At 36.0% G+C, this 144,179-nt stretch overlaps 1 protein-coding gene across 1 annotated transcript; it reads left to right on the top strand.

Moving 5' to 3' along the window:
- The first annotated feature begins 57,686 nt into the window (after window positions 1-57,686).
- Window positions 57,687-141,972, top strand: LOC101887776 (myb-like protein D). Its single transcript, XM_005177797.4, has 3 exons — window positions 57,687-58,060; window positions 60,986-66,316; window positions 138,329-141,972. Exons 2-3 carry the CDS (start codon window positions 65,102-65,104, stop codon window positions 140,114-140,116), a joined length of 3,003 nt encoding a protein of 1,000 aa, XP_005177854.1. The 5' UTR covers window positions 57,687-58,060; window positions 60,986-65,101; the 3' UTR covers window positions 140,117-141,972.
- The last annotated feature ends 2,207 nt before the right edge of the window (window positions 141,973-144,179 follow it).

Raw genomic sequence — 144,179 nt, 5'->3', positions numbered from 1 at the left:
TACTGGACTTAGTCACTTTTCAAATGTCTACCGAGAGGAGTGAGTTGGTATATGTTCATCGCCTCTCCTTAATCTTCCACGGTCTCGCTATAAAATAGTGTGGTGGTTGTAATCAATTTTAATGCAGTCTGTATTTGGCTGAGTATGTGGTGGTATGTATATGCATGTATGAATGCAATCCTGTTGTGTAAAAAAAAGCCAACTATCTACCTTCCTATCGCCACTCTCTCTCAACAAAACCCAGTTCTAAGCAAAGGAGATAGACATGTTGAACCTGATTTTAACATGTTGCTGCATGTTGAGGAGTACCTATTGTTGTTTTTGCTATAGTTACTTTTTTATATTTTACCAACAACAACTACTATAACAGCAGTTGTTGTTGTTGTTGCCGCGATCTGCAAACCAGAAATACAACAACTCGAACACATGACGATAAAAGTTGTTTATGTTTACATTCAAATGGGGAACAGTATCTCCCCAAACCAAAGGCAACTCATATCAAATGAGTCCAACAACAACAGCAACAATGATTTTGGGGAGAGGGTAGCAACAACCACAACACAGTGAGTAAAATTAAAACAACATTGGAACCAGAGAAAGAGAGAGAGAAATCAATTGGATTTTTTGTTGGTAAATTGCAGTTATTATTTTGTATGAGTTGTGGGTGTTGTGAAGAAAACGAGAGAGAGGGAGAGAGAGCGTTATGGAGGAACACACGAAGAGAGGTCAACAAAACCCATTTCTATTTTCCTCTTCCTCATGTTCATGTTTTCTTGTTTTTTTTTTTTTTAATTATTGTAAACAATTGGAACCCGATTGTATGTTTGTTGTTATTGTTGCTGCTTGCATTTCAGTTTCATTTGTCGGATTCTGTTTTGTTTTTTTTTTGCCATTGTTGTTGTTTGTATCTATGTAGCTGCCTGAGTGCAAATAAAAGTGAGAATCCACGACACTAGCACCACCACCATTTACACGACTGCCAGTGCATGTGCAGTGCCAATGCATTTGAAAAGCAAAAAAAAAAACTGCACCAACAACAACAACAACAAAAGCGAAACAAAAAATAGAACTGACGGAAATATATGGTCTTGATCATCGCATAAAAATATAAATTTTGAAGGCTTTTATTCAACAAATTTCAGCTGAGTTCAGCTAATTGTTTACACGAGAGTGCCAGGCATTCTTCGCTGGCAATAATTCAGGGAGACGTTTTTCGATGTGGATTTTTATGGGTCCTAATGTTTTGAAAGTCCTTTTTAAATGATAAAGAAAACAAGTAAAAAAGCTGTAAGTTCGGCAGGATTGATCTTTGAATGCCCTCCACCATTTGGAACGATTTTGGCAATTTTCAGAAAAAAATAAAATCCGTTAAAAATGCTGTTAAAATCTTAAATATACCGAATATAGCCGTTATATTAGGGCCTCTACGACGACGTGGACCAGCAGTATTCACTACGAACTTCAAATACCAAATTTGAAACAATTCCGGTAAATAATGTCGCTAAAATCGTCAAAATATCGTATTTGGGGAGCTACCGTTATATGGGGGCTATACGAAGATGTGGACCAGCACAGACAATCTTCTTCCATAGGCTGTAGTACCCATTACGAAATTCAAATACAAATTTTGAAACAATTCCGGTGAATTATGTCGCTGAAATCATCCAAATACCGAATATCGAGGGGTACCGTTATGTGGGGGCTATACGAAGATGTGGACCAGCACAGACAATCTTCTTCCATAGGCTGTAGTACCCATTACGAAATTCAAATACAAATTTTGAAACAATTCCGGTGAATTATGTCGCTGAAATCATCCAAATACCGAATATCGAGGGGTACCGTTATGTGGGGGCTATACGAAGCCGTTGACCTGCACAGACAATTTTTTTCCATAGGCTGTAGTACCCATTACGAACTTCAAATACCAAATATGCAACAATTCTAATGAATTATATCGCTAAAATTATCAAAATACCGAATATCGGGAGGTACCGTTATATGGGGCCTATATGAAGATGTGGACCTGCACAGACAATTTTCTGTCATAGGCTGCAGTATCCGTTACGAACTTCAAATACTAAATTTGAAACGATTCCGGTTAAAAATGTCGCTTAAATCACAAAAATACCGAAAAAAGGTATTTTTCGTATTATAAGTCCTGCAGACTTAATACACATTTGAGTGAAATTTTATCAACTACTTCATTTCGTTCGGAAGGTAGAGTGATTTCCATGCTGATCAAGAATATAGGTTCTTTGTGGGATCTAAAATGTATATTTCGAGGTGTTATGTATTTTCTCATTGGTTTCTCTTGATCTCTTCCACAGCCACTTGGAAATGCTTCGTCATTCAATATTCTCACCAATCCTTGTTTTTCTTTTAAAAACAGCAACAACAAATAATATAGGTAAACTCATAGAGAATACGAGAGTACACAAAAACACAAATATTGCAAGAACACGGTAAACCCAAGAAAAAAAAACAAATCAGCAGGAAAGAAGTGAAACAGTGATGCCAACCTTAGTGTTTGAAAAGCACGTGTTCTCCTAAGAGATTTCTGATTTTAAATTAAAAAAAAAAAAATACGCCAAATTATAAAATGATGTGATTTCTTTATATTTGGCTGGAAACCCACAAAGTGGCTATCGTTAGAGCACTCCAGCATTTAAATGTGAATAAATCTTTTGTGTCTCGTACCATCGCCTATCGCTCGTTACCGTGATACTGGTAGCGTAGCCCGGCGCCCGAAGGAAGTGGACGGAAGAGAACAGCAACATCAGCAGAAATGGTTCGAAAATTAAAGAAGCGACTTGATCGAAACCCTCGTTGCAGTGGCCGAAAAATGGCTCGTGAGTTGAACATATCCCAATATTCTATTCTGCAAATATTAAAAAATGAGCTCGGGATAAAGCCATGGAAATTCCAGAAAATGCAAGAACTTACACCGCAACAGAAAGAAAATAGACTCAAAAGAGCTAAAGAGTTGCTTCGCTTGGCCGAAAGTGGTGAGCTGGCGAATTTGGGTTTCTCCAATGAGAAAACATTCGTTGTCCAGCAGTGTTTACTTGCCAAAGAGGTCAGCTGAAAATGTGCACCTTCGGTTGGCCACCTGAACTCAAGCGCCAGCCTTGGTGATGGTATGGACCGTCATAACAGCCGATGGTCGCTCTCCGCTCCGTGGCATCAGAATAAATGCCGAATATTATCGCGAAAATATTCTGGAGGGTGTATTAAAGCCTTGGACACGCAAACATTTTGCACGCAGACCGTGGACATTTCAACAAGACTTAGCATCATTGCACTCAGCACGCCCCACCCAAGAATGGTTACAAAATGAGGTTCCTCGCTTCATTTCTAGCGCACAATTGTCACCAAAATCTCCGGATACCAATCCGTTGGACTATTGTGTCTGAAGTATTTTGAAAAGCAAGGTTGGTACTAAAAAATACCAAAGTGTCGATCGATCACCTCAAGTAAGCGTTTCGCCGTGAACTGGCCTAAATCTCGCAGAGCAACATTCGGGCAGCATGTGACGTTTTCCTTGGCCGTTTGAAGGCCATAATTCGTGCCAAAGGTGACCAATTCGAACAAATCTAAAGTTATTCTAAAATTTGATGCTATTTCCGACATTTTTTGCTTTCATTCAATCAAATTAAAAAAATGTACAAATTATGGCGTTTGACTTTGTTTCAGTTTTTTATCTCATCCTGTATATATACTTGATTAACCCCGGTTTAGCCCTGTCCATCCCTCCGTCTGTAGTATTCTCGTCAGAGTCAAAACGAATGGAGATATGAAACTAAAATGTTGCCCAGATCAGTATTTTGTCTGCATGCAGGTCACGTTCGTAGATGGGCAATATCAGTCCACGATATCGTATATCCGCAATACAATGATACCTTCCGATGTTCGGTATTTTGATGATTGTAGTCAAATTTTCAATGCACTTGCCTGAAATGGAGCTGCTTTCGAGGACTTTACCCCATGAAAGAGAAAGATTGTCTATATAGGTCAACGTTATCGTATAGCCCCCAAACAACAGTACCCCCAACGATATCCGATATATTGATGATTTAGCCACATTATTGACCGTAACTGTATCAAATTTCGTATTTAAACGTCTTAATGAATACTACGGCCTATGACAAATAATTACATATACTGGCCCTTCACTTCGAATAGCCCCCATATAAAGGTACCTCCAAAGATTCGGTATTTTGCTGATTTTAGCCACATTATTTACCGGAACTGTTTTCAAATTCGTATTTAAAGGTCTTTATGTATACTACAATCTATAACAAAAAAAATCGCGTATGCGGGTAAACGTCTCTGTGTAGCCCCCATATAACGATACTTCCCGATATTCGGTATTTTGATGATTTTAGGAACGTTTTCCGCCGAAATCGTTTCAAATTTCGAATTTGAAGCTTGTACTTAGTACTACAGTCTATGACAAAAAATTGCATATGCAGGTCCACGTCTTCGTATATTCTACTTCCCGATATTCGGTATTTTTATAATTTTAGAGATGAATTGATTCAAAATTTTCTGTTTATAGTTCGTAATAGGTACTTCAATATATGACAGAGAATTATCTATGTAGGTCCATGTCTTCGTATAGCTCCCATATAACTCTATCTTTCCATGTTCGGTGATGATTTTATGAACGATATTTGGCGAAATGTTATAAAATTTCGTATTTGAAGATCGTAATGGCTACTACAGCCTGTGGCAGAAAATTGTGTAAGTAGATCCTGGTCTTTGTTTAACCCCCATATAACAGAATTTCCCTTAATATGGTAGTTTGATGATTTTAGCTACATTTTTCACTGGAATTCTTGCAAATTTCGTACTTGACCTTTGGAATCGGTACTACAGTAATTCAAAAAAGTAAAAAAAAAACATTAAGTTTGGCCGGGCTAAACTTTTAATACCCTCCACCTCAGGGTAAAGTAAACATTAGGGCCCATTATGACCCACAAACAGCTATTTTTAGACATATTCATGGGGAAATGTGCCAAAAATCATCAATATACCGAATATCGAGATATACGGCTATGTGGGGCTTTACAAAAACGTGGTCCTATACAAAGGGGCTAGAACACCAAAGGAGCTAGAACCCATTAGGACCCACAAATACGAATTTTTAGACAAATCCGCGAAGAAATGTGGCAAATACCACCAAAATGGCGAATATTGGGAGGTACCGTTATATGGGGACTATATCAACGCGTGGACCTATACATGCAATGTTTTGCCACTAGAGCCAGAACCCATTATGACTAACAAATACCAATTTTAAGACTAATCCGTGAAAAAATATAGCAAAAATCATCAAAATACCGAATATCGGGAGGTACCGTTATATGGAGATTATACGAAAATGTAGACCTATACATACAATGCTCCCGCACCACAACTAGAACCTATTATGTTTTACATATGCCAATTTTAAGAAAGTGCCGTGAAAAAATGCGGCAAAATTCATCAAAATACCGAATATCGGAGGTACCCTTATATGGGGCTATACGAAAACGTGGACATATACATACAATGTTCTGCCACCGGAGCTAGGACCCATTATGACCAACAGATACGAAATTTCAGACAAGTCCGTTGAAAAATGTGCAAAAAATCATCAAAATACCGAATATCGGGAGGTACCTTTATATGGGGGCTATACGAAAACGTAGACCTATACATACATTGTTTCGCCACACGAGTTAGAACCCATTATGTTTTACAAATTTAACAATTTTAAAAAAGATTCGTAAAAAAATATGCCTAAAATTATCAAAATACCGAATGTCGGAGGGCAGCGTTATATGGGGGCTATACGAAAACATGGACCGATATATCTCATTTTCAATACCAACCATCCTAGACACATTACAAACGGTTATGCCAAATTTTGAAGCTCTACGTGGGCTGTATCGTGATTTAAACAGATATATAGACAGACGGACATCATTAAATCGACTTAGAATTTTATGCTGATCATTAATATATATACTTTATGTGGTCTATGACGAATATTTAGGGATGTTACAAACGGAATGACAAAGTAAATATACCCTCCTTTTCAAGGTGGAAGGTATAAAAATATATCGCACATAAATTTTTCAATTCTCTTAATTATCTGTACTTTTTCCAAAAAGCATGCGCTTTTTCACAGACATTTAACGTTGACGACACTGCGCCGAGAAACAAAACGCACTAACAAAACAAATGCATAAAACAAACAAATAGAAATACCTACTATAGCTGTTCTGCCTTACACTCTCTCTCTCTCTCTATCTCTCTGTATCTCACAGATACTTCATTATGTTTTTGTTTGACTTGCAGTTTTGGTTTCAAAGTATGTGTGAATGCGACTTCATCTCTGAGAATGTCTCTCACGCTCTCTCACTCTCTCTGTGCACATATTCATTGCATTTGTGTACGTTATGTACGCTCATAGATTTGTTGTTATTTATTTGGTTTTTTCCCTCTCCCACTCTTTTGAAAGAAACATATGATTTGATTTGGTTGGAAACAGCTGATAGAAGAACAACAACCGAACAGCCGATTTGAATGATGAAAACAAACACAAATGAGTGTGGCCTCTTCGCTGTGTTTGGTTGTTGCTACAACACTGTTCTTGTTGTTGTTGTTGTTGAAATATACTCTAACAAACGTATACACTTGCAATTAAACATCTGTTGGACTTTTTCAACTGGTTATCAGGTTATCATTTGGGTTGAATGATACTCATTAGGGGGGACTGGTGGAGAGCCACTCTCTTCGCTCTGCTCACTCTCCTTTAGATGACGAATTAATAGAATACAAAGCGCAACGAAGTTTAACGTCTTCCATAAAATAAATGAGCTACCCAATTGGAAATTTTAACGAAATTCTATGGCAATGAAATAATGGTGGAATTGAGTTACAAAGTTAAGAGAAGAATTTATTTGTACGAATTGAATACCTATAGAGGTTTGAAAGGCAGGACCTCATGAAGTGATATTTTATACAGACTTCGGACGTTAGAGGCTTCTGCTGTCAGCTACCCGAAGAAGTGGCACTACGGTCAACTACTCGATATCAGCGGCCTCTCAAGCCAGAAACTCGAGGTTAGTGACCCTTGAGGCTAGTCTACTACTACTCAAAAATAGCGGTTTCTAAGTCCTGCTACACACAAGTGATGGCATGTAAGGCCAGCTACTCGACAGCGGTGTCCTCTATGGCCAAGCTACTCGAAAGTGTGGCTCTCTCAAAGAGCTACATAAATTAGAGGTCTTAGGACGGGCTACTCGAAATTTTTGGTCTCTTTGGCCAGCTACTCTAAAGTATTTCACTTTGCTGCCACCTATGCCAAAGTAGTGGCCGTACGGTCAACTTCTCGAAATTAGCGACCCTTGAATGTTAGTGACCTACGAGGTCAGCTATTCGAATGTAGTGGTCAAAAAGGCCAGCTATTTAATAGTAGGGTCTGGGAGAACCTGCTACTCGAAATTAGCGGTCTCTAAGGCCAGCTACACACAAGTGGTGGCATCTAAGGCCAGCTACTCGACAGCGGTGTCCTCTCTGGCCAGCTACTGGAAAGTGTGACTCTCTGAAAGTGCTACATAAATTAGAGGTCTTAGGGCCGGCTACTTGAAAATGTTGGTCTGATGTCAGCTACCCCAAAGTAGTGGCCCTACGGTCAACTTCTCAAAGTTAGCGACCCTTGCAGATTAATGGCCTACGAAGTCAGCTACTCGAAGGTTGTGGTCAAAGAGGCCAGCCATTCAAAAGTAGGGGCTTGGAAAACCTTATACTCGAAATTAGCGGTCTCTAAGGCAACCTACACATAAATTGTGACATCTAAGGCCAGCTACTCGACAGCGGTGTCCTCTATGGCCAAGCTATTTGAAATAAATTAGAGGTCTTAGGGCAGGCTACTCGAAATTTTTGGTCTCTTTGGCCAGCTACTCTAAGGTATTGGACTTTGACCACAAAGTAGTGGCCCTACGGTCAACTTCTCGAAGTTAGCTGCCTTTGAAGGCATCTACTCGAAGGTTAGTGGCCCCTGTTGTCAGCTACCCGAAGAAGTGGTACTACGTTCAACTACTCGAAATCAGCGGTCTCTCAAGCCAGAAACTCGAGGTTAGTGACCTCTGAGGCTAGTCTAGTACTGCTCTAAATAAGTGGTTTCTAAGGCCAGCTACTCGAAATTGTTGGTCTCTTTGGCTAGCTACTCTATGGTATTGGACTTTGCTCCCACCTATCCCAAAGAAGTGGCCCTACGGTCAACTTTTCGAAGCCAGCTACTAGAGGTTAGTGGCCTCTGAGGTAAGCTATTCTAAGGTAGTGGTCAAAGAGTCCAGATATTAAAATGTAGGGGCTTGGAAACCCTGCTACTCGAAGCTTGCGGTCTCTCTATGGCCAGCTACTCGAAAGTGTGGCTCTCTGAAAGTAGCTACATAAATTAGAGGTCTTAGGGCCGGATACTTGAAAATGTTGGTCTGATGGCAGCTACCCCTAAGTAGTAGCTCTACGGACAACTTCTCGAAATTAGCGACCAGCTATTAAAAAGTAGGGGCTTGGAAAACCTGCTACTCGAAGCTTGCGGTCTCTCTATGGCCAGCTACTCGAAAGTGTGGCTCTCTGAAAATAGCTACATAAATTAGAGGTCTTAGGGCCGGCTATTTGAAAATGTTGGTCTGATGGCAGCTACCCATAAGTAGTGGCCCTACGGTCAACTTTTCGAAAATAGCTGCCTTTGAATGCAGCTACTCGAAATTAGCGGCCTCTAAGGCCAACTACTCACAAGTGGTGGCTTCGGAGACCAGCTTCTCGAAAGTGGTGTCCTCTAAGTCCCGTCACTCGCATTTAGCGGCATCTCTGCGGAGAGGTACTAGAAAGTGATGGCCTCAGAGCCCAGTAACTCGAAACTAGTTACCTTTAAGGCCAGCTAGTGCTGCACCTCGAGCGCTGAGCTCACTTTTTCTGTCGGTGTAAAAATCCAGAAAAAAAAAAAAAAACAATTTAAAAAAATACTAAGTTTGGCCTGGCCGAACTGGAACTTTAATGCCCTCCACTATTTGAAAGGAATTTGAAAAAATTTTAAAAAATTTCCGAAAACTACAACTTTAATGAAACCCCTTGTTTGGAACCTATACCAAGACGTGTACCTGCTTACGAAATTTTTTGTCATATTACCTATTACGAACTTCGAATGCGAAATTTTCAACAGTTCCAGTGAATAATTTTGCTAAAATCATTAATTTATCGAATATCTTGAGGTACCATCATATGGGGCCTATACGAAGACCTGCATACGATATTTTATGCCATAGGTTGTAGTACCCATTCGGATTTTCCAATACGGAATTTTAAACGATTCCGACCAAAAATGTTGCTGAAATCATGAAAATACCGAATATCGGGAGGTACCGTTATATGGCCGCTATGCGAAGACGTGGACCTGCATACAAAAGTTTTTGTCACAGGCTGTGGTACCCATTACGGACTCCAAATACAAAATTTGAAACGATTCTGGTAAATAATGTCGCTAAAATCGAAAAAAAAATTTCGAGGAGTTACAAACGAAATGACAAAGTTAATATACCCTCCATAAAATGGTGGAGGGTATAAAAAAACAAAACGCTTATAGAATGCGGAATACGCATCCGATTATTTTCAAATTTTACGCATCCCAATATTTTTACCAAAAGAATATCTTGTATAAAGGTAGAATATATCGGTCCTCCTCCTTCTGGCACCTACCCCACAAAGGGGTCAATATTTTCAATAACCAAAATGCTAATAAAATGCGATGTAAATTTCGGATCTTCTTCTAATTTTACATAAATTTGAGAATTGAGAGAATTGGAGACATCGGTTCACTATTTCGGAAAAAATATTTAAATGATCTGTTATTGGCTGAGCGTATTCATCTGTTGGCAAAACCGACTAATATTTTTTTTTAATTCCCAACCCAATCCTCCATTTCTTTTCGCAGCGTAGGTGCCTCGATGTCTTGCCTGGTCATCATTATCAAAAATTCGAACTAATGCGTATTTATTTAATTACGAATTTCTAAAACAAAAAAATCCTTTTTTTTAATTTCGTCGCAGATGTCTCCGATCCGATTAATTAAATTATCAACCATTATTAAGTACATATTTACATGTAGACATGTGGACCTACATATATGCATTTACATATGTATGTGGGTGCATACAGTAATGTCGCCAAGTCAAACGTTGAGGCCTATTCGGAAAAAAGTAGACCCACAGCTATCTGAAAGTCAATATTGAGGAGGGGTAGAAAAGTGCGAACATATGTTCGCTTCGTTGTCGATCCATTGTTTTCAAATGCTTTGCGGCCTGGTGGGATGAGGGGTGCCTCCGGGGGCTATGGTCTATCATATGTGTATTTCATTTTATAGGTCTCTTAACCAGACCTACGTTCAGTTTCCATTTCTTATCTGGTCGCGGAAAAATGGGCGATTAGAGACGGAGCGGAGGCACAACCACTAGTGCGCGTTGTCTGTTTGTTTGCTGCCGTGAGTGTGTGTGCCATAGTTGTGGTTCTATCAAGAGATAGTGCGGAACACAACACAAAATTATGTGGTCTTAGTGGGGCTGAGGGGCAGCGGCGTTGATGATGATGGTGGTGGTGGAGTGGTGGTGGCAGCGGCAGTTCCACCACAAAACTAAGTATAGGTCAGTAGTCGTTGTGTGTTTGAATGAATGCGAATTGTTCGCCAGCCATTAACAACCTAGTCTATGAACCATACATTGGGGGCTATGTTCCGCCTTGCTATCGCAATGTGGGGGTCTGGTTCTTCCAGATAAAAAAAAAAACAAACACTCAACGATTTTTTGGATGATATCTTGACACCAATTTTGTGGTGTCAAGAGGATTTTCGCTACGCATAGTTTTCAACAAATCGAGAGATAGTAACCCCCCTCTCCCCACCCCCAAAAAAGTGTGTGGTTGAAATTTGTATATCATCACACCATGGGACAATAGAATTTTTAGTTGTCATTGTGAGAGGTGTGAAACGTATTTCATTATCTTTTAATTGTTGACAGATAAAATTTTGAAAAATGTTTTTCTGGATTTTTCTAACGACAGAAAAAGTGGGCTTAGCGTTCGAGAAGCTGGTGAAAGCGGCACTATCTGGCCGTAAAGGTAACTAGTTTCGAGTTATTGGGCTCTTAAGCCATCCCTTTCTAGTACCTCTCTGCAGAGAGGCGGCTAAATGCGAGTAAGGGGACTTAGAGGACACCATTTTCGAGAAGCTGGTCTCCGAAGCCACCACTTGTGAGTAGTTGGCCCTAGAGACCGCTAATTTCGAGTACCAGGTCTCATAGTCTCTACTTTTGAATAGCAGGCCCCTTTGACCACTGCCTTCGAGTAGCTGACTTCAGAGGTCACTAACTTCGAGTTTATGGCTTTAGAGGCCGTTGATTTCGAGTAGTTGACCGTAGGACTACTACTTTTGGTATAGGTGCCAAAGTGAAATACATAAGAGTAGCTGGACAAAGAGACCAAGATTTTCGAGTAGCCGGCCCTTAGACCTTTAATTTATGTAGCTACTTTAAGAGAGCCATACTTTCGAGTAGCTGGCCATAGAAGACACCAATTTCGAGAAGCTGGTCTCCGAAGCCACTACTTGTGAGTAGCTGGCCTTAGAGGCCGATAATTTCGAGTAAAAGGTTTCCAAGTCACTACTTTTGAATAGCTGGCCTCTTTGACCACTACCATCGAGTAGCTGGCCTCAGAGGCCACTTACCTCGAGTAGAGGGCGTCAAAGGCAGCTTATTTCGAGAAGTTGACCGTAGGGCCACTACTTTGGGGTAGCTGCCAGCAAAGCCCAATACCGTAGAGTAACAGACCAAAGAGACCAACATTTTCGAGTAGCCGGCCCTAAGACCTCTAAATTTGAAGCTACTTTGAGAGAGCCACACTTTCGAGTAGCTGGCTATAGAGGACACGACTGACGAGTATCTGGCCTTGGATGTCACCAATTGTGTGTAGCTGGCCTTAGAGACCGCAAATTTCGAGTAACAGGTTTTGTTAGCCCCTACTTTTGAATAGCTTTCCTCATCGAGTAGCTGACATCAGAGTTTCTGGCTTTAGAGGCCGCTAATTTCGAGAAGTTGACCGTAGGGCCACTACTTTGGGGTAGCTGCCAGCATAGCCCGGTACCTTAGAGTAACAGACCAAAGAGACCAACATTTTCGAGTAGCCGGCCCTAAGACCTCTAAATTTTGAAGCTACTTTGAGAGAGCCACACTTTCGAGTAGCTGGCTATAGAGGACACCACTGACGAGTATCTGGCCTTGGATGTCACCAATTGTGTGTAGGTGGCCTTAGAGACCGCTATTTTCGAGTAGCAGGTTTTCCAAGCCTCTACTTTTGAAAAACTGGCCTCTTTGACCACTACCTTCGAGTAGCTGACCTCAGAGACAACTAACCTCGAGCAGCTGGCTTTAAGGGCCACTAATTTCGAATAGTTGACCGTAGGACTACTTCTTTTGGGATAGGTGCCAAAGTGAAATACTTTAAAGTAGCTGGCCAAAGAGACCAACATTTTCGAGTAGCCGGCCTTAAGACCTCTAAATTTTGAAGCTACTTTGAGAGAGCCACACTTTCGAGTAGCTGGCTATAGAGGACACCACTGACGAGTGGCTGGCCTTAGATGCCACAAATTGTGTGTAGCTGGCCTTAACGACCGTTAATTTCGAGTAGCGGATTTTCCAAGCCTCTACTTTTGAAAAACTGGCTTCTTTGACCACTACCTTCGAGTAGCTGACCTCAGAGGCCACTGACCTCGAGTAGCTGCCTTCAAAGACCGCTAATTTCGAGAAGTTGACCGTAGGGCCACTACTTTGGGGTAGCTGCCAGCAGAGCCCGGTACCTTAGAGTAACAGACCAAAGAGACCAACATTTTCGAGTAGCCGGCCCTAAGACCTCTAAATTTTGAAGCTACTTTGAGAGAGCCACACTTTCGAGTAGCTGGCTATAGAGGACACGACTGACGAGTATCTGGCCTTGGATGTCACCAATTGTGTGTAGCTGGCCTTAGAGACCGCAAATTTCGAGTAACAGGTTTTGTTAGCCCCTACTTTTGAATAGCTTTCCTCATCGAGTAGCTGACATCAGAGTTTCTGGCTTTAGAGGCCGCTAATTTCGAGAAGTTGACCGTAGGGCCACTACTTTGGGGTAGCTGCCAGCATAGCCCGGTACCTTAGAGTAACAGACCAAAGAGACCAACATTTTCGAGTAGCCGGCCCTAAGACCTCTAAATTTTGAAGCTACTTTGAGAGAGCCACACTTTCGAGTAGCTGGCTATAGATGACACCACTGACGAGTATCTGGCCTTGGATGTCACCAATTGTGTGTAGGTGGCCTTAGAGACCGCTATTTTCGAGTAGCAGGTTTTCCAAGCCTCTACTTTTGAAAAACTGGCCTCTTTGACCACTACCTTCGAGTAGCTGACCTCAGAGACAACTAACCTCGAGCAGCTGGCTTTAAGGGCCACTAATTTCGAATAGTTGACCGTAGGACTACTTCTTTTGGGATAGGTGCCAAAGTGAAATACTTTAAAGTAGCTGGCCAAAGAGACCAACATTTTCGAGTAGCCGGCCTTAAGACCTCTAAATTTTGAAGCTACTTTGAGAGAGCCACACTTTCGAGTAGCTGGCTATAGAGGACACCACTGACGAGTGGCTGGCCTTAGATGCCACAAATTGTGTGTAGCTGGCCTTAACGACCGTTAATTTCGAGTAGCGGATTTTCCAAGCCTCTACTTTTGAAAAACTGGCTTCTTTGACCACTACCTTCGAGTAGCTGACCTCAGAGGCCACTGACCTCGAGTAGCTGCCTTCAAAGACCGCTAATTTCGAGAAGTTGACCGTAGGGCCACTACTTTGGGGTAGCTGCCAGCAGAGCCCGGTACCTTAGAGTAACAGACCAAAGAGACCAACATTTTCGAGTAGCCGGCCCTAAGACCTCTAAATTTTGAAGCTACTTTGAGAGAGCCACACTTTCGAGTAGCTGGCTATAGATGACACCACTGACGAGTATCTGGCCTTGGATGTCACCAATTGTGTGTAGGTGGCCTTAGAGACCGCTATTTTCGAGTAGCAGGTTTTCCAAGCCTCTACTTTTGAAAAACTGGCCTCTTTGACCACTACCTTCGAGTAGCTGACCTCAGAGACAACTAACCTCGAGCAGCTGGCTTTAAGGGCCACTAATTTCGAATAGTTGACCGTAGGACTACTTCTTTTGGGATAGGTGCCAAAGTGAAATACTTTAAAGTAGCTGGCCAAAGAGACCAACATTTTCGAGTAGCCGGCCTTAAGACCTCTAAATTTTGAAGCTACTTTGAGAGAGCCACACTTTCGAGTAGCTGGCTATAGAGGACACCACTGACGAGTGGCTGGCCTTAGATGCCACAAATTGTGTGTAGCTGGCCTTAACGACCGTTAATTTCGAGTAGCGGATTTTCCAAGCCTCTACTTTTGAAAAACTGGCTTCTTTGACCACTACCTTCGAGTAGCTGACCTCAGAGGCCACTGACCTCGAGTAGCTGCCTTCAAAGACCGCTAATTTCGAGAAGTTGACCGTAGGGCCACTACTTTGGGGTAGCTGCCAGCAGAGCCCGGTACCTTAGAGTAACAGACCAAAGAGACCAACATTTTCGAGTAGCCGGCCCTAAGACCTCTAAATTTTGAAGCTACTTTGAGAGAGCCACACTTTCGAGTAGCTGGCTATAGAGGACACGACTGACGAGTATCTGGCCTTGGATGTCACCAATTGTGTGTAGCTGGCCTTAGAGACCGCAAATTTCGAGTAACAGGTTTTGTTAGCCCCTACTTTTGAATAGCTTTCCTCATCGAGTAGCTGACATCAGAGTTTCTGGCTTTAGAGGCCGCTAATTTCGAGAAGTTGACCGTAGGGCCACTACTTTGGGGTAGCTGCCAGCATAGCCCGGTACCTTAGAGTAACAGACCAAAGAGACCAACATTTTCGAGTAGCCGGCCCTAAGACCTCTAAATTTTGAAGCTACTTTGAGAGAGCCACACTTTCGAGTAGCTGGCTATAGATGACACCACTGACGAGTATCTGGCCTTGGATGTCACCAATTGTGTGTAGGTGGCCTTAGAGACCGCTATTTTCGAGTAGCAGGTTTTCCAAGCCTCTACTTTTGAAAAACTGGCCTCTTTGACCACTACCTTCGAGTAGCTGACCTCAGAGACAACTAACCTCGAGCAGCTGGCTTTAAGGGCCACTAATTTCGAATAGTTGACCGTAGGACTACTTCTTTTGGGATAGGTGCCAAAGTGAAATACTTTAAAGTAGCTGGCCAAAGAGACCAACATTTTCGAGTAGCCGGCCTTAAGACCTCTAAATTTTGAAGCTACTTTGAGAGAGCCACACTTTCGAGTAGCTGGCTATAGAGGACACCACTGACGAGTGGCTGGCCTTAGATGCCACAAATTGTGTGTAGCTGGCCTTAACGACCGTTAATTTCGAGTAGCGGATTTTCCAAGCCTCTACTTTTGAAAAACTGGCTTCTTTGACCACTACCTTCGAGTAGCTGACCTCAGAGGCCACTGACCTCGAGTAGCTGCCTTCAAAGACCGCTAATTTCGAGAAGTTGACCGTAGGGCCACTACTTTGGGGTAGCTGCCAGCAGAGCCCGGTACCTTAGAGTAACAGACCAAAGAGACCAACATTTTCGAGTAGCCGGCCCTAAGACCTCTAAATTTTGAAGCTACTTTGAGAGAGCCACACTTTCGAGTAGCTGGCTATAGATGACACCACTGACGAGTATCTGGCCTTGGATGTCACCAATTGTGTGTAGGTGGCCTTAGAGACCGCTATTTTCGAGTAGCAGGTTTTCCAAGCCTCTACTTTTGAAAAACTGGCCTCTTTGACCACTACCTTCGAGTAGCTGACCTCAGAGACAACTAACCTCGAGCAGCTGGCTTTAAGGGCCACTAATTTCGAATAGTTGACCGTAGGACTACTTCTTTTGGGATAGGTGCCAAAGTGAAATACTTTAAAGTAGCTGGCCAAAGAGACCAACATTTTCGAGTAGCCGGCCTTAAGACCTCTAAATTTTGAAGCTACTTTGAGAGAGCCACACTTTCGAGTAGCTGGCTATAGAGGACACCACTGACGAGTGGCTGGCCTTAGATGCCACAAATTGTGTGTAGCTGGCCTTAACGACCGTTAATTTCGAGTAGCGGATTTTCCAAGCCTCTACTTTTGAAAAACTGGCTTCTTTGACCACTACCTTCGAGTAGCTGACCTCAGAGGCCACTGACCTCGAGTAGCTGCCTTCAAAGACCGCTAATTTCGAGAAGTTGACCGTAGGGCCACTACTTTGGGGTAGCTGCCAGCAGAGCCCGGTACCTTAGAGTAACAGACCAAAGAGACCAACATTTTCGAGTAGCCGGCCCTAAGACCTCTAAATTTTGAAGCTACTTTGAGAGAGCCACACTTTCGAGTAGCTGGCTATAGATGACACCACTGACGAGTATCTGGCCTTGGATGTCACCAATTGTGTGTAGGTGGCCTTAGAGACCGCTATTTTCGAGTAGCAGGTTTTCCAAGCCTCTACTTTTGAAAAACTGGCCTCTTTGACCACTACCTTCGAGTAGCTGACCTCAGAGACAACTAACCTCGAGCAGCTGGCTTTAAGGGCCACTAATTTCGAATAGTTGACCGTAGGACTACTTCTTTTGGGATAGGTGCCAAAGTGAAATACTTTAAAGTAGCTGGCCAAAGAGACCAACATTTTCGAGTAGCCGGCCTTAAGACCTCTAAATTTTGAAGCTACTTTGAGAGAGCCACACTTTCGAGTAGCTGGCTATAGAGGACACCACTGACGAGTGGCTGGCCTTAGATGCCACAAATTGTGTGTAGCTGGCCTTAACGACCGTTAATTTCGAGTAGCGGATTTTCCAAGCCTCTACTTTTGAAAAACTGGCTTCTTTGACCACTACCTTCGAGTAGCTGACCTCAGAGGCCACTGACCTCGAGTAGCTGCCTTCAAAGACCGCTAATTTCGAGAAGTTGACCGTAGGGCCACTACTTTGGGGTAGCTGCCAGCAGAGCCCGGTACCTTAGAGTAACAGACCAAAGAGACCAACATTTTCGAGTAGCCGGCCCTAAGACCTCTAAATTTTGAAGCTACTTTGAGAGAGCCACACTTTCGAGTAGCTGGCTATAGATGACACCACTGACGAGTATCTGGCCTTGGATGTCACCAATTGTGTGTAGGTGGCCTTAGAGACCGCTATTTTCGAGTAGCAGGTTTTCCAAGCCTCTACTTTTGAAAAACTGGCCTCTTTGACCACTACCTTCGAGTAGCTGACCTCAGAGACAACTAACCTCGAGCAGCTGGCTTTAAGGGCCACTAATTTCGAATAGTTGACCGTAGGACTACTTCTTTTGGGATAGGTGCCAAAGTGAAATACTTTAAAGTAGCTGGCCAAAGAGACCAACATTTTCGAGTAGCCGGCCTTAAGACCTCTAAATTTTGAAGCTACTTTGAGAGAGCCACACTTTCGAGTAGCTGGCTATAGAGGACACCACTGACGAGTGGCTGGCCTTAGATGCCACAAATTGTGTGTAGCTGGCCTTAACGACCGTTAATTTCGAGTAGCGGATTTTCCAAGCCTCTACTTTTGAAAAACTGGCTTCTTTGACCACTACCTTCGAGTAGCTGACCTCAGAGGCCACTGACCTCGAGTAGCTGCCTTCAAAGACCGCTAATTTCGAGAAGTTGACCGTAGGGCCACTACTTTGGGGTAGCTGCCAGCAGAGCCCGGTACCTTAGAGTAACAGACCAAAGAGACCAACATTTTCGAGTAGCCGGCCCTAAGACCTCTAAATTTTGAAGCTACTTTGAGAGAGCCACACTTTCGAGTAGCTGGCTATAGATGACACCACTGACGAGTATCTGGCCTTGGATGTCACCAATTGTGTGTAGGTGGCCTTAGAGACCGCTATTTTCGAGTAGCAGGTTTTCCAAGCCTCTACTTTTGAAAAACTGGCCTCTTTGACCACTACCTTCGAGTAGCTGACCTCAGAGACAACTAACCTCGAGCAGCTGGCTTTAAGGGCCACTAATTTCGAATAGTTGACCGTAGGACTACTTCTTTTGGGATAGGTGCCAAAGTGAAATACTTTAAAGTAGCTGGCCAAAGAGACCAACATTTTCGAGTAGCCGGCCTTAAGACCTCTAAATTTTGAAGCTACTTTGAGAGAGCCACACTTTCGAGTAGCTGGCTATAGAGGACACCACTGACGAGTGGCTGGCCTTAGATGCCACAAATTGTGTGTAGCTGGCCTTAACGACCGTTAATTTCGAGTAGCGGATTTTCCAAGCCTCTACTTTTGAAAAACTGGCTTCTTTGACCACTACCTTCGAGTAGCTGACCTCAGAGGCCACTGACCTCGAGTAGCTGCCTTCAAAGACCGCTAATTTCGAGAAGTTGACCGTAGGGCCACTACTTTGGGGTAGCTGCCAGCAGAGCCCGGTACCTTAGAGTAACAGACCAAAGAGACCAACATTTTCGAGTAGCCGGCCCTAAGACCTCTAAATTTTGAAGCTACTTTGAGAGAGCCACACTTTCGAGTAGCTGGCTATAGATGACACCACTGACGAGTATCTGGCCTTGGATGTCACCAATTGTGTGTAGGTGGCCTTAGAGACCGCTATTTTCGAGTAGCAGGTTTTCCAAGCCTCTACTTTTGAAAAACTGGCCTCTTTGACCACTACCTTCGAGTAGCTGACCTCAGAGACAACTAACCTCGAGCAGCTGGCTTTAAGGGCCACTAATTTCGAATAGTTGACCGTAGGACTACTTCTTTTGGGATAGGTGCCAAAGTGAAATACTTTAAAGTAGCTGGCCAAAGAGACCAACATTTTCGAGTAGCCGGCCTTAAGACCTCTAAATTTTGAAGCTACTTTGAGAGAGCCACACTTTCGAGTAGCTGGCTATAGAGGACACCACTGACGAGTGGCTGGCCTTAGATGCCACAAATTGTGTGTAGCTGGCCTTAACGACCGTTAATTTCGAGTAGCGGATTTTCCAAGCCTCTACTTTTGAAAAACTGGCTTCTTTGACCACTACCTTCGAGTAGCTGACCTCAGAGGCCACTGACCTCGAGTAGCTGCCTTCAAAGACCGCTAATTTCGAGAAGTTGACCGTAGGGCCACTACTTTGGGGTAGCTGCCAGCAGAGCCCGGTACCTTAGAGTAACAGACCAAAGAGACCAACATTTTCGAGTAGCCGGCCCTAAGACCTCTAAATTTTGAAGCTACTTTGAGAGAGCCACACTTTCGAGTAGCTGGCTATAGATGACACCACTGACGAGTATCTGGCCTTGGATGTCACCAATTGTGTGTAGGTGGCCTTAGAGACCGCTATTTTCGAGTAGCAGGTTTTCCAAGCCTCTACTTTTGAAAAACTGGCCTCTTTGACCACTACCTTCGAGTAGCTGACCTCAGAGACAACTAACCTCGAGCAGCTGGCTTTAAGGGCCACTAATTTCGAATAGTTGACCGTAGGACTACTTCTTTTGGGATAGGTGCCAAAGTGAAATACTTTAAAGTAGCTGGCCAAAGAGACCAACATTTTCGAGTAGCCGGCCTTAAGACCTCTAAATTTTGAAGCTACTTTGAGAGAGCCACACTTTCGAGTAGCTGGCTATAGAGGACACCACTGACGAGTGGCTGGCCTTAGATGCCACAAATTGTGTGTAGCTGGCCTTAACGACCGTTAATTTCGAGTAGCGGATTTTCCAAGCCTCTACTTTTGAAAAACTGGCTTCTTTGACCACTACCTTCGAGTAGCTGACCTCAGAGGCCACTGACCTCGAGTAGCTGCCTTCAAAGACCGCTAATTTCGAGAAGTTGACCGTAGGGCCACTACTTTGGGGTAGCTGCCAGCAGAGCCCGGTACCTTAGAGTAACAGACCAAAGAGACCAACATTTTCGAGTAGCCGGCCCTAAGACCTCTAAATTTTGAAGCTACTTTGAGAGAGCCACACTTTCGAGTAGCTGGCTATAGATGACACCACTGACGAGTATCTGGCCTTGGATGTCACCAATTGTGTGTAGGTGGCCTTAGAGACCGCTATTTTCGAGTAGCAGGTTTTCCAAGCCTCTACTTTTGAAAAACTGGCCTCTTTGACCACTACCTTCGAGTAGCTGACCTCAGAGACAACTAACCTCGAGCAGCTGGCTTTAAGGGCCACTAATTTCGAATAGTTGACCGTAGGACTACTTCTTTTGGGATAGGTGCCAAAGTGAAATACTTTAAAGTAGCTGGCCAAAGAGACCAACATTTTCGAGTAGCCGGCCTTAAGACCTCTAAATTTTGAAGCTACTTTGAGAGAGCCACACTTTCGAGTAGCTGGCTATAGAGGACACCACTGACGAGTGGCTGGCCTTAGATGCCACAAATTGTGTGTAGCTGGCCTTAACGACCGTTAATTTCGAGTAGCGGATTTTCCAAGCCTCTACTTTTGAAAAACTGGCTTCTTTGACCACTACCTTCGAGTAGCTGACCTCAGAGGCCACTGACCTCGAGTAGCTGCCTTCAAAGACCGCTAATTTCGAGAAGTTGACCGTAGGGCCACTACTTTGGGGTAGCTGCCAGCAGAGCCCGGTACCTTAGAGTAACAGACCAAAGAGACCAACATTTTCGAGTAGCCGGCCCTAAGACCTCTAAATTTTGAAGCTACTTTGAGAGAGCCACACTTTCGAGTAGCTGGCTATAGATGACACCACTGACGAGTATCTGGCCTTGGATGTCACCAATTGTGTGTAGGTGGCCTTAGAGACCGCTATTTTCGAGTAGCAGGTTTTCCAAGCCTCTACTTTTGAAAAACTGGCCTCTTTGACCACTACCTTCGAGTAGCTGACCTCAGAGACAACTAACCTCGAGCAGCTGGCTTTAAGGGCCACTAATTTCGAATAGTTGACCGTAGGACTACTTCTTTTGGGATAGGTGCCAAAGTGAAATACTTTAAAGTAGCTGGCCAAAGAGACCAACATTTTCGAGTAGCCGGCCTTAAGACCTCTAAATTTTGAAGCTACTTTGAGAGAGCCACACTTTCGAGTAGCTGGCTATAGAGGACACCACTGACGAGTGGCTGGCCTTAGATGCCACAAATTGTGTGTAGCTGGCCTTAACGACCGTTAATTTCGAGTAGCGGATTTTCCAAGCCTCTACTTTTGAAAAACTGGCTTCTTTGACCACTACCTTCGAGTAGCTGACCTCAGAGGCCACTGACCTCGAGTAGCTGCCTTCAAAGACCGCTAATTTCGAGAAGTTGACCGTAGGGCCACTACTTTGGGGTAGCTGCCAGCAGAGCCCGGTACCTTAGAGTAACAGACCAAAGAGACCAACATTTTCGAGTAGCCGGCCCTAAGACCTCTAAATTTTGAAGCTACTTTGAGAGAGCCACACTTTCGAGTAGTTTGGCCATAGAGGACACCACTGACGAGTAGCTGGCCTTAGATGCCACCAATTGTGTGTAGGTGGCCTTAGAGACCGCAAATTTCGAGTAACAGGTTTTGTTAGCCCCTACTTTTGAATAGCTTTCCTCATCGAGTAGCTGACATCAGAGTTTCTGGCTTTAGAGGCCGCTAATTTTGAGAAGTTGACCGTAGAGCCACTACTTTGGGGTAGGTGCCAGCAAAGTGAAATACTTTAGAGTAGCTGGCCAAAGACACCAAAAATTTCGAGTAGTAGCAGGCCAGCCACAGAGGTCACTATTCCTGAGTTTCTGGCTTTATAGGCCGCTGATTTCGAGAAGTTGACCGTAGAGCCACTTCTTCGGGTAGCTGACGACAGAGGCCTCTAACTTCGAGTAGCTGGCATCAGAGACAACTACTTCAGCGTAGCTGGCCGCAAAGACAAATACTTTGAGTAGCTATCCGCATAGGCCAGTTCGTTTAAGAAACGGGACAAGAGGCCACTATCTTCGAATAGCTTGCCTTAGAGCAGCTACATTCGAGTAGCTGGTATCCGAAACCTTCGAGTAGGTAGCATCAGAGGCCATTACTTTTTAATAGCTGACCACAACGAACCACTTCAAATAGCTGACCACAGAGGCCAATATATCCGAGTAGCTCGCTTTATGAACTCTTATTTAAGTAACTGCTCTCAGAGGCCAACTCTTACGAGTTCCTGGCCTCAGATGTTAATGCTATTAAATAGGTGCCCACACAGGCCCTAAACCTCGAGGAAGCCACTACTTTAAGGTAGCTGACCTAAGTGTCCACTATTTCAGTGTAGCTGACCTATTTTCGAGTAGCTTGCCTCAGAGCTCGATACTTTCGAGTAGCCTGACTCCGAAGGCACATCTACGAGTAGCTGGTTTTAGGGGCTACTACTTTTGAATAGATATCCTCAGAGACTACAGGTTTCGAGCAGTTGGTCTTCAAAGTCACCACTTTCGAGTAGCTGATCACAGACGCCACAACCTTTGAGTACCTGGACCAGAGACCACTACCTTTGAGTAGCTGGCCTTAAAGGACGCTAATTTCAAGTAGATGACATCAGAGGCCACTACTATAGAATAGCTGGCCTCAAAGACCACTCTCTTCGAGTAGCTGGCTTCAGATGCCGCTAGTCTCACGGATTACTGCCTTCGAGTAGTTAGTCCCCACGGACTACTGGCTTCGAGTACTTAATCTCCGAGCTACCACTTTCAGATAACTGATCGCAGAGGCCAGTACCTTTGATTACCTGGACCAGAGACCACTATCTTTAAGTAGCTGGTCTTAGAGGCCACTACACGCGAACAGCTGGTAACCGAAGTCACAATTTTCTTGTACTTCTCCTCAGAGGCCCCTACTACTCCCTAGTAGTTGGCCTTAGGGGCCACTAATCCAGCTGGCCACAAAGACAAATACTTTCAAGTAGGTGATCTCCTAAGCCACTACTTTCGAGTAGCTTGTCTTAGAAGCCACTACTTTCGGGAAGCTGGCTTTCGGGACTACAATATTCTGGCCTCAGGGACCACTATTTCAGGGTAGATGACTGGTGAAGGCAAGCCATCACTTTCGAGTAACTTGTCTCAGATGCCAACACTTTCGATTAGCTTGTCTCCGAAGCCATACCTTCGAGTAGCTGACCACAAAGGCAAATACTTTCGAGTAGGTGATCTCCTAAGCCACCACTTTCGAGTAGCTTGTCTTAGAAGCCACTACTTTCGAGAAGCTGGCTTCCGAGATGACTATATTCTGGCCTCAGAGACCACTACTTCAGGGTAGCTGACTGGTCAGCCACCACTTTCGAGTAACTTGCCTCAGATGCCAACACTTTTAAGTAGCTGGTCTCCGAAGCCACACCTTAGAGTTTTTTTTCTTTTTTTGGGGGGTGTCACTGCGTTTGGGTTTCGAGAGCCACTACTTTAGGGTAACTGACCTAAGAGTCCTCTATTCTCAAATAGCCGCCTCAGAGGATTCTAATTTCGAAAGTCTGGTATTGGAGGCCCCTACCTTTGAGAAGTAAGTCTGAGAGTTCAGTAGCGAGTAGCTGGGCTCAGAGGCTGCTAAAAGTCACAAATTCAGGTTAGCTGGCATCCGAAGAATCGGCTTTCGAATAGATAGCTTCAAGGACCTCAACTTTCGGGTAATTGACCACAGAGGACATACTTTTCGAGCAGCTAGCCTTGGAGTACAAAAGCGAGTGGCTGGACTTAGAGACCGCTAGAGGTCACTATTTCAGGGTAGGTGTTATCCGAAGAATCTGCTTTCGAATAGCTAGCTTCAGAGACCTCTATATTCGAGTAATTCGGCCCAGAGACCATCATTTTCGAGTAGCTAGCCTTGGAGTACAGTAGCCAGTACCTCGACTCAGAGACTAAAAAAGAAGTCACTAAATCAGGCTAGCTGGCATCCGAAGAATTTACTTTCGAATAATTTGCTTCAGCGTAGAGGGCCTCAGAGGTCGCTACTTTTATAGACTACTTTTATAGACACTACTTTCGAGTAGTTGACCTCTGAGGGGAGGCCTGTACTTTCGAGTAGCTGTTCTCCGAGTCCATCTACTTACTCTTATCTCCAAATTTTATACGACACATTTTTTCATCATTTGTCATCCGCTGATTTGAAATTAATGTTTTTTTTTTTGCTCCCCCATTTTAGTTTACCCCTTTCGTGGCCCTCCCAGTCCATCTTAACCCATTTCATCATGGCACAACGGGTGACACACATAATACCTTGTGGTCGACCAGATTACTAGAGGAATAAGTTTGCTTCGTATCACAAAAAAAAAAAAAAAAAAAAAAAAAACAATAAAATAATGACAGATTGACGGTCTCTTATCAACCATCAGCTGCGTTGAAAACGACGACGACGACGACGATGAAGAAGAGAATGCCGATGACGACGACTACCACAACACAAAGTGAATAGAAAAAGGAAAACAGAGTGGAGGAATTATGACAGTCGCCAGCGGATCCATGAGTGGTACTCGGTCACGTGTACTAGGTGCTGCAATGGATGGTGGAAGGGAATGGCACGGATGGGGGGATTGGTTTTGTTTCGTTTTGTTCGATTCTCCTCTAAGATTCTCCTCCTATTGCTTGGCGGTTTATGCCTCGTCCACCGTTCATATGGCAGATGGATGATGTTGACACGCTTATGATTGACATTGCACATTTTAACATTTGCCTTAAGCACCGCACCGCATCGCCCCTCTACTCCTCTCCCTCCCCTCTTCTCCCCCACCCTCGGTAGGAAATTTCCCTTTGTTGTGTTGGCGAATATGATTGCAACCAAATGTTGATAGAATCTTTTAGAAGGCAAACAGCAACAACATCAGAGTAGAAAATAATAGAAAAGCAAAACAGCAATAAAAATAAAAGAAAAAGAAGAAGAAAAACTGAAAATAAAAGCAAATCAAACAAAAAAAAAGTCGCGTAGATTGGCAGACATCTTGTCAACAAGTAGGGTAATTACAAGTACCAACAACAACAACAACAACAACAAAGACGATGACGGGTACTAACAACAGCCGACACTAAGTCTAGAAAAATGGGTTTTATATTTGTGCAGGTGTCTGGCTGCCAGAGGCGTAGTGGGAAAAATGTACGTGGTTGGGGAAGGGTATTAAAGGTAGGGTTTGGATAAATCAAAACGCTCATAAAGTGCTAAGTGAGCATTCTATGCTCTTCTAACTTCACACATCTCAATATTTTTACCAACACAAGATCTTGTGTGAATATAGGAGATATCGACATACTTCTTCTGGTACCTCCGCCACAAAAGGGTCAAAAGATTGAATAAACAAAAGGCTCATAAAATGCGGAATAGGCATCCGATGCTCTTCGAACTTTACACATCTCAATATTTTTACCAACACAAAATCCTGCGTAAGGATGGGAGATATCCGTCCACTACTTCTGGTACCTCCCCCACAAGGGGGTCAAAATTTTGAATAACCAAAAGGCTCATAAAATGCGGAATAGGCATCCGATGATTTTCGAACTTCACACATCTCAATATTTTTACCAACACAAGATCTGGTGTGAGGATGGGATAGATCGGTCCAATAATTCTGGAACCACCCCCCCCCCCACCCAAAAAAAAAAATGGGTCAAAAGTTTGAATAACCAAAATGCTCATAAAATGCGGAATAAGCATCGGATGATTCTTTTCAAGTTTCACAAATTTCAATACTTCCACCAGCACAAGATCTGGTGTGAAGATTGGAGATATCGACAAACTTCTTCTGGTACCTCCCCCACAAAGAGATCAAAATTTTGAAAAACGGAAACACTCATAAAATTCGAAATAAACATCGAATTCCTTTCTAATTTCACACACATCCCAATATTCCTAATAACACAAAATTCTGTGTAGGGATGGGAGATATTGGCCCACGCCTTCTGGTACCTCCCCCACAAAGATGCCACGGTCGATCAATACAAGCGGAGAGCGACCATCGACCATCACCATGGCCGGCGCTTGAGTTCTGGTGGCCAACCGAAGGTGCACATTTTCAGCTGACCTCTTTGGCAAGTAAACACGATCATTTTGTTTGTTTACAAACTGCTGCCAAATTCGGCAGTTCACCACTTTCGGCCAAGCGAAGCAACTCTTTAGCTCTTTTGAGTCTATTTTCTTTCTGTTACGATGTATGCTCTTGCACTTTTTGGAATTTCAATGGCTTTACCCCGAGCACAATTTTCAATATTTGCCGAATGGAATATTGCGATTTGTTCCGCTCACGAGCCACTGCGACACGGGCTTCGATCGCGACTTCGCTTCTTTACTTTTCGTACCATTTATGCTGATGTTGTTTTTTTCTTCTGTCCACTTCCTTGACATCCCTTTTATATGTATATGTAAATTTCGAATGTAATTATCTTTAAAACCATTATAGCTAGATTTATTGTTTCTTCTGAGACTTGTAGTGAAATTTGGTGTATAATAATTTTTCTTTTAACATTTTTTGTCTAAAATGTTGTTTTATGTTACATTCAGGCATTTACTCGAAAAAAAAATACAAAAAATTCAAAAGAAAAATCTAAATATTTTCGCGATTTTTTTTTTTTGGCAACATTGTGTCCATTATTTTCTGGTTATATAATGAAAATGGAGATTTCTTTTCTTTGGTAACTGATAGTGAAATTTGATATAGAATATATCTTTCTTTGAGACTTTCTCCAAAAAGTGAAGTATTAAGGGAGATTTGGACTCAATTTAGAAACGTATAAAATGAAGGGATATAAATGTACACAAACAATTTTGACTTTTTAGGTATAAAATTCGAATATAATTTTCTTAAAACCCGTTGTGTCTAGACATATAGTCGTTTTGAGACTTATGATGAAATTTGGTGTAGAATAATTTTTCTTTTAACATTTTTTGTCTAGAATGATGATTTATGTTACTTTCAGGCATCTACTCGAAAAAAACTCAGAAAAAACATTTATAAAAAAATGAAATATTTTCGCGTTTTTTTTTTGGCAACATTGAGTCTATAATTTTCTTGTTAGATAATGAAAATAGAGATTTCATTTCTTCGGTGACTGATAGTGAAATTTGATTTAGAATATTTCTCCTTTTGATATTTTGTCCAAAAAAATAAGTCTTATGGGAGATTTTGACCCAGAATCAAAGCGTATACAATTGATAGACAAAATCGCAACCATATAATTTCCCCTTATATATATGTAAATTTCGAATGGTATTTCCTTTAAAACCATTATAGCTAGATATATTATTTCTTCTGAGACCTGCAGTGAAATTTGGTGTAGAATAATTTTTCGTTTAACATTTTTTGCCTAAAATGATGTTTTATGTTATTTCAGGCATTTACTTGAAAAAAATCAAAAAAAAAAATCACAAAAAAAGGAAATACTTGCGCGTTTTTTGGCAACATTGAGTCCATCATTTTCTTGTTACATAATGAAAATGGAGAATTCTTTTCTTTGGTAACTGATAGCGAAGTTTGCTCTAGAATATTTCTCCTTTTGATATCTTCTCCAAAAAAGTAAGTCTTATGGGAGATTTTGACCCAGATTCAAAGCGTATGCAATTGACAAACAAAAATGCAGCAATATAATTTCGACTTTCAATATATAAATTTCGAATGTAATTTTCTTTAAAACCATTATAGCTAGATGTATTATTTCTTCTGAGACTTATAGTAAAAATTGGTGTAGAATATTTTCCCTTTTAACATTTTCTATCTAAAATGATGTTTTAAGTTACTTTCAGGCATCTACTCGAAGAAAGTCAAAAAAAAAAACATTCATGAAAAAACGAAATATTTTCGCGTTTTTTTTGGCAACATTGAGTCCATTATTTTCTTGTTATATAATGAATATGGAGAATTCTTCACTTTGGGGGCTCATAACAAAATTTGATGGGGGACATTTTTGTCTTTGGCGTTATCCTTCTAAAATTTCATTTTGTAGGAGAATTTCGCATAAAATAATATAAAGTTCGATATTAACCCTAAAATATGTTTTTAATATTTATAAATTCCTGGCGTTTGGGCAAGACTTGCAGTTTTAATGCATTTGGAGTAGTAGTAGAATTTAGTGACCCACAATTTTGTGGAATATTTTGATTTGCTACGATTTCGTTTAAAGGTAAATTTTGCAGCCATTTTTGAAAAAAATAGCAAAAATAACCAATTAGTGACTCGCTTGAGGATTAACATTTTGATCCGAAATAATCCTCGCCTAATTTTCAATAATATTAACCCTCTATAAGCATTCTCCAAACCTACGTCCCTGTTTCCACTCAAAATGCCTACCTTTGGAGAGGGATGAGTGTGTGGGGGCCTGTGGTTCCGCTAATATTATCTTTTCGACAACGAACATCTGATAAAGTACTAACCACTGTATGTTATCAGTGTTCTTTTGATTTAAAGTGAAAGATATTGAAATATGAATCACCAAAAAAAAAAAAAAAAAAAACGATTTTGAAAAATAAAAAAAAAAAACTTAATTCAATTAATCATTTAATGTGTTGATAATTCTCATAAAAAAATCAGATACGGGAGCAGAGGTGGTTTTCATCATAAAGGGGAGAGCCTTCGTCACTTTGAAGGTCATGAGAAGATCATTGGGTCCCAAAGTTCTTTTTTATAAAGAAGACAACGAGGTCTTCTTATTCACACAATCAGGTGATCTTCCAACTAATTAGCTGTTTCACCTGATTCTGTGTGAGAGAGAAAGAGAGAGTGAGAGTGAGATGGCATCGTGGTTTTTTTTATACAGGGGAACATGTGGTCTTCCATTTTAAGTAGGGTTTGTAGACAAGACTCAGCTGAAGTTACACCAGTTGAGCTGGTTCAGTCGGGCCCAATCAGCTGTTGTACAAAGAGATGGGGACGTGTGCGATTCCATTTACCCTTGTCATTAGCATTTCAAAAATATTCAAAAAAAAACGCAAAATCTTCAAATAAACCTAAAATCTTCCCATGCCTCTATTGCAGGGGTGCTCAAAACCGTGTTCTAGAACATGAAGAGGAAAAAGAGATAATTTAAGAGAAAATCAAAATTCTGTTTTTCTTTATATTTAACTGTTCTATTTAATTGTTTTTAAACACGAATGTTTGCCAAAATAGTTTATAAAGCAAATGGATAAAAAATATTTGTATAAATAATGACTTAACACTGTTTTGTTCTAGATTTAAATAAGCAAAGAGAAATTTGACTGAAAACAGATATTTCTTTTTGAGCACCCCTGCTCTATTGTAAACTTTTCCAAAGTTCCGTTGCATCCTGAGTACCATTTTCTTTTAATCCTAACATTCCAGTGTCGTAGGTTTTTGTATCTTATCAAATTTCCAATGGACTAAGTAGTCTATAAGTAATTGCTGCCACTCGGTCCGTTAGCCAGTCAGTCGAATAGCAAAATATTTTTTTACAAAGACTGTCGCAGACAATTTATATTGGATCCCCCCAATAAATCCGGCAACAATGTTACAGAACCATAAATCACAAAGAATTTAATAGAATAAAACAACAGCAACTACGTTAAAATTCAATAACTGATTCTCCTATAGGTTCGAAGGTAATTAGAAATTATGCGGATGTATTCAAAGCCAACTTCGTTGGCACGAATTATGGCCTTCAAACGGCCAATGAAGCCGCCACAGGCAGCCCGAATGTCGCTCTGCGCTATTTTGGCCCATTCCCGGCGAAGCGTTTTCTTGAGGTGATCGAGACTTTGATATTTTTTAGTACCAACCTTGCTTTCCAAAATACTCCAGACACCAACTGATTGGTATCCGGAGATTTTGGTGGCCATTGTGCGTTGGAAAAGAAGCGAGGAACCTCATTTTGTAATCATGGTGGCGCGTGCGAGGAACCTCATTCTTGGGTGGCGCGAGCTGAGTGCGTGGCGCTGAGTCCTTTTGGAATGTCCAAGGTCTGCGGCCAAAATGCGGTTTGCGTGCCCAAGGCTTTAATACACCCTCCAGAATATTTTCGCGATAATATTCGGCATTTATTCTGAGGCCACGGTCGATTAATACGAGCGGAGAGCGACCATCGGCTATTATGGCGACCCACACCATCACCATGGCCGGCGCTTGAGTTCTGGTGGCCAACCGAAAACTGTTCCCCCTGTTTCAGCTCACCTCTTTGGCAAGTAAACACAATAAGTTTGTTTGTTTACAAACTGCGGGACAACGAATGTTTTCTCATCGGAGAAAACCAAATTTAAGACAGAAATTTATCTGTGCAGGTCCACGTCTTTGTATAGCCCCCATATAACGGTACATCTCGATATTCGGTATTTTGATGATTTTAGCGACATTATTTACCGGAATTGTTTCAAATTTTGGTATTTGAAGTTCGTAATGGATACTACATGCTAAGACAGAAAATTTATCTGTTCAGGTCCACGTCTTCGTATAGCCCCCGTATAACGGAACCTCCCTATATTCGGTATTTTGATGATTTTAGCGTCATTATTCACCGGAATTGTTTCAAATTTGGTATTTGAAGTTCGTAATGGGAACTATAGTTTGTGACAGAAAATTGTCTGTGCAGGTCCACGTCTTCGTATAGCCCCCGTATAACGGAACCTCCCTATATTCGGTATTTTGATGATTTTAGCGTCATTATTCAGCGGAATTGTTTCAAATTTCGTATTTAGAGTTCGTAATGGGAACTATAGTTTGTGACAGAAAATTGTCTATGCAGGTCCAGGTCTTCGTATAGGCCCCATATATCAGTATCTCCCTATATTCGGTATTTTGACGAGTTTAGGTACAATACCCACCGAAATTGTTTGAGATGTCGTATTTGAAGTTCGTAATGGATGCTACAGTCTGTGACAGAAAATTGTCTACGCTCGTCCAGGTCTTCGCACAGCTCCGATATAACGGTACCTCCCTATATACGATATTTTGATGATTTTAGTTATATTTTTCACCGTTTATTTCAAGTTTCGAATTTAAATATTGTAATGGCTTATGACAAACCATGCCTATGTATGTTGGGGTCCATGTCGTATAGACCCCAATATAACGGCTATATTCGGTATTTTTAAAATTTTAACAGAATTTTTTTAGGGATTTTTTTTTTTTTGAAAAATTCCAAATTCGTTCCAAATGGTGGAGGGTATTCAAAGTTCAGCCCAGCCGAACTTCCTGCTTTTTAACTTGTTGGAATTTCAATGGCTTTACCCCGAGCTCATTTTTAAATATTTGCCGAATGGAATATTGCGATATGTTCAGCCCACGAGCCATTTTTCGGCCACTGCGATGCGGGTTTCGATCAAGTCGCTTCATTACGTTTTGGACCATTTCTGCTGATGTTGCTGTTTTTTTACGTCCACTTCCTTCCAGGCTACCACGGTAACGAGCGATGGTACGAGACACAAGAGATTTATTCGCATTTAAATGCTTGAGTGCTCTAAAGATAGCCACTTGTGATTTTGCCGCCGAAAATATAAAGAAATCACACTATCACGCATGAATTCCACCACGAATAACTTTTTTTCTAGAAGATTCTCACCAGAATGCTTTTGTACGCTTGTAAACAATATAATGAGCTGCCACTGGAACAATTTTGACAGCTGTCGGACGAGTGTCTGAGTAATGACAGCAGTCTGAAGTTGGTTGCAGTTCTTTCATCTCACCCCGTATAATCTCCTCTTTTAATACTCAAATTTCGAATGTAATTTTCTTAAAAACTATTATTCCTAGGCATACAGTGTATTCGGAGATTTGGGGTGAAATTTAGTGTAGATTATCTCCTCTTTTGAGACTTTTTGTCTAAACCGAAGTTTTATGTTACTTTCATGCACGAAATCGAAAAAGGGCCAACGAAAAATCCATGAAAAGATGGCAAATATTTTGTGTTTGCTTTTGTTTTCAAATATTCCGAATATTCAAAAAAATTCCCCCAAAGAGATATTCCAAAAAATATTTCAAAGCTCTTCTATCCACAAAATGTTGGGCATAGTCTTCTATGGGCTCTTAACGTGGTCTTCTAAACAATATCAAACATCTAAACATGTAATCCTTCCCTGCTGCCCTCAAATATTAGCTCCATTGAGCACTTGCATCGAATTTCACAATTGATTGATAGCTGCTAGGCAAATCGATAGATAGATAGATGGTCGATGATGAGTGGTGCACTCTGGCAGTCGGTCAGTTCAATTAATAGTTTTCCTGCTCAAGGGCTGGCGGGTGGTGGTGGCCAAAACTATTTCGAAAGCAGCTGCAAAAAACACGTGTGGTCACTGCCAGACACATTTACCAACAGACATAGTCGCTGGGTCGGTCGGTCGGTTGGACGATCGCAAAGGGGGGATGGCAAATATCAGCTGTTTGTTACATTGCAACCGCGTGTGTGTTGTGTGAGAGTGTGTGTGTCACAATTCATGTTAGACATATTGTCGTCGATGTTCGATTAAAACAATTAAAAAAAAATTAAGTTCGGCTGGGCCGAACTTTTAATACCCTCAACCTTAGGGTAATGGAAGCATTAGAACCTGTTATGACCCACAAATACCAATTTTTAGACATATTTGCGGGAAAATGTGACAAAAATCATCAAAATACCGAATATCGGGAGGTACCGTTATATGGGGACTATACCAAAACGTGGACTTATAGATGCAATACTTCGCCACACGAACTAGGACCCATTATGACCTACAAATACCAATTCTCAGATAAATCCGTGAAAAAAATGTGACAAAAACCATTAAAATACCGAATATCGGGAGGTACCGCTATATGGGGGCTATACCAAAACGTGGACCTATACATGCAATGTTTCGCCACCGGAGCTAGAACCCATTATGACCTACAGATACCAATTCTCAGACAAATCCGTGAAAAAATGTGGCAAAAATCATCAGAATATCGAATATCGGGAGGTACCGTTATATGGGGGCTATACCAAAACGTGCACCTATTCATGCAATGTTTCGCCACCGGAGCTAGAACCCACTATGGCCAACAAATACCAATTCTCAGACAAATCCGTGAGAAAATGCCGCAAAAATCATCAAAATACCGAATATCGGGAGGTACCATTATATGGGGGCTATACCAAAACGTGGACTTATAGATGCAATATTTCGCCACACGAACTAGGACCCATTATGACCTATAAATACCAATTCTCAGACAAATCCATGAAAAAATGTGGCAAAAATCATCAAAATACCGAATATCGGGAGGTTCCGCTATATAGGGCTATACACAAAAGTGGACCTACACATATAATGTTTCGCCACACGAACTAGGACCCATTATGACCTACAAATACCAATTCTCAGACAAATCCGTAAAAAAATGTCGCAAAAAGCCATCAAAATACCGAATATCGGCAGATACCGTTATATGGGGGCTATACGAAGACGTGGACCTGCACAGACAGTTTTCCGTTTTAGGCTGTAGTATTTATTATGAACTTTAAACTCCAAATTTAAAACAATTCCGGCGAATAATGTCACTAAAATCATCAAAATACCGAATATCGGGAGGTACCGTTATATGGGGGCTATACGAAGACGTGGATCTGCACAAACAATTTTCTATCTTAGGATTGGAATTCATTGCGAACTTCAAATACCAAATTTGACACAATTCCGGTGAATAATGTCGCTAAAATCATCAAAATACCGAATATCGGGAGGTACCGTTATATGGGGGCTATACGAAGACGTGGATCTGTACAGACAATTTTCTGTCTTAGGCTGTAGTATCCATTTCGAACTTCAAATGCCAAATTTGAGACAATTCTGGTGAATAATGTCGCTACAATCATCGAAATACCGAATATCGGGAGGTATTTCGATGATTTTAGCGGGAGGTTTATCCTTCTATCTCAATTCGTTCGAAAGATAGCGTGATTACAACAGACAGACAGACGGGCATGGCTAAATCGTCTTAGAATTTCACGCTGATCAAGAATAAATTTAGTTTGTTGGGTCTGACATTAGTATTTCGAGGAGTTACAAACGGAATGACAAAGTTAATATACCCTCCTTTCCAAGGTGCAGGGTATAAAAATATATATTTTAGTTATTGAAGCGAAATGTGCTGATTGTCAGGTAGATTGATATTCGATGCGGTTTTGCGAAATTGCAGCTCAATTTAATTTCAAAATAATTTCCAACGTTGACGTCAGCCCACCAGTTCACCAGCTTCCCAGCCAATTAGAGTCAGGCAGACAAACGGTGTTGGATTATTAACTGAATTCCCGAAATTGTTGTGAAGCAGTTTCCATTGAATTAAATTAAAAACAAATATATATTCTCGATATTTAGAAATAATATCTGGAATTGAATTTATGTCAGATTTGAAAAAAAAAAGAAAATATTGTCATATGGAAACTTTTGTTGCGAAAAATAATCGAATAATTCTCTAATTCTATTTTTGAGTGATATTTTCAAAAGGATTGGCAGAGGGCATGAATATGGATTTCAAGGATTTTCAAAAATAATTTCTCAAAGGTTTATCAGAGAGCTTTGGAGCTTTTTCCAATAATATTTTGAAGAAGACCCATTAGAGCTTTAGAATAGCTTTAATGGTTGTTTTCTTTTCAAAGACACATGTCCGATTTTCAATTAAATTTTTGAAAAAAAAAAATGGAAAACATTTCAAAAATTCACTTTTCTCAGGATAGCTTCTAGAAAGGAGATCCAGTGGACTTCGCAAGTATGAAAAAAAATCAATTTTAAAAAATATATTCTAGAAGGAATTTTTTTCCAAAAGACCTATCAAAGCATTAGATTATTTAAAGGTTCTTTTGAAGGAAAAGCTGGGTCATATTTTTTTTTGATTTTTTTATTTTCTTAGTTTTATTTATTTATTTATTTTTTTATTTTTTTTTTTTTTTGAAATTTGTCTTTCATGCAAAAATTGAAGTATTTTGAGAGATTTGATTCAAATTCAAATTCAGCATAAAATTCTATGCCGACTTATCAATATCCGTCCGTCTGTGGAAATCACTCTAGCTTCCGAACGAAATGAAGTAGGTTAATAAAATTTTACTCAACTGTGTATTATGTCTGCTGGACTTTTGGTATTGAAAATGGGCCATATAGGTCCACTTCTTCGTATAGTCCCCATATAACGGCACCCCCCGATATTCGGTATGTTGATGATTTTAGCGACCGGATTAACCGGAATTGTTTCAAATTTTTTATATGAAGTTGCTAATGTATACTACAGCATAAAACAGAAAATGGACCAGGTAGGACCACGCCTTCGTATAGTCCCCATATAACGGTACCTCCCGATATTCGGTATTTTGATGATTTTAGCGACATTATTTACCAGAATTGTTTCAAATTTGATATTTGAAGTTCGTAATGGATACTACAGCCTATGACAGAAAATTGTCTGTGTAGGTCCACGTCTTTGTATAGCCCCCATATAACGGTAGCTCCCGATATTCGGTATTTTGATAATTTTAGCGATATTATTTTCCGAAATTGTTTCAAATTTGGTATTTGAAGTTCGTAACAGATACTACAGCATAAACCAGAAAATGGGTCATGTAGGTCCACGTCTTTGTATAGCCCCCATATAACCGTACCTCCCGATATTCGATATTTTGATGATTTTAGCGACATTATTTACCGGAATTGTTTCAAATTTTGTATTTGATGTTCGTAACGGATACTACAGCCTATGACAGAAAATTGTCTGTACAGGTCCACGTCTTCGTATAGCCCCCATATAACGGTATCCCCCGATATTCGGTATTTTGACGATTTTAGCGACATTATTTACCAGAATTGTTTCAAATTTGATATTTGAAGTTCGTATCGGATACTACAGCCTATGCCAGAAAATTGTCTGCGCAGCTCCACGTTTTATAACCCCTATGGTACCTCCCTATATTCGCTATTTTGATGATTGTAGCGACCATTTTCATCGGAATTGTTTCAAGTTTCGCATTTGAATATTGTAATAGCTTGTGAAAAGTTGCTTATGCAGGTCCACGTCGCCGTATGGACCTAATATACGGCTAAATTCGGTGTTTTTCAGATTTTAACAGAATTTTAAACGGATTTTATTTATTTATTTATTTTTTTTTTTTTTTTTTGAAAATTGCCAAATTTGTACCAACTGGTGGAGGGTATTCAAAGTTTACAGCTTTTTTTACTTGTTTTTTGATATGAACGAATTTTTGAAAATCCCAAAAATCCTGAATAGTTTAAAGAATATTTTAATAATTTTTTAATAATAGCTTTTTTAATGTTTTTTTTTTTTTTTCCAAAAATTTTATTTTTTTATTCTAAAATGCTTTGTAAAATTTCTTTGATGTCAAAAATCTTTGAATTTTCTGATATAAATGTATCTTCGAACTTCGAAATTCTCACAGTGTGTGCCGCCTTAGTTTCTTTATCAGCACCCCCGGTTATCAGTTGCTAATCAAAAACCTTGAATAACCTTGAACGTTGGAAATGTAACTTCAATATATAATTTGCAGTCAATACACACACACATGTATTCATATATACATTTGTATTCATCTAAACACACACACACATCTATATGGCTACCTATAAATGAAAAAAAAAAAAAACATTTATATAATTTAATAATTTTGGTTTGTTGTCACTGCATCTGAAGAATGTAAATCCAATGAGTGTTCACTTGGCCAAGTACTAAAGAGAAAATAAACAGTGGCTGTCAAAAGTGGTGAAATAATGTGGCAGTAAATATACCCACGAAATGGAATTGGACGAAGATCGTTCTTCATCCCTTCATTACCAACCAATTTTATTAAAATTTAATTTTTCAAAAAAAAAAAAAAAACAATTTTGTCCCCCACTGTAAAAACATGGTAGACGGCCTTACTCAAGATTTGGTTGTTATCAGCCCCAGTCATACGTTTATTTTTACACTTTTCTCGAGCTGTTTTTTTTATCTTCGGAATACAATAGACTACACTGTTCAACAGAAATAATAGAACAAAGTGGGGTCATGATGACGGGGTCATTTTTGATACAATATTTGCCAAGATTTAGAAAATTAAACATTTTCATTCAGCTGGAAATTTAAATGTGTGGCAATTTAATTGTTTAAGTCTTGGGAATCGGAATAAATAAGGATTTCCATTATTCAAAAATTTATAAAAAAGGAAAAGTTTATGCAAATATACAGGGTGAGATAAAAAAACTGCAACAAAGTCAAACGCCATAATTTTTACTTTTTTTTTTAATTTTATTGTATGAAAGCAAAAAATATCGGAAACAGCATCAAATTTTGGAATCAGTTTAGATTGGTTCGAATTGGTGACCTTTGGCACGAATTATGGTCTTCAAACGGCTAATGAAACCGTCACACGCTGCCCAAATGTTGCTCTGCGGTATTCTGCTCCATTCCCGGCGAAGCGCTTGCTTGAGGTGATCGAACGACACTTTGGTATTTTTTAGTGCCAATCTTGCTTTCCAAAATACTCCAGACACAATGGTCCAACGGATTGATATCGGGAGGGAGATTTTGGTAGCCATTGTGCGCTGGAAATGAAGCGATAAACCTTATTTTGTATCCATTCTTGGGTGACGCGTGCTGAGTGCGATGGTGCTGAGTTCTGTTGGAATGTCCAAGGTCTGCGGCCAAAATGCGGACTACGTGCCCAATACACCCTCCAGAATATTTTCCCGATAATATTCGGTATTTATTCTGATGCCACGGTCGATTAATACGAGCGAAGAGCGACTATCGGCTGTTATGCCGGCCCATCCTATCACCATGCGCTTGAGTTCTGGTGGCCAATCGAAGGTTCACATTTTCAGCTGACCTCTTTGGCAAGTAAACACGATCAAGATTTGTAGGTCCTCTAAATAAGGAAGGATCACAAAATGACCTGCTGAGGCCTGCCACCAAAAATCCTTCCCCCCCCCCATTGAAGTCTCCCGAAATTGGAGGATCTCTGACTCTGGGGTAGATTTTTGAGATATGAAAGTAGAACGTTTTGTTTACATCGCAAAGTAGCCAAAATAGAGGGGCAAGCTAATAGCCCCCCCCTCAACACCTATTCCCCCACATTTTTTGAATAATTCGGATTGAGATTCCTTGGAATCCGCTGATTTTAGGTACATAGTATCTTCGGCGATATTGCAGATAACAATACTAGGAATATTTTGATCGAACATTTTAACCCTCAAGCGAGTCACAAAATGGGTCTTTTTGGTCCAATTTTTAAAATATGGTTTAAAACTCCATCTAAACGTGATTGGAGCCTTTCCAAATATTCCACAAAAATATTTGTCATAAGATTCCACTATAGGTCCTAGAAGACATCAAAAGTCTTAATCTTACCTAAACGCCAGGAAACGCCATATTAAAAACATATCTAAGGGTTAAAAACCATACCTTATGTGAGTTTATGCAAAATTCTGCTATAAAACATGGTTTGAGATGAAAGACGTCAGAGACAAAAATATTCCTCATAAAATTTCACTATAAGTCATCACAGAAAAGAAATTTCAATTTCGATGACATATTTAGAAAATAACTGCTTTAATTTGCCAAAAGAAAATATTTTCCTTTTTTCATGGATTTTCTCCAACCCGTTTTTTGAGTAGATGCATGAAAGTAACAAAAGACCTCGTTCTAGACAGAAAGCGTCAAAAGAGGAAATAATCTACACAAAATTTCACTATAAGACTCAAAACAAACTATATGTCTTTGTATTATAGTTTTCAAAAAAATTACATTCGAAATTTATATATTAAAATGGAAAAAAAGTAATTTCACATGTTTTCGATTTGAGTCGAAATCTCCCTTAAGACTTCATTTCATGAAGAAACTTTCAAAGGCAAAAATGTTCGCAATAAAATTTCGTTATGTGTCTCCAAAGAAGGAAAATCGATATTTTCGTTATATAACAAAAAAATATTTGTTTTAATTTTGCCAAAAAAAAATTCTGAAAAACACAGATTTTTTTAATTGCTTTTTTTCGACACTTTTTCGAGTTCATACATTAAAGGAACATGAAACGTCGTTTTAGAGAGAAAGTCTCAAAAGAGGAAATAATCTACACTAAATTTTATTATAAGTCCCAGAATAAACAATATGTCTGTGTATAACAGTTTTCTAGAAAATTGCATACGAAATTTAAATATTAAATGTGTCAATTATATGTTAACGTTTTTGTGTGTTAATTGGAGACGTTTTTTTCTCTGATTCGAAATCTCCCTTAGTGCTTCATTTCATTAAAAAATCGTCAAAGGCAAAAATGTTCTCCATCAAATTTCACCATAAGTTACCGAAGAAAAGAAATCTCTATTTCCATTATTTATAAAGAAAATATTTGTTTAAAATTTGCAAAAGAAATCCGAAAATGCTTTCTTTTTTTATCGATTTTCCTTTTGAGCTTTTTCGAGTATATACATAAAAGTAACACAAAACATAGTTGCACACGAAAAATGTTTATGGAAAAAATAATCTATATCAAAATTCAGTATGAGTCAGAAAATAAACCGTATTTCTAAGGTTATTAATTTCCAAGAAAATTACATTCGAAATTCAAAGATTAAAAGTGAAAATTATATACATGGGGAGATTAAAAAAACGGCAACCAACTTCAGACTGCTGTCATTTCTAAGTCACTCGTCCAACAGCTGTTAAAATTATTCCAGTGATAGCTCATTCTATTGTTTACAAGCGTACAAAAGCATTTTGGTGAGAATTTTCCAGCAAAAAAGTTATTCGTGATGGAATTCAAACGTGATAGTGTGATTTCTTTATATTTGGCTGGAAGACCACAAGTGGCTACCGTTAGAGCACTCCAGCCTTTTAATGCGAATAAATCTTTTGTGTCTCGTGCCATCGCTCGTTACCGTGATACTGGTAGCGTAGCCCGACGTCAAGGAAGTGGACGAAAGAAAACAGCAACATCAGCAGAAATGGTTCGAAAAGTATAAAAGGGAATTGATCGAAACCCCCCGAAAAATGGCTCGTGAGCTGAACATATCGCAATATGCCATTCGTCCGACAAATATTGAAAAATTAACTCGGGGTAAAGCCATTGAAATTCCAAAAAGTGCAAGAACTTACACCGCGACAGAGAGAAAATAGCCTAAAAAGAGCTAAAGAGTTGCTTCGCTTGGCCGAAAGAGGTGAATTGCCGAATTTGGGTTTCTCCGATGAGAAAACATTCGTTGCCCAGCAGTTTGTAAACACAACAAAACAATCGTGTTTACTTGCCAAAGAGGTCAGCTGAAAATGTGCACCTTCGGTTGGCCACCAGATCTCAAGCCTCAAGCCGGCCATGGTGATGGTGTGGGCCGCCATAACATCTGATGGTCGCTATCCGCTCGTATTAAACGATCGTTGCATCAGAATAAATGCCAAATATTATCGCGAAAATATTCTGGAGGGTGTATTTAAGCCTTGGGCACGCAAACATTTTGGCCGCAGACCTTGGACTCAGCACCATCGCACTCAGCATCTACGTTCGGCCACCAGAACTCAAGCGCCGGTCATGATGATGATGTGGGCCGCCATAACAGCCGATGGTCGCTCTCCGCTCGTATTAATCGACCGTGGCATCAGAAAAAATCCAAAGGTGTATTAAAGCCTTGGGCACGTAGACCGCATTTTGGCCGCAGACCTTGGACATTCCAACAGGACTCAGCACCATCGCACTCAGCACGCGAATTAGATAACCTGATTAATTATGTTTATTAAAAAAAAAAAAATTGTTTTTTTTTTTTTTTTTTATTTTTTTCTTTCTTTTATTTATTTATTCGTCGACTTGCGACTAAGAGGATGGAACTAAGACTAACTTTTACATTTTTAATTTACTTATTCTACAGGTATTATTTGTTAATTAATTATTGCAGTGTTAGCATAAGTTTATTTTAAATGAAATTTGATTAACACACTTTTGTAAATAATTGTATACTCAGCTCCAGACAGTTTTAACTGGAAAAATAAAATAAAGTCAAACTAAAGAATGTCAAATTCACTTATGCTTACAGTGCAATAATTGTACACGTTTTATTGGCTAATTGTTTCCAAGAACTTATCAATTTTATCAGGGGTAGTATGATTATACGTAACTACTCCCCCCTTTAGACTAGAATTCTCCTGAATTCTTTTATTTAATTTTACAGTTATATATTTATGTTTTGTTATGATTATGAAAATTAAAATAATTATTACAATTACTATAGAAATATTACATACATATGTTATTTTAGTGTGGTATTTTAATTTTCCGATATTTCTTACATTGTATTGATGTTCTTTTTCAATTTGTTCGAACGATATCTTATGTTTAAAATTTTGAGTTTTGTTTGTATTTTCAATTATTTGTCTTTCTTTTGTAATTTCTGCAATATTTGAAAAATAATAATCTTTTATCCTAACTGAACAATTATTAAAATTAATTAAATAATTTCCATTTAACAAAATTTTTTCAAAGTTACAAGTTTGATTTACAGTCGTGTTTATTGCATTTTTAATTATAATTGTGTCTATATCTAACTGTATAATTTCAAAGTCTTTATTTTTTATCAATTGACAATTATTCTTTATTAAACAATGATGACTTAACTTTAAATCTTTTAAATGTTTATTCTCTTCAAATTTATAAGTTTTATTTTGAAATTCAAAAAATCTTTCCATATTAGATTCTATTTCATTATTTTCATTATCTGGTATTGGTACAATAAATCTTAATTTTACTGTTATAAATTGTTTAGGTATTTTTATTCCAAACACAAGATAAGAGTTGTTAAGAAATGTTGTTCCAAACTGAATATATTTAAGTTTGTTATAATCTATTTCATATTTTCTTATTTCTCTACTTGTTAAAATACTTGGGTGTACAATCCCGTATTTTGCAGAAATTACGTTGTCTTGCAAATGCTCTATCTTATTCTTAATTAATTGTATATTAGTCAATTGTTCTAAGTATAAACTTTTATTATTTTCTTCCTCTAAAAATTTGTTTATAGAGTTTAATTCTTGTTCTATTTTCTTTCTATCATTCTTAATTACCATCTTTAAATGACTTAAAGTTATATTGAAATAATCATTAATTACAATCTGTTGATTATTATTTTCCTTAATTTCATTAATATTAAGAAGATGTTCTTGTATGTTCCGTCTGTCTTCATCGTCCATCGTCCCAAATAACCATTTGGTCATACTTCCTATACCGTTAATTAGTCCACGTCTTTTTCTATTTTGTTTGGGTATCAACGTCATTAATTTATTTCTGGCATCTAATAGTTCTAACTCAAGTAATTCTTTGTTTTCGATTTTCATTAGAATAATGTTATCTGTTATGTCATCTAAAATTGTTTCAATTTCGTGAAGATTGATTATATGTAAAATTATGTCCGATTCATTAACAATTTTCTGATTTCCCATGCAAATGTCCATATATCCTCTTTGTTCTGTCAGAAATTTTGTAGTAATTATCCCTCTAGTCTGTGGTATCCATATTAGTATCATCAGTATTGTCCAAATCTGCAAATTTCAAAGGTCTTTTAATATTGCACGGATGTATTCGCTCCAGTTTTGTCTTTTTATATTTCGGTTGTTCCTTATGTCGGACGGCCTTATAATTTTTTATAAACCCTTCTTTTCTATTTTCCTTATAATCTTCTCTAGAGTTATTTATTTTATCTATTATTTTTCTTTTACTGTCCTCTAAATACTTTCTAACTTTATTTTCATCCATTTTTCCTTGTTGAACCTCTTTAGGAGTACATTTAATAGTTGAGTGATATCGTTCGTTGTAATTTCTAATTGATCTCTGAATTAATTGTTTCACCGGTATTTCCTTATTTGCTTTATACATTATCCTAAACTTTTCCGCAATTGTGTTGTGAAATCGTTCTATGTCGGCGTTTCCCGTGTGACTATTAGGTTTGGTCAGATGCAATTCTATATTTTCATTGTCTAAGAATTCCTTTAATCTAGTGGTTTTAAATTCATTATCGGCTATTATTTTCCTTGGCTTCCCTACCTTTGTAAAATGATCATCTAATTGCTCCATTATTGTTAAATGATTTCTATCATTCAATGGATACGCTGCACCGAATTTAGAAAATTTATCAATTATTGTCAAAAAATGAAATCTTTTAATCACATATGTGTCAATATGTATTATTTCGTTTTTCGTCGACGGTGTTTCTGTGTATGAGAATTTCAATTTAATTGGATTTCTATCATATTTTATCTCCTGACAAACTTCACATTGATTTATAACTAATTGAATTAGTTCCATTAATCTTGGGTAATAAATTTTATTTTTTATTTGGTTATAGGTTTCCTGTATGCCCGAGTGCATACTTTCTTTTACATGATATAATGATATCTGTTTCACCGCCTCCACTTCTGTTTCTATATCTTGAGCCCTGATAGTGCATTTAATAAATTCCACTTGTTTCTCATTAGAGTACATTTCTATTAGTTTTTCCTGAACAGTATTATAGCTTCTCTCCGATACTTCCGAAAATATACCTATTTTTCCTTTGGTAATATACTTTCTAAATATTTCCCCCATTTCGTGAAAATCACTTTCCGCTATGAAAATTATCCTTTTATTATGTAAATGTTTTATTTCCTGAACTTTATCATTTGTAAGTATAATCTGTGTCCTGTACTTATTCACTATTTCTTCTTTTATAAAGAAATGATCTTGTAAATTTTCATCAGCTGAATGAATTGTAATCATTGATACATCATCATCATCCTCAATATTATTTATTATTCTCAATTCTGAATTATTCTCCGAATTTTGTACCTTATCTGAAATGGTATCATCTTCATTATCTTTCTCAATTCTACTTAGAAAATCTGCCACCTTGTTTTCCTTGCCTTTTATGTATTCTATATTAAAATCGTATTCTCCTAATTTCAAAAACCATCGCTGGTGCCTGGGTGACATGTCTTTCCCTCTATATTTTGTGTGTAAAAATCTGATGGGTTGGTGATCCGTAAGTATTTTAAATTTTCGACCATAGAGGTATGGTCTCAAATAATTAACGCTCCATAATATTGCTAGAAATTCTTTGTCCGTTGCCGAATAATTTCTTTCGTGATTGTTAAGCGTTCTTGATGCAAAACAAATTGGATGTCCCTCCTGTGACAGGACAGCACCGATTGCGTAATTCGACGCATCTGTAGTTAATGTAAATTGTCTTTCATAATTTGGGTATCTTAAAATTGGATGAGAGCTAATTAAAGATTTTAATTTTTCAAAAGCTTCTATGTATGTAGGGTCCCTTAAATTTATTTTTACACCTTTCTTTAAGTATTTTGTTATTGGCTGTGCGACTTTAGCATAATCTCTCACAAATTTTCTATAATATCCCGTTAACCCCAGGAAACTTTTGATTTGTTTTTCTGTTTTAGGTAAATCTAATTCTTGAATAACCTTAATTTTATTGGGGTTTGGTTTTAGTCCTTCCTTTGTCAGAATATGCCCCAAAAATTCTGTCTCTCTTTTCATGAAATTACATTTGTCGATTTGTATTTTTAAATTTGCCCGTTCCAATACCGTGAAAATGTCCGTTATGGCTTTAACGTGTTCCTTAAGAGAAGTACTAAAAATAAGTATATCGTCCAGATAAACTACACATGTTTTATTAATGAAATCTCTTAGTGTTTCATTCATTAATCGTTGGAATGTCGCTGGGGCATTTTTTAACCCAAACGGCATTCTTATGAATTCATATAATCCGTGAGGTGTCACAAAAGCTGTTTTCTCTCTGTCCTGTTCTCTTATTAGAATTTGATGGTATCCCTTGGCTAGATCCAAGGTAGTAAAATATTGTGCTCGTCCTAGTTTATCTAAAATTGAATCTATGTTCGGTAGTGGATATTTATCATCGATCGTCACTTCATTAAGCTTCCTATAATCTACCACTAATCTATATTTACGCTCTCCAGAATTATCTATTTTCTTGGGTACTACTATTAATGGGCTTGAATATCTTGAACAACTTTTCCTAATTATGCCCTGTTCCTCCATTTCCCTGATCTGTCGTCGTACTTCTTCTTCATGTTGTGGCGGATATCTGTATAATTTGGAATTTATCTGTTCATTTGTTGTCGTTCTTATTTCATGTTTTATTGTCATTGTACTTGTCAATTGGTCCCCTTCTTTAAAAAATATTTTGTCGAATCTTCTTAAAATTCTCGTAACTTCTAAATGCTCCTCTGCATTTAAATGATTCAACTGAATTCTGTCCAAGTCAACTTCCAGTTTTTCCAATGAACATATTTCCAAATCCTTATATGGATTAATTAAAAATTTTGTAATCTTGTTATTAAATGTTATGTGTCCGTCTATTAAATTTATCATCGTGTTAAAATGGTTTAGTAAATCAACTCCTATAATAAAATTGTACTTTCTTCCTTTTAACTCTTGCATTTTCCACTTAATTTTTGTATAATTTGGTAAGTTAAATTCCATAGGTGCGTCAGTTATAACTTCAAATTTAATTATGTCCTTCCTAGTTATGGTGCTAAATTCTATAGGTTGTTTTAGTAAAACTCGTTCAAAATCTTTTACCTTACTGTCAATCAGGCTTAAGTTTGCGCCTGTATCAATCAAAGCTTTATATTTCCTTTTATTAATCGTAATGGTTATGGTAGGTAAACAATCGGAGGTTGTTTCCGAAAAAAATTATTTTGTCTTTGGTCTTGTCCGTTATCCTGATGTAAATTTGGTTCAGAGTTTCCTACTACTCGATAATTATCTACTTCTATATTGTCTATTTCCATAGGTTCCTGCTGGTCTTGCCTAGGTTGATTCAAGCGATTTTGGCTGAAATTTGGCCTAGGGTTTCCTACCTGTTGCTGAAACCTTCTGAAATTTCCCGACATATTATTATAGTTACTTTGTTGGACTCTATACTGTCCTGAATGATTAAAATTTCCATTTTGATTCCTATTATTATAGTTATTATTATAACTGTTATTTTGTTGGACTCTATACTGTCCTGAATGATTAAAGTTTCTATTCCTATTATAGTTATCGTTATTATTATTATTATAGGTTTTATTATTATCATTATTATTTCGTTCTTGTCTAATATCCGACCTAAAATTATTTTGTCCTACCCAATTCCGTTGATTATATCCCTGGTTATTACTGTTAATCTGCGGATTAAAATTATTCCTATTTTGCGACCGATTTTGTCTAAATGTTACGTCGTCTTTAGTCCTAAACTTCCTATATTCTGGCCTAATGCATGTGTCTTCAAATCTCCTTCTTGTTAATATTTTTAATATATCATTAATGTTTCTTTCTTCGTAAATTTTGTCTAACAGTGTACCTTGTGTCATTTCCTTAACTGTATTTACTAAAAGACTGTCCACGTTTGATAAGTCAATATAGTGGTCATTTCGGTAATAAACTATTAACTCATCTGCCTTATATTTTAGATTCTGCAACTCTATTATTAATTCACTTACCGAATTTACTTTTAAGTTGGCTATCATCCTATATATATTGTGTGGTTCCACGTTCGGTCTATACCTTAGTTTTAAAGTCTCTTTGATTAGTTGCCAGTTGTCCGGTGTGGGTATGTTTATTATGACGTCTTTAGCTTGTCCCTGGATTATTTTATAGAATATTGTTCTTATGGCCTCCTTCTTAATATTTTCATCTTGTATAGTTGACAGCAAGTATTCAGTGCTACTAAAAAAGCTGTTCACCGTTACTTCTCCGGTGCCGGTGAAAATGGGTAGATGATTTATCGTTTTTAAAATGTTGTCTTTTGCATTATTTGATTGTGTATCATATAACACCGGGTTACGCTGTTGTTGTTGTAGTTCTTGTGTTTGCTGTTGCAATTCTAGATATGCTTGGCGTAACCGTTCCAATTGTTGATCCTTTCTGGCTAGTTCTTCTGCCACATTTACGGATGCGATGTGAGCTTGTTCCTCCATTCTTCTTCGTTTGTCGAAGACTTTTTGCCTTTGCGAATACACTTTTAAAAGAGAAAAAAAAAAGGATTGACTTCCTTTATCTAGTGGTGTCCACTTAACTTAAATGTTCACTGCACTATTGTTTATTTTAGTGGTGTTCAATTTTTTGAATTATTCACTGCACTATTGTTTATTTTAGTGGTGTTCAATTTTTTGAATTATTCACTGCACTATTGTTTATTTTATAATCCTGGAGGGTCCCGTAGGATTCGCAGAATTTATTTAATTATTTATAATTTAGGTACGTTTCACTGGATCCTTTTTAATTCCTAAAGGATCCTACCGACTGCGCCAATTAGATAACCTGATTAATTATGTTTATTAAAAAAAAAAAAATTGTTTTTTTTTTTTTTTTTTATTTTTTTCTTTCTTTTATTTATTTATTCGTCGACTTGCGACTAAGAGGATGGAACTAAGACTAACTTTTACATTTTTAATTTACTTATTCTACAGGTATTATTTGTTAATTAATTATTGCAGTGTTAGCATAAGTTTATTTTAAATGAAATTTGATTAACACACTTTTGTAAATAATTGTATACTCAGCTCCAGACAGTTTTAACTGGAAAAATAAAATAAAGTCAAACTAAAGAATGTCAAATTCACTTATGCTTACAGTGCAATAATTGTACACGTTTTATTGGCTAATTGTTTCCAAGAACTTATCAATTTTATCAGGGGTAGTATGATTATACGTAACTCGCGCCACCCAAAAACGATTACAAAATGAGGTTCCTCGCTTCACTTCCAGCGCACAATGGCCACCAAAATCTCCGGATACCAATCCGTTGAACTATTGTGTCTGGAGTATTTTGGAAAGAAAGGTTGGCGCTACAAAATACCAAAGTGTCGATCGATCACCTCAAGCAAGCTCTTCACCGGAAATGGGCTTAAATACCGCAGAGCAACATTCGGGCAGCATGTGACGGTTTCATTGACCCTTTGAAGGCCATAATTCGTGCCAAATGTGACCAATTCGAACAAATCTAAAATTATTCTGAAATTTGATGCTATTTCCGACATTTTTTGCTTTCATTCAATGAAATTTAAAAAGAAATTGTAAAAAATAGGGTGTTTGACTTTGTTGCAGTTTTTTTTTATTTCACCCTGTATATTTAGAGAACCTCCAAATCTTAGGATTTCCTATTACCATTAGCCGGTTTGCGGTTACTGTTACCGGTTTGCAAGGAAACTTAATCCGAAAACTTCAAGAAATGTTAAAAATGGCCGCCTCTGTAAAATATTTCAGAGCCTTTTCAGTACTATTTAAGAATATTTTTTTCGAGGTCGTGAAGGCAATTTGTTGCATTTTTTAAGCTTTTTTAATACATACACCTATAATTTTCATAAGAATATCTTCTTCTTTTCACCGACAATCAAGGCCAGCATGTTCTATAATAAGATGCCTAATTATGATTCACCAGAAAATTGAGACGATGAAATAAGAAACTGTAAGGCAATAAAAATGTGTTTCCAATAGTCGTCCATCCGAATAAAAATTTCCTACTGGGTACATATACACATGTATATACGTTTTTTTGGTTCTGTGTATTTTCTTTCCCTTCTTTCTTTTTGCTATTTATCAAACAAATAAGACTCACGAATGCAACGACACAGAACTCGTGCTCATGCACTACGAGTGTATGTGTAATGTGTGCTCTGAGAAGTACAATAAGAAATTAGTTTTTTCCCCCATTTGCCAAGTGAATTGCTCTCAGTTACATACTAATGCACTTGCTGCCAGCATTGCACTAACAAACTGCATGAATGTGAGTTCTCCATCGCATTGGATTTGTGTGTTGTACTCTCAGAGTAAACAGCGGCAACTCATGAACATGCGGTGAGAGTGACTAACATTTTGTTTTGATTTTTATTTGAATGGGGCTCTGTGTGTGAGTGCGTGCGTGTGCTGTGTGATTTGTTTTTATTTTGATTTGTTATTTTTTGAGAGTATGGTATTATGGCTGGCTTGAAAATTTAAAATTGTTTTGGTTTTTAGGCAGAGCATTGCGGAAAGAGAGAGAGAGCACGAAAAACCCACAGAGAGTTTGAGACTGTTATTTGTGTTTTGCATTGGCATTGTTTTTGTGACTGTGTTGAAAAAGAGTGCGATTTTTGATTATGTGGTGCTTGTTGTTGGCTGTGTGAGTTCTTCTGCTGAGTCTCAAGCCAACCAGCTATATGCAGTGTATTTTTCTGATTATTATTTTATAAATTTTCAAACCGTCAAGCTAGCAACAACTCAGCACTAAAAAAAAATAAAATAATAACAAAATTGAAAGACCTAGTAATTCAAAAAGATAAAAACTACCTACCACAAGAAGTGCAACTGCAATAATAATTTTTAAAAATATAAAAAAACAATTAAAAATTGTTTCAAAAAATATTTTTTAAAGAAATACCTACATCAACAGGAAAAAAAAGTAATTACAAAATAATTTTATAATTAAATTTAGTTTATGTAGTATTGGTTTTTAAAGAAAATTGATGGTGTTTTCATTGAGAGTGGTTCATGGAAAAATATTTTGAGATAGGTTTGAGAAATTAAAAAAAAAGTAATGAAATGACAAAAACAAAACAAGTTAAGAAAGAAAAGTTAAGAAAGAAAACAAATCGCCCAAAAGAAACAGCTGTTGAATAACCAGAAAAACGTAACAACAGCAACAGTTCGTGCAGAGGCCATGGTGTAAATTTTATTTTTTTTTTGTTTTTAAAAAATGAAAAAAAAAAAAACGAACACGAAAAAGAATTTGTGCATAACTAAAAATAATAATAAATTATTATAAAATTTCTAATAGTGAAGGGGCGATAAAACTATTTTAAAAGCGTTGGAAAATTTTTAATAAATTTTTATAATATAAAATTGTGAGAAAAATTTAGATAAAAAAGTTGAAATATTTAGTTTTCATAAATAATCAAAATAATTTTAGAAATTAATTTTCATAGAAATAAAAACAAAAAAATAATAATGTTAAATAACTGTTTGATGTAATAAAAAATAATTAAGAATAAATAACTAAAAAAATTTAACAAATCGTAATAACAAATGTGTTAACCAAAAATTAAAAAAAAAATAAATAAAATTTCATGAAAAAATAAATAAAAACTAAAAAATACTTTTTCTAACCTTAAATTTCAATGAAAATGTTTGATTGAAAATGTCACAGAAAACATTGAAAAATAATACCTTAAAAGAAAAAAACAATTAAAACTGTTTTCAATAAATAAATAATTTGTTAATTTTTTTTTATTAAATAAATTAAAAAAATAAATTAGGACAAAAACTACAGACAAATATCAAATATAAAAACTATAAAATAAATGAAAAAAAAAATGAAATATTAAAAAAAAACCAAAAAAAATATTTAAAAAAAATTGTAAAAATTTAAAAATACTAACAATTTAAACATAAAACTACTGACAGTCTTTTTTTAATAAGTGTCGCTGCAAAAAAAAAAAAAAAATAATTATTTAAATTAAATGAATACTATTTTCATTGAATACATCAAATAAATATTAAAAAAGATAATTTAGAAATTAAAAAATGGTTGTTAAGTTAAAATAAAAAAGAAAAATATAAAATATTAAAACTTTATTAAACGAATGTTAAAAACTAAAACATTTTAAGATAAAAAAGAAAAATACAAAAATGTTAAAAAACATAAAAAAATATTAAAATTGAAAAAAGTAAAAAATATTTAAAAATAAAACTATTGAAAAAAATTTAAAAAAGTGTTGCTGCATTTGTTGGTTAAAAAAATAATTTTTTAAATTAAATAAAAGAAACTTAAAAAACTACAGGCAAATATCAAATACTAAAATTGTATTAAATAAATATAAAAAAACTAAAACTATATAAAAAGAAAAAAAAAATATATTAAAAAACATTTTAAAAAATATAAAAAAATATAAGCATTGAATAAAATGTAAATTAATGTTGCTGGATTTGTTGATTAAAATATATATATATATATATATATATATATATATATATATATATATATATATATATATATATATATATATATATATATATTTTTTTTTTTAATAAATTTATAGAACTTTTATTGAATAAAAAAAATTTCTTTAAAAAAAAAAAAAATGTTTGATAAGTAAAAAAACTGCAGAAAAATATTAAATATTAAAACTTTATTAAATAAATGTAAAAAACTTTAATCTTAAAAAATAAAAAAAAAAACATATTAAAAATAATATATATTTAGAAATAAAAAATCATAAAAACATAAAATCAAAACATTTAAAAAAAAATTAAAAAAAAGTTGCTGAATTTGATGAAAATGACATTTTAAAATTAAATCTTCAAAATCAAAAAACTTTCAAATTTAAAAAAAAAAATAAATAAAAAAATAAATTTCAATGGCAATAAAAACAAAACATTTTTTAAAAATCGGCAACAATATTATTAACTAAAGATAAAATTTTACGAAACAATTTAGTTCAAATAAAAAACATAAAGATAATAAAAATAAAATTAGTTTTTAAAAATTAAATTTTTTTTATGTTTTAAAAACGCAAATAATGTGCTTTAATATTAAATTTAAGTAGCTAAAAGTATTAGTAGTTAAAAAAATCAAAAAAATGTTGTGCATTTGTTGACATTTTAACATTAAAACTTCGAAATCAAAAATATTTGAAATTAAAAAAGTACTTCAACACATGCCAAAAAATTAAAAAAAAAAAACAAAGCAAAAAAAAATATAAAAATCGAAAAAAATATTATTAAATAAAAAAAAATTAAAAATTAATTTGGTTTGATAAAAAATATTAAAAAAATAGAAAATAAAATAGAATTTTAAAAACTAAATTTCTTAAAATTGAAACATAAACTGTGTTTTAAAATTAAATTTGTGTAGCTAAAAGTAAAAAGAAACTTTTGCTGCATTTGTTGACATTCTAAAATTAAATCTCAAAAATCAAAAATATTTAAAACGACAAAAATTAATAAATTTAAAAAATAAAATTAAATTTCAATGACAATAAAAAAAATCAAAATAATTTTGTAAAAATAGAAAAAAAAGATTGTTAAACAAAAATAAAAACAAGTAAAAAACCCTCCACCATTTGGAAGGAACTTGAAAATAAAAAAAATAAAAAACTTGAATATTTGAATTTTCATGGTCTGTGGTACCCATTACGAACTTCAAATACCAAATTTCAAACAATTCCGGTGAAAAATGTCGCTAAAATCATTAAAATACCGAAAATCGGGAGGTATTGTTATATGGGGGATATACGAAGACGTGCACCTGAACAGACAATTTTTTGTCTTAGGCTTTAGCATCCATTACGAACATCAAATACCAAATTTGAAGCAATTCCGATGAACAATGTCGCTAAAATCATCAAAATACTGAAAATCGGGAGGTACTGTTATATGGGGGCAATACGAAGACGTGAGCCTGTATAAGCAATTTTATGTCATAGGCTTTAGCATCCATTACGAACTTCAACTACCAAATTTCAAATAAGTTCGACCATAATTTTTAAGCCAAAAATTTTGGAAATAGCATTAAATTTTAGAATAAGCTTAGGTTTATTCGAATTGGTCACTTTTGGCACGAATTATGGCCTTCAAATGGCCAATGCAACCGTCACACGCTGCCTGAATGTTGCTTTGCGGTATTTTGGCCAATTCCCGGCAAAGCGCTTGATTTAGGTGATCGACACTTTGGTATTTTTTAGTGCCAAACTTGCTTTCCAAAATACTCCAGACACAATAGTCCAACGGATCGGTATCCGGAGGGAGATTTTGGTGGCCATTGTGCGCTGGAAATGAAGCGAGAAACCTCGTTTTCTAACCATTCTTGGGTGGCGCGTGCGAAAAACTTTTTTTTTTTTGGAAAATTCTCACCAAAACGCTTTTGTACGCTTGCAAACAAAATAATGACCTGTCACTAGAATAATTTTTCCAGCTGTCGGTCGAGTGGCTTAGAAATGGCAGCAGTCTGAAATTGGTTGCAGTTTTGACATCTCACCCTGTATAGTCCAAACGTGGCACGTTGCAATATTTATGCGATATTTATTTAGGTCCGATACGAAATGCACAATATTGACCCATTTTTTTCAAAACCCACTCCATGGAGGGTCAAGAGTTGGAATAATCAAAACAGAAGTCAAAATATTTTTTTTAAATATTCGAACATTGGCTGAGGGTATATATCTGTCGACAAAACCGACCGAAACTTTTTTATTTGTTAAAAATTATTTTCCAATTTTTTTTCATTTTCAAAAAAAAAGTGGTATTGAAAAAAATAGGATAATAATAAAAAAATAATAATTTTTAAAAAATATTTTCCATAAATTTTTTATTTTCAAAAAAAAAAAAAAAAAAATTGGTATTGAAAAAACATATTTAAAAAAACTCGGTTATCCTTGTTAAGTGCATTTCAAATTATTGCAATTATTTTTTTTTTTTTTTTGGTTCCATTTGGTTTTGAAATTATATAAAAAGTACATATGTACCCACAATGTTACTTACATACATTTGTACACATTTCTTGTATATGTATATTAAATATAGACGTCAGAATCGAAAAAAATAAAACAAACGAACGCCAAAAAGAACACACAAATTATCAGCTGCCAACAAATGCTAAGAAAAAGAAAACAAAAATCAAAAAACGAATAAAACATAACAACAAACGAAAGAGGAAAATATTTAATTCTGTAAATGTAAATAATAAAAGAAAACAAAAAAAAAAAATAAAATACAAATCTACACAACAACAATACAAATAAGAAATACAACAAAATTCAAATGAAATCCAATGCAATTAATTTACATTAATAATTAATCAATAAAAAATAAATAAAATAAAATCAAATAAAATAAATAGAGTGATAAAGCCAGCAGCATATAAAATATAAATAAATAAATAAATGTGTGCAGATGTGTAAAAAAAAAACTGAATATTATTTGCTGATAAAAACAAAACTACATTTAAACCCCACAATAACAACAAATACATTAACTGTAATTCTAAACCCATGGCAAAATCCAAAAAAAAAAAAAAAAAAAATAAATAAATAAATAAAATTTGTGATAAAAGAAGAAAGTCTTTACAAAATGTTTGAGTCGTCGTGTAAATATTGATAAAACACGTTTTCTCTATTTTCAATATTTTCTCAAAAAAAAAAAAAAAAAAAAAAATTGTCACATTTGTCGTTTTCCAGGCACTAACTCAAAACGGCCAACGTCCAATTGTAATTGAGTGCAAAACCCACGACTAAGAAGACCAAAAAAAAAGACCAGAAAAAATAAAACACCCCAGAACTACAAAAATGTGAAACTAAACCAGGCTGATTCATTTCACAAAACCGGATTTCTGATAAGAAGAAGAAATACGAAAAAAAAGTGTTGAAAGAATGAAAAAAAAAAAAAACATTACAGAACAGAAGTGAAATGAGAAATAAATGGAAAACTATTTTGAAAAAAAAAAAAATAATAATAATATAAAAAGCTATAAGTTCGAACTTTGAATACCACCTCCACCATTTGCCAAGAATTTGGCAATTTTCAAAAAACAAAAAAAAATCGTTAAAAAATTAAAAAAAAATCCTTAAAAAATTTCTAAAAATCTTAAAAATACCAAATGCAGCCGTCAGATTAGGGACTAAACGACGACGTGGACCTGCATAGGCAATTTTTGTTATAAACCATTAGAATATTCAAAGGCGAAACTTGAAAAAAAAAAACAAGTAAAAAAGCTGTAACTTCGGCCGGGCCGAACTTTGAATACCACCTCTACCATTTGCAACGAATTTGGCAATTTTCAAAAAAAAAGAAATAAATAAATAAAAATCACTTAAAAATTCTGTTAAAATCTTAAAAAAATACCAAATATATCCGACATATTAGGGTCTAAACGACGACGTGCACCAGCATAGGCAATTTTTGTCATAAGCCACTACAATATTTAAATGCGAAACTTGAAAAAAAGTTCGGTGAATATTGTAGCTAAAAGCATCAATAAAAGGGGGGAAGGGGTCTATACCAAAACGTGGACCTGCACAGACAATTTTCTGGCATAGACTGTAGTACTCACTACGAACTTCAAATACGAAATTTCAAACAATTCCAGTGAATAATGTCGCTAAAATCATTAAAATACCAAATATGGGGAAGCACCGTTGTATGAGGGGCTATACCAAAATGTGGACCTGCATAGACAATTTTCTGCCATAGGCTGTATTACTTATTAAGAACTTCAAATACGAAATTTGAAACAATTCCGGTGAATAATGATGTCGCTAAAATCATTAAAATACCGAATATCGGGAGGTATAGTTATATCAGGGCTATAAGAAAACGTGGACCTGCACAGGCAATTGTCTGGCATGGGCTGTTGTATTCATTACGAACTTCTACTAACAAATTTGAAACAATTCCGGTGAATAATGTCGCTAAAATCATCCAAATACCGAATATCGTGAGATACCGTTGTGTGGGGGCTATACCAAAATGTGGACCTGCACAGACAATTTTCTGTCTTGGGCTGTAGTATACATTATGAACTTCAACTACCAAATTTGAAACAATTCCGATGAATAATGTCGCACAAATCATTAAAATACCGAATATGGGGAGGTACCGTTATATGAGGGCTATAATAAGACGTGGACCTGCACAGACAATTTTCTGTCATAGGCTGTAGTATCCATTACGAACTTCTACTACGAAATTTGAAACAATTCCGCTGAATAATGTCGCTAAAATCATCAAAATACCGAATATCGGGAGGTACCGTAATATGAGGGGCTACATGAAGACGTGGACCTGCACACACAATTTTCAGCCATAGGCTGTAGTACCCATTACGAACTTCAAATGCCAAATTTGAAATAATTTCTGTAAATAATGTTGCTGAAATCATCAAAATACCGACTATCGGGAGGTACGGTTATACGGGGGGCTATACGAAGACGTGGTCCTGCCTACAAAAATACTACTAATTTGCTACTGAATGCTAAAATAGATCACTATTGGTGTCTAGGATGGAGAGAGATGTAGATTGTTTTTAGATATGCGTACTAAATTTGGTACTAAGTGGAGGGATAGGGCTGAAATTCTGGATTTTGATTTTGAGGTCACTGTGGATTTCTAGGGTTCGCATATGAAGACGTTGAAATAGCTTTCGACAGACCTAATTGAACAAATTGAAAATTTGAAGGTGAACTTTTCGCTGACAAAGTAGTGGGCGCTTGCTAATCTATAAAAGTATCAACATTTTGTGAGGGAGGTACTAGAATTAGTGGACCGATACATCTCATCTTCATACCAGTTGTTGTGTTGATGGAAATATTGGGATGTGTGGAATTTAAAGACAGTCGGGTGTTTCTTTCGTATTTGCTTATTCAAAAATTTTGATTTTGCTTATTCAAAATATTGATCCCTTTTGTGGGAAAGGTACCAGAAGGACTGGTCCGATATATACCATCTTCACGTCAGATGTTGTTCTGGTAGAAATATTGAGATGTGGGTATTTTGAATGGAATCTGATGCTTATTTCATATTTTATGAGCATTTTGGCTATTCAAAATTTTGACCCCTTTATGGGGGAGGTAACAGATGGAGTGGTCTGATATATACCATCTTCACATCAGATCTTGCTTTAGCCAAAATATTAAGATATGTGAAATTCGAATAGAATTGTATGCTTACTTCGAAATTTATCACCATATTGGTTTTTCAAAAATTTTTGACCGATATATCCCATCTTCACGCCAGATGTTGTTTTGGTAGAAATATTAGGATGTGGTGATTTTGAATAGAATCTGATGCTTATTTCGTATTTTTTGAGTGTGTTGCTTATTCGAAATGTTGACCCCTTTGTGGGGGAGGTACCAATAGAAGTGGTCCGATATATACCATATCATCACAACAGATTTTGTGTTGATAAAAATGTTGGAATATGTGAAGTTTAGAAAAAAATCAGATGTTTATTTCGTGTTTTATGAGCGAGGAGGTACCAGTATGATTGGTCCAAAATACACCAGATGTTCTTGGCCGAAATATTCGGATGTGCGCTATTTGAAGACAATCTGACACTTATTTAAAATTTTATAGGAATTATAATTATCTTTACTTTAACCTTTTGTGGGAGAGGTAACAGATTAAGGGGGTGGTAGGATACCCTTCGAGAAACGTATTTGGTCCAAAGAGACCTAGGGTCATATTGGTATGACAAACATTTTTTTTTCAATATTGTTTCAAACTATATAACTATACCTCTTGATATTCCATATTTCAAAGATTCTAGCCCAAAGTTTCAATAAAATGGACAGTATTTAAGTATTTACAGAATTAATGTTAAAAATTTAAGAATAATATTTTCTAATGTTAATAATAATGTTTAATATTAGTTTAATATATGTTAATGTTTATTTAAATATTTAATGAGGTGTTTTTAATATGTTGTATAATTATATTTAAATATTTAATAATATATATTTATTTAAAAAAATATTTAATATTCTTCATCAAAATTTATTCAAATAATCTTTTTCTTTTTTATTTTTTTTTTCCAGGGCATGAAATCCCCAACCCAATAGTGCTGATAAACCAAATCCAATCAAACAAAACAAAACAAAAAAAAAAAAACTAAATAAATATTCAAAGCAACAACAACAACTTTTAAACTATTGTAACACTAAAGGTTCCATAAAAAAAAAAAAAAACAAAAATTATTTCAAATTATATATAAAATATGTAATTTGGTTTTTAAACTTAAATGTGATTTAAATTAAAAAAAAAAAAAAAAAAACAAACACCCAACTCTAAATTATATTGCTTTAATACAAAAACAAAAAAATAATAATAAAAAAAATATTTAATATAAAGCTTCCATCTATTCTAAATACAAAACTAAAATTAAACTAAAGCAACGCAAAAAAATAAATATTCAGGTATTTTTTAAAAATATATAAAAGAAAAAAACAAATTAACTTAAAATATAAAATTAAATAAAAACTAAAAAAAAATCGTGACAAATTATATATAAACCAACAAGAAAAAAGGGAGTTGAAAAAAATATAAAAACAAAAATTGAACCACCAACCAACCAATTATCCTGAAGAACTTGCATGGGAGTATAATGTAAAAAACCAATAAGGTGAGCAAGAGAATTGTATAATAACAAATTATTAAGAAGAATTAGTTTTTATGCCCTACAACACCCTGTGTTGGGGGTATAATAAGTTTGAGTGAACCCAAAAGTTTACAACACCACTAAATATTGGTCCTATATTCACCATTTATATTAATCTTCCTATTTCGCCGAGCTGAGCAGATATGGCTATGTGTGTCCATCTATCTATATTAATTTACATGCACGTTAGAGGTGGTAGTTTTAAGCTGATCTTCAAGAAATTCAGCGTGGAGTTGGACTTGGGGTCAGAATGGACATTTGGAGTAGATCTAGGAATGTCTTCTAGTTCAGGTGGGAAAATGGACATTATCCGTCCACTCCATCAAGTACCACCCCCAAAAACGGGTCGGAATTTCGAATAATTATAAATCTAATAAAATATGAAATAAGAGTCCACTTGTCTTCAAATTTCGCAAATCTAAATATTTCTGCCAAGGCAAGGCCTGCTTTGAAAAACAGATAGAACGGACCAGTTTTTCTGGTACATCCCCTACAATGGGTCAACATTTTTAAATTAACATGAAGCTTTTAAATACGCCAAATGAGCATCCAATTTCATTCACACTCGGCACATCTTAATATTTGTATCAGAACAATATCTAGGATAAAGATGGAATAAATCGGTCCATTCCTTATGGTACCTCCCCCACAAAGGGGGTCAAAATTTTGAATGACAATGGAGCCAAAAAAATCCAAAATGAGCATCAGATAACTTTCAAACTCTGCATATCTCAATATTTCTCTCAACGCAAGATCTGGTGTGAAGTTGGACTGTATAGACCCACCCCCTGCGGTACCTCCCCAACAAAACGGGTCAAAATTGTGAATAACCAAAATACTTCTAAAATGCATAAATAAATAACCGAGTGCTTTCAAACTCGGTGCATCTTAATATTCCTATCAACACAAGATCTTGTGAAAATATTGTAGATATCGGCCCACCCCTTCTGGTACCTCCCTCACAATGAGTCAACATTTTAGAATAATTATAACTCTCATAAAATGCGAAATAAGTGTGCGATTCTCTTTAAATTTCAAACATACCAATATTTCTTCCAAAAGAAGATCTGGTGTGAAAATGGAATATATCAGACCAACCCTTCAGGTACCTCCCCCAGTGAGGGGTCAAAATTTCGAATAATCAAAATGCTTATAAAATGCGAAAGGAATAACTGAACACTTTCAAACTCGGCACATCCCGATATTTACTCAAACAGAAGATTTGGTGTAAAGATCGACTATATCGACCCAACCCTTCTGGTACCTCCCCCACAACGGGTCAACATTTTTGAATAATAATAACTCTCATAAAATGCGAAATAAGCGTGCGATTCTCTTTAAATTTCAAACATCCCAATATTTTTTCCAAAACATGTTCAGGTGTAAAGATGGTTGATATCGGTCCACTCCTTCTAGTACCTCCCCCACTAAAGGGTCAAAATTTTGAATAACCGAAACGCTTTTAAAATGCGAAATAATTATCCAAACCACTTCACATTTCGCACATCCCAATATTTCTTCCAAAACAAGATTTGGTCTGAAGATGGAATATATCGACTCACCCCTTCTGGTACCTCTTCCACAAAGGGGTCAAAATTTTGAATAACTAAAACGCTTATAAAGTGCGAAGTAAGCATCAGATTCTTTTCAAACTTTCCACATACAATTATTTCTACTAGCACAAGATCTGGTGTAAAGATGGCAGATGTCGGTCCACTCCTTCTAATACCTTCCCCACAAAGGGGTCAAAATTTTGAGTAACCGAAACACTCTTAAAATGCGAAATAATCATCCAATCCATTTCAAATTTCGCACATCCCAATATTTCTTGCAAAACAAGATTTGGTCTGAAGATGGAATATATCGGTCCACTCCTTCTGGTACCCCTCAAAGGGGTCCAAATTTTGAATAACCAAAATGCTCTTAAAATGCCAAATAAACAACCGATTACTATCAAACTTGCCACATCCTAAAAGTTCTATCAATACAAGATCTAGTGTGAATATAGTAGATATCGGCCCACCCCTTCTGGTACCTCCCCCACAAGCGGGTCAAAATTTTGAATAACTTAAACGCTTGTAAAATGCGAAAGAAGCATCAGATTCTTTCCAAACTTCACACATTACATTATTTCTACTAGCACAAGATCTGGTGTAAAGATGGAATATATCGGTCCGATCCTTCTGGTACCTCCCCCACAAAGGGGTCAAATTTTTTAATATAAAAAATGCTTATAAGTTGCGAAATGAACAACCGAATACTATCAAACTTAACACATCCTAAAATTTCGATCAATACAAGATCTAGTGTGAATATAGTAGATTTCGGCCCACCCCTTCTGGTACCTCCCCCACAAGCGGGTCAAAATTGTGAATCAGAAAGATGCTCATAAAATACGTAATAAGCATCGGATTCTCTTCAAATTTCACACACTCCAATATTTCATCCCAGACAAAATGTGGTGAGAAAATGGAATATATGGGACCACCCCTTCGGGTACCTCCCCCACAAAGGGGTCAACATTTTAAAAAATCAAAATGTTCATAAATTTCAAAATAAGCATCAGATTCTTTCCAAACTTCACACATAGCATTATTTCTACTAGCACAAGATCTGGTGTAAAAATAAAATATACCGGTCCGAACCTTCTGGGAGCTCTCCCACAAAGGGGTCAAAATTTTGATTAGCCAAAATGCTCATAAAATGCGAAAGTTGCAACCAATCACTTTCAAACTCGGCAAATCTCAATTTTATTTATTTTATTTTACAAATTTATTTTTTTTTTTATTTTTAAAAAATTTATTTATTTTTACAAAAAAAAAAAAAAAATATTATATAAAAATATTTTTCCGTTCAGTAAAATACATTTTTTTTCATTTCTATTTTCAGCAACAAACAAACTCAGAAAATAAATCTTCTAATTTTTTAACAAATGTTTTGAAACAAAACTACCTCAATATACAAGATAATAATAACAGATTTTTACAAAAAAATAAAAATATTTAAAATATACAAAAAATATCAACTACAACAACAACAACAAGAAGAAAAAATACAAGAAAAACAGAAAACATCTGCATAACACAGTTGGTAACGAACGAAGCAGCAACAGCAGCAGAAAACCTTGTAAACCAGCAATCTCACCTATGACGATGATGATTTGTTGGCCTGCCATACAAAAACAGCTGAATTGAAAAATAACAACAACAACATTGGCCCACAGAAAACCAGCTGATAAACCAGAAACCAAAACAAACCCACACCGAGACCCAAATCAACAGCCTGCCTGCCAACCCAACCAGCCAGCCAGCCGACACACATACATACCCACACGCTTGCTCGTGTTGAACACACCTCTCTTCTAACATATGATTTGAAAATTGTTTCGGTGTGCTGAAATTAATTATTACAAAATTTTGTAAGACAACAACAGCAACAAAACACAACAAAAAAAAAAGTTGCAGCAAAACGTGAGGTTTTTTCTAAAAACGTCAATCGATCGGACTGCTGCCTGCCTGCCGCCTGCCTTCTAAACAAAGTTTATGTAAAAAAAATTCTGAATCGAAGCAATTGTTTCCTATTTGAAAATAATCGTTGTACTGTAACACAACAACAACAAGAAAAAAATTGAAATATAATTATGTGTGAATAAAGCGAACATTGGAGTGAAGACAGAGAAAAAAAAAAAAAACTAAATTGTAGTGGCAACATTTAGATTCACCTTGAAATCGCTTTTATTTTTTGTTTCTGTTTCCCCTATGAGTTTCGTATTCTCTGCTGTGTTCATTTCGAACTAATCAAACGCAACGACCAAACAACAAACTGCCTGCCTGCCAGTCTGTCAGTCAGCCAGCCAGCCAGCCAGCTAACCAAGTTTCTGTGTGCAGCCAAGCCAGCCAGCAATTGTGCGAGCTTAGAAAAATAATTATAAAAAAATATAATAACAACAAAAACAACAACAACAACCATAATTCAAAGCCAAGCCAGCAATTAAGCCAAGAAACCCAGCTGTGGTAATTCAAAACGAACACAGACCGCCAACAAATCAAAAAAAAAAAAAACAATCCATCCAAACCTTGTTTAGCAAAACAAGCTGAGCTACAAAATCCAGAATTCCTTGTGCAAGGATATTTTAAAAAAACCTGCCCCAAAATTGTCCTTGGAAAGAGAGGAGAGTCCAGATCTAAGCTATTTATAAATATTAAATTAAGCCACCACCATAGCTAAAGTTAAACCACCAGTAGATTTTTTTTTAATGACAACAAGAAAACCAACTACCTCAGGAACGAAACAACAACAACAACAACAACTATAACAATTTTTTTTATAAATATATATCACTAAAGAGAAAAAAATTTTAAACTGCAACGAAAAATAAAAAAAAAAATTATAGGAAAAAAAACAAAACCAGGAAAACAACACAAATCTACATTTGAAACCAAACACACATATAACTCAACTCCTCTGGGTCTGACTCAACGACTGGAAACAAGTAAAAAAACGGAACGTATGAACAGAGTAACAACAACAAAATATCAAATTATTACTCATACAGCAATACAACCCCAACGACAGTTGGAAGCAGTAGCAACAGCAGCAGCACCACCGCCATCACATTAACAAATGTTCAACAGCACCACCACCACCACCAATAGTTTTTAAAGGTTCCATACCTCAACATACCGTAAAGACCATACACTGCCCAAGGAGACTCATTTGTTTTTTGGCTAGTGTCGTACCGAAAACCCAACGAACAGGGTTTCAAAAGCCACCGAACCAAAAGCCAAAACATTAAAACAGCCAGACCTCAAAAGAAATTTTTGGCTGAATCAGCAAAAATTTGTTGACAACAATAAAAGCATTATCAAATTGCAACAACAACAATCAAATTCCAAAAAAAAAAAAATAAAAAATACAAAATTTCAAGGAAATTTTTTCAATTTCACTCAAACAAACAACACAAGACACTCAAGCAAAAATCATTAAAAACTTGGGGAAAAATCAAAGAAAATTAAAGTTTTAACGGAAATTCTAAAAAAATTAAATTTCACTCAATTTTGAAAAAGTCACTCAATTTTGGGAATAATCACTCAAGTGAAAACATTGTAAACTTTGTGAAAAAAAAAAAAATAAAAAAAGAGAAGAAATAAAAAATCTTAAATTTCACCCAATTTTGGGAAAGTCACTCAATTTTGGGAAAACTTACTCAAGAGAAAACTTTGTGAAAACTACATAAAATAAAAATTTAAGACGGAAAAACAATAAAAAATAATTTTCTCTCTTTTTGTGTACCGGAAAACCAACAAAAACTAATTTTTACTCAAATTTGGAAAAAAATCACTCAAAGAAAAAAACGGTGGAAAATTGTTGCAAATCACAGGAAACCAACTTTTAACGCGATAACTGCAACATTGTTTAACAAAAATCCCTCATTTTGAAACAAAAATTACATTTCACTCAACTTGGAAAAAATCACTCAAGGAAAAAATCATTGGAGTTTCTTGGAAAATCAATTTAAATTGTGGAAATTAAAAGGATTTCCGGAAAATTTCATAAAAATTTATAAAGAAATACAAAAAACAAATTTCACTCAAATCTCCAACGAAACACTCAAGTGAAATTAACAACCTTATTTAATGAAAATTAATAAAAAAAATACTTTTATTAAACCTAAAAAAACCCAATATTAAACAGTGGTATCTTGCTGGCATTCAACAAATAAAGAAAACACTCAATTGGAAATTCGGGAAAAATAAGTGAAATACAAAAAAAAAAAAAATCGTTTTCAATTTCGTCAAATCTAAAAGGATTACAAAAGTTTTGAAAAAGAAAATTGTTTGCCAAAAATTGTGGGGGAAAATCAATTCCACTCAATTTTAAGAAAACACCACTCAATTAAAAATTCACGCGAAAATAACTGCTTTGCCAACGTTTTAGACCAAAAATCATAGAGAAAGTGTCATAATTCCCCAAATCGCATGAGAATCCAATTTCACTCAAATTTAAGGAAAAAACACTCAATTGGAAAGTGATCAAAATTAAGGGGTTTTTAATTTTTTCGCAGCCAACACAATCCCCAGGGGCATATAGTTGCTAAAAAGCCATAGAAAAGCAATTGCACTCAATTTGGAAAAAAATCACTCAATTGGAAATTGGTTAAAAATGAAAATTTCTCCAAGGTTTTAAAGAAAAAATCCCCCAATTTGGACTTTTCTGAGCTGAAAATCCCACAAAAAAGCAATTTCACTCAAGTGGCGAAAAATCACTCAATCGCAAAAAAAGTGATAAAAAATTGTAAAAAATTCCAAAAAATCAAAGGAAAAATATTTCACGTGAAAGGAAACTCAAACCATAAAATTTGAGAAAATAAAAAACAAAATCTAAAATACGCTCAATATTGAAAAACCGCCATATGTGATAGAGAATTGAAGGTAATTTTGAATGAAGTTGCCCTCAAACATTGTGTGTGAAATTATTGCCCAGTATTAAGAAGAAAACAACTTAGGAACCAAAAGGATCTCCAAACATTCTACACAACCAAAGTGATTGCGCAGAAGAATTTTGAGTGAAACGAAACACATCACAGAAGAGTATTAAAAAGGAAAGACAAACATCACTCCAAAAATAATAAAAAAAAAACTCCAAAGGCCAATAGTTCTCGGTTGTGAATGTTTTCCTTGGGAAACCCAACAGACAGGGCCCTGAAATCGCTACAACAACAAACATGAGCGTTGCAAACATTCTGACAGAGCAACTGCAACAGAATCACAATACCCTTAAGACTAACACAACAACGTTAAAGAGTTAAACTCCTTTGGCGCAGAAAAAGACTACAAAAATCCAACGAAACTTCCGTTTGTGATCTCCAAAAAGCCATCTTTTTTATTTTGATAGAATATTTTTTCCGGAGGCACCCCTTTTTTTCTTTGTGGCCCCGGATACCCACCAAAAACGGGGTTTTTTTGAATTAAGAAAAACAAAAAACTGAAGAAGAAACAAACAAAAATGTTCTGTGAATCAAATCCATTGAATGATTTTCAGCACGAAGAAGACTCGTTGCTGCAACAGCAACAACAACAACAACATCAGCTACATCCGCTGCCCACCCTTAACTATGCCAGTTCCCCCCATGGAATGGATTTAGATCAGGCCTCAATTGGCGAACTCATCGAAGACGACTTGAATGACTTCATCGAAGAGGTTGACGAGAAACAGCAGGAACAGCAACAGCGCGAAGTAGAACAAGACAAATTTAGTCGGCAATTTTTTGAATTCCAAGAGGAAGAGGATCAGCAGCAGCACCAGCACCAGCAGGATTTGAGCGTCATTATCAGAGATGATAATGAGTTTCTGATAGAAGCCGAAGAAGAAGTGGAGGAAATCTACCAACAAGAAATAGCGGGCCAAGAGGAAGAGCTGGAACAAGCAATTGGAGAAGACATTGACGAAGTTGTGCTGCTGAGCAACAGAATAGGACAGCAGCAGCAGCAACAGCGAACGCCATTGCAAAAGCAGCAAAGAAGGCGAGTCAGGCTGGTGGCGACGTCAACGCCAAATATTACTCATGCTAAAGTTGGTGCAACAAAGGCAAGGCAACAACAACAATCATTAACAGCTGCCAACATATGTAAAAAGACCAACACCACCAACAACAACAACAATCTTATTTTTATTAACAACATTCACAATAGCAACAGTAACAGCAGTATCTTAAGCTCCCACAGCACGAGCAGTAGTATTGTCAGCCACACCACTACCAGCAACAACAACAACAACATAAGGACCTCAAATTCCAACAACCACAAAAGTCAACAACCCAATTACTCCCTTAACAATATCAGTGCTTCGGCTAGTCCTCTGAGCGGTAGCAGCAGCAACAGCAACAGCAGCTGTGCCGGCGACGACAGTGTCAACAATAAAATCAATATTAGTTTTGAAAATAATTTGAATATTATGAATTTCAAAACGACGATGCAGACTCAGAACCAGACCCAGAGCCAGAATGCTGAGGAGTTTTTAGCTCTCACAACGGCAATGGACAATAGCAGCAACAACAACAGCTTTGAAATGGAAACCCAAGCCATGGGCCAGCATTTACAACAACAACAACGACAATCATCATCATCATCACAACAACAACAGCAGCAGCAGGACAATGTCATCTTTGGCTCGCAAAGGGTTAATATGAACTCAAGTACCCCATATTCGGATGCAACCCAAGTAAGTAGACACCCACATGAAATAAATATTGAACGAAAGAAAAAAAAAATTGGAAAAAAATCAAAAGAATAATCAGCAGTAATTTTACATGGCAACACACATACACACATGTGCGAGTGTGTGTGTGTGTTCAACAACAGCTAAATAATAAAAAAAGAAAATTAATAAACATTTGTGTTGCTTTCAATGCAATCACACACCCCGACAAACCACCTATGGACACCATACACATATGTATGTCGACAGTCAGCTAAGCATATTATTGTATATGTCAAGTAGATACATATGTATGCACGTGTGTGTGTGCATGTGCATATCCCCACCATAGATATTTATTAGATACTTTTATTCATTTTACATCAACACCACTCCCTTTAAAATTTCGTCGTCGTCGTCGTCGCCGCCACCACCATCGTCGTTGTTTTAGATATTGTCGTCGCCACTTTCCTCCTTAAAAAAAAAACAACAACAACAACTTAAAAGCCACCACAATATTCGTCGCCAATCAGCCACTCTATTCCAGCCAGCCAGCCATTCAGTCAGTCCGCTGGCTGGCTAAGCTATTTCCAGCGTTTAAACAGAATTGAAGTTTATTTTATGTGCAACGAAAAAAAAAAAACATATTCGAAGCTTTTCAGTTTTAAGAATTTGGCACAGTGGGGCAAAATAAAAAAAAAAAAAAAATAAATAAAAAAAAGCAGCTAAGTTCGGCTGGACCTAACTTTTAATTCCTTCCACCATTTGGAAGGAACTTGAAAAATTTAAAAAAAAAAAAACTTGAAGACGTGGACCTGGACCTTACGAAATATTGTCATAGGCTGTAGTACCCATTACGAACTTCAAATACAATGTCGCTAAAATCATCAAAATACCGAATATCGGGATGTACCGTTATATGGGGGCTAAACGAAGACGTGAATCTACTTACGATTTTTTTTTTCATAGGCTGTAGCACCTATTACGAATTTCAAATACGAAACTTGAAATAATTCCGGTAAATAATGTCGCTAAAATCATGAAAATACCGAATATCGTGATGTACCGTTATAGGGGGGTTATACGAAGACGTGCATACGAAAATTTTTCCCATAGGTTGTAGTAACCATTAAAATCTCCCAATACGACATTTAAATCACAGGATTCCGGTGAATAATGTTACTGAAATCATCATATTACCGAATATCGGGAGCTACCGCTATATGGGGGCTATACGAAGACGTGGACCTGCATACAAAAATTGATGTCATAGGCTGTAGTATCCATACGAACTTTAAATATGAAATCTGAAACGATTTGCTGAAATTATCAAAATACCGAATATAAGTCTGTACCGTTGTATGGGGGCTATGCGAAGACCTAGACCTGCATATGTAATTTTCTGTTACAGGCTGTACCACCCATTACGAACTTCAAATACAAAATTTGAATTAATTCCGGCGGATAATGTCGCTAAAATCGTCTAAATAGCGAATTTAGGGAGTTACGGTTATGGGGGGATATACGAAGACGTGGACCTGCACAGAAAATTTTCTGTCTTAGGCTGTAGTATCCATTTCGAACTTCAAATACCAAATTTGACACAATTCCGGTGAATAATGTAGCTAAAATCATCAAAATACCGAATATCGGGAGGTACCTTTATATGGGGGCTATACGAAGACGTAGACCTGCACACAGAATTTTCTATCTTAGGCTGTAGTATCCATTTCGAACTTCAAATACCTAATTTGAAACAATTCCGGTGAATAATGTTGCTGAAATCATCATATTACCGAATATCGGGACCTACCGCTATTAGGGGGCTATACGAAGACGTGGACCTGCACAGACAATTTTCTGTCATAGGCTGTAGTATCCATTACGAACTTCAAATACGAAATTTGAAACAATTTCGGTGAATAAGGTCGTTAAAATCATCAAAATAACGAATATCGGGATTTACCGTTATATGAGGGCTATACGAAGACGTGGACCTGCACAGATAATTTTCTGTCTTAGGCTGTAGTATCCATTTCGAACTTGAAATACCAAATTTGAAACAATTTCGGTGAAATAAGTCGCTAAAATCATCAAAATACCGCATATCGGGATTTACCGTTATATGAGGGCTATGCGAAGACCTAGACCTGCACACACAATTTTCTGTCTTAGGCTGTAGTATCCATTTCGAACTTCAAATACCTAATTTGAAACAATTCCGGTTAACAATGTCGCTGAAAGCCACAAAATATCGAAAATCGGGAGGTACCTCTATAAGGAGGCTATAGGAATACGTAAACCTACATGGCCCATTTACGAACTTAACCTGCCTACTGGAAAAAGTAAACATGTGTGCAAAATTTTAGCCTTCTATCTCAATTCGTTTGAAAGATAGCGTGGTTACAACAGACAGACAGACGGACAACCAGACAGACGGTCATCGCTAAATCGACTTAGAATTTTACGCTGATCAAGAATATATATACTTTGTTGGGTCTGAAATGAGCATTTCGAGGAGTCACAAACGGATTGACATAGTTAATATACCCTCCATAGTATTGTGGAGGGTATACAAATGAAAAAATGTTCAAAGGTTCTAGAGATATCAGAGTACTTTCTATAGAGAGCAAACATACCATATAGGTTATGTAGATATAGAGGTCTTCCTATAGGACTTCTATACCACATCTATGTCTTCAATAGACCTTCCATAAATTGTAGGACTTCTCTCTACAGACAAATTGATAAATAGTACAAAAGCACCTTATATGGATCGAAAACTTTCTATGTACCTTCTATCTCCAATGTCTTCAGGACTGAAAAGAGCTTCAATAGGCTTTCTATAAAATGTAGAACTTCTCGGGGACATACAAAAATCCTCCTGAAAATAATAAAATATAAATAAAAATAACAGGATTTCTGCGACTAGTAGGCCTTCTATACATAAAGAATAGCTCTCAGAACTATTACTTATAGATATCTGACTTCAATAAGTCTTCTTTCACTAAAACCTCACAAGGACCTCTATAACCAAAAACTAAACTTCAGAAAAAAAAAAAAAAAAAAATAAATAAAGGATCTAGAGACTGCAGAATCTCTCTAGTAAATCCTTTATTTTTTTAGCGAAGAAAACTCCTATGACTTGCTAGTCACCTCCTCTTAATGACATTTAGAATTAGAAGTCTTTTCAAAGGTCTATTATATGGAAGACCTTCAATATCTCTTCTATTTATAAACGATGCAATACTTTTACACTGGAAAGACCTAAAATAGGCCTCTTCTATAATTTCTTTCTCAAGGCTTTTACAGATAAAAGCCCTTCCGAAAAAGATGGAAGATCTTCCCCAGGGATTCTATAGACAGGAGGGGACTTCTACGATTTTCTTTTAGAGGACTTCTAAAACATATCTGCAGGTCTTTATAGAAGACCTTCTATAAAATACCTCCTGCTAATATATATCCTCCTAAAGGTGTCCATTGAGGTTTTTTTACAGGTCTTGACCGAAGATCTCGGGGGATTTTTTATAGGGAGGACCCTCGATGTGTCGATGTGTCCCCTGTAGGTGTTGGACTTATAGAAGGTCTTTGAAAGATCTTATATCTCCTCGATGATGTCTGTCGATGTAAGACATTCTGCGGGTCTTCTTGTTCAACCTGTAGAAGGACTTTTATCCTCAGAAAACCAGCAGAGGGTTTAATTTAAAAGGTTTTCAATATTTAAAAGATGTGTCGAAGGTTCTCTGTCTGGTAAAAAATGTTCTACTTCTAGAAGACCCTCAAAGAAGCCCTACATATGCCTGTGGAAAACTTTTCATCAATGGAAGGTCATCCGGTTGTCTTTAGTCTTTAGAAAACCAGCAGGATATCTAGTGTATATAAAATCGACAGGATTTTTTTATAGTTAGATCTGTGGTAGTCTGCATGCCCATAGAAGATCTTTTAATTACCTAGAAGCAGCGAAATGGCAAATGCTTTGCCATTTTTTGAAAAGTTTTTGTAGTTAGGCCGAAATGGTTTGGAAATGCTGTCCAGATGAACCGAAAAACCTTTTCTATTTCTGGAAGACCTCCATGGGAGCTTATTTATCGGAAAATCTTGCAACACTTATTTATCCGAACCTTTAACCTTCCCCAATTTCTTTAGTTTCTAAACACTGTGCAACATTAAACTTCAATATTCAATTTCCTTCTCACCAAAAAAATAAAAAAACGAAATAAAATTCAACAAAATTAAGCAGCAGCAACAACAACGACGACAATACAGCAAAAATTATGGGGAACACCAATAACAATAACAACAACAAACTAGACATTATAAAATTAAAGAACAAGAAGAAACAGCCATAACAAGAAGTAGAGGAAGAAGAAGGGCGAGGGGAGGAAGAATACTAAAAACCGTCTGATTGCAACTGTCTGTCTGTGCGACAGAGAACTTTTTGTTGCTTTGGTTGCGTCTTCCTTTAAACGTTCATTTGCCGGACTGAGTTTCTACGCTGTTGGATCTACAGGAACAACAAAAGCAAATGAGCAATAATACTTTGTTGGTTACAACTATTGTAACAATGCATTCTGGTGACGACCCGCCAGACAGTCACTGCAACCATGCCACAGCCATGCTAGTTTTTACTCACGCTTCTTCTTCTCAGTCCGTCCTCCAGCACGCATTTTCTTACGGACCGCACAGGCATTAACCATGAATCATAAAAACCAAACATTTATTTTTTAGTTAGCCCTGGTTGTTGTTGTTATTTTTATGACCTGCCTGAAAAAGAAGCGTGAAAAACCCCATCATCCTGGAGTAGAGTTCTCTACAACAACACCCCCCCCCCTTTTTGGATGTCCCACACATTTGCCTGAGTCTTCTAATGAAGGAGTATTGGTTTGGGGTGGGGAATCTAAATGTCATTGATATTTGGTAGAATGCAAGGCCATGTTGTGGGGTTGCAAGGGGATGGGGGGTCTATGCGGAAATTACTATTCAGTCACTGAAATGACTTCCCTGGCGAGTTGTTGAAATGTGTGTTTTTTTAAAACTAAAACAGAGCTAGCCTCACAACATTCGACTCACACTCCCAATTAGCCAGGTAATCAAACCGTCAGTCGGTCCGCCAACCAGCCAACTGGTCGTTTAGTTGGTTTTCCAAGTGACTCATGGTTCATCTATGCATTTTAACAGAAAACGACAACTAAAACAAATTACGAAAAAAAGCAGCAACAACAATTTTGTGGTGCGCGCACAGTGCAGCGAGGATAAATGGGGAGGTCTTTATGTTGTTGTAGTTTTTTCGATGGCGACCATCACAGCAAAAATGCAGCAACCTCGTAGTTTGCGTTCTAGTCGTCAGTTTTGTGTTTTGTGTTGTTGTTATAGTTTTGGCTATGTTTTTTTGTTTTTGCCAGTCAGCCGGTATAGGAAGTCCAAACATCCACAATCAGCCAGGCAGCCAGCCACATCTTGCAAGTGAATCGCTGATGACCTTCACAGCATGACCTTCCTTTGCATTGGTGGTGCCTGGTGGCTTGTCGGATACGAAATGCTTAAGGAAAACAAATAGAATTGAAGTTTGAATTGATTTTCTTCTGTTATGAAAAAAAAATGGTGCTCAATTTTTACGATATGCCCGTAATCGTAACGAATCATGTCATTGAAATGATTCATTCAAATCCACAACTTTGTGTTTTGCATTAGTTTCGTGTTACAAGCAGACGTATCGAATTTGTAATAATTGAAGATCATTGGAGTTTTGTTTTCGAATGGCAAAAAAAAAAAACGCCATCAGATCAAAGGTAACATGAAATGGCCTCGGAAAAACCTCGGAAATGTAATTAAATATCAAAAGGGGGAAATTATATATTAGCAATTGCCTTCATGGAAATTTTGTGGGGAATTTTCCACAAACCTTATTGGATACGAAAGACGTCATTCAACAATTCCAAATGTTTGCATTTTTAGTGCATACAGAGACTTTCGCTTATACCCACCGCCTTAAGTTAGTTATTTGACAATTTTCGTGATATCTCCAGTAGTTTGGGCAGTAATTTGGTAATATACAAAAAACAAAATTCTTAAGGGCACAGGTTCCTCATTCCCTTTTCACAAGATCATAAAAATCCGCCAAATAAATTGAAAGTTATGACCTCTGGAAAGATTTTACTCAAAAATATGAGAAAATGCAAAAAAACATAGGGTTTAAATTTTTTGTAACATAACTCTAAAATTTTGTGAGCTACATTAAGATATTTTTATGATATTTTGAAGGACACAACCTCTTCTTTCCAACTCACTTAAGATGATGGAGATCCGCCGAATACTTTAAAAGTTATGACCTCTAGAAGTTCTGTAACGAAAAATGTAAGATACTTTAAAATATTTTGCACTAATACATTTTGTTCGATATCTCCAATATTTTGTGAGGTACATCTAAATATTTTTATAACTTCTGAAGGATGACATGTTTCTCTTTCTAAATCACTTTATATTATTGAAATCCGTCGAATACTTCAAAAGTTATGATCTATTAAATTTTCTTGCACAAAAATATGAGAAAATGGAAAAATGTTTGCATTCACAAATTTTGTGGGATATCTCAAATATTTTGTGAGCTACATTGAAATATATTTTTTTTGAGTTTTTCGAAAAGCATATATTCCTCTTTCCAAATCATTTACAATCATGGGGCTCGGTCGAATACTTTAAAAGTTATGACCTCTAGAAGTTCTGTACCGAAAAATGTAAGATACTTTAAAATATTTTGCATTCATACATTATGTTTGATATCTCCAATATTTTGTGAGGTACATCTGAATATTTTTATATATTTTGAAGGATGACATGTTCCTCTTTCTAAATCATTTTATATTATTGAAATCCCTTGAATACTTCAAAAGTTCTGAAGTTTTCAACTTGCGTGCACAAAAATGTGATAAAATGGAAGTTATTCCGCATTTACAAATTTTGTGGGATATCTCAAATCTTTTGTGAGCTACCTTGAAATATATTTCTGTGTTTTTCGAAAAGCACATATCACTCTTTTCGAATTATTTAAGATCATAGAGATCTGCCGATTACTTACAAAATTATAAACCCCTGAATTTGCCTGCTCAAAAATAAAAGAAAATATAAATTTGTTTGCATTCACACATTTTGTGTGATATCTCGAATATTTTGTGAGTTACAATCAAATATTTTAGGATCTTTTAAATGAGCACATGTTTCCCTCTCCAGTTTACATAAAATCATATAGATCCGCCGATTACTTTCAAAGTTATGAGCTCTAAGATTTCCTTACCGAAAAATGTGATAACAATTTATAATACTTCGCATTGATACTTTTTGTGTGATATCTCCAACATTTAGTGAGGTATCTTTAAATATTTTTTTTACGTTTTGGAAGCTGACAGGTTCCTCTTTCTTAATTATTTTATTTAATTGAGATCTATCTAATACTTTAATTATTATGAAGTCTAAAACATGCTTACCCAAAAATATGATAAAATGGAAAATTTGTTGCATTCACAAATATCGGGTGATATCTTGAATATTTTGAGAGTTACACGAAAATATTTTTGGGAATTTTAAAAGGAAACATCTCCCCCTTTGCAATTTACTTAAAATCTTGGAGATCCGCCGATTACTTTCAAAGTTGTGGCTTCTACAATTTCCTTAGCCAAAAATGTCAACAAATTTAAAATATTTCACATTCACACATTTTGGGCGATATCTCAAAGATTTTTTGAGCTAAATTCAAATGTTTTTGTGAACTTTAAAAGAAGACATGTTCCCCGTCTCCAGTATACTAAAAATTTCGGAGATCCGTCAAATACTTTTAAAGTTATGACCTCTAGAGATTCCTTACCCAGAAACATGAAAAAATATAAAATATTTCGCATTCACACATTTTGTGCGATATCTCAAAAATTTTGTGAGCTACATTCAAATGTTTTTGTGGCTTTTAAAAGAAAACTTGTTCCACTCTCCAGTTTACGTAAGATCTTGGAGTTCCGCGGAATATATTCAAAGTTATGACCTCCAGAAATCGCTTGCCCAAAAATACGGGAAAATTGAAAATATTTTGCATTCAGACATTTTTTGTGATATCTCCAATATTTTGTGAGATACATTAAAATATTTGTAATATATATGGAATAAGGCTTGTTCCTCATTAAAAATCAATAATGATCATGGAGATCGGCCGCTTAGTTTGCGAGTTATGATCCCTTAAAATCAAAGACCGAAAAATATCAAAGAATTTCGAATGTTCGACATTCACAAAATTTGTGTGATATATCTAAAAATCGTTCAGTTTTCTCAAAATATCTTTCTAATATATTGAAGAGTATATTCCTCGGTTTCCAAATCGGTTTTGGTTATAGGGATCCTGCAAATACTTTTAAAGTTAAGGCCGGTAAAATTTGCTTACCCAAAATATCCAAAAAGTTGATAATGTTTGGCATTCGTTAAACTTTAGTTATAACTCTAATATTTTGTAAGCTACTTTCAAATATTTCCGGTTAGGTTTGAAGGGAAAAGGGTTCTCTTTGCAAATCTGCTAAGATCATAGGTGTCGGTTTCTTATTTATGCAATTATGACATGTAGATGGCGTTTACCCAAAAATATGTAAAAGTTTTAAATTTTCATCATTTATTAAAATTGTTATATATATATTGCATATTATTTCATATGCTTTAAAACTTATTGATGCGCATTTGAAGCGATCATTATCCTCTTTAAAACTCGCTTTGGACCATAAGAATATGCAGTTTACTTACGAAGTTATGACATCTAGATGGCGCTTACACATAAATATTTAAAAAATGCAATATTTTTGTATTCATTAACGTTGGTGAATATCTCCGATGTTTGTTAAGATACTTAAGTACGTTTAAAGGTGACTTTGAAGATCACATCTTCCTCTTTCAAAATCAAATTTATAATTTTTCGATCCGCTGATTACTTTTATAGTTCTAACCTCTACAAGTTACGTACCCAAAACTGTCAACAGATTTAAATTTAACATCATATATTAATTTTGCCTAATATCTTCAATATTTTAAGAGCTCTATGACGTTATCTTAACTATATTTAAAAGCTCAAGTGCTACTGTTCCAATATAATTTTTAATCTTTGAGGTTTATTGGTCCATAGAAATGTTATGACCCAAAAATATATTTTACTTTGAAATTTTAGAGATTTTGATATATTTTTTAATATCTCAGGTACTTGTTAGATTCATATTGATATCTCCCAGTATTTATGATAAAATGAAGAAGTAAGAAACCAATTTGTAGCATTAAAATTTTTATTCCGAAATATTTCTGGTATTTCATCAGACTCGCCCACATAGTCTTTATTTCTTAAAATTTATTTTTATTTATTTTTTTTGTGGAGTTTTATTTACCTCCCAAACTGTGTCATACCTTGTCACAGCGGTGTAAATCAAAAGGTCCCAATACTCCTTGCAATATTTGCATTGCTTCACATTCAGTTCAACTTATTTCGAAATCAAAACCCATATATTTAATTAAAAACAAAAAGTAATAAAATAAATTCAAACAACGTAATTGTAACAGTTTTTTTTGTGAGTTCGTCTCTTGGTCTGCCTGTCTGTCTGTCCGTTCGTCCATGTCTTTGGATGGGCCTTATCAAATCAGGAAGTGATTTGCAAATGCGATTTCCATTACATTGTTGTGTGATAGCAATGTGGGGGATAAGGAGGAGACGCGGAGACACAGCCATACAGAGGCACAGATGTAACCGCCTGGCAATATGGAACGGCACGTATAGAGGTGTGTATCGATGGCTGTCGAATAGACTGGGTGATTTCTTAATCACCAGCACCCTAAACGACCCGTTAATTAAATTAAATAAATATAGGTTTCTCTTGTGATCAGCAGAAAAAAAAATATTTGCAACGAGTTTGCAAAATATTTAAAATTGAAAATCATTATTTAAAACGACAATAATAGCAAATTTATGATGACACACGCATTTAAATGACAATCAGCCGTTAGCCTAATGCCAGGAGTCTTGGTTTCTTTGTTATCGTTTTAATTGAAATACGTTTCCAATTCAAATTAGGAATTGAAAATGTGTGACTCATAGAAGGAAGTCGAATATAAATTATAAACTCGTCTCAAAAGAGAAATAAACAAATGGAAAATCACACAATCTTTGTCTTAACAAGGCAAAACTTCAAAAAAAAAAAAAAAATAGGTAAGGTTAATATTGAAGTCATAACGTTCTAGATGAGCTTTAGATGTACCTGATGTTATTAAATTTTAAAGGAAGGACTTGTAATCGTAAGATCTGGGTCTATCTGTACAGAATTATTCGATCAAATGATCATTTTAACACAAAACCAATCAAGTATTTCGAAATTAGGAAATTGTTATTTTTTTGCGTAAGCATCTTTGTTGGGCCCTAAATTTTGAAATAGTTGGCCGATCTATTTGATCCATGGCGATATGCAAAGAGAAACATACGATCTTCAAGATTCCTGAAAAATATTTGATTGTAACTTATCAAATGTTTGAGATATCACACAAAATTTGTGAGTGATAAATATTTTAAATTTTTAATAAATTTTGCGTTGTTTTATTTGAGAGGCCATAACTTTCAAAATTATTGCATCATCACTATGATTCAGTACAATTCGGAAAGTTGGAAATGCCGGCTTCAAAATAGTGTCAAAATGTTTCAACATAGCTAACCAAAAATGCGTGATATCTCACATAATATATGAATGCTGAAAATTTTAAAATCTGTGATATTTTTGAGTAAGCATTTTTGAGAAGTCATAACTTTTGAAAAAATTAAACGATCTCTATAATTTCAATATGATTTGAAAAGAGAAACGTGTGGTCTTTAAAGAAATGTCAAATTGTTTCAATTTAAATGATAAAATATGAGTAAAATCACTCATTATATACGAATGATGAAAATTCCATAATCTGTGATATTTTTGAGTAAGCATTTTTGAGAAATCATAACTTCCAAAATAATTCAAGGATCTTAATTATTCAAATCGATTTTGAAAGGGAAACAAGTGGTCTTTGATGCGATGTCTAATTGTTCAAACATTCCTGAGAAAATATGAGAGATATCACGCAAAATTTGTGAATTTCGCAAATTTAAAAAAACTGTGATATTTTTGAGTAAGCATTTTTGAGAAGTCATAACTTTTGAAATAATTAAACGACGTCTATACTTTCCATATGATTTGAAAAGAGAAACATGTGATCTTTAAAGAAATGTCAAATTGTTTCAATTTAAATGATCAAATATGAGTAATATCACTCGTTATATAATAATGATGAAAATTCCATAATCTGTGATATTTTTGAGTAAGCATTTTTGAGAGGTCATAATTTCCAAAATAATTCAAGGATCTTTATTATTTAATGCGATTTTGAAAGGGAAACGCGTGGTCTTTATAGCGATGTCAAGTTCTCTTAACGAATCTGAGAAAATACTAGAAATATCACCCAAAATTTGCGAATGATGAAAATTTCCAAATTTGAGTTATTTTTGGGTAAGGATTTTATGAAGCCACAACTTTTAAAATAATCGAGCGATTTTAACTATTTAAAATGATTTGAAATGGAAAACGTGCGATCTTAAAAGAAGTAATAAATTTTTCACAATTAGCTGACAAAATATGAGTAATATCACGCAAAATTTGTGAATGTCGCTAATTTGAAAATCTGTGATATTTTTGAGTGAGCATTTTTGTGAAGTCATAACTTTCAAAATAATTAAAGGATCTTAGTTTTTTCAAAGTGATTTTCGAAGGTAAGCGCATGGTCCTAAAGCAATGTCAAATTGGCCTAACATTCCTGCGAAAACATCAGTGATATAACACAAAATTTCTGAATAAGGAACATTTAAAAATTTGTGACATTTTTGGGTAAACGTCTACGAGTAGTCATAACTTTCATAAAAATGAAGATATTTAAAAATTTTGAGTGACCTTAAGAAAGGAGCGTGAGTTATATAGATTATTGCAGAATTGCCCTCACATAGCTGATAAAATATAGGAGTTATCACACAAAATGCATAAATGGTGGATATTTTAAAACTTGTGATATTTTCGGGTAAGACTTTTTGAGATGCTATAACCTTCAATATTTGGTAGATTTCTATGAACGTAGTTGATTTTAAAAGTGTGGAAAATGATCTACAATAAAGTCTCAATATATTTTTATATATCTAACAAAATATTAGAGATATGATTCCACTTTGATGAACTTTTATTTTTTTTCTTCAAATTTTATGGAGTTCATAACTTCTAAAATAGTAGTCAGATCTCTGTGAGTGTAAAACAATTTTAAAAGAGGAGCACTTTCTTTCAAAAATGAGGACTTAATATTCCAGGGTACCTTCCAAAATGTTGGAGATATCACACCAAATTTATGCATGAGGAACATTTTAGAATTTTTGCCTATTTTTGGGTAAGCTATTCAACAGGTCATAACATGAAAAATTATGGTTAGATTTCTGTGATTCGACTTGATTTGGAAAGGGAAGCACATGGTCTACAACATAGTGTTTATATACTTTTGTGTAACTAACAACATTTTCGAGGTATCACACCAAATTTATTAATGACGAACATTTAAGTTAATTTCAGTATTTTTGGGTAAGCTATTCTAGACGTCATAACTTGAAAAGTAATGGACCGATTTCGGTGATATAAAAGTGGCTTAGAAATAGAAACATATGACCCTCAAAACGGTGTGAAGTTATTTCAGGATATCTAACAAAATATTCAAGATATCACTTGAAATTAATGAATAACGAAATGTTTAATTTTCTTGGCATTTTGGGTTAGCGGCTTCTAGGACTCATAATTTTTGAAATAGTTGGCGGATCTAAATGATCTTGAATAATTTTAAAAGCTAAAAACTTGTTTTCAAAATGAGGGTGATAGTATTACAAAGTAGCTGAAGAAATTTTGGAGATATCACACCAAATTATTCAATGAGGAAGATTTTAATTTTTTCCCTACTTTTGGGTGAGCAATTCTAGACGTCATAACATGAAAACTAATGGACCGATTTTGGTAATATAAACGAGGTTTGGAAAGAGAAATATGTCATCGACAAAATTAATTCCAAAAATTGTTAGTGTGTCTACCAAAGTCTTAGAGTTATCACACAAATTTAATGAATGAGCAAAATTTCAATTTTCTTGTCGTTTTTGGGTAAGCGAGTTCTACAGGCCATAACTTCTGAAACAGTTGGCGGATCTGTAAGATTTTAAGAGATTTTCAGAGCAATAGATGTGCTTTAAAAAATTTAGAAACAAATTGAGAGGGTATCTAACGAAATTCTAGAGATATCACACCACTTTTAAGATTTGGAAATTTTTTCCACCTTTTGATATTTTTGGGTAAGCAACTTCTATAGCTCATATTTTAAAAAATTATCCACAGATTTCTGTAATCTTAAGTGTTTTGAAGAGAGGAACAGTGGCCTTTTAATATTTTGGTGAAATATTTTGAAATGTTTAACGAAATTAATGAAATATTGAAGGTGAAAGCTAATGTGGGAATTTTTAAATGTTTGGGATATTTTTGAGCAGTCGTCAAAGATAGCTCATAACTTCTGATATAAAAAACCGATCGTCATAAACTAAACTGATTTTGAAAGAGCTCCAGGCACTCTTCAAATGAAATTAACGAATCTGGGATGTAGCTGATTATATCTAAGAGATATAAGGATATCTCAATGTTTGACAATCATTTTCAGATCAGATTTGTGATATTTTTGAGTAACTGCCGTTGAGAGGTCATAACTTTGAAACGAACTGGCATAGCTCTACCATCTAAAGCTTTTTATGAAAGAGAAACATTTGCTCTTTAAAGTAAATTAAAATATTATATATGTAACTGATGAAGTTAACGAGTTATCAACAAATATTTGTGCGGGACAAACATGACAATTTGTTTGATTTCTTTTTTTTAAATTCATCCAACACATTTGACATTTCACACAAAGAAGCCGTAAATTTTCTATGGCGAATTTTGAAAAAGTAACGGTCATTTTTAAGACAATGTGAGAATGTATATAAATCTAGATGTATGTGTATTTACATACATACATTTCACACCAATTAGTATGCATTGGGTGTGACATGAGAAGAAATATCAAAAGTGACATTTCTAAAAAAATAAAAAAGAATTAAAAATCATTTATTTTTTTATGGAAAAGGAACTCAAGTTTCAAATTTATATTTTTAGATAATTTTTTTATTTAATTTTAACAAAAATTATAATTATCCATCATTCAGTGTCTGGCTTACCAGGAAACCCCCCAGACTTAACCATTTAAGACGACTGGTCTGGTCAATTTGTTAGTTGGTAGGTTAGATGGAATATGCCATCATTAAATTATTTATTTAATTATACACCCAGAATAAACACACATGTTCACACACACACACATGTTTGTGTGTATGTATGTATAGCTTCACTATCACTGTATAATTGCTTGTGTTTTGTGTATGATTCAATGTTTAATTTGTGGCCAGCCATACAGAGCGTGAGTGTGAAAAATGGATTGTGATTTTTTGGTCGGCGTCGTTTTGGTTTTTTGGTGACTGTCAGTCTGTTCTGACACCATGCCATCACCACTGGGGCAACAAAAAAAAATATATTCCCTAAATTATTTATTATTCGCATCAAAGCTTTGAGGTGGTCTGTCTATTCTCAAAAAAAAATTGACAAATTCCCAAACAGAATACGCGATAACCCATTAATATTATCACAATTATTTACAGAGAAAACCTTATGTTTTTTTCTCCTTTTTTTCGCAAATGAAATTATGTTTCGAAGAATATTTTATTTATTTCGAAATTGCGTTGTTGAATAGCTGAGAAATTTTTATAAATATTTCCCCTTTTTTGACACAATTGATAAGGCATGTCATGTTTTCGAATTCGCGATTTGGGTAATTTCTATTTTTTAATTTTTTCTAAGAATAGAAATTCCATAGATTGAGAATTTTATTGCGGGGTTAGCAAACTTTCTTCTCTCTAAATGGAAGAATTCTAATTGGCCTCCCATATATGGAAGAATTGGGAGGACTTGTGTAGACACAAGGTCTTTCAGGGATATTGTATATATAGAGGGCTTCATATGAGACTTCTATACGTAGAAAAACCTTGACGAATATGCCTTAGATAATAGATATAAAATTTATAAGTTTTGTACAAAAAAGCCTATTATTTTTAAGCCTCTCATAAGTTTTCTATAGAAAAAATACACCGTAGATGTCTTCTATACCAGAAGCGTTGGTAGGGAGAGGCTCTAGGAAATCGAGCCTCCCCCAAAATTACTATTTTTTACCATTTTTTGCACATTTTACCTAGAAAGACCTCTTGGAGGCCAACTAGAAATATAAGAATATAAGGTCATTTGCATGTCTTTTATGGATGGAGGCCTTCTTACAAGTTTCCATAGGTCTTCTAGAGATTCGAGGTCAAATTCGGGACTTTCATGCATCTTAGAGGCCTTCTATAGCCTCCTCCAAAATTACTAATTTTTTTTACCATTTTTTGCACACCTTACCTGGAAAGACCTATTGGAGGCCTTCTAGAAATACTAGGTCTTTTGCATATCTTTTATGGATGGAGGGCTTCTTACAGGTTTCTATAGGTCTTCTAGAGATTCTAGGTCATTTTCAGGACTTTCATGCATCTTACAGGCCTTCTATAGCCAAAAGAACTCTATTCTCTCTATCTCTCTCTTCTTTATAAATTACACTCTCAATTGACTTCTTAAAAAACACTCCCTACAGGTATTCTCTATACCTGTAGGACCCTGAAAAACCCTCTTCCATAGACTGGAGACCTTTCGGAGGCCTTCTAGAGATAAAAGGTCTTTAGCATGTCTTTTAGGGTTAGAAACCCCTTTACGGGTTTCCATAGACGGAAGACCCTCATAGGGCTAGGAAAATCACTCTTAGGTTTGTGAAGGGAGGGGCTTTTTATAGGTCTTCTGTGGATAAAAAACTCTCCCCAGGTCTTATGGGGATAGAAAACCTTGAACAAGTCTTCTATGGATAAAAAAAATCTTCCTATAGACCGTGGGACTCCCTCTATGGGCCGGAGGATTCCCTCTATGGGTAGGGGAACTCCATCTATGGGTCGGGGTATTACTTCTATGAGTAGAAGGTTTCCCAATATGGATTTCCCCGGGGGGATTCCTCATATGGGCCGGGAGAAATTTCCATCTATTACCTTTATGGCCCTTGTGGATTCATCATTTAGGCCGGAGGATGCCTCTTTGAGCCGAAGAGGGTTCCATCTATAGTCCGTGGGTATTTCATTTGAAAGCTGGGATAATTTTTATTATGAGTTTCTCCTGGGAAGAAGGCAAAAGCTTTACCTCTATAAATAGGCTCCTATAGAAGACAATTTAAGATCAATCCTAAAACAAGACTTCCTTAGAGGATCTTTTGAGGTTCTGCTATCTATCACTTTTTAATGGTTTCCTACAGAAGATATTCTTTATATCTTCTATAGAATATCTTAAATGTGTCTTCTATAGATGACCGCCGCATCATTTCGAAAAGACGACATCCTTCCTAGATTATAAAAAAAACCTTCTAATGATCTCTTAGGTAAGACACTCTCTATAGACGACCTATAGACGACCTTCCATACGTCTCCCACAAAATATGTTCTTAATGTTCCCTATGGACTACTGGACCTTCTCAAGGCTTCCTATAGTTGTCCTCCTAAATGTTTTCTATAACATATTTCCTAAAGCCCCCCTAAAAAAAGACCTTTTGAAGTTTTTAAAGAAGACCATCTAAGGCCTCCTAAGGAACACTTTCTCAGTATTTGCTATGGATAAAAGTACGTTTGAAGGACTTTTAAAGTTTTTCTTTAATGACCTTCCATGGAAAATATTATCCAGGTATTCCATAGAAAGCCTTCTCAAGGTCTCCCATAGAAGACCTCCTTATGATCTCCTATAGAAGACATTTTGAAGGTTTCCCATATAAAATCTTCGAAAAAAGCTCCTCCTTTCATAGAATATTCTCTAAAAGTCTGCTATGGATAGAAAACCTTGTCTTGTGGAGGAAGAAGAAGAATGGAAGACCTTATAAAAGTTCTTCTGTGAGGACCTACATAAGGATTTTTGTACAAAAAAAAATCTAAAGATCTCTTATGGGTCTCCTATACCAATAAATGTTGGTCTTTTACCCACAAAATACGTTTTACGGGATATTTGGATCTCCTACGCCTAGGAGACCTACCATGAGCCTTGACCTTTCTATGCGTACAAAGAAGCCTTGGTAGAAGACACATTTGGATTAAAATCTTTCTTCAGATCTTTAGAATTTTTGAAGGAATTTTCTGTTATTTTAAAAAAAAAGTAAATTCAAAACCTCTGCAAAATATCCTCTCTCTCCCTGAAAACCTCTCTCGCAATAACGAAAATATTCAACCCCATTTTTATTTTCATTATCGAATCGGAGAGCAAAAAAAATATCTTGTGCATGCGTTTTGTGTGATTCAGGCGGAGGAGGCCAGTGACATTTCTCAATTACGTAGTATTTCGAAAGAAAACTTTTTGCAGGTTCAATGGCTCCTGGCTGCCATGTGCGGCCCTGCCTGGCTGGCTGGCTGACTGACTTTACTCCAGTAGCAATGAAATCGCACAAATTGTTTGTAGGCAATAACCTTTAACCTCGTGTGAATGTTATGCGTGTGTGTGTGTGTGGGTTATGGTTGTATTAGATACCAGGGTCAATGAAATCGTTGCCAGTGATGATGGCAAAACAAAAAATATTAAATATCTCATATTTTTTTCAATTAACATTTACATGTATTCGGAGAAATGTCAAATGAGTGGAGGAGTTAAAAAATTAAAAAAAAAAAATAAAATAAAAATAATTAAAATAAGATTTTTAAAATTTTGTTTTGGGAAAAAATCAGTCCATAAGATTTTTAGGACTTTGAATAACAATTCCAAAAAAAAAAACATAATTTCTGTTAGAAAAATAATGCCATTTTAATAAGGATATTAAGGATCGAATTACCCTAATTTTGTTTTGAGGATTATGGCTTAACATAAATCAATATGATCACCCAACACTATCCCGCCCTCAGAATGACCTTTCATATATGACCTCCATATCACCCCCAATTTCAAGAACAACTGTTCCAATTCCCTTACAATCCCCGAAAAAAATCATCCATTTCGAACAGGGCACCACTCTTCCGACCTAGGTCAATACATTGCCTGCAATGCAACCCTTTCCCATGCAAAAACCTATTCTCTAATTATCTCTTTATAACCCAGTTCAATAATCCATCACATGTGAGTCTATTAACCTCTCACACAGGGAGTAGGCAAGCCTCAAAAAAGTGAAAAAAAATCGAATCGAAAAAAATGTTTCATTACCCAACACTTGCCGGGATGATATGGCAAAAAATAAAAAAAAAATGCACCGAGACAGCTGGGGTTTTTTTCGTAATATTTAAAAATAAATTGAAACGAAAACAAAACATTATTTTCAAAATAAAACGAAATTACATTTTTAAACCTTAGGTCCTTATACTGGTGTTTTACAAAAACAAAAATAAACCTCTCGCAAAGCCAATGTCAACGCCAACAATAGCAAATTACAAAAAGCAAAACAAAAAAAAATGACAACAGCTATTAATGAGGTAATTCAAAAAAAGGGGCATCAAACCCAAAAACAACAACAAATTCACAACAATAACAACAACCTTAAAAGTGTCAATAGCATCGCTGATAGGCAAGAATGCCTGTTTCTATCTCACGCTGTGTGGGTGTGGGCGCATGTAATCGGCAGTGTCAAAAACCTACCCCTACTGTAAACTACCTCAACGATTTTTGGTATCTATGAAAGGTGGGAAATTTTGAAGGGGGATGTTAGAAGGTGCACGATATACAGCAGACCTATTTCATGTATGGAAGCTATATATAGTAGATCTGCACGATGTCACAGGTTTATGTGTGCAGGAGACTTTGAGACGGTCTCCTACATAAGACCTTGAAAAGGTCTTCATTAAAAGACCTTCAATAGGAGACCTCTAAGAGTTCTTCTATAGGAGACCTCTAAGAGTTCTTCTATAGGAGACCTCTAATAAGACTTCCAAAGAAAGCCTCTAAGAGTTCATCTATAGGAGACCTCTAGGAGGTCTTGCCTTCTATATGAGGTCTCTAGGACGTCTTCTAAAGGAGATCTCTAGGAAGTTTTCTATATGAGACCTCTAAGAGGTATTTTATAAGAGACCTCTAGGAGGTCTTCCAAAAAAGACCCCTAAGAGTTCTTCTATAGGAGACCAATTTAAAAGGCTTCTGTAGAACTATAAAATGTCTTCGATAGGGAACCTATAGAAAGCCTTCTATACGAGACCTATGTTGATCTCTTGGGAACCTCTATATGATACCTCTTGGAGGTCCTGTATAGGAGACCTCTAGGAGGTCTTAAATAGGAGACCTCTAGGAGGTCTTCAATAGGAGACCTCAAGGAGGTCTTCTATAGGAGACCTCTTGGATGTCCTCTATAGGAGACCTCTAGGAGGTCTTCAATAGGAGACCTCTAGGAGGTCTTCTATAGGAGACCTCTTGGAGGTCCTGTATAGGAGACCTCTTGGATGTCCTTTATAGGAGACCTCTAGGAGGTCTTCAATAGGAGATCTCTAAGAGGTCCTCTATAGGAGACCTCTAGGAGGTCTTTAATAGGAGACCTCTAGGAGGAACTCTATAGGAGACCTCTTGGATGTCCTCTATAGCAGACCTCTTGGAGGTCCTGTATAGGAGACCTCTTGGAGGTCCTGTATAGGAGACCTCTTGGATGTCCTCTATAGGAGACCTCTAGGAGGTCTTCAATAGGAGACCTCTAGGAGGTCCTCTATAGGAGACCTCTAGGAGGTCTTCAATAGAAGACCTCTAGGAGGTCTTCATTAGGAGACCTCTAGGAGGTCTTCAATAGGAGACCTCTAGGAGGTCTTCAATAGGGCACCTCTAGGAGGTCTGCAACAGGAGACCTCTTCTATAGGAGAACTTTTAAGAGGTCCTGTATAGGAGACCTTTAGGAGGTCCTGTATAGGAGACTTCTAGGAAGTCTTCAATAGGAGACCTAGAGAAAGTCTTCTATAGGAGACTTGTATAAACTCTTCTATAGACGACCTATAGAAAGTCTGGTGTAGGTCTTCTTCTATAGAAGACCTCTGAATAGGCTTCTATAGAAGACCTCTGAATAGGCTTCTATAGAAGACCTATAGAAAGTCTTCTATAGGAGACTTTTATAAACCCTTCTATAGAAGACCTATAGAGCGTCCGGTGTAGGTGACTTCTAAAAGGTCTCCTACAGGAGACCTATAGAAATTCCTCTATAGAAGACTTAGAGAAACACTATCGAAAACCTCTAGGAGGTTTTCCATATGAGGTCTTCTATAGGAGACCTCTAGGAGTTCTTCTATAGGAGACCTCTAGGAGGTCTTCTATAGGAGACCTAGAGAAATTCTTCTATAGGAGACTTTTATAAACCTTTCTATAGAAGACCTACAGAGAGTGTGGTGTAGGTGACTTCTAAAAGGTCTCATACAGGAGACCTATGGAAAGTCTTTTATAGAAGACCTAGAGAAACACTTCTGTAGAAGACCTCTGAATAGGCTTCTATAGAAGACCTATAGAAAGTCTTCAATAGTTCTATATAAACTCTTCTAAAGGATATCTAAAGAAAGTCTTCTATAGAAGACCTCTGGGTGGTCTTCCAAAAGAGACCTCTAGGATACTTGTAGAAAATCTTCTATGGGAGGATATATAGAAAGGAGAACTATAGAAAATCTTCTATAGAAGACCTAAAGAAAGTTTTCTTTTGGAGACCTATAGATGACGTAGAGACACACTTCTATAAAAGACCTATAGAAAGTCTTCTGTGGGAGATCTCTATAAAGTCTTCTATAGGAAGCCTATAGAAAGTCCTATAGGACACCTATAGAAACATTTCTATATATGTCTGGTAAAGGGGACTTTTAGAAGGTCTCCCTACGGTCTCCTTAAACGTCGCCATCTATCAAAAGATCTTCAATCCAAAGAATGCAATTATATCCTCTTCATTCCCATGACCTGCTATATTGTTGTCGTTGGTCAAAAAGTCTCCCCCACTAAAGGGAGTTGACGGCCGGGAGAAGTAGTGACTAGTCATTGAACGGCAATGTCAATAAACTTTTAATATTTTTTACCAATTTCCCCTCTCGAAAAATTACGAAAGTTTTTCATAATAAAACGAAATGTTTGAGGGTTGCAAAGGCCGAAGCTACACTCAACTGTCAGCCAGAAAATAAAGGTCAAAATCCCCTTAAAGGTTAATATGTATTAACCCCCTAAGAGAACAGTGAACTGCAAAAGTTTTTTTTTCTCTCCATTTGTTGTCGTATTGTTGTCATTTCGTAGACGCCCCTCCCCATGGCGTAAAAGCCAAAAAAACGTAACGGCAACAGCAACAACAATAATAAGAGCGGCGACAGCGACCCCGTACAATGCCATTGCCAGTCAGCCAGCCAGCCAGACTTTAAAATTACTGTGAATTCTACGCGAATAAATGAATGAAACATGAATGAATGACGAAGAGAATGAATAGGGGGAGGGAGGAGGAGAGTAGTGGCTGAACTCATCCTAATTTTTGTATATTCTTGAACTTCATTTCGGGACAAACCCAATAGCTATAGCTAAGGACTCAACTGTTTTGTTTTCGAGGAGTTGTAGACGAACTCTTGGGGAGCCAGCCAGCCAGCCAAATAAATGAAGAAAATAAATATTTATCAATAGATGTATGTATGTATGAATGAATGTCTGTGTGTGTGCATATGTCGTTATGGTATACATACAATAGTAGTAGTAATTTTTTGTTGTTGTAAATATGTATTTAGCAAAAATTTTACTATACACAACAAGGAATGGCAAGTAAATACTTGCACTTACCACTACCCTTGATGGAATTTTGCACTTACAGTGGTCGAAAATAAAATAGGACCACATTGGACATATTTGAATTTTGAATCCCCAGGATCTTATCGGGAAGTCCGTCAACACAACCTTTGGCGGTTAAACACTCTGAATGCATGTGTGTGTGTGCTGTTTTTTTTTTTTTTTTTTTTTTTTTTGTATCAACCCCGACCCACCTTAACAATATTTAAATTGTTATATATTTATCCAAAGGGTTATATTCGGTGTATACACACACACACATACATATGTGTTTATCATTTGCAAAAAAAAAAGAAAATCTCTTGTGGTCTGCGAAAAAATAACTTTGATATCTGTTCTATGCGGTTAAAAAGAAAAACATGTGATTTTTTTATGCGAACAGTCAGCATCTGTTAGCTCTGCATATTTTTATGCGTTAAACCACAGAAAAATAACTCATTCAGTTTTATAGCTCAGCTCAGGGCCTATTTTCATGCCCTCCACCATACTATGGAGGGTATATTAACTTTGTCATTCCGTTTACAACTCCTCGAAATACTCATGTCAGACCTAACAAATTATATATATTCTTGATCAGCGTAAAATTCTAAGTCGATTTAGCCATGTTCGTCTGTCCGTCTGTCTGTTGTAATAACGCTATCTTTCAAACGAATTGTGATAGAAGGCTAAAATTTTGCACACATGTTTATTTTTCCAGTACGCAGGTTAAGTTCGTAAATGAGCCATGTAGGTCTACGTTTTCATATAGCCCCCATATAACGGTACCTCCCGATATTCGGTATTTTGATGATTCTAGCGACATTATTAACCGGAATTGTTTAAAATTTTTTTATTTGAAGTTCGTAATGGATACTATAGCCTAAGACAGAAAATTATCTGTGCAGGTCCACGTCTTCATATAGCCCCCATATAACGGTACCTCCATATATTCGGTATTTTGAAAATTCTAGCGTCATTATTCACCGGGAATTGTTTCAAATTATGTATTTAGAGCTCGTAATGGGAACTACAGTCTGTGACAGAAAATTGTCTATGCAGATCCAGGTCTTCGTATAGGCCCCACATACCGGTACCTCCCTATATTCGGTATTTTGACGAGTTTAGGTACAATACCTACCGAAATTGTTGGAGACGCGTATTTGAAGTTCGTAATGGATACTACAGCCTATGGCAGAAAATTGTCTATGCTGGTTCAGGTCTTCGCACAGCTCCGATATAACGCTACCTCCGTATATACGATATTTTGATGATTTTAGCTACATTATTCACCGTTTATTTCAAGTTTCGAATTTAAGTATGGTAATGACTTATGACAAACAATGCCCATGTAGGTCCACGTCGTATAGACACCAATATAACGGCTATATTCGGTATTTTTAAAATTTTAACAGAATTTTGTAAGGATTTTATTTCCAAATTCGTTCCAAATGGTGGAGGGTATTCAAAGTTCGGCCCGTCCGAACTTACTGCTTTTTAACTTGTTAATAGTTACCTCAATAATGTCCTTAATTTATTTATTATTCTCATTATTGCAATGATGAAATTCTATTAATTCTCGGTGTCCTTATTTTAATTTACAACAGTGTAAATTAAAATGTATAGGGTGTGGAGAACTGTTTTTATTTTATATATAAACAAACTGCAGATCCTGTTTGTATGTATCCCGAAGAAGAGAAAACTTAGACACACACAGACAAAAAATATAAAAACAACGCAGACATTTACAACAACAACAATAATAATAACTACAACATAAACAGCTATAGCTACAAAATGCAACGCAATATACCCAGGATGTGGGTATACAAATTATTGTTATTGTAGTTTTAATATTAGCAATCTGGGTTGCCATGTGTTTTATGGAAATTCGACCAAAAGTCCTCCTAACTGCCTCTTATGCCTGGTTTGCTTTTTTCAGAATCTCCCAGTTATAGGATTTTTTTTTAAATATATTCCTACCCCCTAGCCATAGGAGACCCTCTCACGGTCTCCTAACCATGCGAGAGCTATCTTATCCATAGGAGGTCTTCCAAAGGCTCCCTATCCATAGAATAGGTCTTCCATAGGAGACCTCTTATGCCTGGGATGCTTTTTTCAAAATCTCCCAGTTATAGGATTTTTTTAATATATTCCATAAGAGACCCTCTCACGGTCTCCTAACCAGGGGAGAGCCCAAAAAGCTATCTTATCCATAGGAGGTCTTCCAAAGGCCCCCTATCCATAGGAGGCTTCCTGCACGTATCTTTTTCGTAGAAGGTCTTTAAAGGGTCTTCCATATACGACCTTTAAAATAGGAAAATATTTTCTGTAAGTAGGAGACCTTTAGGAGGTCTTCTATTGAAATGACACCTTTTTTCTCTTAGAAATATGAGACTTATACAAAAGTCTCTCATGGAAATAGGAACATGAAAAAGTCGCCTAAAAAATCTTCAATGGATGTGGGAAATTTTAAAAAGTCTCCTAGCGATAGCAGATCTCTCATAGGTGTTCTAGCCGTGTAGTTTTTTAAATGTCCTATACCTAAAAATATATTTAAAAAGTCTCCACGTCTAGAAGACCTTTAAGTGATCTGCTATTGCTAGGAGACTTTTAAAAATTTCCCATAGCAGTTTCTTTTGGCGACTTTTTCAAGTTCCCTATAGCCATGAGAGGCTTTTGTCTATAAGATCTCCCATAGAAATGGGAACTTGTTAAAGTCGCCTAAAAATCTGCTATGGGAAATTTTAAAAAGTCTCCTAGTAGTAGCAGATCTCTTAAATGTCTTCTAGCCGTGGAGATTTTTTACATGTTCTATACCTAAAAATGACATTTAAAAAGTCTCCACGGCTAGAAGACCTTTAAGAGATCTGCTATTACTAGGAGAACTTTTAAAATTTCCAATAGCAGATTTAACCTACCTAAAAACGATATTTAAAAAGTCTCCACGGCTAGAAGACCTTTAAGAGATCTGCTGTTACTAGGAGACTTTTTAAAATTTCCCATATCCATAGCAGTTTCTTTTGGCGACTTTTTAAAGTTCCCTATTGCCATGGGAGACTTTTGAAAAGGTCTTCTATTCCTAAGAGAAAAATTCTCATTTTAATAGAAGACCTTCAGAAGGTCTCGTACTAATAGGCAATACCTTTAATGTCTCCTATCCACAAAAGACCTGTTAAAGGCGGGGATTCTACAGACCTCCTATCAAAGGAATGAAAGTACCTTCATATGGTCATCTATGCGAGAGCTTGTAAAGGTCTCCTAATAATAGGGAATGTACTAAAGGCCTTCTATCTGTGGAGATGGTCATCTATCCGAGAGCTTGTAAAGGTCTCCTAATAATAGGGAACGTATTAAAAGTCTTCATCTGTGGAGATTTTCAAGGGTCTCCTGTTCCTAAAAGGTTTTATATCAATAGCAGACCTCCGAAGGGTTTCTTACCCAAAGGAGACTTCCTAAAGAACCCATTTTAACGGTAGGAAAAAAATCTGTTCTCTACTCTCCACAGAAGACATATTCTTCTACTAAGGTCCTTCCCTCCAGGTAGTCCTGTCATAGACATTCTCTACAGAGAAGACTTGTTTAATGGTTTTCCTCAAGAAGAGGGAAGACCTGATAATGGTATTCTCCCTCCAGAAGCCATGTTAAATACCATCCCTCCATAAAAGATTTGTTAAAATTCTTTGATTTAAAGAAGACCTGTTGAAGGTTCGAATCTCTTCTCTTCATCTGTTAAGGGTCTTCTTTCCATAGAAAACCCGATAAAGGTTTTCTCTCCAGAGGAGTTCTATTAAATATCTTCTCTCTAGTGAAGTCCTGACAAATACTTACTTCTACTTAGAAGTAGAAAAGGAAGACCTGTTAACAGACCATTTCAAGATTTTTCTCCAGAGAGAATTTCGTTTCATAGAAGAATCTTCATGGTCTTATCTCTCCAGAAGAAGTGCTTTAGTTCTTCTTTACATGGGATATCTCTCAAGGTCTGGCCTTTCTCTCCAGAGAGGAACTGTTAAAGGTCTTCCCTCTGGTGGAGACCTCTAAAGATCTTTGAAAAGGTATTATATTCCTGTTAAAATTCTTCTCTCCACAGAAGGCCTGTTCAAGGTCTTTCCTCTGTTGGAGACCTTTAAATATCTTTGAAAAGGTATTCTCTCCTGAGAAGACCTGTTATCTCTCCAGAAGACCAGTTAAAGGTTTTTCTCTACGGAAGGCCAAAAACGGGGTTCTCTTACTTGTTGAAGAGCCTTAAATAGAAGGCTTTATAAAAGTCTTCTCTCTATAGATGACCTTTTCGTGGCTTTCTCTCCATAGAACCCCTGTTAAGGTTCCTCCTTCTAGAGGATGGCCTGCTATCTCTTCACTTCTTCTTCTCTTCCATGCCCAAGGACCTTTCAATGGCCCTTTCCCCATAGAAGGCCAGTCAAGAGCTTCTCTCCATAGAAATCTTTTCATAATAGAATACACTAGGATTTTTATAAGCCATCTCTACACAGAAGACCCACTTGAGGTCTTGCCTTTATAGAAGATCTGCTAAAAGTCTTCCCTCCAGGGAAGGTCTGACAAAGCAAGTCCTTTTAACGTGTTTTTTTCACAGAAAACTCTCTCCACCGAATTCTATTCTCTGGAGAAAAGATCTGTCGGAGACCATCTGACCAAAGTTTTTTCTCTCCACAGAAAACTCTCTCCACTGAAGTCTTTTCTCTCGATAGAAGATATGTTAAAGACCATATCTTCAATGGTCTTTTCTCTCCGCAGAAAACTATCTCTACCGAATTCTATTCTTTGGAGAAAAGGTCTGTCAAAGACCATCTGACCAAAGGTTTTTTCTCTCCATTGAAGTCCTATCTCCCTAAAGAAGATCTTTCAAAGACCATCTTTCCAAGGGTCTTTTCTCAATAAAATACCTTTTTTAACAACTTCTCACCATAGAGGACCCCTTTAAAACCTTCTCTCCATACAGAAGATCGGCTTGAGGTCTTTTCTCTGCCAGAAAATATCTTTCACTTCTTATCTCAATAGAAAATCTCCGGTTTTGGGTCTTTTCTTCTTTCCATATAATATATGATCAAAGGATCTCTTTCCCCAACAGAAGTTCCATTGGAGGTCTTCTCTTCCCAATTTTTGGTCGAAAAAGGTCTCCAGAAACAGTCATGGCCTCCCTCGTTTTCAAATTTACTTAAAATATGTATATCCCTGATGTTCGTGTGTGTTTGTGTGAGAGAGTTGCGATAGTAGTATCCCAAGTTTTGTATCTACAGCTGACTACTCCACAAAAGAACCAGAAGAAGAGCAAAGAAAAGAAAATACTAATAAAACAGCAATAAAGTACATTACCTTCATCTCGTCTCCCCTCCCGCCTACCATGATCTTCTTCTTCTTCCTCTTGTTCGTCCCCTCCACAGCCATTGGATTTTATAGTATATGACGAAGAACGTAACAGAACGTACGTACGGATACGTTTGTTCGTTCGTTCGAACATATGTACGTTATGTTATTGCTGTTGTGTTGTTGTTGTTTTTTTGCACTGCACAGATGCCGTTCACAGTAATAAGTTAACGACCCTTTGCAAGGCCGTAGAAGCGTTTTTTTCGTAATTTTATTTTTTCTTGTTGTTGTTGTGCTGTTATTATGGTTGTTGTTGTGTTTTTTCTTTCCTTCTTTGGTTGGGGTTTTTTTCCTTTTCTGTTTTTTTTTTGGAATCTCTTCTTCTTCTTCTTTGATAAATTTAATCATGCGCCACTTTAGCACCACACACACACACCTTAGGGGCATTTAGGTGGGGGGGGAGGTGTTCTCTGGGAGTCCTGAGGATTTTTTTGCTTTTACGTCTCAGGTTTAAATTTGTGTGAGGGTTGGTGAGGGGGTTGGAGGTGAGTGTTGCTGTTTATCTGATATTTTGTTGGTCATACCGGGCTGCAGAGCATGACAATGATGCGTATGACCGACCTGCCTGACTAAACTTGCGTTTTGTAACAGCTTAAAGGATGAAGCTGGTGATGGGGCCAACAACGTCAGATGGCGGGGCCGCTGTTGAAGATTTTTTAAAACCGGCGCTGATTGTGTCTCTCTCTCTCTCTGTTTCGCTTTAGTTTGTCTGTTTCGATGCCGATCAACTGCCGTTGCTCTTGTTGTTGTTGTTGTCAGTTTAGTTCAATGCCTGTATAGATGGATGACTGTTTTTGGTTGGTTGTCTGGTTGGATGGATGGATGGATGGCTGAGTGATTTTGGCTGGTTGGCCGGGTAAATGACTTGGTGTGTCAGTGAACTCTGAACCTTGATTACCGTTACCTGCTACAACCAACATTTACTTGGCCGATTCGTTTTCAATGATGGTCTGAGTCTGTCTGACTGACGACGACTACCATGTCTGGGGCCATTCGCACGCACACAGGCACACACCCAGAATTCGGTATTCAATTCCGTATTCATGGCATGTTATTTTGTTGAATATCTCTTAGCGTATTTTTATTCTGGCACCTTTTTTGGGCTATGGGTATGGCAGCAAAAGGAAGCCAGATTCTTCAATGTGAGATCCCCCATAACAGCTATTATTTTTTTTATTGCTATTGTTGTTGCTGTTTTGTTTCTAACAACTCATAAATCTACTCAATATCCTTTTAAGGGGGATTGGTGTTAAGGTCGCTCTATTATTTTCTATTTTTTTCATGACTGGAAAAAAATCTGAAAAAAAGTTGAATTGAAATAGAGTTAGAGGTAAAGAGATTAGGGATTAGTTGCACTTCATTGCCGGCTAGACAATAGTGATGACCTCCTCTCTCTCTCTCTCGCTCGCTCTTCTCCTCCTTTGGCCACATTGGATTTTAAGAAAATCCGAACATGATTGAATTGTATCTGTAATTGGTTCCTGGCCTGGCATTTTCAATGGCAGCTGATGTGTGCGAGCGGTGAATCTGACGACAAGCACGGCAGGCACGTACAATTTTAATATGATTAATATTTTATTACCACAATAGCAGCAACAAATGCACCAACAGCAACAACAACAACGACGACGACCACAACAACAATAGGTTAACCAGCAACCTTAACAATGACAATGGCTGAGGTAAAAGATATACAACAATGCCAGGTAAATCGACAGCATAGAATGGCGTTTTCAGGGCAGAGAGACAGACCGACAGGCAGACAGTCAATCCGTCAGCCAGCCACCCAGCAATTTGATATGATTGACAGTGGTTTTAATGGTTTTCGAAAACCCGCTCGATTTCCTTGCCTTTTTTTGAGCAGAAGGCAAGGTTTTTAGATCGATGTTGTTGTTGCATTTTTTGGGTTGGGCATCCCTCCACCTAAGGCTCAAATAACACGGAGGCAATTAGATAGCCGACAAGAAAAGCAGGTAGTTGAAATCAAATCGATATGGTTTTGGAAGTGGATTTTGTTCATATCTTAATGTAGATCTAACGGCAGGGATTTGTTTGCCATTGCAGGTGAGAGGGGGTAGATATTAATTACAGGCAGGTGGATCGATTGAGAATAATCAAAGCTATTATTTTGGTCTTCAGAATATCTAAAAATGGAATATTCTTTGGAGATCGTTTTTCCAAAGCAAGGGACCTTTGAAGGCCCGTTGATGCTACAGGTCTAGATAAATTATTCTTTGAAACCCTAGATCAAAAATAGCCTTTACAAAGCATTTTTGGAGGCCCCTTGTAGTTAGAGATTCTTCGAGAGGCCTTCTATATTTCAAGTAAATTTTAAAACCCTAGATCAAAAATACCGTATTGAAGATGTTTTTATAGTTAGAGGACCCTACAGACAAAAAATCTTCTTGAACGACGAATAACTCTCTCCTATGTTCTCCTTTTTTTTACAAAATTCTCGCTGAATACCTTGAGGAGGCCAACATATTAAGCCAATGTAATCAGAGAGTAATAAAATTGCGAGAGCATACATTTACGACTCTCTGCTCGGCACTGGTCCAAAGGATTGCGATCCCTAGGAGACATATTCAAGGGTTTATATTCAGAGGAGACACCTCCACTACCATCTCTCCGTAGAAGAAAAAATCTGTCTTATATTCTTCTCAGAAGACCCATTAAAGTTCTCGTCTTCCGAGAGAAGGCCTGTCATACATTTTCCTCCAGAGAAAACTTGTAAGCGTTCCACTTAAGAAGACGAGGAAGGCCTGATAAAGATCTACTCTCGTTTTTCCAAAGGAAGGGACCTTTGGAGGCCCTCCCTTGTAGATAGAGGTGCTTCGAGAGCCCTTCTATATTTCAAGTAACTTTTAAAACCCAGGATCAAAAATACCGTATTGAAGATGTTTTTATAGTCAGAGGACCGCACAGGCATAAGATTTTCTGGAGCGACGGATAACTCTCTCCTACGTTCTACTCTTTTACAAAAATCTCGCTGAAGACGTTGAGGAAGCCAACATATCAGGCCAATGTAATCAAAGAGTAATAAAATTGGGAGAACATAAAATTTGCGACTCCCTGTCCGGCCCTAGTCTAAAGGTTTCCGATCCCTAGGAGACATATTCAAGGGTTTCTCTTCATAGGAGACACTCTGTTCGGCCCTGGTCTAAAGGTCTCCAATCCTTAGGAGACATCTTCAAGGTGTTCTCTTCGGAGAAGATACCTCCACTACCATCTCTCCGTAGAAGAAAAAAATCCACCTTCTATTCTCCTCACAAGATCTGTTAAAGTTCTCCTCTTTCGAGATAGAGAGAGAGAAGGCCTGATAAAGATCTACTCTCCCTTCTCTCCATAAAAAAACCTTTTAAAAGTCCTTCATTTATAGTAGACCTGTTGAAGGTTCAAATCTCTATTTCTGGAAATAACTGTTAAAGGTATTCTCTCCATAGAAGACCTGATAAAGCTTTTCTCAACAGAGAAGGCCTGTTAAATGTCTTCTCTCCAGAGAATGTCTGACAAAGGTCTTCTTCACATTAAAATACCTGTTAAATATCTTCTCTCCAGAGAAAAGACTTGTTAAAGGTCTTCCATGGAAGTCCTTTTAACGGATCTCTTAAAAGTTTCTTTCCTGAGAGGTCCTATTAAAGGTCTTCTATCCATAGAAGACCCCTAATGGTCTTCTCTTTTCAAAAGAACTTCTTAAGGTCTTCTTTACGGTGGATATTTTTCAAGGTCTGGCCTTATTCTCCCCATAAAAGACCTGTTAAAGCTCTTCTCTCCATAGAAGGTCTCTTCTGGTGAGAACACCAGTTAAAGAGTTTTCTCCATGGAAAACCAAAAAGGGTTTCTCTCGGTAGGAGACCTTTTTAAGGTTTTTTGTTCAAGCTCTATTGAAGGTCCATTCTCCAGATAGGACTGGTTAAAGGTCTTCTTCCCATGAGCCGAAAAATTCCCAACCAATATTGGGGTGAATCCCCGGCCGGGGGAATTTAATGCAGTAGTCTTCGTCACAAGATAGGATACCTTCTCAAAATATCCTATGGAAAACCTTCCCAACTGGGTATCTTTTATAGCCCTCCTATAGAAGATCTCCTAAAAACCTCTTATAGAAGACCTTCTGAATATCTCTCTAGAAGATCTCCTAAAAACCTAAGTCCTCAAATGGCCCACTATAGACGACCTTTTGAGGTCTTTTCAAGGTCTCTTTTCTTTTTTTCCTTTGAAGGTATCTTTAATGAAATACCTTCTAAAGTTCTACTATGGAAGCCATTCTCAAGGTCCTCTATAGACGACCCTCTTTAGGCCTCCTATTAAGTAGCTTCAATTTGTCTCAGATGATCTTCTAAAGGTCTCCAACAGGTGATCTTATAAATACCTATAGGGAACCTTCAAAAGATTTTCAGAGATCTACTGTGGAATGCCTTCTCAAATTCGACAACTTCGAGGCGACAAGCTGAGGGTTTCCAATAGAAATTCTTGTATACACCTCTATACATTCTCAAGGTCTCCTGTGGAAGATATTCAAGGTTCTCAAGGTCCTCTATAGACGACCCTCTATTGGCCTTCTATTAATTAGCTTCAATTGGTCTCAGATGGTCTTCTAAAGGTCTCCAACAGGTGATCTTATAAATACCTAGATGGAACCTGCAAATAATTTTCTAGATATCTACTGAGGAATGCCTTCACAAAGTCGACATTCTTAGGGTTTCCAATAGAAGGCCTTCTATACACCTCTCTTAAGAGAACTTCTAGAGGAATTTTATAAATTACCTCCCAAAGGTCTCCTATAGAAGATATAAAAAGGCCTCTATAGGTCCCCAATAGAAGACGTTTACAAAGTCTCCAATAGAAGATCATTTAAAGGTTTCCCAGGTCTCATTTGAAAGTCCTCTTGAAAACCCTCTAAAAATCTTCCAATTTATGGGTTTTCTGTTCATAGTAGACATTATCTGGCCCTTGCATTCCATTTTCTGTACACAGGAGACCTTCTAAAAGTTTTTTTTAGCATCGAACACCTTCAATACATATCTTATGTACACCAAAGTCCTCCCAATGATCACCCATACACAAGATATCTTCCAAAGGTCCTATACAAAATTTCCCACCTCTGATAGATACCAAAAACCTTTGCGGGTTTTTAGAGCAGGTTTGGGTTTTTGAAACCGCCGATTAGAAAAAATATTTTGAAGAGTCATTTGATCCTATTTTTTTTTTCAAAATAACTACATTTAATTACCATTTTAATTTTAGAATGTGTCAGATATTGTCTCTTCTCTTTTTGTTTTTTTTTTTTTCTTGTTGTTTTTGTTGCTACCATTTGAGTATGGACAACGACACTTCCCCATAAATCAATGTCAGCTCTCGGTTTGTAGGCGTCTATAATTATTTACAACATTTTATTCATCCTTCTTCGTCTTCCTCTCTTCTCCGTGTGTTTTTCTCCGTTACATTTAAGAAATGAACAAATAAAAAAAAGGGAAAAATAGAAAAAATCTTCCATTCCAGCAACTGATTGATCGAGCAACATGGCACTCCGGTTTTGTCTCCCTGGTGTTCCAATAAAACACCATTCATGCCTATAAAAATGGCTAAAACCGAGCAGCAGCAAAAGCAACAACATATCACATCCTTTAAGAAATTTATCTGTAGTGCCAGTTGTTGAATATCCGTCTTTTTTTGCAATTTTTTTTATTCCCCGGGGGAGATGTTCAGCAACGCTCGTAAAGGGAATTTCCTTTTTGTTTCACAACTGCACTTGTCGCAGCAAAAAAAAAAAGAGAGAGAGAGCAACAAAAGGAACGGAGATTAATCTTTTTTCCCTTTTTTTAAATATTGTGTTGGATACATATTTGATTACAAAGAAAATAAACTATATAACTATAAATAAAAAATAAACTATTGCCCCCTTCTAGGTATGTAAAAAAATCCACGATCGAAAAAAATTTAAATTCCACAAATGCAAAATATTCTTATGAGAAATTACAAAAATTGAAAATAGACATTGAGAATCGAATTGAACGAATTCTACAAATTGAAATATTATTTTTGAAAGTTGAATATAAAATTTATACGATTTTTGAAACTCTCCGTTAGAAAATATTTTTAAAACAAGCTAAAAAGTATCCATCGGGTTTGATGACTGAGTTGCGTTTTAATTTTTTTAAAAAAAGGTATCGAACGAGGGAACCAATATTTTCCATTTCTCATCTGACCTAAGTCATATATATATATATATTACAACGTGACAGATTTGGGCTATATGGACTACCTTCTTCATATTATGTGTGGTAGTGATAATTTTTGGAAAATTTTGAAATACACAAGATATTGGGGCCCGAAGTATTCCACATAAAAATTAAAAAAAAAAAAACGAATATTTATTTCGAATAATAATTTATTGCGAATAATTTTTATTCAAGATTTTAACCTTTTGGGGGCTGATATAAAACATTTAAATTAAAAACAAGTAAGCAAAGGCTACAGTCGAGCGGGGCCGACCGTTGAATACCCTACAACACTATAATAAATGATACAGTTTATATAGGCCAGATACTCGAAAGAATTCCACAAGATATTGTGACAAATAATAAAAGAAAACCATCAGGTTTCGTTCTAATTTTCGAATAATAGCAACTTAAACTAATTTGCTCATTTCCAATTTATTGGTAGATGTTGCACGTAAATGGTCTTCCTAGATCTGGAACCAATATTTCCCAAAGACCTACAATCTCTCAGAAGTGGCAAAAGATTAACATTTATTATTGGTTTTTGGCTTAAACGCATCTATATGAGATACAGACATTTGACTATATTCTTCAACGAAATCAGCCTTAACGAAATAGTCAGAAGTGCGTCTTTCCTGTATTTGTGAATTCTCCAAAAAGACACTGGAATGGATATTTTCGTATTTTGTCTAAAAAAGTTGGCAAACTATTTCACACATTGAATATTTTTGGATGGCCATCCAAAACTATTTGGCTTTTGCAATGTCCGGTAACCTCCATTCAAACGCGCGTGAGGATCGAGCGATAATTACGACTTGCTGACAATTTTGCAGTTTTTTGTCCATTTCAACCCCTAAATATATGGCGATTATCTCCAAAAAGAGTAGGCATCTATTCTGACCCTCATCTTATCCCCATGCAAAATTTCATAAGGATCGGGCCATAAATGCGATCTGTATATGATATCCTGATATCCTAACTACTTAGTTTTGTTAGCTGTAGAAATATTACCGAATGTTTAATTCAAAATGAAAATATGCCAAAAATATGACAAAATTGAAAAAATATGAGAAAATTTTACAAAATCAATATTTTCATCTTTAGAGAGATATTTTTATGCGATTTTTTTAGACGTTTTATGTTTCCTGCCAAGAGGCCATTCTGAATTAATGAGAACTGTCGAAATCAGTTCAGCCGTTCTCGACATATAAGAGATCTTTCAAGCATATCTTCTTTGATAGACATATATATCGCACATATTTTGCTATATATCCGATTTGATGGATGTTAACATCAATGTAAAGATCAGAAGTAACCTTGTCATGGCTTTTGATTTCGCAGGGATTTAAAATATTCGCGGTTTAATGAAAAATTTTGAATTTTTTCAACACAAAAGATATGGTCTATTTTACCCGCTAAATATTATCCGATGACCACCCAAATTGGTAGGCTTCTTCCCCGCCCTAAACTCTAGCTACATGCGCAATTCCGCGTCGATTGGTCTATAATTGCGACCAGTAGAGCAACTGCAAAATCAGGAATTTTTTCAGTTTTTGGTCCATTTCAACCCCTAAATGTTATGCGATCATCTCCAAAAGAAATAGGGTTCTATTCTGACCTTAACCCCACCTACATTCTGAATTTCGTGAAGATCGGGCCATAATTGCGACCTGTAGAGTGATTACAAATTAACATGGACAGACGGACAGACGGACGGACGGACATACATAGCTAGATCGTCTCAGCTCGGCGAGCTAGGAAGATCCATATATACTTTCCTATATGGGAAACCAATATTTCGAGGTGTTACATAAATTCTGGCCCAATCAAACTTATAATACCCCCAACACATAGTGTTGTAGGGTATAAAAAATTAAAGAGTCACAGACTTCTTTGTGAGATATAAGTATTGAAAATTGTGGCCCTTTGTGGGAGAGGTACCAGAAGCTGTGGACCAATATATCCCATATTTCCACCAGATCTTGTGTCAGTAGAAATATTGGGATGTGTGAAATTTGAAGAGAATCGGATGCTTATTTCTTATTTTATGAGCATTTTGGTTTTTCACCATTTTGACCCCTTGGCGTGGGAGGTACCACAAGGGGTGGACCGATATTTTCCATGTTCACACCTGATTTTGGTTCGATAGAAACATTGAGCAATCGAGCTCTTATTTCACATTTTATAAGAGTTATAATTATTCAAAAATTTGACCCCTTTGTGGGGGAAGTACCGGAAGGACTGGCCCGATGTATTCCATCTTCACACCAAATGTTGAGTTCATAAAAATAGTGGGATTTGCCGAGTTCGAAAGTGATCGGATGCTCACTTCGCTTTCTATGAGAGCTATAATTATTCAAAATTTTGACCCCTTTGTGGGGGAGGTACCAGAAGTATTGGCCCGATATATTCCAACTTCTCACCAAATGTTGAGTGTATGAAAATATTAGGATGTGTTGAGTTTCAAAGTGATTGGATGCTCACTTCGCTTTTTATGAGAGCTATAATTATTCAAAATTGTGACCCCCTTTGTGGGGGAGGTACCAGAAGGAGTGCGCCGATACATTCCATCTTCACACCAGTTCTTGTGCTGGTCGAAATATTGTGATGTGTGAAATTTGAAGAAAATCGAAATCTGATCTCACATTTCATAAGAATTATAATTATACCAAATTAACCCTTTGTGGGAGAGGTACTTGAGGGTGTGGGCTAATATTGTCCATTTTCCTACCACACCTAGCACTGACGACCTCTTTCTGTGAGGTAAATCATTTTCTTTGAAAATGGTAACCTTTTGTGGGAGGGGTATCAAAAGGAGTGGGCCGATATTGTCCATATCTGAACTCTATCTAAGTTTGTTAATAATATTACGATGTACCAAGTTCGATTCAAATCGGATGCTCCCTTCGAGTGTTATTTGCTCACTAACCAGTCCGGCGGGCAGACGGACGGACAGACACCTTTAGATCAACTCCAAATGTCCTAGAACGGATTTGCTCCAAAGAGGAGGGAGGAGGGTCTGAAACCATTATCTCGATGAAGTTTCGGTCGTATCAAAAGACATATACCCTCTCTAGTCATATGACTGAGGGATCTACCGATCTTAGCTGCCTTTCGATAAGTAAAGATCGGTCGATTTTTTAATACTGATCGGGGGAGGTTTATACAGGGCTGCATTAAAACATGGACGTCAAAAGCCAATATTTGATATTTGAAGGCGGTGCCTGTTACGAACTTCAAACATCAAGTCATCTGTTGAAAAATGTAGTTGAAATCATCAAAAAATGCCGAATGTAGGGGGTATCGCTACATGGAGACTCTACGATGGTGTGGATCTGTAAAGGAAATTTTCTTTTCTTGGAGGTAGTATCCATTACGAACTCTAAATACCTAATTTTGAACAATTCCGGTGAAAATTGTTGACCCAATTTTGTCAATATACCGAATATCTGAAGGTACAACTATATGGGGTCTATACCAAAACGTGGGAACACAAATTGCCAACTTACAGCAAATTCGGGTTTCAATTGTATCTAAAAAAATCTGAAACCACTTAAATATGTTGTGGTGAGGGGGGGGGGGGGGGGGGTAAGTTTTGCTTTATCCAAAAGTGGACCATATAGCCCATTTTCAATACCAAAATGCCTGTAGGCCTAAAACTCCTTTGAGTGAACGTTTATCCTCCTGCTTCATTTTGTTCGGGAGGTAGAGTGATGCCCTCCCGGGGTATAAAAACACAAAATTTTGGATTTGGATAAAAAGTTTTTTTCTTTTAAATTCTGGTGGTTGCTTTAAAATATCCTCACTCATGGTTCTTAGCCTCTCTTTGCCAGTAACCTCAAATTAAAAAAAGGGAACATTTCATTTTTAAGTTCCCATTGCAGTGATCCCTCCATACAATTGTGGGGGGGGGGTAGTCTCATAACAATACAGGGTTCTGAATTTGGATAAAATATTTTTTTTTAATTCTGGGGTTGCTTTAAAATATCCTCAGTCACGGCCTCCTCTGGTCTCTCTTTGCCAGGAACCTCAAATTAAAAAAAAAGGGAACATTTCATTTTTAAGTTCCCATTTCAGTGATCCGCTGCAGCTGCAGCTGATGGATGAGAAGGGCAGGTTGTAGAGAATTGTAAGATGTGTTGTGTTTCATTTCATTTGACTTCAATGCTTTAGATTTGTCTGACTGTGACGGATTCGACTGACTGTCTGCCTGCTCGTTTCTTGGCTAGCAGCTATGGATGATGGTATTGTTAATGTTTCCTACAATCCCTCTTCCCTATTTCCCATCCCAAGCTTGAGATGATTATTTCATCCGACCAACTTGCATGCTGCAGTTCACTATAGAAACATACAAACAAACACACAGAGATACCTAGCTATCATCTACACATGCACCTAGCAGATACCTTTTTTTTGTATCCATCCATCCATCTATCTGTTGCTGTTGTTGTTGTTGTGTTGGCTACATGTGTACATACATATGTGGCGTTCGTATGTTTGCTTGTTCTTCTTCTATATGGCGAATGGGAATATATAGATTTTTTTTCCGCTGTTGCGCTGCTCTACAGTTGTTTTTGCTATTTTTGTTGTTGTTGTTGCAGTTGTTGTTATTTTATACTTTAAGGTATTTAAACTTTTTCAAGGCTATTTGATAATTTTATTTCTTATGAATATTGTTGGTGTGATTGTTGTTGTCGTTGTTGTTGCTGCCGTGTTTTGGCCGTTGACGTTTTTGCTGCTGTTTTTGCAGCGATTTGTTTTGACTTTTTTGTTTTGTTTTGTTTACTTTTTTTATTTATACGTTTTTGTTTCTAGTTGTTGATGGTTGATGGTTGTTGTTGGTGTTTGCCTGTATTTATCTAGAAGATCGCTCACAAACACACAACCCCAAACCGCCCCCATTTCTCCTCCCTCCACCTTTTTGGCCCTGGCTAATGGCCAATAAGTGAGAGTGTTATGACCAATTTAGTAACTGTTACCAAGTCCCCATATGAGTGGCGTTACAAGGGAGGGCCAGTGACACCCCCCAACCCCTCCGTGAAGGGCTCATTGATCTCTCGGCCAACTACTTTTGTTCTGACTCTCCGCTAAGCTTGTCTGCTATCATTGTGTGTCTCTCTCTCTCTCCCTCTCTCTTGTTGTTATTTTTATACAGCAACGCCATCAGTCCATTATTATTATTAGTATAAATGATACAATAGCAGCAGCAGCAACAACACCAACAACAACGCCTATAAAAAAAATAATCACAATATTAGGTTATTGACACTTTTTATTTCGTTTGCTGTTTCGCAATTTGTTTTAATTCAGTTTTGTTGTATTCATAATTTGTTATTGCGAACACAACAGCAACAACAAGACACCCTTCAAAACTTTGTTGGTTGTTTTGCGTATTTTATTTTTTGTTGTTGTTGTTTCTCGTTCACTCGCCCGGTCGTGGTGTTCTCTACTCCGTTTTTTTTTCGGTTTTTGCATATAACTTACCTACCTCTATCTCGACCCCAACCGGCCTCCCTTTGTGGTCTGGCCATATGTGACGTCACTTCCTAAAGTCAATTACATGTTTCAGTGATTCTCTTCTGGTTTTTTTGCACAAAACATCAATCATTCATTATCATCATTAAAAAAAAAACAACAACAAAATTTTAAAATGTTCAAAAAACGGCAACAAACACAAGGCACCAGCAACATAGGCCAACAAAATTAAATTAAGCCACATCCATGTATGAAGGTTATAAAATATAATTTTGTGGCCAGTGGCAAATTTCGGTTTCGGTGGTGGTCGAAGAGATTGGCGGATCGAAAGGAAGTTGGGGAGGGGGGCTTAGAGCGAGAGAGAGAGAGAGAGAGAGAGATAAATGTAACCATCTGTAGCTGACAATTAGCCATGTCAAATGCTGTGTAACAGCTAGCCAGTGTGAACTCTTTTTTGTTCCCAAAGTGACCTTAACAGCTGACTGCGTGCACAGTGGGTTACATAAACAGAAAAAAAATATTTTTTAAAAATTCGAATTTTTTTAAATAAAATGACTATAAAGTCGCTGGTTTTAATATTAAACCAGGGGGTAAGGTACGGAATACCTTCTTCACTAATAAACAGACGTTGTTGTTATAAAAACAATAATAATGGGATTAAGCCTGATAATTTTGCAACAACAAAATTCTACGGTACATGCTAAGACTATTCTATAATTTTCTCTTTTTTTTTTTGAAAAATTAGAAAATATCGAAAAAAGTGGTGCTTTAGGAATTTTTATTGAAATAATATAATTAAAAAAAATAAAAAATTAAAAAAAACATAAAATATTAAAAAAATAAAAAATTAAAAAAATTAAAAAAATACAAAATTAAAAAAATAAAAAATTAAAAAAATTAAAAAACAAAGAATTAAAAAAATAAAAAATTAAAAAAATAAAAAATTAAAAAAAAAAATAAAAAATTAAAAAAAATAAAAAATTAAAAAAATAAAAAAATAAAAAACTAAAAAAATAAAAAAATTAAATAAATAAAAAAATTAAAAAAATAAAAAATTAAAAAAAAAATAAAAAAAAGAAAAAAATTAAAAAATTAAACAATATTTTTGAAAAAAAATTACCCTGAGCCGTTGCATTTTACAAAATATTTTTATAACCTCAGCCAAATGGCTACTGAGGCCAAAACCTGCCTCATTGAAATATCGGTTTTAGATTCGAGGTCTCTTCGGATCATATCCGTTTTAGGACATTTAAAGTTAATCTTGGGCTGTTCCATCCGTTTGTCTGGCTAGATGGTGCGCACTCGAAGGGAGTAACCGCTGGAGTCCAAACGTGGTACATTGGTACATATTTTTATCAAACTTAGAACGCCTTCGAAGTTGGACAATATCGAACCACTCCTTCTGCAACCTCGCCGACAAAAGGTAAAAATTTTTAGAGGAATTAATTTACCTTATAGAGCAGCAAAGGATCATCCGATTTTAAGCAAACTTTACAAATCTTAATATTTTTCTCAGTTCTAGGTTAGGGGCGAAAATGAACAATATGGGTCCAGTCCATCAGGTAACTCCCCCACATAGAGGTCGCCCTTTTTGAATAATTACAACTCTTATAAAATGTGAAATATTATTATTCGATTGTCTTCAAATTTCGAACATCTCAATAGTTCTATCAACGCAAAATCTGGTATAAAGATCGAAGTAAACGGATGGCTCCTTCCGGTACCTCCTCCACAAAAAGTTGAACTTATTAAAGAAAATAGTGAAAAAAAAGCAAACGATACTCCGATTTTGTTCCAACTTTGCAAATCCTAATATTTGCATCAGTGCTATGTGAGGTGCGAAAATAGACAATATTGGTCCACTCCATCAAGTACCTCCCCCACAAAGGATCAAAATTTTGAATAATTACAACTCCTATAAAATGTGATGTAAGAGTCCGATTGTCTTCATATTTCACACATCCCAATATTTATATTAAACCAAGGTCTGGTGTTAAGATGAACAACATCGGTCCACTCCTTTTGGTACCTCCTCCACAAAAAGTCGAAATTTTCAAAAGAAAATATATATTTTTTGCACAGAAGGGGAAGCAATAATCTAATTTTGCTCTAATTTTGCAAATCCTAATATTTGCGTCAGTTCTAGGACTCGTGCCAAAATGGATAGTACTGGTCCACTCCATCAAGTACCTTCCCCACAAGGGGCCAATATTTTGAATAATTATAACTCTTAAAAAATATGACGTAAGCGTCCGATTGTCCTCAAATTTCACACATCCCACTATTTTTATGAACCCAAGATCTGGTAGTAAGACGGAATATATCGTCCCACTCCTTCTGGTACCGCCCCCACATAGGGTAAAAATTTTGAATATCCATGAAGCTCATAAAACGCGAAATAAGCATTCGATTCCATTCCGACTTGGCACAATTCAATATTTCCATCAACACAAGATCTGTTATAAAGATGGTAGAGTTTGGACCATTCTCTTGCTGGTACCTCCCTCACAAAAGGTCAAAGTTTTGAATAACCAAAACGATTATAAAATGCGAAATGAGCTACCGATTGTGTTCAAATTTCGCACATTCCATTCTTTCCTCTCACACAAGATACACTGTGAAGATGGGATATGTCGGCCAACACCTTCTGGTATCTCCCTTACAAAGAGTTCGAAATTTTGAAGAACCAAAATGCTCATAAAATGCGAAATGATCATCCCAGTCTTTTGAGATTTTAAACATCAGAATTTTTCCATGAACACATGATCTTTTGCGAGGATGGAATATGTCGGTCAACCCCTTTTGGTACCTCCCCCACAAAAGGGTTAAAATTTGGAATAACCAAAATACTCATAAAATGAGGAATAAACATTCGATCCTTTCTAAATTTTACACATTCCAATATTTCTAGTAACACATAATCTGGTTTGAAGATGGTATATATCGGCCCACTCCTTCTAGTGTCTCCCCCACAAAGCGAATGCAATTTGAAATAAACAAAATGCTCATAAAATTCGAGATAAGCATTGGTTCTTTCTAAACTTCACACATCTAAATATAAGATCTGGCGTGAAAATGGAACACATCGGCCTACTCCTTCTAGTACCTCCCCCACAAAGGGGTCAAAATTTTGAATAACCTAAATTGTCATAAAATGCGAAATAAGTATCCGATTCCCATCAAACTACACACATTCCAATATTTCTACTAACACAAGATCTGGTGTGAAGATGGAATATATCGAACCACTCCTTCAGGTACCTCCCCAACAAAGGGGACAAAATTTGGAATAAGCAAAACGGTTATAAAATCCGAAGTAAGCATCCCATTGATTGTAAACTTTACACATTCCAATATTTCTACAAGCACAAGTTTTGCTCTAAAGATGGGATGTATCGGACCACCCTTTTTGGTACCGCCCCATACAACGGGTCAAAATTTCGAATAATTATAGTTTTCTTAGATGCGAAATAAGCATCCGATTCTCATATCCCAATATTTTTACCAACAAAAGATATTGTGGGTGGATGATATATATAGGATCAACTCTCCTGAAATTAAAAAAAAAAAAAAAAAATAATAATAATAATAATAATAATAATAATAATAATAATATAATAATAATAATAATAATAATAATAATAATAATAATAATAATAATAATAATAATAATAATAATAATAATAATAATAATAATAATAATAATAATAATAACAATAATAATAATAATAATAATAATAATAATAATAATAATAATAATAATAATAATAATATAATAATAATAATAATAATAATAATAATAATAATAATAATAATAATAATAATAATAATAATAATAATAATAATAATAATAATAATAATAATAATAATAATAATAATAAGTAAATAAATAAATAAATAAATAAATAAATTGAACTCCCGTCGATTTTTCCTTTTTTTCTAGGAAACTTTTTAAACACAGACATTTTTCTTAAAATAAGAAAAATTATTTTTTTTTGAGAATTTTTATGAAATTTTTTTAAGACCCGATTTTTTCTGAAATATTTTTAGAACTTAAAATATTTTTAAGAGAGCTACTGTATTTTTTATATATATTTTTTTTTAAGAAAGTTAATAATTATTACGTAAAAGGTCCCAATTGGATTTAAAAGAAACTCTAAATATTTCGTAGGGGATATTATTATATATATTATACTAAGATTATAGATGTTCAGAAAATAATTTAAAGGGCTATGGATATTATTTTCGGAATTTCTAAAATCTTGTTTTTCATCATCCTCCTATTTTCCAGCGACCAAAACTTCTTGTGTCCATTAAACAAATGACTCTTTCACTTCAGAACATACGAATGAGATCTCCCCCTCCCCCCAATGAAAAATATTGACAGCATCCCGAGGATCATTAATCATCGTTCTGGGTAGGAACTGTACCCGATCACGGACTAAAGTAAAAACCCTTGTTAAAATACAAGGAATATGTCATTATAAATTATTGAAAGTTTTCTCTCCGTTTGTTTGTGTATTTTTATATTCCTGCATGAACAAAACCACAAGATCAATGTTGTTGTGTTTACAGTTAAAAGACTTAACGGTTTTTTAATTTGCGAGATGATTTCCTTTTTGTTTTTCTCTTATTTTTACAAAACCAAACAAAACAAAAAAAAACGCACGACACTTTTAAAACGCCCCGGTTAAAAGCACATAAATTTTGACGGCATGGAGGGAGAGAAACGCCAGTGACGGGGGTGGAGGTGGCGGTGCTGGTCTTGCATCGCGCTTTTATTTTTTTTATTTTGCTGGAATGTGTCATGTGAGCGAACTGGTGGCGGCTTGTTTCTTTTGGTTTTCTGTTGTGTGTTTATACCCTACACCACATAGTGGTAAGGGTATTATGTCTTTGTGCATTTGTTTGTAACATGGAGAAGGAAACGAGATAGACCCATAGTTACTTTTGAGAACCTTCATAGAATCACTTTCTGAGTCGATTTATGCATGTCAGTCCGTCTGTCCGTCCGTCCGTCCGTCCGTCTGTCCATGTATTCTTGTGAACAAAATGCAGGTCGCATTTATTATCCGATTGAGATGACATTTTCCAAACAATATTTTTTTGGCCCAAGGACGAACCCTATTGAAATTGGTGAGAATCGGATCAAATTTAGATATAGCTCCCATATATATCTTCATCCGATTTCGGGTTAAATGTGCACCAAATATCCACTATCAGTCCAAATTACCTGAATTTTGGCACACCCAACCGAGTTCGGCCTAGAAGCAAGTATATCAAATTTGGAGAAAATCGGTTCAGATATAGCTATAGCTCCTATATATATCTTTCATCCGATTTGATCTTTAAGTCCCTCACATTCCTACTATGCACTCCACAACCGTGATATTTGGTACCAGGTATTAGATGGAGCCCAGAAATAGCTGTTTGTAATTTTATCGAAATCGGTTCAGATTTGGATATAGCTCCCATATATATCTTCATCCGATTTCGGGTTAATTGTGCACCAAATGGCCGATATAAGTCCAAATGGACTGAATTTTAGTACATCGGACCAAATTCAGCCTAGAAGCAAGTATATCAAATTTAGTGAAAATCGGTTCAGATATAGATATAGCAACCATATACATGTTTCATCCGATTTAGAGTTTTAGTCCCACACATTCGTAATATTCACTCCACAACCGTGATATTTGGTACCAGGTATTAGATGGAGCACTGGAATAGCTGTTTTAAATTTTATCGAAATCGGTTCAGATTTGGATATAGCTCTCATATATATCTTCATCCGATTTCGGGTTAAATGTGCACTAAATGGTCAATATCAGCCCAAATCACCAGTCTAGAAGCTAATACGTAAAATTTGGAGAAACCCGGTTCAGAGATAGCTATAGTTCGTAAAATGCACGATAGAATTAGATAGATTTTGATTTTGTACCAAATATCTCATAGAGCTCTGAAATGCCCTGTATAAACCTTTTTACGAGAGCTCTACTAAATATGCATAGTGGTGTAGGGTATCATATAGTCGGCCCCGCCCGACTTTTGAGCTTTCCTTACTGGTTTTTTAATAATTTTCTTTAATTAAAACAATGCTTATTTACAGTTTTGTAATGACTTTAGATGGTAGATGGCCGGACACATGGCTGGCTACATATGTATCCTACATGTGTAACCCCAGGTCCAGCCATGCGTGGTTTTATTTATTTTTTTTTTTCGATATTTCCATATATTTAATATTATTAACAAGATATTCTGGTATTGCCAAGCCGAAACGGTAACATGCAACAACCCTTACCAACACCAAATACCAAACACAACAAATAATAAAAAAAAAACAACAAAATATATCGCTGAATTATTTTTAGCCCACCTGAACGTGGTTTGTTTTGCAAAGAAAATTAAACTGCGACCAACAAAAAAAAATTACCATAATTTATAATTAAATTTTTTAATTTACAATCCTCGACATAAAATTATCGAACATGTGAAGAACGGGGGCATGCGCGTTAGTGGGCTACAAACAGCTAAACACACATACGCAGATACACACACACATTGGTGTAGCCAATGTAAAGCACAGTGGGGATTTTTCTTCTTGGCCGGCAGAAATGTGGAGAAAGTCTATATATCTGTATGTAATAATTTGTTTTTATTTTTAGTTTATTACCAATTGTATTTTCTGTTTTTTTTTTTTTGTTAATGTTTTAACATGTATTATTAACATTTCAAGGGGGAATTTTACCATTTTTTTGAAGATATTGGAAAATTTCCCTTCGATGTTTTCTTTGAAATTAACTTTTACTTTTTTATGGTGCTATGTAATCAAGGGAATGTATTGTAAAAAAACCAGCGAGCCATCAAATTTGCTTGTTTTGGTGGAGAGGATTTTCCAGATCTATCTAGGCCTCCATGGTTATTCCTAATTTTCAACCGCTTAGAAAGAGTGGATCTATGTATCCCATATTCACAGTAGATCTTGGATTAGTAAATTAGTATTGGGATGTGTGAATGTTGAAGAGAATGGGAGTCTTGTTTCTCATTTTGTGAGAGATAAAATTTATTCAAAATTTTGACCCCTTTTTGTGGGGGAGGTACCGGAAGAATGCTAATTGCGAGTTTCATGAGCTTCTTGGTTATTCAAAATTGTCATCAATTCATGGGGGAAGTACCACAAGGAGTCGGCCGATATATTCCAATTTCACACCAGATCTTGAGTTGAGAGAAATATTGGGATGTGCGAAGTTGCGAGAAATAATCGGATGTATATTTTGCGTTTTATGAGCGTTTTGGTTATTCAAAATTTTAACCCCTTTGTGGGGGAGGTACCGGAAGGGTGGGTCCGATATATTCCATTTTCACACCAGAACTTGGGCCTGCAGAAATATTGGCATGTGTGAAGTATCGAATGGTAATTGCGAATTTTATAAGCTTCATGGTTATTCAAAATTTTCACCACTTTGTGGGGGGAGGTACCAGAAGAAGTGGGACGATTCGTTCCATCTTCACAGCCTATTTTGTGTTGATAAAAATATTGGGATGTGTGAAACTTGAAGAGAATCGTATGCTTATTTCGCATTTTGTGAGAGATATAATTATTCAGAATTTTGGCCCGTTGTGGGGGAGGTACCAGAAGGTTTGGTCCGATATATTCCCTCTTCACACCAGAACTTGCGCCAGCAGAAATATTGGGATGTGTGAAGTTTAGAAAGTATCGAATGCTAATTGCGAGGTTCATGAGCTTCTTGGTTATTCAAAATTTTCAACACTTCGTGGGGGAGGTACCTCAAGCAGTGGGACGATTCGTTCCATCTTCACAGCAGATTTTGTGTTGATAGAAATATTGGGATGTGTGAAACTTGAAGATAATCGTATGCTTATTTCGCATTTTGTGAGAGATATAATTATTCAGAATTTTGGCCCGTTGTGGGGGAGGTACCAGAAGGATTGCTTCGATATATCCCCTCTTCACACCAGATCTTGTGCCAGAAGATATATTGGGATGTGTGAAGTTTAGAAAGTATCGAATGGTAATTGCGAATTTTATAAGCTTCATGGTTATTCAAAATTTTCACCACTTTGTGGGGGGAGGTACCAGAAGGAGTGGGACGATTCGTTCCATCTTCACAGCAGATTTTGTGTTGATAGAAATATTGGGATGTGTGAAACTTGAAGATAATCGTATGCTTATTTCGCATTTTGTGAGAGATATAATTATTCAGAATTTTGGCCCGTTGTGGGGGAGGTACCAGAAGGGTTGGCCCGATACATCCTCTCTTCACACCAGATCTTGTGCCACAAGAAATATTGGGATGTGTGAAGTTTAGAAAGTATCGAATACTAATTGCGAGGTTCATGAGCTTCTTGGTTATTCAAAATTGTCATCAATTTGTGGGGGAGGTACCACAAGGAGTGGGCCGATATATTCCATCTTCACAGCAGATTTTGTGTTGATAGAAATATTGGGATGTGTGAAGTTTAGAAATAATCGGATGTATATTTTGCATTTTATGAGCGTTTTGGTTATTCAAAGTTTTAACCCCTTTGTGGGGGAGGTACTAGAGGGTGTTCTCCAAAATATATCCCATTTTCACACCAGATCTTGTGTTCATGAAAATGTTCTCTTATGTGAAATCTCAAATGACTCGGATGCTTATTTCGCATTTTATAAGCTTCATGATTATTCAAAATTTTGTGGGGGAGGTACCCGAAGGTGTGGGCCGATATATTTCACCTTTACAGCAGATCTTGCGTTGATAGAAATATTGAAATTTGCGAAATTTGAAGACAGTCTGATTCTTATTTCACATTTTATAAGAGTTTAAATTATTCAAAATGCTGACCCCTTGTGGGGGGAGGTACTGGAAGGAGTGAACCGATATTGTCCATTTTCGCACCTGACATAGCACCAATAAAAATATAAAGATTTGCAACGTTTGTAGAAAATTGGATGATTCTGCCTTGTTCTGTAAGGTATATTATTCTCTTCGAAAATGTGGACTTTATATGTGGGGAGGTTCCGGAAGGAGTGGACCGACATTGCCCATTTCCGAACTTGATCAAAGTTTGATAATTTAATATTACGATGTACCAAGATAGGGCCAAAGCGGGTACTTCCTTTGAGAGTTATCGTGCCCACCGGCAAGCCAGCCGGACGGACACTACCAGGATTGACTTCCTGAATGTCTTGAAACGGATTTAGCCCAAATAGAACTGTGGTCTAAAACCATTATTTCGATGAGGTACATATTGGCTTTATCAAAAATTCCCTGTTTTTTACATAAATATTTGAGGAAAATTAGTAAAGTATTCAATATCGGAGTCTATGAAAATTTTTAAAAAAAATTCTAGGTTAGTAACTATTTTTTTTCATAGAGTCCTAATTTTTTTTTATAAAAAAAAATCCATAAAAATTAATAAAAAAAATAATTTGAGAGCTTTGAAAATGGTTTGAAAATATCCAAAAAGGTGAATGGTGACCTTTTTAAATATTTTCAAACCGTTTTATTTAAATAATTCTTGTGGATTTTTATAAAAAAAATTAAGGACCCTACATGAAAGACAATAGTCATTAATATTTTTAAATATTTTTTGAAGTATTTAATATTTAAATCTGTGAAAATTATTTTTAAAAAATTCACGATGGAAGTCTTATTTTTTTTATTAAAAACCTCGATGAAATTCCTAAAAAATTACTCATCGTCAGATTAACTACTGTTTTTTAAATTATTATTTTAATATCTGGTATCTGATGTTTTTTGCTTTGAAAATTCTTCGAAGAAAGTCCTTAAAAATATGTTTTTAAAATTATTTTTGTTTTTTTTTTTTTTTAATATAAGGCACCTGATTTTTTTTTCTTTTTTTTTTTTTTGAAAAATCTTTAAAGAGAGTCCTTAAAAATATTGAAAAAAAAATCACTCATCGTCTAATTAATTTATGTTTTAGCATTCTTCCCTTCCCCATCCTCCCTCCCTCTATCCTCATTCGAATAATATTTATAATTTTAAATCATATTTCATCATTTTTTAATGAGTTGAGAATGTTTTCTTTTTTACGTTTTTTTTTCTTTTGAATTGGAACTTTGAAATATTTGTTATTCAGTGCCAGGCTCTGACATTCGGTTTTGTTTTATTTTCGTCTCTGCTCATCACTCAAAGGATTATAATAAAAAAACAAAAACCGAAGAATGTTTAAAACATTTGTTGGCGCTGTTGTTGTTGTAGAATTCCAAGAATCTGCTTAAGCTGAGAAGAATTACAAGACATCTTTGGCGGCGACATGGTTTCTTCTGTGACAACCTCAATGAGATTTGGCATTTCCCTGGCAATCCATTTGAAGTGGTGGTCTGTTGTTGTTGTCGGCTGAGTCATTAACATTTTGTTAACTGGGGTTGTGGTGGGCATTGTGAAATTAATAAATAAAAAAAGAACACACACTCACATTTTTGTTAGGTTATTTGTCTTTAGCCCAGTTTTTCGGAGATTCGGTGGGCAATTTTTTGGTTGAATTTTTTTTTTTGTATTTTTTTTTTAATTTTTTTTTTTTGAAATCCTTAATTTATCATGTCTTGAATGTTGAGTTGAGAATTTACTGCTTTGTGGTGAAATTGGGTTACCATTCGTTTTTTTCTTTAATTTGAAATATTTATTCCACCCCAATGAAATACTACCTGGTCCTCAAGGGACCTCTTAAATCATTTAACAGTTATTTTCCACATCTCCTTTTACCATCAGCTGTGTGGGTTTTCATTTTAATTAAATATTCCATTTGATGAGTTATTAGCCTTAATTTGTTTTATGGAGATCTAATTTGGGAATATGATAAATCTGCAGCCATGTTTCAGAAGTAGCTTCACGTCGATGAGAAAGCAAATGAATTAAAAATAATTTAATTATTTTTAAACATGAAAAATTTGCTAATTATTTTATGAGTCGACAACTTCAGCGGAAAAAGAAAAGAGGCAGAATCAGGGCGAGATTTTAACATAAGAATGCAGAATTTCGTTTGAATTTGTCACTAATGGCGCCCTATCTAAATTTATCAAATATTTGCATTCGCATTTAATATAAATCACATGGTGCCTCAATTGAGGTTAAGTTCTAAAATAGCATTGCAAATATTATAGATGATACGATTGGTTAATTATTTTATTCTCAAGAAAACCTCAACCCATTAAAAATATATATTTTATAATCATTTAAAGCTGATCTCGCTTAACGTCTAAAATTTACGTCATGGAATGTTTTAATAATTTCATCTTCAAATAATGACTTATTCCCCCACTGTGGGCTGTTTTAGAGTCTTGGTATCAAAGGAAGAAATATTCTACAACGAATTTCATTATGGGTCTCTGAATAAAAGAAGTCGGTATTACATAATATATAACAAGAAAAAATAGGCTCCATCTGACCATAAAAATAAAAAAAATATCATAAATTATCGGACAAAATTGAATGCATTTTCTAAATATGGCAAAATCTCCCACAGCGCCTCATGCGAGAGGTTTGGTGTTAATGGAAAAATTATTCTACAGCGAATTTGATTATGAGTCACAGAACAAATGAAATAGGTATATATAATATAAACCATCCGAAATTCGTCTACAAAAATATTTTTTTTATTTGCCAGTCGAAATTTAATATATTTCATTATGGTGGCAAAGTCTCCCCCTATGCTTCACGATAGAGATAAGGTATGAAGGAGAGAAATGTTCTACATCGAATTTCATTAAAAGTCGCAAAAGAGAATAAATTTGTAGACACACTTCATAATAGGAAAATCTGTCTATCAAAAAGGGGCCAATTCACCCAAGCCGATATTGATGAATATTTTAAACATAAAATGCATGTGGTTCCAAAATATGAAAAAAATATTTTATTCTTCTTGACTTTTGAGGTTTGGTGTCAATGGCAGAAATATTCTTCATCGAATTTCGTTATAAGTCACCACAGGAAAGATAACTGTAGATAAGCTTCATAACAGGAAAATCTGGCTATCAAAAAAGGCCAAGTCACCTAAGGTGTAATTTTCCAGTTTAAATTTTATAAGTTTTCAAAAAATGACAAAATCTCCAATTTTTCTAAACTTTAGAGGTTTGGGCCCAATAGATAAAATGTTCTCCATCGAATATTACTATAAGTCGCTGAAGGGAAAATTTCTGTAGATACACTTTTTAACAAGAAAATCTGGCTGTCAAAAGAGGCCAATCACCTAAGAGATATTTGTGAAAATTTCAATCACAAAATTGATGGGGTTTCAAAATATTAAAAAATCTTTTATTTTTTTTGAATTTAGAGGTTTTGTGTCAATGGCAGAAATATTCTCCATCGAATTTCCTTATAAGACTCCACAGCTTAGATAACTGTAGATAAGCTTCAAAACAGGAAAATCTGGTTATCAAAATTGACCAATCACCCATAAAAAATATTTCGAGCATAACGTTCATGGGGTTCGATAATATGCCAAAATCGTGTATTTTTATTGACATAAGAAGCTTGCGCCCAGAAGAAAAAATATTCTCCATTGAATTTCACTATAAGTTGCCGAAGAGAAGGAATCTGTAGATCGACATTTTGATAATAAAATCTGCCCATCAAAGAGTTCAATTTTTCAAGGTGATATTTAGTGAAATTTTTGCTATTTAATGAAATTTCGAAATATGCCAAAATCTTTAATTTTTCTTGACTTTAGAGATTTGGATCCAATGCAAAAACTATTCTCCATCAAATTTCACCGCCGAAGAAAAGAAATCTGTAGACACACATTTTAATAAGAAAATTTGGCTATCAAAGAGGATTATGATATTTGGTGAAATTTCCAAGCATTGCTTGCATAGGTTCTAGAAATATGCCAGAATCTTATATTTTCCTGGACTATAGAGGTTTGGTGTTAATGACAGAAATATTCTCCATCGAATTTTCTTATAAGTCGCCAAGGGGAAGAAATCTGTAGATTCACTTCAAAACAGGAAAATCTGGCTATCAAAATTGGCAAATTACCCAAGCTGATATTTTTTTAAATTTTCGAGCATAATATTCATGGGTTTCGAAAATATGCCAAAATCTTTAATTTTTCTTGATTTTAGAGATTTGGATCCAATGGAAAAATTATTCTCCATCGAATTTCACCATAAGTTGCCGAAGAAAAGAAATATGTAGATACACATTTTAATAAGAAAATTTGGCTATCAACGAGGCTAATGATATTTGGTGCAATTTCCAAGCATTGCTTGCATAGGTTCTAGAAATATGCCAAAATCTTATATTTTCCTGGACTATAGAGGTTTGGTGTTAATGGCAGAAATATTCTCCATCGAATTTTCTTATATGTCGCCATGGGGAAGAAATCTGTAGATTCACTTCAAAACAGGAAAATCTGGCTATCAAAATTAGCAAATTACCCAAGCTGATATTTAGTAAAATTTTCGAGCATAACATTCATGGGGTTCGATAATATGCCAAAATCTTAAATTTTTCTTGACTTTAGAGATTTGGATCCAATGGAAAAATTATTCTCCATCGAATTTCACCATAAGTCGCCGAAGAAAAGTAATCTGTACATACAGTTTTTAATAAGAAAATTTGGTTATCAAAGAGGCTTATGATATTTGATGAAATTTCCAAGCATAACTTTCATAGGTTCTAGAAATATGCCAAAATATTATATTCTTCGTGATTTTAGAGGTTTGTGCCCAATGGTAGAAATATTCTCCATCGAATTTTCTTATAAGTCGCCATGGGGAAGAAATCTGTAGATTCACTTCAAAACAGGAAAATCTGGCTATCAAAGAGGCTTATGATATTTGATGAAATTTCCAAGCATAACTTACATAGGTTCTAGAAATATGCCAGAATCTTATATTTTCCTGGACTATAGAGGTTTAGTGTTAATGACAGAAATATTCTCCATCGAATTTTCTTATAAGTCGCCAAGGGGAAGAAATCTGTAGATTCACTTCAAAACAGGAAAATCTGGCTATCAAAATTGGCAAATTACCCAAGCTGATATTTTTTTAAATTTTCGAGCATAATATTCATGAGGTTCTAGAAATATGCCAAAATCTTTAATTTTTCTTGACTTTAGATATTTGGATCCAATGAAAAAATTATTCTCCATCGAATTTCACCATAAGTCACCGAAGGAAAGAAATCTGTAGATACACTTCAAAACAGGAAAATGTGGCTGTCAAAGAGGCTTATGATATTTGGTGAAATTTCCAAGCAAAACTTTCATAGGTTCTAGAAATATGCCAAAATCTTATATTTTCCTGGACTATAGAGGTTTGGTGTTAATGGCAGAAATATTCTCCATCGAATTTCACCATAAGTCGCCAAAGAAAATAAATCTGTAGATACACTTCAAAACAGGAAAATCTGACTATCAAAGATGCCAAGTCACCCATGGTGATATATAATGACATTTTCAAGCATAAAATTTTTGGGTTTCCAAAATAAGCCAAAATTTACAAAAACTACAAAATTTTTTGCAGCTCAGATAGTCCTTGGAATAATTTTCTCAAAAATTATTATTAGTTTTTCTCATGGTCCTGAAAAAATTTTCCCTTTAAAATTCACTATTATGCCTCAGATAGTCCTTGTAAAATATGCTTTCAATTAAAATTCAATTAATTTTTTTTGCCTTATAGTCCTTGAAAAAATATGGTCTTTGGTGCTTGAAAAATAATATTATCTAAAACTTCATATTTTTTTTTTTAATTTTCTGACGTGTGTCGTGGCATAATCCTTAGAAAAATTTCCTTGGAAAATTATTCCTTGAAAAAATCTTCCACTGCTGCTCCACATTTTTCCTCTGTTAATGACACATTTCAGGGAAATCTTTATAATATTTTCTCTTAAAAATCGTTTAAAAATTTCTTGGTATTTTAACAAATTTTTTTTTTAATAAAATTCATAATGCTTCCTGGTAGGTGGTCTTTATGCAGAAATTTCCCAAAACGGTGTCTGCCTAATGACGTTCTATTTAAGAGGAAATTGCGTTTTTATTATTCCGCAGAGAGCAAAAAAATATTGAATTTTTGCGATCTTCTTCTTATCGATGGCTTTCATCACGTGTTTATTTATTTAAATTGCTAAACACTTTAAAACAGCAAATTTATATTTGATTTCAATAAATGCCAGTCAATGGCCGCCATGGCAGAGAGGCCTTCGCATTCAGCAAAGAAAAAAAAAAAAGGACAATGACCTGCAGGTGTGTCAGACAGACGTATTACACAAAAATAGCTCAAGAGCAAAAAAAAGGAAGGCGGAAAAAGGAAATGTATGACATAAACGCAAAGATAATCAGCAGATCAATGATTTATAATTACAGAAAAAAGCAAAAAAATACGACAAAAAACATGGAATTCTCAGTTTAGCGAGTTTAAAGTCCTCCATTTTCTGAGGTTAAGTGATTTATTGATTTTTATCTATAACATTTTGTTTTGATGAATGGTGATTCATAAAAAATAATTGCGATTTTTTATTTAATCGTCATCGCCATCAGCCCCATGCTCCAGCAGAAATGACAAATTTCAAAATGATTTAAAATTGTTTTTTTTTTTTTTTTTTTTTTGAAATAAATCTTGATTTTGTGACAGGCCTCAAGTGGTGTCCGCTTGAAAAGAATTTTTTTCTTCAAAAAAAAACAAAAAAAAAAAAAAAAAAAACATTTTCTCTAGAAAAATGAAAAAAAACCTGCAGCTCATTTCCCCCTCTCTTCTATAATATGTTTAATTTTCTATGTGGAAAATGCATTTTCCTGGTTGAAGGTGATAAATTTCCATGGCATTACAAATTGACTAAACTGTCAGGGGCCATAAAATTGTGCATTCCTCTCTTTGGGAATATTCTAGCCATGGGGTCCACACACACACACACACACGCAGGCACCCACCCCATGGCTGGCGCACCGTCTGTGTGTCTCACTCGATCAGCCAACATTTCCTTACAGGTGCCATTTGTTTTTGTACGCCAGTATTGCTCCGTCACCGAAACATATGTCAACCACCCACTAAAAGTAATGACCATGTCTCGTTAGCCGCTTTTCTTTTCTCGGAATGTAAAATATACACTGTGGCGCAAAAGTGTAATGTCTTGCAAAGCAAAAACCAAAACAAAAAAAATTATATTAATTGACAGATTTCTTATTACGTCTTTTTGTATTTGTTGTATTCTCTGGGATTCGCGTTGTTAAGCTGTCGCCAGTGATGCTGTCAAGTTTGTGTTGCCGTGGAGAGTGAAGAGTGGAGGGGGAGGTAACACATTGCCGCACGACAACATCAGACGACGACGACAACGGCCTTTTAATTTGTAATAGAGGAAATACTTGCACTTCTATACAAATGCACACACACACCCATACATATATATGTGTAAGCGTATATGCGGGGAATATTCCGGGCAAGCATTTGTGTGCAAGCATGCACTTAAAATCGTGATGGGGTGAACAATCCATCCCGTACCATACGCCCCTCCCCCCACGCTGGTAGTGTACTAGGTCTGGACATGTTTTACGCTCGCTTTACCCAAGCCACAATACATTTGACGGTTATTGCGTATTTTTTGTTTTTCTTTTTTTTGCGATGCTCTTGGGTCACGCTTCATTAGCTTCGTTCGTAGAATGGATTTAGTCAGGCGTATGATGCACATGTGGTCGAATTTATTCTAAAATAATTAAAAAAAAGACACACCCTTTTTTTGGGAATTTTATGCTATTGGGCAATGCAAATAAACATTAAATAAAAAATTTACTTGAAAAAGCTTGAATTTTGGTTGAAAATAATATTTTTAGATTTAGTGGTGTATACTTTATGGCAGCACTTATACGCAATGGAGTACTTGATAACATTACCTCAGGAATAGGGTTGTGCCACTCTAGTTCCATGGAATACACTACTTTCCTATCTAGTTCCGTGCACCCCGGTCATTTGTATGACAACTCTGCGTATGAGTGATGTGAAATATATGAAATCACTCATACGTTCAGATAACTGGTGCACTGAACTATGAGTTAAACTGACGTAAGTCTTCTGGGGGATTTGAAAATATCCACTTTCACAGCCCTACATCTTGTTGTGGAAACAAAATTTTTTTAAAAACAAAAATTTTGGAATCTGTTGGTCTTTTAAATATAATCCGAAAATAACAAACACCAAACTTTTAACCCCTCTGTGGGGGAGGTATCAGAAGAAGTGGTCCGACATCTTCCATATTTACAGCAGATCTTATTTGAGGAAAAATATTGGGATATGTAAAATTTAAAGAGAATCGGATACTTATTTGGAATTTTATGGGCGTTTTGATTATTTAAAATTTTAACCCCTCGGTGGGGGAGGTGCCTGAAGGAGTGGTCCGATATGTTCCATATTCACGCCAGATATTGTATGAGGAGAAATATTGGGATAAGTAAAATTTGAAGAGAATCGGATACTTATTTCGTATTTTAAGAGAGAAATAATTATTTAAAATTTGAACCCCTTTGTGTGGGAGGTACCAGAAGGAGTGGTCCGACATCTTCCATATTTACACCAGATATTGCATGAGGAAAAATATTAGGATATGTAAAATTTGAAGAAAATCGGATGCTTATTTCGAATTTTAAGAGAGATATACTTATTCAAAATGTTAACCCTTTTGTGGGGGAGGTACCAAAAGGAGTGGTCCGATATGTTCCATATTTACACCAGATATTGTATGAGGAAAAATATTAGGATATGTAAAATTTGAAGAAAATCGGATACTTATTTCGCATTTTATGAGAGATATAATAACTCAAAACTTTAACCCCTTTGTGGGGGAGGTACCTTAAGGAGTAGGACGATATATCCCATCTTCACACCAGATCTTGTGTTAGTAAAAATATTGGGATATGTAACATTTGAAGAGAATCGGATATATATTTCGCATTTTATGAACGTTGTGATTATTCAAAATTTTAATCCCTCTGTGGGGGAGGTACCAGAAGGAGTGGACCTATATATCCCATCTTCGCAGAAGATCTTGTCTTGATAGAAATATGTGAATAAGCTGAGTTTCAAAATAATCGGTTGCTTATATCGCATTTTATAAGAGATATAATCATTCACAATTTTAACGCCTCTTTGGGGGAGGTACTAGTAGGAGTGGACCAATATATTCAATCTTCACACCAGACTTTGTGTTGATGGAGATATTGTGACGTGCCGAGTTTGATAGGAATCGAATGAATTTTTAACGTTTTATGAGAGTTTTGGTTATTTAAAGTGTCAACTCCTTTGTGAGGGGAGGTACCAGAAGGAGATGTCCGATGTATTCCATCTTCCCCCCGGTTCGTATATTTTTGTAAATATTTCAATGTATGAAGTTTGAAAGGAATCGGATGTTTCTTTCACATTTTATGAGAACTGCAATTATTCAAAATTTTGATCTGTTTTGGGAGAGGGACCAGAAGGGAGTTAGTACCATTTAGTACTTTTCGAACAATTATAGTACACATTTCAACTTAACCACAGACACTGACAGTTACATCAAATCAATACCAAATTGAGTACTATTTAGTACTTTTTATACAATTATAGTACACATTTCCAAAACAACCTCCAAATCTTACTTCCAGATGCCACTGGGGACCTCAATATAAAATTTTCGGGATTCCAGCCCTATCCCTTCACCCACTACCAAGTTTTTGCAAAACCGTACCAAATCTTAATCCTAGACACCAATATTTATCGCAATATAAAATTTCACGATTCCAAAACAACCTCCATATCTTAATTCCAGATGCCACTGGGGACCTCAATATAACATTTTCCGGATTCCAACCCGATGCCTTCACCCACTAAAAAATTTGGCAAAACCGTACCACAACTTAATCCTAGACACCAACCTTTATCGCAATATAAAATTTCACGCTTCTGATTCCATTCCTTAACCCAATCCTAAATATAGTACTATTTAGTACATATCGTACAATTATAGTATTTCCAAAACTACCTCCATATCTCAATTCAAAATACTAACAGAGAATTCAATATCAAATTTCAGGATTCCAGCCCTATCTCTCTTTACCTAGTACTAAATATAGTACCACTTGTTACTTTTCGTACAAATAGGGGACGCATTTCTAAGTCACCACCAAATCTCAAACGTAGATACCATTTGTAATCTAAATATCAAATATCAGAATTTTATCTTCATGCCTTCACCCAATATCACATATAGTACCATTCCGTACTTTTCGTACACATTTTGCGAAGCCACCTCCATTCAATTTTCAAATATCTCTTCTTCCAATACCAATTTATATACAATTATGTTTTTGTTTTGATTTTATCAAAACCAGGAATTTGTCATAACACCACCACCTAATTTCTCTCCGCATATGCGTAGTTTATTTCGCCGATATTTCCGAACAATTTTGCAACGTACATGTGTTGTGACAATAGTTTATTTTTATTTTTTAAACAAATATAAGTGCGTAAAATATGTTCCCACCAATTTTGATACGCCACCATGTTTTGTTGTTCCAGTGTTTTGTTTTCGTTTCTTGTTTTTTTTTTTTTGATTATCAATTTGAACACAAAAATATATAGTTTATCTCGAAAAGTGCGTTTCGAGGTGATAAAACGCACGAGGTTGACCCACTTATGAGTTGTTAGCTGATGTCGTCTTAGCAATAGTGACGTAGAAATTATCAAATTGGATGTGATATGAGTTTCATAATTTTAATTTGATTAAAAAAAAATTTAATGACTTTATTTTGGTTGGAGGGGTCAGTGTTTGAAAAATCTGTCTTTTTTATAATTTTGATTTTTAATTTCCAATATTTCGAGGGTCGTGGTCGTCAGTCTTCTACAGGGAAATATTTTCTTTATACCCTCAGCCAAATGACTAATGCCAAACAAATTATCTACTCTCTACAGCAATTCAATTTCTCGCCTCGTGGCTATGTGAAGATCTAAGAGGTTCCCTAATTTTTTATGACAATTTTCAAATGCATTTCTTTACTACTTCTTTGCCAAACGGTAGCTTCCTTAATTTTTATATCCTCCACCATACTATCGAGGGTATATTAACTTTGTCATTCCGTTTGTAACTCCTCGAAATACTCATGGCAGACCCAACAAAGTATATATATTCTTGATCAGCGTAAAATTCTAAGTCAATTTAGCAAAGTCCGCCTGTGTGTCTGTCTGACTGTCCGTCCATCTGTCTGTTGTAATCACGCTATCTTTCGAACGAATTGAGATAGCCCCCATATAACGGTACCTCCCGATATTCGGTATTTTGATGATTTTAGCGACATTATTCACCGGAATTGTTTCAAATTTGGTATTTGAGATTCGTAATGGATACTACAGCCTATGACAGAAAATTGTCTGTGCAGGTCCACGTTTTCATATAGCTCCCATATAACGGTACCTCCCGATATTCGGTATTTCGATGATTTTAGCGACATTATACGCCGAAATTGTTTCAAATTTGGTATTTGAAGTTCGAAATGAATAATACAGCCTAAGACAGAAAATTGTCTGTGCAGGTCTACGTCTTCGTATAGCCCCCATATAACGGTACCTCCCGATATTCGGTATTTTGATGATTTTAGCCACATTATTCACCGGAATTGTTTCAAATTTGGTATTTGAAGTTCGAAATGGATAATACAGCCTAAGACAGAAAATTGTCTGTGCAGGTCTACGTCTTCGTATAGCCCCCATATAACAGTACCTCCCGATATTCGGTATTTTGATGATTTTAGCGACATTATTCACCGAAATTATTTCAAATTTGGTAGTTGAAGTTCGAAATGGATAATACAGCCTATGACAGAAAATTGTCTTTGCAGGTCCACGTCTTCGTATAGCCCCCATATAACGGTTCCTCCCGATATTCGGTATTTTGATGATTTTAGCAACATTATTCACCGGAATTGTTTCAAATTTGGTATTTGAAGTTCGTAATGGATACTACAGCCTAAGACAGAAAATTGTCTGTTCATGGCCACGTCTTCGTAGAGCCCCCATATAACGGTACCTCCCGATATTCGGTATTTTGATGATTTTAGCGACATTATTCACCGAAATTATTTCAAATTTGGTATTTGAAGTTCGAAATGGATAATACAGCCTAACACAGAAAATTATCTGTGCAGGTCCATGTCTTCGTATAGCCGCCATATAACGGTACCTCCCGATATTCGGTATTTTGATGATTTAAGCGACTTATTTCACCGGAATTGTTTCAAATGTGGTATTTGAAGTTCGTAATGGATAATACAACCTGAGACAGAAAATTGTCTTTGCAGGTCCATGTCTTCGTATAGCCCCCATATAACGGTACCTCCCAAAATTCGGTATTATGATAGGTTTAGCGTCATTTTTCACCGAAATTGTTTCAAATTTGGTATTTCAAGTTCTAAATGGATACTACAGCCTGAGACAGAAAATTGCCTGTGCATGGCCACGTCTTCGTAGAGCCCCCATATAACGGTACCTCCCGATATTCGGTATTTTGATGATTTAAGCGACATATTCACCGGAATTGTTTCGAATTTGACATTTGAAGTTCTAAATGGATACTACAGCCTAAGACAGAAAATTGTCTGTGCAGGTCTACGTCTTCGTATAGCCCCCATATAACGGTACCTCCCGATATTCGGTATTTTGATGATTTTAGCGACATTATTCACCGGAATTGTTTCAAATTTGACATTTGAAGTTCGAAATGGATACTGCAGCCTAAGACAGAAAATTGTCTATGCAGGTCCATGTCTTCGTATAGCCCCCATATAACGGTACATCCCGATATTCGGTATTTTGAGGATTTCAGCGACATTATTTAGCGAAATTGTTTCAAATTTGGCATTTGAAGTTCGAAATGGATAATACAGCCTATGACAGAAAATTGTCTGGGCATGGCCACGTCTTCCTATAGCCCCCATATAACGGTACCTTCCGATATTCGGTATTTTGATGATTTTAGCCTCATTTTTCACCGGAATTGATTCAAATTTGGTATTTGAAGTTCGAAATTGATAATACAGCCTAAGACAGAAAATTGTCTATGCAGGTCCAGGTCTTCGTTTAGGCCCCATATATATGTATCTCCCTATATTCGGTATTTTGATGAGTTTAGGTACAATACCCACCGAAAAATGTTGAGATGTCGTATTTGACGTTCGTAATGTATGCTCTAACCTGTGACAGAAAATTGTCTATGCTGGTCTAGGTCTTCGGACAGCTCCGATATAACGGTACCTCCCTATATACGATATTTTGATGATTTTAGCTTCATTTATTCACTATTTATTTAAAGTTTCAAATTTAAATATGGTAATGGCTCAACGTCGTATAGACCCCAATATAAAGCCTATATTCGGTATTTTTAAAATTTTAACAGAATTTTTTCAGAGATTTTATTTTTTGAAAATTTCCAAATTCGTTCCAAATGGTGGAGGGTATTCAAAGTTCGTCCCGGCCGAACTGGCTGCTTTTTAACTTGTCTTTTTTTACAGTTTTTTTTTTTTGAAATCTAAAATTTTCAAAATCAAATTCCCTTAGGAGTGCATTTTCTCTTTACTTTTCTCTCAGGGTAATCGAATATGAAAAGTTTGGTTTTTACCTTATCATCGAACACCTCTTATTTTAATCATTCCAAGAGAAATAAATTAAAAGTACTCCAAACATTTATCTCTCCACCTCTAATATACTAGACTGTCTATAAGTCCATACCGTACCCTTTGCCTGCCTACCATCATCGTTTTGATGGCGGGTGGGCTTTCTTCCTCCCTCCCTCCCTCACTCACATTCATTCCAGCCGGCTAGCATTCTGGTGCATCTATTTTGAACTTGAGTTCAAGGCCTTTTGTTGCCTGTTGTGGTGTTTGTTGCTGCCGCCGCCGCCGCCTCTAGACTGGTGGCTGCAACTTGAAATCAAGGCCTTTTTCTGGTGGTCTGTTGCTTTTGTAGATCGTTTGCAATTATCTCGCGCCTGATTATTTACAAAATTCATTTATAAATATTTAACAGGAAAATAATAAAGTGTGTTGTTGTGTTTCTCTCATTTTTTTATTTTGCCATATTCATTCTGATGTGTGTGTGTATATATTACCATAAAGAGCAAAAAAAAAAAAATACATATGTATTTATAGTATATATTTAAATAATTTATATTATTTTATTTTTTATACCCTACACCACAAGGTGGCCGGGGTATTATGTCTTTGTGCATTTGTTTGTAACAGGAAAAAGGAAACGAGATAGATCCATAGTTACTTTTGAGGATCTGCATAGAATCACATTCTGAGTCGATTTATCCATGTTCGTCCGTCCGCCTGTCTGCCCGCCCGTCTGTCTGTCCGTCCCTCTGTCCGTCTGTCCATGTAATTTTGGGAAACAAAGTACAGTTCGCATTTATTACCCGATCCAGTTGAAATTTTGCACAAATCGTTTGTTTGGCCCAAGGACGAACCCTATTGAAATTGGAGATAATCGGTAAAAATTTAGATATAACTCCCACATATATCTTCGTCCGATTTGCCGTTTATTGTGCACCAAATGTCTAACATTTGTCCAAATGTGATGGAATTTGGCACTTACGACCGAACTGAGTCTAGAAGCTAGTATGTCAAATTTGATGAAGATCGGTTCAGATATAGCTATAGCTCCCATATATATTGTTCATTCGATTTGCTATATTTTTCGGGTACAGGTCGCATTTATTGTCCGATCGAGATGAAATTTTCCAAGCAACATTTGTTTGACCCAAGGACGAACCCCATTGAAATTGGAGATAATCGGTCAAAATTTAGATATAGCTCCCACATATATCTTCGTCCGATTTGCCTTTTATTGGGCACCAAACGTGTAATATCAGCTCGAATAGTATGGAATTTTGCACATACAACCAAATAAACCCTGAAAATAAGTATGCCAAATTTAATCGAAATCGGTTCAGATATAGCTATAGCTCCCATATATATTGTTCATCCGATTTGTTATATTTGTTAACCACAGCCGTAATATGCACTCCGTAACAACGATATTCAGGGAAATATGTGAAATACAGCTCAGAAATATATTTCCCAAATTTTATCAAGATCGGTTCAGATTTGGATATATCTCCCATATATAACTTCGTCCAATTTACTTTTTATTGTGCACCAAACGTCTAATATTTGCCCAAATGGCATGAAATTTGGCACTTAGGACCCAATTTAGTCTAGAAGCTAGTGTGTCAAATTTGGTGAAGATCGGTTCAGATATAGCTATAGCTCCCACATATATTGTTCATCCGATTTCTTACCCATAGCCGTAATATACACTCCGTAACAACGATGTTCAGGGAAATATATCAAATACAGCTCAGAGAAATACCTTTGCTAAATTTTATCGGGATCGGTTCGGATTTGAATATATCTCCCATACATAACTTCGTCCGATTTACCTTTTATTGTGCACCAAACGTCTGATATTTGCCCAAATGGGATGAAATTTGCCACTTACGATCGAATTGAGTCTAGAAGCTAGTATGTCGGTTCAGATATAGCTATATCTCCCATATATATTGTTCATCCGATTTGTTATATTTCTTACCCACAGCCGTAATATGCACTCCGTAACAACGATATTCAGGGAAATATATGAAATACAGCTCAGAAATATCTTTTGCCAAATTTTATCAAGATCGGTTCAGATTTGGATGTAGCTCCCATATATATCGCAAATGGGCAATGGACAAGTCCGAATTTAAAAGATACAAATGCTTCGGCTAATTTAGTCTTTTGAACTTTAAATTACAATTATAATCATAGCCGGTATGATTGAATTCTCCCATAAAAACTTTTAATTATTATGCGGAGCTCTACTAAATTAGCAAAGTGGTGTAGGGTATCATAAAGTCGGCCCCGCCCGACTTTGAGGCTTTCTTTACTGTTTTTTTTTTTTATGGATATTTTCCATACTTGCAAAATCATTGTCAATCCATATCACAAATTGATAAAAAAAAGTGCACTTCACTTGCCACTCTATCTAAGTTTAATGACTGATTAAGAGAGAGAGAGAGCCCATAGGGGGAGAGAGAGTGAAGAGAGATAGGGTGTGCAAAAAAAAAATCTACACAAAAATCAATGACCCAACATGGTCATCAATCAAAAATAAAATTAACCCTCCCCCGCCCTTCCTTCCATCCATCCTTCCTCCTTGTAATGCAAATTTCCTCACAAGTTAATGACATTTTATTAATATTTTTGTTTTTATTTGTTTTTTGTTGTTGTTGTTTTGTTGGTAGTACATTAAATACTTAAAACATTTTGTAAATGCATAACAACAACCAACTGTTTACCTAACAATGGAAGTTTAAAGACCCCGTGGGCCTCAATGAAATGCAATAATGTTGTTGTTGTTGTTGTTTTTGATGTCTTTTAACATCTGGAAAACACAGAGACACGAACACACACACACACACCGATTGTAATTCCTGTTAATGCCAAGGAGTATTTTGAAAAAAAAAGAGGAGAGGGTTGGGGGATACTGATATTGAGTAACTTACCTCCAAATTATCTTTTACAATAAAATTAACAAAAAAAAAAATAAATGTAAAGACTTTATTGCTAACAACCCCCCAAAAAATGAGGCCACCGTAATTTTTGTTGTTGTCTTTTTTTTTTGTGTAATTCATTGCGTCAATTGATAACCTAGATAATGCGAATTACATTAAGTGTATCAGTTACCAGATGTTCACACAAAAAAAAACGCAGAAATTAAATAAGACGAGGAAAAAAATTAAAACCAATTTAAATCAGTTTAATGAGATGCAGCACCTAAATTTGTTGAATGTTAAAATAAAATCTTATCATTTGCAATGTAATTTTTTATTTTTATTATTTTTGTGGAGGTTGTGTTTTTTTTTTTTTTTTTTTGAGGCCAAAGAAAAAAGAAATGGAAGAATAAAAATATATATAAAATTTAAAATTAAACCAGTAAAGAAAGTCTTAAAGTCGGCCCCGCCCGACTCCCTACAGCTCTTTGCTAATTTAGTAGAGCTCCACATAACAATTAAACGTTTTTATGGGAGAATTCAATCATACCGGCTATGATTATAATTGTAATTTAAAGTGCCGAAGCATTTGTATCTTTTAAATTCGGACTTGTCCATTTGCGATATATATATGGCAGCTATATCCAAATCTGAACCGATCTTGATAAAATTGGCAAAATATATTTCTGCCGATGTATTTCATATATTTCTCCAAATATTGTTATCACAGAGTGCATTTTACGGCTGTGGGTAACAAATATAACAAATCGGATGAACAATATATATGGGAGCTATAGCTATATCTGAACCGATCTTCACAAAATTTGACATAATAGCTTCTAGACTCAATTCGGCCATAAGTGCCAAATTTCATGCCATTTGGGCAAATATTAGACGTTTGGTGCACAATAAAAGGTAAATCGGAAGAAGTTATATGTGAGAGCTATATCCAAATCTGAACCGATCTCGATAAAATTTAGCAAAGGTATTTCTGAGCTGTATTTCATATATTTCCCCAAATATTGTTGGTACAGAGTGCATATTACGCCTGCGGAGGACTAGAATAACAAATCGGAAGAACAATATATATGGGAGCTAAAGCTATACCTGAACCGATCTTCACCAAATTTGACATACTAGCTTTTAGACTCAAATAGGTCGTAAGAGCCAAATTTCATTCCATTTGGACAAATATTAGACGTTTGGTGCACAATAAAAGTTAAATCGGACGAAGTTATATATTTGGGAGATATATCCAAATCCGAACCGATCTCGATAAAATTTAGCAAAGATATTTCTATGTTGTATTTCATATATTTCCCTGAATATCATTGTTACGGAGTGCATATTACGGCTGTGGGTAACAAACATAACAAATCGGATGAACAATATACATGGGAGCTATAGCTATATCTGAACCGATCTTCACCAAATTTGACATACTAGCTTCGAGACTCAATTCGGTCGTAAGTACCAAATTTCATCCCATTTGGGCAAATATTAGACGTTTGGTGCACTATAAAAGGAAAATCGGACGAAGTTGTATATGGGAGACATATCCAAATCTGAACCGATCTTGATAAAATTTAGCAAAGGTATTTCTCTGAGCTGTATTTGATATATTTCTCCAATTATTGTTGTTACAGAGTGCATATTACGGCTGCGGAGGACAAAAATAACAAATCGGATGAACAATATATATGGGAGCTACAGCTATATCTGAACCGATTTTGATCAAATTTGGCATACTTATTTTCAGGCCTAATTTGGTGGTATGTGCAAAATTCCATACTATTCGGGCATTCCGTTCCATACTATTTGGTGTACAATAAAGGCAAATCGGACGAAGATATATATGGGAGCTATATGTAAATTTTTACCGATTATCTCCAATTGCAAGAGGGTTCGTCCTTGGGCCAAACAAATGATTTGTGCAAAATTTCATCTGATCTGACATCGACCTGATTTTGGGTCAATAAAAATATTGTTGTCTGTCAAATTTAAGGTGGGTCGAATGGTTAGATCGCAATTAATGAGAGTTACAATCATTCACAATTTTGACCCGTTGTGTGGGAGGTACCAATAACAAATCTTGTGTTGATAGAAATATTATGATGTGCCAAGTCTAGATGGAATCGCATTTTAATTTCACGTTTTATGAGCTTCATGGATATTAAACATGTTGACCCTTTCTGGGGGAGAGGTACAAGAAGGGGTGGACTGATATTTTCCATCATCACATCGGACTTTGGGTTAAAAAAAAATATTGTGATATGTGTAATTTGAAGATAAACGGACTCTTACATAGTTGTAATTATTCCAAATTTTGATTCTTTGTGGGGTATTGTCCATTTTCGCACCTGTTCTAGCACTGATGCAAATATTAGGATTTTGCAAAGTTAGAGCAAAATCGGATCATCCTCTCTCTTTCTGGGAAGTAAAATATTTTCATTGAAAATGTTGACCCTTTTGTGCGGGAGGTACCAGAAGGAGTGGACCGATATTGCCCATCTCCAAACTCGATCTAGGTTTGACAATAATATTACGATGTACCAAGTGTGGATCAAATTGGTTACTCTCTTCGAGAGTTATCGTGCTCACCAGCCAGACAGGCAGACGGACGGACGGACGAATGGACCGAAACCCCTAGATCGACTCCAAATGTCCTGAAATGGATATTGACCAAAAGGACATAGGTTCTAAAACCGTTATTTCAATGAGCCACATTTTGACCTTGTGCAAATGATATACACCCCCTCTAGCCATATGGCTGAGGTTGTAAAAAAACAATGCAATCAGACAGTGAAAAAAATTGAGAGAACATAGATGTGTGGCTCTCTGCAATTTATAGAGAAATGTTTGCTTTGTGTTCAAGAGACAGGTAGTTTTAGTTCACATAACTTGTCTCTCCCTTGCTCTCTCTCTCTTCCTATTTCTGCTAAAAAGCTATCGTAATAATGAGTATTTCAAATGCTCTCACTTCATATTCGTGTATTTTGGAAAGCTCTTAGCGAATTTCTATGTTTTATAAATCAAATTAAATATGAATTGAGCCACCTTTCAAAATATTTGAACGAGAGTATGGACAATTTTGTGAAAATATTTTAATGTCTTAAACATTTTGCATTAGCTCAGCTCTTATAATTCTCATTCACTTTACAAAAAGTGAATTTCACTTTGGCACAAGGATATTGGGTCTCTTTAATTAATTTATTTAGTTTTGAAAATCAGGAATTTTGTGTAAAATATCAAATTGAAAAAAATAAATTTTCTCTAGACAAAATGGTTTTACTTGAATCCGCTCATTTCTTATAATTCTCATTCACTTTACAAAAAGTGAATTTCACTTTGTCACAAGGATATTTAGGGTTTCTTGAGTCTCTTTAATTAATTTATTTAGTTTTAAAAATCAGGAATTTTGTGGAAAATAACAAATTGAAAAAAAAAACAAGTAAGCAAAGGCTACAGTCGAGCGGGCCGACCGTTGAATACCCTACAACACTACAATAAACGATACAGTTTATATAGGCGAGATACTCGAAAGAATTCCACAAGATATTGTGACAAATTATAAAAGAAAACCATCAGGTTTCGTTCTCTAATTTTCGAATAATAGGAACTTAAACTAATTTGCTCATTTCCTATTTATTGGTAGATGTTGCACTTAAATGGTCTTCCTAGATCTGGAACCAATATTTCCCAAAGACCTATAATCTCTCAGAAGTGGCAAAAGATTAACATTTATTATTGATTTTTGACTGAATCGCATCTATATGAGATACAGACATTTGACTATATTCTTCAACGAAATCAGCGTTAATGAAATAGTCAGAAGTGCGTCTTTCCTGTATTTGTGAATTCTCCAAAAAGTCTCTGGAATGGACATTTTCGTATTTTGTCTACAAAAGTTGGCAAACTCCTTCACACATTGAAAATTTTTGGATGGCCATCCAAAACTGCTTGGCTTTTGCAATGTCCGGTAATCCCTATTCAAATGTGCGTGAGGATCGGGCGATAATTACGACCTGCTGACAATTTTGCAGTTTTTTGGTCCATTTCAACCCCTAAATATAGGGCGATCATCTCCAAAAAGAGTAGGCTTCTATTCTGACCCTCATCTGATCCTCATGCAAAATTTCGTTAGGATCGGTCCATAAATACGATCTGTATATGATATCCTGATATCCTAACTACTCAGTTTTGTTAGCTGTAGAAATATTACCAAATGTTTAATTCAAAATGAAAATATGCCAAAAATATGACAAAATTGAAAAAATATGAGAAAATATTACAAAATCAATATTTTCATCTTTAGAGAGATATTTTTATGCGATTTTTTTTGTGAATTTTTTCAGCAAAAAAGATATGGTCTATTTTACCCGCTAAATATTATCCGATGACCACCCAAATTGGTAGGCTTCTTCCCCGCCCTAAACTCTAGGAAGATCCATATATACTTTCCTATGTGGGAAACCAATATTTCGAGGTGTTACATAAATTCTGGCCCAATCAAACTTATAATACCCCCAACACATAGTGTTGTAGGGTATAAAAATAAATTTTCTCTAGACAACATGGTTTTACTTACAGCCGCTCATTTCTTATAATTCTCATTCACTTTATGAAATGCAAAATTTCATCTAGACTTAAAAATATGTGTTGAGTTACATATAGTATTTGTTAGTTTTAATTTCATTATTGAGAATTGCATTTAAATTGATTTTTTTTTCAACAAAATGTTGTCATTTTTCAATGCAAGTGTTTCTGTTTTTGCCCAGAGGGTCAATGAACCACCTATTTAACTTTTATTAGTAATCTTATCATAAGCTTTTTTCGCTGTGTGTGTGTGTGTGTGTGTGTGTGTGAATGATTTTTTTTTTTCGTTTTGGTTTTGTTATTGTTATTATTAAATACTATACATTGTATATTTGATGTACAAACATATGTATGCACTTAAATAAAATAGGGACACAGAATGTCTGGAGAAGTTCTCCACAAGATACTTTCGATTTTGGGTACTTTTTTTACCCGGCTCGGCTAGGTGAGTGTGAAATTTTTTGGGTTTGTGCAATCAATGGCTGGCCTAGAAGTTCATGGAAATGGCAGAGAAAAAAAATTTGTTTACCTTTTTTTGGCAAAGAAAAAAAAAACCCACACCAACAACAGACCTGAAAATAATATCAACTACAACAACAATAATAATAATAATGAGATAACATTCTAAATATACTTAAGAACACGTCAAATGAAATTAAATTTAGGAAAACAAAAAATACTAAATATTTGCTCTTGAACTTGAGTCCAATGACCTCGACACATATAATTTTTTTTTTTTTTTTGGGGGGGGGGGTGGGGGGGGTATATGAGTGGGCTAGAAAGTAATCTCACTCTCATGTGTGTATGAGTGTGTGTGTGTGGGTGTGTATGATTTTTTTGTGAGGCAATTGGTGAGATTGGTGTAAATTTGTGGTTCGGAGGGTGGTTTTTTATACCCTCCACCATAGCATGGATGGTATATTTAGTTTGTCATTCCGTTTGTAACATCTCGAAATACAAATTTTAGACCCCACAAAGTATATATTTTCTTGATCAGCATAGAATTCTATGACGATTTAGCGTTGTCCGTTCGTCTGTCCGTCTGTGGAAATCACTCTAGCTTCCGAACGAATTGAAGTAGATTGATAAACTTTTTGCTCAAATGTATGTTATGTCTGCAGGACTTTTGGTATTGAAAATGGGCCATGTAGGTCCACGTTTTGGTATAGCCCCCATATAACGGTACCTCCCGATATTCGGTATTTTGAGGATTTTAGCGAATTTTTTCACCGGAATTGTTTCAAATTTGGTATTTGAAGTTCGTAATGGATACCACAGCCTAAGACAGAAAATTGTCTGTGTAGGTCCACGTCTTCGTATAGCCCCCTTATAACAGTACCTCCCGATATTCGGTATTTTGATGATTTTAGCGAATTTATTCACCGGAATTGTTTCAAATTCGATATTTGAAGTTCGTAATGGATACCACAGCCTACGACAGAAAATTGTCTGTGCAGGTCCTCGTCTTCGTATAGCTCCCAGATAACGGTACCCCCGATATAATAATCCAATTTTAAAAATACAAATATTTGCATCAGTTCTAGGTCAGGTGCAAAAATGGACAATATCGGTCCACTCTATCAAGTACCTCCCCCACAAAGGGTCAAAATTTTGAAATATTATAACGCTTATAAAATGTGATGTAAGAGTCTGATTGCCTTCGAACTTTCACACATTTCACAATATTTTTATTAACCCAAGGTCTGGTGTGGAGATGGAATATATAGGTCCACTCCTTCTGATACCTGCCCCACAAAGGGTCAAAATTTTGAATATCCATGAAGCTCATAAATCGCTGAATTAGCATCCGATTCCATTCCGACTTCGTAAACCTCAATATTTCCATCAACACAAGATCTGTTATAAATATGGTAGAGATCGGACCATTCCTCCTGGTACCTCCCCCACAAAGGATCAAAATTTTCGAATAACCGATCGTTTATAAAATCCGAAATAAGTATCCAGATCTCTTCATATATCACACATCCTTTTATTTATACTAACACAAGATCTGGTATGAAGATGGAATAGATCGGTCCACTCCTTCTGGTACCTCCCCCACAAAGGCTCAAAATTTTGAATATCCATGAAGCTCATAAATCGCGGAATTAGCATCCGATTCTTTTCAGACATGGCACATCTGAATATTTCCATCAACACAAGATCTGTTATAAATATGGTAGAAATCGGTCCACCCCTTGTGGTACCTCCCCCACAAAGGGTCACAGTTTTGAATAATCATGAAGCTCATAAATCACGGAATTAGCATCCGATTCCATTCCGACTTCATATATCTCAATATTTCCATCAACACAAGATCTGTTATAAATATGGTAGAGATCGGACCATTCCTCCTGGTACCTCCCCCACAAAGGATCAAAATTTTCGAATAACCAATCGATTATAAAATCCGAAATAAGTATCCAGTTCTCTTCGTATTTCACACATCCTTTTATTTATGCTAACACAAGAGCTGGTGTGAAAATGGAATAGATCGCTCCACTCCTTCTGGTACCTCCCCCACAAAGGGTCAAAATTTGGAATACACTTGAAGTTCATAAAACGCGGAATTACCATTCGATTCTTTGCAGACATGGCACATCTGAATATTTCCATCAACACAAGATCTGTTATAAATATGGTAGAAATCGGTCCACCCCTTGGGGTACCTCCCCCACAAAGGGTCAAAATTTGGAATACCCATGAAGCTAATAAATCGCGGAATTAGCATCCGATTCCATTCAGACTTGGTATATCTCAATATTTCCATCAACACAAGATCTGTTATAAATACTCCATAGAGAATATTCATAACATTAGTCCAAGTATATTTAAATATTCGAACATTTGGATCTAATTTTCCATTTTTGTTTTTTTTTTTTTTCATTGCAGACCAAAAAACACTCCCCCGGCCACATAAAACGGCCCATGAATGCATTTATGGTGTGGAGCCAAATGGAACGCCGCAAAATCTGTGAAAAGACGCCCGACATGCACAATGCCGAGATTTCCAAGGAGCTGGGCCGTCGCTGGCAGCGTTTGAGCAAGGAAGAGAAACAGCCCTACATTGTGGAGGCTGAGAAACTGCGTCGCCTGCACATGATTGAGTATCCCAACTACAAGTACCGGCCCCAGAAGAAACTGGCCCGGACCACTTCGTCGTCGAGCAAACAGGGTGGCCAGGAGAGCAATGAAAGTTCCGAGCTAAATTCAACGGCCTCGCCCCCGGGACCACAGAAGTCACAGCAGGGCAGTGGCGCGGCCAAGCCGGGTCGCAAGGGTAAGCGAGCGGCTAGCAATGGCAACGGCAACAACAGCAGCAGTAATGCCAATCAGCCAAACTTCGCCAACAACAATAACAATGATGGCACCCCACCCTACAAAAAACAACGCCATAATAGCTGTAAGTCCCTGAATATGAGCACCACCACCGATTACGAGGACGATGATGAGGGATTGATGGGCGGTTGTTGTGACACCCCTCCCAGCACCAGCCATCATTTGGAAATCAGCACTAGCTATTTAAATGCCACAGCGGGCAGCGATTTCCCTCTAACCACCTCAAACTCATGTTACAACAACAACAACAACGCCGATGAACAGCCACAGCCACACCAACAAAGATTACCCACCCTGGCGGATCTAACGTCTGGCACGTTACACTTCAAGACCGAAGATGATGTGATTGGTGGTGAGCAGGATGTTTTGGCCATCGCCGATGACATGATGATGACCAGTTCGGTGTTTGGTTTAGATGATGGCGACTCTTCCGATTTGCATAACTCCTATGGCACACACAACCACCACCACAACAATAGTAGCCACCTCAATCACCAACCCCAGCACCCACATCATGGCATTGTCAACATCGATGCCAATCTTCATCCTGCCAGTCAACAGCAACCGAATGTTGACCCAGCAATGCAGTATTCCGATATGAATTTCCTTGATTTCTATTGCAATGATATGTCTCCGACTGCCTCCAACAATAACAGTAACAGCAACAACAACAATAATACAACACCGGCCGCTGCGGCTGGGAACTGTGGACTGGACGAGGAGGTTGGCCAGGACCAGCAACATTACACAATATTGGGCTGTGGCAGCGGCTGTGAAACCAACAACAACACACAGCTTCATCACATGTCATCATCCCAACAACAACAACAACACCATCACTCCTTGTCCAGGTTGGGGTCCCAACCCACCGTAACCGTGAACTTTGTTACAATGAACAGCAACAACAGGCATTGCATTAAATATGACAACACGTCCACATTCCATCTCGACTCATCGGCTGCTATCTTCTCCAGCAACACCAACAATACCGACCACAACAACACAACATTGGCGGCGAACACAGTCATCATATCACCCTCACCAGATGAATGCTGCAGCCCCCTACTCAACGGTGCACCCCACTCGCCTCAGCTGGGCGGCATCTGTCACCCTTCACCCCTGGTGGGCGGTGGAGTGATCAGCATCAATGCCGCCGGCCTTTGTTCGGACCCAAGGGAGAGCGTGTCCCTGGAGACCCTCACAACGGCCACAAACGATCTTAGTTCTTTAAATGTCGTCGATACCCACAATCGAACGCTGTTCGATCTCACGCACGACGATTTGCTGCCACCACAAGCGACGAACAGCCATTTGGAATTTGCACACCCATGGACCCTATAAACAGCTGCAGCAGCAGCCGCAGCGACAACAACAAACTGTCATTTGTGTGCATTCTCTCAGTTACTCACTCACTCACTCATTCGCACACACAATCAATTACTCCTACTCCCAGGACAAACTAATCCAAAGTAAGGAGTTTGAATTTTTTTGGATTTTAAAAATTTTGTAATTAAATCAGAGTTGGGAGTTGCAATGACCAAAATCAAAAAAAAAAAATCGAGATGTGTTCCCCTTAACACGCAAATGTCCCCGAGGGAAATTTGTGTGAATTAATGCCGGGGGGGAAAATACGTCAATATTTTTTGAAATGATTTTTTTTTTTTGTGTTAACAGTTCCCAGCTTCCTTATTGTAGAATTAGTTCGCGAACACAGTTTAACAGGCCAAGGGCGGGGAGGAGAACATCTCATGTTATGTGATAAAATGAAAGCGGTATCCATTGAAGAGAGGAAAATGCTTGTTTTGGTAAATGAATTGTGAAAATATCCGTATCTCTCACTCTCTCTCTCTCTCTCTCTCTTTGTTTGAAGATTTGTCTTGTCTTCTTTTGAAAAAAAAACATACAATTTTAATATTTACCAGTCTTCCGAAAAATGCTCTCGAATTCGAGCTGGAGCTCTCCTGGGAGTACAAAAAAACGAAGCAAACAATTTATATTTTTCAGTTTCGCTCGAATAAAACCGAGCATGCTGATTTTTCAAATAGGAGTGATTCGCTTCCACCCAGAAGAAAACCCCATATAAAACTTCCATTTTTGTGCAATCTTGCTCACGAGCAAGTTTTTGTCCCGAGTGAAAACGAGCAAATCGGTGCTACGCTTTTAAATAAGAATTATTTTTTTTTTTTTCAATTCTAAGTTATCATCCCAGAACAAAAAAATAATATATTAACTTCAAATAATAATAAATGTAGACTCCACTTCCAAAAATCAATTGTCAATATTTTTGGGATTATTTTTTAGTATGCGTCGACAAATAACAACAAATTGACTCTCTCTTTATGCCTCTCCTATCTTATTATTATTATTTCAACGAAAAGTGCCCGGAAGTGACATAGCGGTAACATAAAACAGAGTGTAAGCATGATTGAAGTTTATTAAAAGCACTCTCAAACTCTCTCTCTCTCTATCTCTCGTTCTCATGGAAGATGAGATAGCCTGGTATAAGGGAAAAGAGAAATTAGAGCAATATCTAAATATAAATAGTACAATTCCGTTTGGATTTTTCTCTCTCTCTCTCTCCCTTTCTGCTCGTCTCTCTCTTTCATGATCTTACAAGTGTTTATGGTTGTCATTTCAAATAATCATATCTCAGGAACTAACGAACGGATTTTCATGATTAATATCTCATATGAAAGGGAATTGAGAACAGTTTTAGACTAATAGAAATCTTCAACAATTTAATCATTTTGACCTATTGCTAAATAAATAAATACAAAATGGGTACCTATTTTTGTCTCTTTCTTTTTTTTCAAGATTTTAAATTTAATTGCTACCAACCCAATTATTCTGCTTTTAAAAAATCCGCATTGCTTTAAACTTAAATTCCAAAAACCATATTTTCTACATTGAATGCCAATTTTATGTGGAAATTATTTATCTATTAAATTGTCGGTTACAAATATCCATCGCTGCAAACCATAACTATTGAAAAAAGTCAATAAGCCTCCAGGCTTTTGAATATTTTTGATTATTCTTATTCACACTTGGAAAAAATTAACTTTATTTATAAATTTTCTAATATCAGAGTAACCGTCCCTGCATGTAAGAACAATTTTCAAATTTATTCTCGTTTCCAGAAGTTCCATCTTTAAAAAAAAAAATTAAATTGACTTTATTTAACTGTAATCGCCTTTTTTGATTGCCAATAAAAATAGTCATTCTATGTTAATAAAAACGAAAACAGAAATTACTGGGAAAATTAAGACTTTCCAGCCCCTGCTTAGCAAGATTTATGTGATTTTATCGAAAGTATTTTTCATTTTTCTAAAGCCCTTTGGAATCATTAACTTTTTATTATTATTATTTCTCAATTCCGAACATCCATCCCTGCAAATGAGAAAATTTTTGAAAGTATGTTTACTTTTGAAATAATATACTTTTTATTAAATTTTTTTAAACTTTTTGTTTCCATTTCAGAAGTTCCATCTCTGATCATGAGATTTTCAATAATTATGTGGAAATAATAATTATTATGGGAAAATTCATATTGAAAAAAGGACTTTGACATAATAATTATTTACACGTATTTTTTTGGAAATCTCCAAATCAGAGATGGAACTTCTGAATTGTAAACAAAAAGTAATTTTCTTTGAATTAATTTAATTTTTTGGATTAATTTTAAAATAAAAGCAATTAAAGCCAAGCCTGTTTAGGAGTTATTGGCGTGATCTGCTGGAAAGTATTTTTTTTTTTCTAAATCAATTTTTTTTTCTAATCTAATGTCACTTTCCAGCATATGAGAAGAATTTTCAAACTAGATATGTTTTCAATTATATTTGAAAACTATTTTTTTTTCAAGGGAATATTATCCCTTTATGTTTTTTTTTTTTTTTGTTGAAAAATAAGTTTCTGTTTTCCATCCCTGATCATGAGATTTCTAAAACTACCAGTAAATAGTTACTACAGTAAAATCCGTCTTTGATCCCTCGAAGTTAATAAAATCAAAAAGTTATTTCTACACTAATTAAAACTTTCCAACCCTGATCAAATCGAAAATATTTTTGAAAATTAATTGAGAATTATCCTTAAAAAAACTTACCTTTAAAAAATCGGAATGCCATTTTAAAACTACATTTTCAGAAAATAAAATCGAAAATACTTTCTGGGCCATTAAAACTTCCCAACCCAGCTTAGGAGCTATTGGCGTGATCTCATCGATATTGTTTAGCTTTTTTGCATTTCTGTGATATTTCCAAAATCCAAATCTGATATGTTTTAATATTTTTTATCAGACTTATGTCAGAGGTTCTTCGGAACCTCTCCTATGAAGGGTCCACATTATCCAAAATGATTAATAAAACGAATTTATAAAAAAAATGTATAAAACTAAGAGCAATTGGACAGGTCTGGTTTTTTAGCAGCGCTGGATAAAGTGAGTAGGGAGACAGAAGCAGGGAGGCAACTGACAATGAGAGTTTTTGAAGAAATCCATCAGATTTTTTTTAACAGAATACTGGTTTTGTCGTGTGGTAGTTAATTCGAGAGAGAGAGAGAGCGAGGTATATTTATAGAAAGAGAGGCATATTAATTAATGTTAGCTCTTAATAGAAAGTTAGAAACCAAATGGATATAATTTTATATTTTTCTTCGTGTTATGGCAAAAATCTTAAGGCCAAAGAGAGCGAGAGAGAGAACTGGTAATGAATAATTTCCTATTTTTCCCATAGAATTCCGATTTAATTGTCTTTTATGAAATTATGGAGAGAGTTATTTCGAGAGAGAATGAGTTATAGATAAAGCAATCAATAATTGATAAATAATTCGAGAGAGATAGAGCGAGTTATAGAGAGAGAGACAGATCAATCAATGATAGCTACTAAGATAAAGTTAGAAACCAATTGGAAATAATTTTATCTTGTTCTTTATGTTATGGCAATTATCTTAAGGCCAAGAGAGAGAGAGAGAGAGAGAGAGAGAACTGATAATGAATAATTTGCTATTTTTCCACATAATTCCGATTTAAATTATGGAGAGAGTTACTTCGAGAGAGAGAGAGAGAGAGAGAGAATGAGTTATGGATAGAGAGAGATCTCAATAAGTGATATTATATTCATGTTATGGCAAATATCTTAAGTTAAAAAGAGAGAGAGAGCGTGAGAGCGAAAAAGAGTAATTGAAAAATACCCTAGGCAAAACCTCTTAAAAGTACTGTACACAATTCAAAATAAATACCTTAAATAAGAGACTGTGATAACAAAAAAAGTAAAAGAAAACACCCCACCCCACATTTGGTATTTATTCCTCGAACCCAAGTTCCAACATTTTTCAGGGAAAAAATAAATTGTATTATTATTATTATTTTTCCAGAAAAAAAAAATGTTTGGGTCTTGGAAAAGGGGCTGGC

Source organism: Musca domestica, unplaced genomic scaffold, assembly GCF_030504385.1.
Source record: "Musca domestica strain aabys unplaced genomic scaffold, Musca_domestica.polishedcontigs.V.1.1 8, whole genome shotgun sequence".
Classification (NCBI taxonomy): domain Eukaryota; kingdom Metazoa; phylum Arthropoda; class Insecta; order Diptera; family Muscidae; genus Musca; species Musca domestica.
This window is presented reverse-complemented; position numbering and strand designations above follow the sequence as displayed.

Bases quoted from the DNA above. Each gene is read 5' to 3' on its own strand.
- LOC101887776 (XM_005177797.4), top strand. From the start codon at position 65,102: ATGTTCTGTGAATCAAATCCATTGAATGATTTTCAGCACGAAGAAGAC. The intron at 66,317-138,328 runs GTAAGTAGACAC...TTTTCATTGCAG, and splicing joins CATATTCGGATGCAACCCAA to ACCAAAAAACACTCCCCCGG.